The sequence below is a fragment of the Myotis myotis genome, unplaced genomic scaffold, assembly GCF_014108235.1.
Source record: "Myotis myotis isolate mMyoMyo1 unplaced genomic scaffold, mMyoMyo1.p scaffold_m19_p_9, whole genome shotgun sequence".
Classification (NCBI taxonomy): Eukaryota; Metazoa; Chordata; class Mammalia; order Chiroptera; family Vespertilionidae; genus Myotis; species Myotis myotis.
The window spans coordinates 9420489-9536338 of record NW_023416401.1 but is presented as its reverse complement, the minus strand read 5'-3'; the positions used below and the strand labels follow the sequence as shown (position 1 = coordinate 9536338).

Genomic DNA, 115850 nt, shown 5'->3' with positions numbered 1-115850 from the left:
TGCTCAACACAGGAGCTGCCCCCTGGTCGTCAGTGCACTCCCACAGCCAATCTCCTGCAGCCAGCCAACATCCCATGGCCCTTCCCCTTGGCCGGCCAACCTCCTACAGCCTGATAGGCCCCAATCGCCAGCCAGGCCAAGGGACCCCACTTGTGCATGAATTTGTGCACTGGGCCTCAAATAGGTAATAATCTTTCACTGAGCTCTTTTGAGGGTGACTAATATACTAACTGACTTCTGTGGAGATGAGCACACAGTATGAGGAAAAGCCAAATTTAACCAAATTCTAAGGATAAATTGTCTAAAATGTTTTTATTTATTTCTTCTTCATGCTCTGAAATTCCTCTCCAGTATATAGAGTTAGAGAAATATGAAAAATATACCCTATTATTTATTTCCTAAAACTAAATTAAGGCTTTACTATAACATTGTAAGAGAGAAATGGAAACTACTGCTGCCTTTAGACAAATAAAAAAAAAAGTCATTGAGCCTGTAATAATGTCAACATTAAAACATTTAAAGAGTCATTGTTTTTAACTGTATAAAAATCATAGTGTAACTTTTTTATTTAATAAAGATAATAACTTCAATTTAATTGCTTCAATTATGCTATTTTATTGCTCAGGTAGAAATTTAGCTTTGCTTATTATGAAAAACACATATTTTCATCATCTTAATTTCGAGATGATTCTAAGGAGGGAGGTATAAGATGCATAAATTATGATTAACATCATGACTTTTAACAAATTAGTCAGATGTTTCACATCTAAATTGAGTCATATTTAACTGAAGAAGTCATACCCCTCTTCCAATAGTGATGCTCTACTTGAGATAATTTTGGAATATTCATTCCTACGAGACATTCCTTTGAATATCATTAGTGACAATTCTTTCTCCATTAAAAATGAATTTAATTTTTTGAAGCCATCAAAATTAATTTAGAGCCAAGTGGGATAAATAAGGTAGGTGTTCAGACCGTTTTTAATAGTCCATTTTCATGCCATTTTCAACCCAGTAAAATGGATAATAATTGACTAGTGAGACCAGTTTTTTGTGTGGCTTACAAACTGGAGAGTTCTAAAGGAAAATCCAGAATCATTTTAAGAAGTAGTAGTATGGCTATCTATGTGCCTAACACGGATGCTTTGAAGAAACTAAATTTTTAAATGCTCATTCTACAATATTACTACAAAAAAGTATTCACAACTACTTAGCATGCACATTATTTGACATTTCTCTCCACAGTCCTTGATATGGTAAATATAACATTCTGTAGAGAAAAAAGGGCGTTGTATTTATTTTCATATTTTCCTCTACCTATAGCCAGAGATTAATTCACAATAATTTTGAGTAAATTCTTCATTTTAAGAATGCTCAAAATGTCATTGCCATTTAAAATATGGGGAAGTGCAAATCTGTTAATTTGTTTAACAGTCAGAAGTCTGTTAGATAAATCTGTTTCATAAAATAAGCAACTAGGTCACAATTTGTTTCTTTTAATTAAATATGAAAGGTTTATGTTTTTCATACTACCTTTGTCAAAACACAATCACTCCCAAAAATATTCTCTGAAATCTTGATTTTAGTTTAACATAAATATTACAAACCTGATTTGTGCTTACTGAAGGTAGGAACACATGCTGAATTTTACTTAGTAATTTGACTAAGATGTTCACTTATTAATATCTCTAGTACAGGTCTCATGGGAATTATCAGTATTTCAAGGGGAAAAAAACAAGGCCAAATAACATTGCTTTTTTAAATAAGAAATCTTATATGTATATATTTCTAAGCTTAATTCTCATTATGTATTATTTACCAATCAGTATTTTTAAATAAGTATTGGGTGTAAAGTAATGAAACCATTTTTAATATTAAAGCTAAGAAAATACAGGCAAGCATTCTCATCATGGTGGGAGGGGGGTGACATAATGGCACCAAATTAGAAAATAAGCTGAAACATTTGATTTCTATGGACACATTTACCTAGAAAGGAGGTAATTGTTTTGAAAAACAGGAATGGAGAGTCATTTTAATTCTTTTGAGTAAAGAAATTCTGTAGATTAGCCTGTCAGAAATGACTAAATAGGAAAAAGTGATGACACATTTTTCTAACCTGGCAGCACCACCTGTGGTGTGAAACAAATTGGATAAATAGTGAGGGTAAGGTTTATTGACGATAATGGGGAAAGTGTTAAAGATTTTGATTAAAACCTTTCTAAAGGATGGATTCTTACCCAGAAAGTTGCCTCAGAATCACTGTGAAGCTTCTTTAAGAAGCTTCTTTAAAATGCGGAGGCCTCTGTCCCTTCCTCTGGGCCCCTGGACCCCCTGGGCAGAGTCGTGGCAGGTGTGTTCTCAGCCCACACTTCCCCTGCCCTCCCTGTCACTGCCTTAAAGCAGGTTGTCTGAGTCTCCTGGAGAGCTGGCCCATTCCTCCTGTGGATGCCCTGGGTCTGGGGTGGGACCCAAGATTCTGCGCTTCTGACGAGCTCCCTGGTGATGCCCGGTGATGCCCGTGCTGCTGGTACAGAGAAGGCCCGAATGGCATTGCTCCAGAGTCCTAGGTGGTGTGCATTTTGAGTTCAGTGCTCATAGAGTATGTACTGCACATGAAAAAGATGACAAATTATGTTCTTACAAAGAATTGGGTCCACCTATTTCTGTTACGTATAGTTTTTAAAGGATGTTTATAAGAGCAAAAATTAATACAGAACTTTTAAACATTTTTCTGAAAAGTCATAACTTGAATACTGTTTAATTTCAAATTATTGATTTTAAATGTACTTATTAAAACCTAGCAACCAGTTTTCATTTGTAAAAGATTAGCCATCAAATGAATCTTTGTTTATTCTCTATTTTTGGTTGTCTCATGCTATGACTTAACCTATCCTTTGTCTTTCTTTTCTCTAAATTATCAGCATTGGAGAAATAAGATTTTGCATTCTCCTTTGCAAAGGAGTTACTAGCAAATTAATAGCAACGCATAATCATTATTAAGGGGTGTGAGGCATTATTTACTGCTGAGAGATAACTAAGAAAGCCCAAAGGGGATGATAGGGGAATAGGAAAAGCCTTTCTTTAGAAAAAAATACTTCATCCAAATGCTTCTCTAGCTTTTTTCCTAAACCCATTCAGTATCCCTCAAAGATAATTTCTTCATACAGTTGAACAGCTCTAGTGTTCTGTTGAATTCACCAAAGTGGAATCATCTCTGTTGAGCATACATAATACATGAGAACATTAATATAAATCCCAATGCTCTCTATTAGGGTTCCACTTAAAGCAGTGGTTCTCAACCTTCTGGCCCTTTAAATATAGTTCTTCATGTTGTGACCCAACCATAAAATTATTTTCGTTGCTACTTCATAACTGTAATGTTGCTACTGTTATGAATCGTAATGTAAATATCTGATATGCAGGATGGTCTTAGGCGACCCCTGTGAAAGGGTCATTCAACCGCCAAAGGGGTCGCAACACACAGGTTGAGAACCGCTGATAAAGGGACTGTCTTAATGAATGAAGTAGAACCAATGTCATATTTCCTTCCCAGGCAGGATCACACCTGTTCCGGTGCAGGCACATTGTGACTCCATAGAAAGTCACATTCTATCCGGCTCTCGACTGATTAGTGATTTGCAATTTGATGTGCATCTAAACATTAAAATGAAAGAAATCCTCTACAGACAAGCTAAAGTAACATCCTTAATATTTAAAACAGTCAAGATAATTCAACTGCAGAAAATTTACCACTCATCAGAAGTGAGCATAAGATGTTTCCATTAAACAAAGAAAAAAAATGCTTTTGTTTCAAAATTTTAATAAATTCAACCGGGACTAATTAGGACATGACTCTTAGTGCCTAATTCCTTTAATCCTTGCCAGGAGTTACTCAGATAAACTAGTGATTAGATTTTAAAACAATAATTATTTTCCTTTCTTGGACAAGGAAAATTATGCTTCTCAAAGAGAAAAGTAAGCCCGTGTATGATACAAAAGGTGTTCCTAGTTCAATTGCATAAAATATACAAATGAAGGTAAATGACTGGGATGCTTTGCATCTTTTGCCAATAAACTTACATATGGTTATTTAATTGCTTTTTTCGAATAAATACTTGCCACTTCGCTGTTTGGGAAGTTAGCCCCACATTCAACATACTTTCTAAAGTTTTAAGACTAAGGAGAAATCTATTCCCCAGTGTTCAGTATGTTGTAGAAAAATTGTTTTCCCTTTCCTAATTTTAAGTGTTTATTCTAGCAAATCATTGATTCCTACGTAATCATTGCAATATCACCAACATGTTAGGTAAGCAGTTAGTGAATAATGATAAATACATTTTATGAATAGCACCTACTCTGTGCCGGGCATTGTTCTAAGTATCCTACATGCATCATTATGTTTAGTCTTCACAATCACTTTTGTCACCCCACCTGTTCTAGAGAGAAGGCCTCCAGGCCAGGCTCTCAGAGCACAGGCTCCTAGCCTTAGCCCTTCTCAGGGAAGAAGGGCCTCTGTGCTAGATGATGTTATCTGAATCTTAAATACCTTATCTTCAAGAATTGTTATTTCAGATGACAATCGTCACCTATTCTTTTTATGTATTTTATTTCATTGTTAATCCTCACCAGAGGATATTTTATCCCATTGATTTTCAGAGAGAGTGGAAGGGAGGGGGAGAGACAGAGAGAGAAACATTGATGTGTCTGGTTGCCTCCCACACACATCCTGACCAGGATCCGGGATCAAACCTACAACCCTTCAGTCTGAGGGCCAACACTAACCACTGTGCAACCAGCCTAATCTTATAAGATTAGTCTTAGGTCCTTTTTAATGCACTTTACCAGTTCATTTGATTTTTACTTTGTTCCCATTTATAACTCAAATACAATGTAAACATTAGTCTTCAGCACTTTAGGTATTGCACAGTAACATAAAAGATGTGGTTTTGAATATGATAAATTACAACATTCTCAGTAGCCAGTTCACTAACATCTTTTGATTTGGTCATCTTCACAGAACCACCAACTGCTATCACTTTGGGGCAAATTGGTTTCAGGAATCTGCCAAAGTCAATGTGAATTTGAATTGTAAAGTTTATTTTAAATGATATCTATTGTATTATATGCACATATATAACTTCGTTATTAAAAGGTGAGAACAGTTAGAAAGTACTAATATGTATGTGTGGAATAACGAATTTCTGAAGAGACCAATATTAGCTAAATATTTGACCAGGTAAAATTTTTGCCTAAGGATTTATTATCTAATGACCTTTAAAACTAACTGAAATTAAAACCATATTTTTGCAATTGATATTGTGTTAACATACCCAGCTTTAATTATTGACTTCAAGGAAACCACAAGTTGCAAAAGTCACGGCTTAGCCTTTCTCACCTTTATATTTAAGATAAAGAGCCCAGCCGGTGTGGCTCAGTGGTTGAGCAGTGACCTCTGAACCAGAAGGTCACGGTTCGATTCCTGGTCAAGGGGACATGCCTGGGTTTCGGCTCAATCCCCAGTGGGGGGTGTGCAGGAGGCAGCTGATCAATGATTCTCATCATTGATGTTTCTATCCCTCTCCCCCTCTGAAATCAAAAAAATATTTTTTTATAAAAGATAAAGAGATGGGGTAGTCTTGCAGTAATTGCTTATGGGAGTGCTAGTTAAGGGGAATGCCTTATGTAGAGCAGTATATTATACCAGATCAACTTGTTACATGCGGTTCCAGGAATCAGTCTAAAAACTTCATAAAGATGTGAATTGTTTTTTCCCTTTCGTGATATATTGTAATGAGATGTGTGTATTTTCTTAATAAAATTTTCCTATACATAAAAAATGCATTATGACTTTGCTTTTATTGTTTTCAACTGTTGAAAATGTGACTGATTTTTTTTTTTTTTTTGCTTTTTATTGAATTTACTGGGGTGACATTGGTTAATAAAATTATATAGATTTCGGGTGTACAATTCTATAAAACATCATCTGTATGTTGTATTATGTGTTCACCACCCCATGACCCTGTTTTTAAAGGCCCCTGTATATAAGGCACTTTTAAAACTTGGTATTATTAAACCTTAAAACACACACATACACACACACCCCTCCCAGACTATTTGACCCCATGGGAATATATTGTTAGACTTAAATTCGTAAGTGGAGCACTAGTCGAGTTCCTCATCTTTTTATTTCCTTTTGTTCAGCTTCCTACTCTATTTCTCTCCTTATTTAATCATAGCAGTAAAGGAATTATTTCTCACCCCCAGCACATATATATTCCAAGACCCTAATTATTAGAAGACTAAATCAGAAAGTACTCAGCATCACCTATGAAGCCGACCTGCCAAAAAATAGACCCTGAATCAGAACAGGCCTCTAGATCTAAGTCCCATGTGGTAGAAACACAGAGGACAGAGGAACATGTTAAATGATACTGTGGAGGTACAATCAGCCAGTTTGGGAAATTCTACAGAACAAATGAATGACCCAGTTTCTTCCACAAATAAATGGCAAGAAAAAAGAGGAAGAAAAAAACTATTAAGCTTAAAAAGAGACTTAAGAGACTTCAGCCAAATGCAATGTGTAATCCTTTGAATCCTGACTCAAACAAACCAACTACATATGAGATATTTGGGGATAATTAGGGAAATTTGAATATGATATTTATAAACTAGAGGCCTGTTGCATGAGGAGAGTCATGCAATAGGTCTTCCTTCCCCTGGCTGCCGGCACCGGTTTTCCTCCGGCACCCGGGACCCGGGCCTTTGGTCTGGCCGCAGCGAGGCTTGGCTTCTTCCCTCCGGCCACAGCGAGCCTCTTCAGTCTTCAGTCTTCACTCCGGCCGGAGCCTTCAGTCTTCACTCCGTGCCTGCGTATGCAAATTAACTGCCATCTTTGTTGGGTAATTTACATAGTCACTCTGGCTGGTGGGCGTAGCAGAGTGACACAAATTTGCATGTTTCCATTTTATTAATGTAGATAAGAATATAATAAATTAGATATTAAAGAATTATTGTTGCCCTAGCTGGCTTGGCTCAGTGTATAGAACGTCCGCCTGTGGACTGAGGGGTCCCGGGTTCGATTCCGGCCAAGGGCACATGCCTGGGTTGCGGGCTTGTTCCCCAGTGGGGTGGGGGGGGGGGCGGTGTGGGAGGCGGCCAATGATTCTCTCTCATCATTGATTTTTCTATCTCTCTCTCCTTCTCCCTTCCTCTCTGAAGTCAATAAAGAAATATATTAAAAGAATTTTTTTAAAAAAGAATTATTGTTAACTTTCAGGTGAGATAACATTGTAATTAAGTTTTTTAAAGAGCTTTTTAGTTTTTTAAAATTTATATTTTAATTTTCTGACTTGAATAAATAGGCTTCAAAAGTTATGAGTTGAGCCCTAACCAGTTTGGCTCAGTGGATAGAGCGTCAGCCTGTGGACTGAAGGGTCCCAGGTTCGATTCTGGTCAAGGGCATGTACCTCGGTTGTAGGCATCCCCAGTGCGGGGTATGCAGGAGGCAGCTGATCGATGTTTCTCTGTCATTGATGTTTCTAACTCTCTATCCCTCTCCCTGTAAAAAAAAATCAATAAAATATATTCAAAAAAATTTATGAGTTGAGAGCCCTGGCCTGAGTGGGTCAGTGGAAAGCAACCGATCAATGTTTCTCTTTCTCTCCCTCTCCCTTTGTCTCTCTCTAAAACCAATAATGTTATGAGTTGATCAGGCAAATTTGAACAGTAACTGGATTTGATGCTATTAAATTATTGTATTTTTATGATAATGATATTATAGTTGTATTTTTTAAGTCCTATCTTTTCTACTTATGCACTGGACTGCCTGCCATCATTATGTAGTGATGAAATTTTAAAGAAGGATCCTTAAATACAGAATTATTTATGGATAAAATGATATTGTACCTGGAATTTGCTTTAAAATATTCCAGGGTTTTGTTGCTTTTGGAGGTGCAGGGGTTTTAGGTAAAAAAAGATGGACCAGATGTCACTAACTATTAAAGGCGGGTGATGGTTATACCTAAACGGTTCACACAACATTTTCTCAACTTTTGTGTACGTATAAAATTTCCCAAAATGGAAAATTTTAAAAGTGAACTAAATTTCTATCCACAATTTTCTAAAAATGTAATAACTTCTAAGCAGTTGTAGGAAGCTTTGATAGGTGGACAGGAACAAACCATGAACCTCTAGAATGGACAGGTTATGGAAGGCACTGCTGTGGGGGACCCCAACTGAGCTGCGATCAAGAGCTAGCTGGAGAATGAGCTAGTTCTTTTGAGCACTTCTTAGCTAAGCAAAGATCAGGATAACTACAGTTCAAGTTTTCTGCTACGTTCCATGTTTAATGCTATGCTAAATCAGTCTCAATGTCGCCAATCCACCTTATTTTTCCATTACTACAACATTCAGTCTCAACCATTCTACAAGACCCAGCTCAAGTCCTACCTTTCTTAACTGATCTCATGGCTAGTGATCCTTTTTCCATATTCTTATCACTTCTTTGGCTTGTCATTTGTTCCCTGATATTGTTAGTTGTTTCCTGATAACAGTTTTTCCCAATCTCAGTGTATGCTCCTAAAACCAGGGGCTAAGACATATTTTTAAAATGCTCTCAGTATCAAAATAATACTATCCACAAAGTCGGAGCTCAATTAATACTCGAAGAAACAAAGGCTTTGAAGAGGCCAAAAAGTGGATTACTTAATGGTTTATTGAGCAAAGCAGTGGGGTGGGGTGAGGTGGGGGAGAGGCCAGTGTTCTTAATTCCGCTCCCTGATAGTTTCAAAACACCCTGCATACATAGCTCCCCTATTGCTTATATTTGGCTACTGCATACTTTGACCAGCTCGAGTATGTCGAGCAAAAATCAGCGCATCTGGCACTGCCTGGGAGCTTGAAATACTTTTTCCAAATGCTAGAATTTAACCAGAATGAGATCTGACCGCAGGCTGGGTGACACCTAAGAGAACACGCCCGCAATGCTGGTGGCGAGTGCAGCCCGGCGGCTGCAGGTTCTTTTTTTTTTTTTTTTTAATATATTTTACTGATTTTTCACAGGGAGGAAGGGAGAGGGATAGAGAGTCAGAAACATTGATGAGAGAGAAACATCGATCAGCTGCCTCCTGCACACCCCCTAACTGGGGATGTGCCCACAACCAAGGTACATGCCCTTGACCGGAATCGAACCTGGGACCCTTGAGTCCGCAGGTCGACGCTCTATCCACTGAGCCAAACCGGTTAGGGGGGCTGCAGGTTCTAAGCAGGCCCTCCCGTGCGTTCCGGGACCGGCAGGTGGAGAAAGAGCCGAGGCTCACGATCCACAGTAGTGCGATGTGAACTTGGGTTCAGAGCGCACTGCTTTTTCCTCTTCGGGCGCCTCCAGCTGAACGTTTTAGGTTTGGTGGCTGAAAGATTCGTCCCAAGGAAAGAAGGGAAATCACACAAACCTGTGCATGAGCAAAGCATCGGGGACAAGGCTCCTGTTTGAAAATATGACACAGAAAACAAAAAAACAGAACAGTAAACGTCTGCACTCGTGGCGCCCTGGTCCGCACGGGTTCCCGCCACCATCCCGCCCAGCGCACCGCTGCGGGCCCCCCGGGCGGGCCAGGGAGTGGTCCCGCGCCTCCCCCGCGGAGGGGCCGGGCGGACGCCACCGAGCGCGGACCTCCGGAGCGTCCTAGAGCGGCCGCGCGGACCAGCCGGCGGCGCACTTCCGCCCGCGCCGTCGCCGCCCGCGGACCGCCGGCCTCGCTGCGGGTGCGCCTCCCGCGGCTGCCCCGGGCCGGGCTGGGTGAGTGGGCCGCGCGCGCCGGAGGGGGGCGGGCAGGGTCTGCGCCGCCGCGGCCCCCAGCGCGGCCAGGCGCGCGCGCTTCCTCCCGCCTCGCGGCCCGGGCCCCGCGCCAGGCCCCGGAGCGAGCGCGCCTCGTCCAGCGCCGGGGGCGGGAGCCGCCTCTGCCCGCGCTCCTGCCGCCGCCCACCGGTCCGTGGGGGACCCCGACACCGACTCGGAGGGGCGCCTGGCTCCCGGCCCCCCGGCCCGGCTCCTTCTCCCCTAAAATAGAAGATGGCGCGTCTGCCCCGCCTGCGCCGCGGGTCTCAGCCCGCAGCCCGTGGGGTCGCCCGGGGTCTCGGCCCGCAGCCCGTGGGGTCGCCCGGGGTCTCGGCCCGCAGCCCGTGGGGTCGCCCGGGGTCTCAGCCCGCAGCCGGTGGGGTCGCCCGGGAACCTCCCACCTGCTCCGGCCCCCGAAGCGCCGGTGGCCGTGGGGCGGCCGGGCGAGAGCCGCCGGCCCGTGTGGGTTCCCGGCGGCTGTGCGCTCGGTCCGGGAGGGTCTAGTCGGGAGAAAGCGGGCGGCCGGGGCTTTTTGTCCGAGAAGATGGGGTCCAAACCGGGTTTGGTGCCTTTTAATGCCGCGTGTCTAGAATGAATGGCACATGTCTCAGAACGCGCCATTCAGTAAATACAAACCTGATGGCTTCCCGACCCAGGAGAGGGGTTATGATGAGTTGGTTTGTTGTTCGCTGGTGTGTGACTTGTTATTATGGAAACTTTCAAACATACGGAAATAAGATCGTGTACTGAATTCCCGACTCATGGCCAACCTGGTTTTATCTATTACCCTCACCCCAGTGGGTTCTTTAAAGCAAATCTAAAGGCGCCGTCGCGTCCGTTAAATACTTGTTTATGTTTATAAAACAACTTTTTTATTTTTTTTTAAATATGTTTTTATTGATTTCAGAGAGGAAGGGAGAGGGAGAGAGAGAGAGAAGCATCAGTGATGAGAGAGAATCATTGATGGGCTGCCTCCTGCACGCCCCCTGCTGGGGATGGAGCCCGCAACCTGGGCATGTGCCCTGCTGGGAATGGATCTGTGACCTGGTTCTTCCCTGAAAGCTCGACCACTGAGCCACACTGGCTGGGTTCAACTCCTTTTTTAAAAAACACAAAGCCATTATTAATCTAATAAGCATTTCATATGATCACCTATCCAGTCAATATTCACATTTTCCCAATTCTCCTTTTCCCCACCCATTATCAGTTTCTCCAAATCAAGATCCACACATCTCTGTTTTAATTTCTTTATCTCCTCCATCCTTATTACGCCTTCCTCCACACACACACACACACACACACACACACACACACACACAGACTTGACTTGTTGAAGAAATCAAATCATTTGTCCTGTCAAGTTTCCTACATTCCGGATTTGGCTTTTTCCCTCCCTGTGGGGTCCTTTAGTAAACTGGTGTTTCGATGACAGACGTAGAGGATTCAGGTTCTACTTTTTGGCAAGAAAACCTGGTCGGGTTTCTATGTCCTTCATATGGCATCGCGTCGGGAGTTAGATAAGGTCTTGTCTGTCTTGGTGTTAAGATTGACTAGTGGACACTCTGTACAAACTGCACAACAGGGTGCCCTGGCTGGGTGGCTCGGTTGGTTGGAGCAGCGCCCCATACACCAAAAGGGTGTGGATCCGATCCTCTCTAAATCAATAAGCATATCCTCAGTGAGGATAAAATAAAATAACAAATTGCACCACAGGACAACTAAATAATTGGCCAGGGAATTACAGAAGGATGCCAGCTAATAACTGCCGAAGGCATGAGAGAACACCACTTTTTGGCAAACCCGAATAAAATAATGGATTCTGGCAGTGATCACCAGTGCCTGTTCACATCAGAAAAGGAGAGACAGCCAGCCAGTGTGTATTTCCTGATGGAAGTGCCCAATACACTTATCAGATCTTGGATGATGGGTAGGGGATACCGATGAAATAAGATTGACCATGAATTAGTTGATAATTACTGAAGCTCGGCAATGGGTATATGGCAATACAGTACACTAATTTCTGCTTCTGTGTGTGTTTGACATTTTTCATAAAAAGTTTTTAAAAAATTGACTAGTGCGTGAGTTCAAGTCAGCTGATCCATCCATTATAGTTCTGTTCTTCATTATCTTCTCATTAAGTGGTTCTCAAATCTGACTGCACATTAGAATCTCAGGGGAAGCATTTTTTTATACTAAAACACATATCTCACTTTCAGAATTTCCTGTTTAAGTGTTCTGGGATGGAGCCCAATCATTGATGTTTTAAAAGCTGATTCTAATATGCTCCAGGGTTATGTACCACTGGCCTAGATCCATTATTTTTAGGGATTGCAAAGTGATTATATTCTACGAGAGGCCCAGTGCATGAAAATCCATGCCCTGGAGGGGGCTCCCTCAGCCTGGCCTGCCCCCTCTCATAGTCCGGGAGCCCTCAGGGTGGAAGGCGACGCCCCCATCACACCTCTGCTGCTGCCACTGCCAGCAGCGCAAGCCTCAGCCCGCCCTGGTTACCTGAGCCTCGGGCCGGCCCTGGGCAGCTGGGGGGCTGAGGGGACTGGGGGTCTCTGGAGGCAGGCGCGCGGAGTGGCCAGGCCTCCTGGGGGCGGGCCTGGCCTTGCTGCCACCTTCCGCCCTAGCAGGGCTGAGGGGACTGGGTGCTGCCATCTTGTGGCTGTGGGCACCGCCATCTTTGAGGGCATGGCAGTCAATAAGCATATCCCCTCCTTATTGGCTGTGGGCGCCGCCATCTTTGCAACCTGCTGCTTAGTCATTTGGTTGTCCCTCGCTAACCCCCCTGCTGGCCTGGTCGCCCCACACAGTCTGTTCGATCGTCCGTTTGGTTGCGATGGTTGCTTAGGCTTTTATATATATATAGTTTATTCCTCCTGTATTTATTAGCTTTTAATTTTTTAAATTTTGTTTATTCTTATCTGTCTTGCAAGCTGCAATCTAATAGGAAACCTCTGCAGATTAAACTACTTAATTATCAGTGGAAGGTTTGATCTTGGAAGTGAAAGTGTGGAGTAGCATATGGAAGGGACACTAGCAGTAACCTAAAGGCTTGTGTGTGGGGTAGAGAGATGTTACCATCTGCGAGTGTAAGGTGTGTGTGTGAGGGGAGTGGGGGGAAGTCGGGGCAGCAGACTGTATCCCCAATGGAAAGGAAGATTAGGTGAATTGTAGTTTGAAAAGCATGTTCAGCCATATGACACATTTTTTAAAAAAATAATCACTTTTAAAGAAATCTTCATATATATATATATATCTTCATATATATATATATATAAATCTTCATATATATATATATAAATATATATATATATTTAAAAGCCTAATATGCAAAGTGTCCCCTTGGGAGTTTGACCAACCAGGATTTCAATTGCTTGCTATCATGTGCACTGACCACCAGAGGCCATCGCGGAGCAAAGGGAGGCCCCAGCCAGCAGCTGACAGCTGCTAGGGACCCTACCCATGCTCGAATTTTGTGCAGTAGGCCTCTAGTTATATATAAAATAAATTAAAATTAAATAAATTAAATGCTGTTGCCCTAACCGGTTTGGCTCAGTGGATAGAGCGTCAGCCTGCGGACTCAAGGGTCCCAGGTTCGACTCCGGTCAAGGGCATGTACCTTGGTTGCGGGCACATCCCCAGTAGGGAGTGTGCAGGAGGCAGCTGATCGATGTTTCTCTCTCATCGATGTTTCTAACTCTCTATCCCTCTCCCTTCTTCTCTGTAAAAAATCAATAAAGTATATATTTTTTAAAAATTAAATGCTGTTTATTGCAACTAAAAATTCAAAGATTTAAAAGAAAAAATAATCTCTTCCCCTCTCCACTTTAGTCACCCCTGGTATTAACAATGTGGTGTGTATCCTCTACACCAGACTTTCTCTGTCTCATATAAATGTGGGGGTTTTGGACATTGTTATGAAAATGAGATCATACCATAGCCATCTGTAAATTTTCTCACTGTCATCCCTTCAGGACAAGAGTTACAGGCCTGACTTAGCTGCAGAACAAATAGTTCATGGCATGACTGTATAATAAAATACTCAATTGTTTCCCTATTGATTTTTTTTCATCTTGCTTCCAAATTTTAGCCACCTTTAACGTACCACAATAAACACCATTACACATAAGTCCTTTATTTCTGTAGGGTAGATTCTCAAAAATGGGAGTTTTGGGTTACTGTGTTGTTATTAACAGCATCATTATTATTGGTAATATATATTGCCAGATTACTCTCCCAAAGCATAATAGCAGTCCACTCGTAACATACGAATGCCAATCTTGTTCTGGTTAGCACTGGCTAGCATTAATATTTGCCAGCGGATTTGGGAAAAATGGTGTTCATTTCTTTAATTTGCATTTCCTCTACCTGGAGATTGAACACTTTTCATGCTTATTGGTTGTTTAGATTTCTTCTGTGAATTTCCTGTATATATCCATTTATCTATTGTATCAGTTTTTTGGTTTGGTTTTGTATATTTTGTCTATCAGATGTTTGGTATTTTGAATTTGTTTCAAGGGACATTAACTCGTTATCATACAGTGTAAATAGTTTTCTTCAGGTGCCTTTTTTTTTTTTTTTTTTTTGTCCTTTGACTCTGAGTCTTGATATATGAAAGTTTATATATAGTGAAAATGTCTATTTGTTTTTTGAAATTTCTTAATTTCCTATCTTGCTAAAAAGGGCTTTTCCAATCCCCAAATTATATACATGTTCTCCTAATATTTTTAAACATATTTTATTGGACCTCTTACATTTAAATTTCTAAACCTCATGGAATATATTTTTATGTGCAGTGCAAAGTGAATATCTTGCATTACTTTTTTTCTGCAAAAATAGCCATTTATATCAGTGCTACTTATTAAATGTCACCCTTTTTACACTTTTGTTACATATTAATTCTCATAAATTCCCAGATTTATTTTAGACTATTCCTTCTCTTTCACCTCTATTTTTTGTGCCAATATTATTCTCTTAATTATAGTATACCCACTTACCTAGTATAGTAAGTATAATATCTAAAAAGGTAATTCTCTACTTACTGTTTTATGTAATTTTCTTGCCCATTCTCAGACATTATTTTCTCCCATCTTTTGATTGTTTTTGTTCCAAGATTACTGTCACTGGAAGTCTGACAGAATTTGCATTAAGTATATCTATACTAATTATGAAAAAAAAACATTTCTGTGATACTAAGTCTTATTAAGAGATTTAATGTGCATCTGGGTCTTTTAGAGCCTGTTTAATTCCTGTTATTTATAGTGATTTTATAAGTCTTTTCTCTCTTGTGAATGAGATCTTTCCCGTTTCTATTTTTATCTGGTTATTGCTAAGACTGAGAGAAGTTATTGACAATTTTGTATATTTATCCAGCTCTCTATCACATGTTCTTATCTTAGTATTTTTTCTTAAAATGTTTTTTGTGTTTTTGTTTTTGCTCCCAGCCCTCAGTATGGATGAACTATGATTGTTTATGTACAAGTTTGAGTTTATTCTCATTTATTCTATTAGATGCACATCTCCCATCACAGAAGTATAGCAGCGATGGCAGATGTGCCCAGAAACAGTGAAAAGAAAAAGAGATGCCAGGAGTTGGCAGAAATCTACACACTCAGCAGATTATTGCTGATCACTTAGAGCAGCAGCCCAGATCCTGACCAGTATGGACCCTGTTACTTAGAGGAGTGAGGCCTTCACTTGGCGTTACTATAGTGCTGCGGAGCAGCGATTGCAACCTTTTTCACCTCATGGTTTACAAACTAATTACTAAAACTCTGCGGCACACCAAAAAATATATCTTTTGCTGATTTAATAAAAAATAGGTATAATTTTGATTCATTCACACTGGATGGCTATTGTTGTGTTGGCTGTTGTCATTTTTTTTTTTTTATTTGACAATCTAAGGGGGAAGAGGCCAATACCCCTGACTAAATAGGTATTGCATTTTTAAAAAATTCTTGCGGCACGCCAGTGTGCCACGGCGCACTGGTTGAAAATGCTGTAGAGCATTGCTCTATTTATGATCATTCAGAGAAAGGGCTCATCATGGTGGGCACCAGGCATACCACTTAGTAAATGTAACTAAATCCCATGTCAGAACCTCAAATAGAGTGGTGATTGCTGTTTATTGTTTACTAGAAGGACTTAAAAAAAAGTAATGGTTGGGAAGTACAGAGTTCCGCTATATTCCCTACGCCTCTCCCCTGTTGTTAACATCTTGCAGTAGTGTGGTATGTTTGTTACAGTTGATGAGCCAACATTGCTACATTATTACTGACTGAAGTTTACATTAGGGTTCATTCACTCTGAGTTGTGCATTCTGTGGGTTTTGACCAATGTATAACGATGATGCCTGTCTCTACTGCATCACGCAGGAGAATAGTTTCACTGCCCTAAATAACAGTTAGTCTCTGGGGAACCCGTTTTTGGTGATTTTGAGCAGTGATGTGCAATAACGCCTAGGTGATCTTTCCATTGCAGGGTAGAAGATGTCCATGGATGTGACGTTTCTGGGGACAGGCGCGGCATACCCATCCCCGACCCGGGGTGCCTCTGCTCTGGTTCTGCGGTGTGAGGGCGAGTGCTGGCTCTTTGACTGTGGGGAGGGAACCCAGACGCAGCTTATGAAAAGCCAGCTTAAAGCAGGTCAGTGTGCATCCAGCTATCTCATTAAGAGCATCTCTTGTTCTGCTGCATCTTCCTGGCTTTCCTTGGGCCTTTGCTTGGAAAGCCCTCAGGCATCTGGTACACCCACTGAATGTTTTTCATTTATTTATTTACTTGTCATTCTTCCTGTAAGTTTTGAGAGCAAAGATTTATAGAGGCTCAGAGTAGAGGATGCAGTGAGAGACATGAGGCTTATTAGAGGGCCGCTGCCCAAGCAAAAGAACAGTGTGTGTACTCACTTCTTTCCACCAGGAGATGTAGGTCTCATGAGAACGCAAAGGGCAGTAGATGATCAGCGGGGGGGAGACGCTCTTCCCACTCGGTTATCAGGGTAGGCAGCTTGGAGGGTGACTTGTGAGTTGTTGAAGGAAGAGGAGGGATTCCCTGGGCTGGAGAGGAGAAGGGCATTTCAGCCAGAGGGAGTGGAGTGAGCAAAGGCCTAGCAGCCGGAAAATTCGGGCAAACGGATGAAAAGCCTTAGCCAGAGTCAGGCAGACCTGCGTTCCAGTCCCAGCTGTGACTCAGCTTGTGATCTTAGCAGATCAGCATCTTGAAAATGGGGATAAAAACTTCTACTTAAGAAGGCATGTTGTGAGAATTATCTATAATAATAAAAGCGTAATATGCTAATTAGATCGGATGTCTTTCTGGACAACTTTCCGGATGAAGGCAGGGCTGCAAGGGAAGCCCAGGTGCCAAAGGGAAGTCGATGCCGGCAGCCAGGGGAAAGAAGGCCTACTCTTGCACGAATTACGTGCATCGGGCCTCTAGTATATAATAATCCCTTTTCTGTGTGGGTGTCTTCTCATCAGTTAACTATTAGCTCAAATGCCATTTCCTCAGAGGCTTTTCCTGAATCTCTATAATTAATTAGTTCCTCTCACCCCAGGCATTCTACAGGCTTGTCCTATTTTTATTAACTTCTTAGCATCATCAGTATCTAAAATGATGTTATTTAAATCGTTGTTTTATGTGCACTGTCGCCCTGTGCTAAGCTGAGTGGTCACTTGTGTGCTTTGTAGATGCCCAGTAAATATTTGTTCAATAAAAGCATGAATAACACGTTCAGTACTTAGTGCAGTGCCTGTCTCTTATTAGGTCTTGACAAATGATGATTATAGAAGTTACTTTCCCTATGACTCAACGAGTGCATGGCATTGGATGACTGAAAGAAAGAGAGTTCTAGCATCCAAGGGTCATCCATAGTGGAGACTGACATGCAAGCAGTCATAATGTAATGTGATAAGGAGAATGGTGGAGGTGTTTTCTAAGTCCTTCTGGCGTATTCCTGTGTTCAGAGAGCATTCCAGAGATGGTAACAGTTGAGCTAGGATCTAAGAGAAGTTTCTCTGGGGAGATAAGTATGGCTGGACATTTAAGGAACAAACAGCGAAGTGAGCAAGTAGTAAAGAAGTTTCCAAACATGTTTGGGGAGTATTTAGCCATCCAGAGCACCGAGTCCTTGGCTAAGATAGAAGAGAGATAAGAATGCTAAAAATAGCTCTCACTGGTTGGGCTCGGTGGATAGAGCATTGGCCTGCGGACTGAAGGGTCCCAGGTTCGATTCCAGTCAAGGGCATGTACCTTGATTGTGGGCACATCCTCAGTGGGAGGTGTGCAGGAGGCAGCTGATCGATGTTTCTCATCATCAATGTTTCTAACTCTCTATCCCTCTCCCTTCCTCTCTGTAAAAAATCATTAAAATATATTTTAAAAAAAGAATGCTAAAAATAAATGTGGGCAGACTGTGAAGTCTTCTGTGGTATGTTAAGGTATTTGGACCTTGCCATTGGCAAAAAGGAACAATTAAAGCAAGCGGTTCTCAACCTGTGAGTCGAGACCCCTTTGGAGGTCGAATGACCCTTTCACAGGGGTCGCCTAAATACATCCTGCATATCAGATATTTACATGACGATTCATAACAGTAGCAACATTACAGTTATGAAGTAGCAACGAAAATAATTTTATGGTTGGGGGTCACCACAACATGAGGAACTGTATTAAAGGGTCGCGGCGTTAGGAAGGTTGAGAACCACTGAATTAAAGGTTTTTAGGCAGGGGTGACATGGTCTGATTTGTGTTTTAGGACAGAGTTTTCCTGTGGCAGGAAGAGAATAGCATCAGAGAGACCAGTTTCAATGCAATTGCATTCATCTGAGAGAAGAGAGAGAAGATGAGGATGTTGAAGCAGGAAGTAGGAATAGAGATGAAGAGACACGTAATCTAAGAGGTACTTGTAGAGCCAACAGGAGGTGGTGACTGATTAAATATCTAGAGTGTGAAGAAGTAAGGAATTATTACAAGTTACAAATGGCTGTGTTTCACACCTGGGTGTCATGAAAAGAGTAGTTGGAGGAAAGAACTAATGACTATCACTTGGGACATGTTCAACCCCAATTATACATTGCCTTGTCCTGAAGCCCTGATGTGACAACAGGTACTGTGCTTTATGTCCCTTGGGTCTCACAAGTGTTCTTTTGTGAAAACTGTCCAGGTAGGCACAGACCAGAGTGGAGGCTATAATATGTAACTGTTCAGAGAGCAGGGGTTGATGTGGCAAAGTGATTAAAATAGAAGAAAATGTTAAGTGTGGTTATTAGAGGTTTGGGTATGGGGATAAGTCTTTCCTTTTTATTTAATGCTGCATCATTTATCTAATGCTGCAAAACAGATTACACATTTAGTGTCCTATTTGCATTTTTTATGTTATAGTTTCTGTAGGTTAGGGAGTTAGGGCCTGGTTTATCTGGGTTTTCTGCTTCAGGGTCTCACTAAGCTGCAGTTTTGTAACTGGCTGAGGCTGAGGTCTCATCAGAGGCTCAAGTGGGGAAGAATCTGCTTCAGAACTCACTCAGGCTGTTGGCAGAGTCCTTACAGTTGTAGAACCAAGGCTTCCCACAGCTCCTAGAGGCATTCTGGTCACGTGGGTTTGTGCTTCATGTAGCTTAGAGTAGTACCAGCAAAGGAGAAAGAAACTCAAGAGGAAATCTACAAGCAATATGGAGTCTTAAAACATAATGAAATCACATTGTATCTCTGGGTCATATTTTACTGGTTAGAAGCCAATCGTAGGTCCCACCCACACTCAAGGGGGGGACTTATAGAACACCAAGATGTTATTGGTTTCTCTCAGTAACACAATATGGGCCTATTGTTATTTGATTTATTGAAACCCTTTTAGTTTGTACTACCTCCTGGGGTAATAATATTTTATGAGTTTCATAAGGAAGTACTTTGTATTTATCTAAATACACATCTTTCAAGCTTCCATGGTCCTAAAATACAAGCATCTGATTAACAAGTATAGGTTTGCCATGTCCATTTCTGTCATAATGTTAAAGACTTAGCCTTCCTTTTTTTCCCTTAAAAATAATTATAAAAAGTATACATGCTCATTGTAAAAATTCAGACAAAGCAGAAACGTGTAAATAAGAAGAGCCTAGCCCTGGCCAGGATGGCTCAGTTGGTTGTATGTCACCCAGTGCATCTGGAGGTTGCTGGTTCGATTCCCGGTCAAGGGCGCATGCCCAGGTTACCAGCTCGATCCCGAGAAGGAGGTATATTGGAGGCAGCTCATCGATATTGTGCTCTCTCTGCCCCTCCCCCTTCCTCTCTCTAAAAATCAATAAACCATTCCTTAAAAAATACCAAGAGCCGAAACCGGTTTGGCTCAGTGGATAGAGCGTCGGCCTGCGGACCGGGGGTCCCGGGTTCGATTCTGGTCGGGGGCGCGTACCTAGGTTGCGGGCACATCCCCAGTAAAGGGTGTGCAGGAGGCAGCTGATCGATGTTTCTCTCTCATCGATGTTTCTAACTCTCTGTCTCTCTCCCTTCCTCTCTGTAAAAAATCAATAAAATATATTTAAAAAAAAAAAAACACAAAAAACCAAGAAAAAAAATCCCAAACAAACAAAAAAGAAAAGCCTAAATCTGCATCTCATAAGTAAAAGTTCTGTTTATGCAGATAAGGTAACAGTGTAGGTATAGTGTGTGTGTTTGTGTGTATAATTTTGCATAAATGAAATCACTATACTTCCTGAAATCTGCTTTTTTTTCAACTGAACACCATATACGAGGACTATATTGCAGACATTCCCAAGGGCAGTAGATACAACTGCAGCATCACTTAGAGAGGATGCTCAGTATTCCACTCCTATACGGATGACATATTCCCTTGTACTTTCTTGTTCTTGGGTAAAAGGGAACTCGTGCATTTTTCTTTCTTCATTGGATAGCTTCCTCTTACCTTTGATAATGGTGTTTGCCATTCCTTCTCCCTCTAAAGTCAAGTTTCCTGACAAATGCAATGTTTGTCTTCCCTGAAACTGATAACATGGGAAGCAATTTTTCTTCTATTGTCTCACTCACTTTGGGTTTGCAGGTGGTTTTGGTGCTCAGTTTGCTCTGTTTTGCAGTAGATAGGGAGAGGCCGGGGCGTCTGAGGTGGCAAACCCGAGGTCAGCATGGATCAGGACTCAACACCGTAGTAGTTCTCTTGTCTGCAGAGGCCTCGGGTCCACTTGTGAGTGCCTGGCATCCCGGACAGCGGAAAGGGGAAATGCCATGTTTCCAAAAGTCAAAAAGACAGCAAAAACAGGACTGACAGAGAAAAGAAAAAGGAGCAAATGGAGGGATTCTCGAGGTTCAGAATCTGCCTCTGCCAACCTGTTGTTCGTAGCCACAGGCCTGGGCTCGGTGCAGAACGGAAGACTCGCTTGGAGAGCACTTCTGCCTTGGCGTCACAGGACAGTCACATGGCAGTAAACTCCCTGTTCTCGTATGGCATCAGTCAGCTTCTGTTCTTTTATGGCAGCACATGTTTGAAAGAGGTGGGCCATGAGCTTAGACCAGAGCCTCTGTTACCCTAAACATGTGTTATTGTGATTGTTACTTTTAAAATACCTTGTGCATCTCAAAGAAATGCTGATGTGGCATCCTGCCACATACCAGCGGTAAAGTCAGTCTACCTTTAGGTAAATCGAGTTATAACCTGAGCCAGTGTGCACTGATAAAGCTGTTGTGTTCGTTCAGAGTGACGGGAAGAGATGGGCCCATGTTCCTTGGCATAAGTAGCACCGGCACTGCCCTCTGAGCTGCAGTCTAGTGTCTGTTGCCCACCTCCCCTCTCATTCTTTACCCCCTTGCTCTCTGACCTCCCTCTCTCTCTCCTTGCCTCTGCCTCCCTCATCATCTTCCTTTTTCTCCTCCCCATAAACCTCACTCAGACAAGCAGGCTCTGACCTGGTTAGTTAATCTCTGGCCAGTGTAGAGAGTCCTTAAAAGGCAGTTTGGGGTTCAGGCACTGGTCCAGTTGATCGAAGCGGAGAACTTGTTTTGCTGGAAATACATATTTGCTATTCTCAGAGGGAGCAGTAGGGGGCAGTGTAACTGTCAGATGCTTTTGGCACCTGAGGCCTATCTAGTTACTTAAGTGAATTATTTTGGTACACTTCCTTATTGCAACTTTTTTTTTTTTTTTTGTAAAAGGATATATAAGAAAATACTCTGAAAACTGTAACACTATGTAATTTGAAGATGTTTTATGAAAAAGTTGTCTTACTAAAACCATCTAGTAAAAGAAAGCCTGTCTTTCTTGCTTCTGGAATCATGTAGAAAAAATATTTAAAAATAAATTTATAGTGATAAGTAAAGCTCTAAATTCATTTTACTGCTTTCTATGCAAGTTGTTATGTGTCTTTCAAGTACCTTTGTATGGGTCTTTACTTCTGAAAAATTCCCAATTTTATTTTTTCCCCTCAATCGAAAGGGAGAATTACCAAGATCTTCATCACACATCTTCATGGAGACCATTTCTTTGGCCTTCCTGGCCTCCTCTGCACCATCAGCCTGCAGAGTGGCTCCACGGCCACCAAACAGCCCATTGAGATCTATGGCCCCGCAGGCCTCCGGGACTTCATCTGGCGAACCATGGAACTCTCTCACACGGAGTTGGTCTTCCCGTACGTGGTCCACGAGCTGGTGCCTACAGCAGATCAGTGTCCTGCAGAAGAACTGAAAGAGTTTGCACACCTGGGTGGAGCAGACAGCTCTCCCAAAGAGGGACTGGGAAGGACTATCCTGCTGGACTCGGAAGAAAACTCATACCTTCTGGTCGATGACGAGCAGTTTGTTGTAAAAGCATTTCGCCTCTTTCACCGAATCCCCTCCTTTGGGTTTTCAGTGGTGGAGAAGAAGCGCCCAGGTAAACTCAATGCACAGAAGCTGAAAGACCTCGGTAAGTGTTTTCTTCTCTTCGTGTCAATCAAGCTGGTGGTCACTGAAGCTCTGGGAAGTGTTATAGCAACCTTCCTTTCCTGTCTCCCAGGCCTAAAATTGACATTTTCTCCACTTATTTCCTTTGCCCAGAGTTTGCTTAATAAGGGAGATTCCTGGCACCAAAAGATGCTATACAGAGCAAAACCCAAGTATATATAAGTTAATCCTTCTCTCTGCTGCTCCCCTGATGCACATTCTTAGTGTGGCTTATCTTCTACTTACACCCTTGCTTGGCAGGGGAGTGGTTGTTGTCTTAGGTCTAGGCTTTGTTTTTTCATGTCTCTCTTAAAAGATGTTTTCAGTGACATCTTCGCCTTGAGAATTTTTGCCGTATCTTAATCTTCAACTGCAACCACTTACTTTCAGGGTTTTCCTTTTCTGCCGTGATTAAGTCAGTGTAGTGTTCTGTATCCTTTGCCTCACCCTTTTATGTACCTGGGTTCATCACGGGAGAATACAAGCACACAAAGTGAGGCCTGGGGCCCGTCCGAGGCTTCTACCTCCTGCGTGCGAGGCCTTCATGCCTGGGGGTCTGCAGCGGCTCTGGAAGCGGTGCCCAGGCGTGTCGTACCGCCAGCATCTCCGCCTTCCTTGGCATGGCCAGGGCAGAGCCTCTGCAAAGCATGATGGAGTCTTTTGTGTCTTTGTTACTTTATTTACTCAGCCTCTTCCTTCATTTCCAACTAAAACAAAATGCGAAATAATGAGGAAAGATAACTTAGGCCAAAGGTATTTTTACTATCTAAAATCCTGTGGAAATATTCTTACATTGGGAAATTTTAAACATAATCTACGTTGGGATTAGTAAGCACTTCCTATTTGTTTGTAGGTATTATCCACAGTGATAATCAGATACTATTCTAGATTAATGAGATTTAAGCCCTGTTTGGTAAAGGTGGAACCGTCACTACACATGAAGAAGATTATTTTATTAAGCTATTCAGTGTATAAGTACCTTGTCATTACTTAAATGGGCTCTTAAGTTTTGCCCAGAGATGAGCTTATTAAATAAAGCACTCTCCAGAACTGAATCCCGCACACAGCGGAGCATCGAGGCTGTTATCTTGACTGTAATAATGTTGCAGTGGGACTGAGCTTAAAACTTATCTGACACATGTTCTTGGGAAATGTTTTAAGTGCTATGGCATTGCCAACATGGAACTTTTAACAAAGTGTAAATATTCCAGTTTCCCACAAATAATAAAATATTTAGACAAATTATGAAAAAAATAGATGCCTTTTCCATTTGCTATTTGCGTTGCTGCTAAAACAGACTCTCTTAACAAGTCATAAATTCCATTCCCCTGATGTGATGTTATCTGCCTCCATCATTATTAGGTGTTCCGCCAGGTCCTGCCTATGGGAAGCTGAAAAACGGAATTTCTGTTGTTCTGGAAAATGGAGTTACAATTTCTCCCCAGGATGTCTTAAAAAAGCCCATTGTTGGAAGAAAAATCTGCATTCTGGGTGACTGTTCCGGGGTGGTGGGCGATGGGGGCGTGAAGCTGTGCTTTGAGGCAGACCTGTTGATCCATGAAGCCACCCTGGATGACGCCCAGATGGACAAGGCGAAGGAGCACGGCCACAGCACGCCCCAGATGGCAGCAGCGTTCGCGAAGCGGTGCCGCGCAAAGAGGCTGGTTCTGACTCACTTCAGTCAGAGGTACAAACCAGTTGCCTTGGCCAGAGAAGGAGAGGCAGATGGGACTGTAGAGCTGAAAAAGCAGGCCGAATCAGTGTTAGATTTCCAAGAGGTGACTCTAGCAGAGGATTTTATGGTGATTGGCATTCCAATCAAGAAGTGAAGCCAGCATTCCTGGATACATACCGACATGTCCACGAATATGTTACTGAACCAACAAAGTTTGTTGTTTTGGTGTAAAATTATTTGGGTCCCATAATCCTAAAAATGATGGAGTGTCATTGCTGAACTGATCCAGCAGTGAGAGGGAGCAAGTGTTTTTATAATAAATCACTTCAGCCGAAACCGGTTTGGCTCAGTGGATAGAGCATCGGCCTGCAGACTGAAAGGTCCCAGGTTCGATTCCGGCCAAGGGCATGTACCTGGGTTGCGGGCATATCCCCAGTGGGAGATGTGCAGGAGGCAGCTGATCGATGTTTCTCTCTCATCGATGTTTCTAACTCTCTATCTCTCTCCCTTCCTCTCTGTAAAAAAATCAATAAAATATATATTAAAAAAAATCACTTCAAAAATAAAACAAAAGCTAGCATCCTTTTTAAAGCCCAGTTTGACAAAGTGATAGCCTCTTCAGGTGTCCTTTACGTTTTGGGCTGCTGCCTCAGATGTACCCCAGGCAGTCCTGGGCTTAGCTTCTGCCAGCTTTATTGCTGTTATTGGCAAAGTACGCAGGGCTTGGCCCTCGTGGCTAAAAATGGTATTTTGGCAGTTTGTGTTGAACCTGTTCATGTTATTAACAGGATAGAGAGAAGTAGAAGGAGACATTGGACACGCAGGATTGAAGCCGGCATGTTGGATCTTGAACTCTTGGCTGGAGTGCTGACTGCAGGGTCAGGCTAGGTGTTTATCCTTTAATTAATGTGTTATTGAACTTTCCTGTTTGCTCTAAACGTGTGGTCCTCAGCTCAGGTAATACCGCTCCCCTAGGTGGGGTTTTGAAATTGTGGGGATGTTTCTTGTCAAAATGACTGGCCGGTGTTTTTCAGTGGTTAAGAGTGTTGGCCTGCAAACCGAAGGTTCTTGGGTTCGATTCTGGGCCCCAATTGGGGTGCGTACAGGAGGTAACCAGTTGATGTGTCTCTCTCAATCAATGTTTCTCTCTCTTCCTCTCTCTCTCCCCCTCCCTTTCTTCCACTCTCTCAATGGAAAAAATATCCTCAGGTGTGGATTAACAACAACAACGAAAAAGAAATGACTGGGAGGTGGAGGGAGAGTACTACTGATATTTAGCAGTAGGAGCCAGGGATGCTAGATTCTGTAAAGTTTGGGTCAGCTCTGTACAATGAAGAATTATCTCACCCCAAAATACAAATTGCAGGCCTGTTGAGATACATAGCAAATTAAAATGTAGGCTCCCAATATGAATATACTTTTTCAAAATCCATGACATAATGAATTGAACTACTAGGTAAAGCATATTCTACAACAAATCCTAAAGAACTAGCTAAGTGAATTGGAATGTAATATCAAATATTATTTGACAGAAATGAGCCATAGCTGGAACTTACGAATGTGGAGGTAAAGAAATGATACCTATTCAACTGCACTTAATTTACATATTCCTATTAGTAATTCTTTGAGCACATTTTTAATAAATGTCCTTTCTAGAATAGCTTTTCCTTCTCACGTGCCTTCTACCTCCTTTCTGCCATGGGGTATCTGACTCATTAGACCCCAATATTTCTCAAAATGTGTTATATGGAAAGCTAGTCTCAAGTACTGGTTCATTCAAAAGGGTTCCCTAATCAAATCAGTTTGGGAAATCCTTTATGCTATGTGTTCCTGTGGGAGTGTCCTAATGCCCTTTGCTATATTAAAAACAGTACTGCTTGAGTGTTCATAAATCAGTTTTGGTGTCAGAAAGACCTGATTTCTGGGTTCCATTTTGTTCCGTACGGTGGAACCTGTGTGGTCTGGAGCAGATTAGTTACTCTCTCTGAGCTTCCGCTTGCTCATCTCTAAAATAGGAAAAAATAAGACTTGCCTCCCAGGATTATTGCAAAAATTAAGTGAGACAGTGCGTAAAAGGAGTACATCACCTTGCTTCACGGTGTTGAGACGTCTTTCAGTACAGGGCTGTCAACTCTATTGAACCCCCTTCTCAGTCCTATTTCATCACATACTATCTATTTCCATCTCAAGAACCCAGAGTTTTAGAGTACACTAGAGGCTCAGTGCACAAAAATTCGTGCACTTGGGCAGGGTGTCCCTCAGCCCGGCCTGTGCCCTCTGGCAGTCTGGGAGCCTCTGCGGGAGGCTACCAGGTGGGCCAATCGGGACGGCACTGGCTGGCTGAGCAGCCCCACCCCTTTCATCACACCTCTGCCACCGCTGGTCACTGCTGCCCCCCATTGCTGTCCCCGCCCTCTGCCTGCTGGCTTGCACCTTGGCTGTCCCCCCCCCCCACCACCACCACCACTACCAGTAGTTCCACCGTTCAGTCGATTTGCCTATTACTCTTGTATTATATAGGGTATTTAAAAGTATTGTGATGGTGTAAACTATTAAATTCCTTTGAGTTCTGGGGCTTCTCTAGTAAAATTTTTTGACTCCTGGATGGTTCTGGAGTCCCTAGTGTAGTGATAAGATGGTCTAGTAACTCAGGATCTCAGTCATTCTGAAGCCGTCTTCACAACAGCCCGATTCTGCCCTACTCTAGGCTGCCGGCCTGGCAAAGTACCAACGTTTGACCAGGCTTAAAGTGAAACTTGGTTCCTGAACTCTTTTCAAACAAGCATTTATTAGACACTTACTCTGTGACCAAACCTGTACAACAGGGAATGGCTAATACTAGTACCTCTGCTGCTGCATGGAGCTCTTGAGGGTAAAGCCTGTATCTTAGTCACCTCTCCATTCTCAGAAACACCCACCCAGAGCAGCACCCAGAAATGTGTATTGAAAGAAACGAGGTCTTGATATCATGAATGTGCAAACTTTAGAGCTTCAAGTGAAGGTCTGTGCCTAGTCCATTTCATTCCTGTATTTGTTCAAAAATGTTTAAACACCTGGTTTGGTGGTGTCCCATTCACTGAAAACCAACTAAATGCCAGGCCTTCCTGTGTTGGGACAGGGTAACTCCAGGTGACATGTGGACACAGAATGATGGACATATTTTCCGGATTAAAAAGCTGTTAAATCCAGGATAACAAGGAAGTTGAGGAGGGCGCCCAAGTTTACCCAAAGAGAAAAAATATTTCGACTCCTAAGTAAAGCTAGCAGAGAAACACTGTTGCTCAGATGTCAGCGTGCTAATTATGTACGCAGCAGACTTGGCAGGTACAAAGATTAAATTCGCCCACAAAAAAGTAAAAAGGGAAAGGCAAGGGATCAAGTTTCCAGCTAAATAAATACCCCTGCCACTTCCAGAAACTGCAGGCAGCCTCAGGTGGAGCTGAGCCCCATTTAGGCCTTCAGTGTCACCAAAATGAAACCAAGGGTATTTTGTCTAGGTGGTTCTCTGCATTGCCGTGCCTTCCAGAGGTCATAGGCTTGTCCACAGGAGGCCGTATCCCTGTCAGACATCCTGGACTGGGGTTGACCTTGTCGAGACACCCACGTCTGGGTGAGCAGCCCGAATGCTGATCCTCACTGGCTCACCCGCAGCCTTGCCGTGGAACACATCTTCATACAGCCAGTGCGTCCTGGAACACGATAGGTTTCCTCCCCCATATGCCTTTGCTGAAAGGCAGTGTGATCTGCTGCCGTGGTCTTCAAACTAGGGCAGTGGTTCTCAACCTTCCTAATGCCGCGACCCTTTAATACAGTTCCTCATGTTGTGGTGACCCCCAACCATAAAGTTATTTTCGTTGCTGCTTCGTAACTGTCATTTTGCTACTGTTATGAATCGTCATGTAAATATCTGATATGCAGGATGTATTTTCATTGTTACAAATTGAACATAATTAAAGCATAGTGATTAATCACAAAACAATATGTAATTATATATGTGTTTTCCGATGGTCTTAGGCGACCCCCGTGAAAGGGTCATTCGACCCCCAAAGGGGTCACGACCCACAGGTTGAAAACCGCTGAACTAGGGTATTTGTACCCCTGGGGTTAGGCAAAGACTTTTCTGAAGATACACAGGCATTCTTTCATATGAAATATTTCCTAAAGTCCATCTTCCTGGGAACTAGTGGTAGACAGGGTCTGCTGGTTCCACTGCACAGTGCTCCAGTCCAGATGACAAGCAGCTGGGATACCAAAGAAAGAGATAACTGGAATACTGGTATTGGGGTTGGAACCTGAATGATTAGATACATTCTTTTGCAAGTTGGGTAGTTTCCAATTTGTTGCTTTGAACAAAATTGAAGGAGGATCTAATCAAATCCAGATCAAGGAGTATATCTCATCTGTCTAAAGATAGATTTTTAAAAACATCTTTATTGAGCTATGATTCACATACCATACAACTCAATGGGTTTTCATCTTTTCCCAGAGCTGGGCAGCCATCACCACTGTCAATTTTAGGACATTTTCATTATCCCCCAAAGAAACCCCATACCCTTTGGCAGTCACTCCCACTTTCCTCCCAAGCTCCCAGCCCTAAGCTATTTTCTACCACTAATCTACTTTCTAACCACTAATTTACTCTCTGTCTCTATAGATTTGCCTATTCTGGATACTTCATATCAATTGAATCATACAATATGTGGTCCTGTGTGACTGGCTTCTTTCACTTAGCATAATGTTTTCAAGATGTATCCAAGTTGTAGCTTATATCAGTATGTACTTCATTCCTTTTTATGGCCAAATATTCCATTGTATGAATATACCACGTGTTTTTATCCATTCATCAGTCAGTCCAATGATAGATTATTTACAATATGCTTACATTAGGAATGAAAAAGGAGAAATTGCTACAGATCTTATTAATAAGTTAAAAGAGGATACTATAAGTAACTTTAATTTTAGCTAAAATTACTAAAACAACTTTCTTAAGAGAAAAACACAATTTTCCAGAAGTGACACAAGGAAAAAATGGTGACTACTCAGATTTTCTATTTATTAAAGAAAGTGAATTTGTGATTAAAACTCTTCTAAAAACAAAAACAAACCACCTCCAGGCCCAGATGGTTTTGCTAGTGACTCATTCTAAACAATTAGGGAAGAAATATACCTTTATTCCACAAACACTTCCAGAAAATAGAAAAGAGGGAACACTTCCCAACTCATTTTATGAGGTCAGTATAACCTTGATGCCAACATTTAAGGATGTTAAAAGAAAGGAAAATTACAGACTAATTTCTCTTATAAAAACCCTAAAGAAAGTAATTAGCTAATTGAATCCAGTAATGTATAAAGAATAAGATATCTTGGAAAAAGGAGTTTATTCCAGGAAGGGAAGGTTTGTTTAACATTTGAAAATCAGTATTATATGCCACATTAATATAATTAATGGGGGAAAACTGGTAAGATGATCTTGATAGGTACATTATTGATAAAAACCTATTACTCATTATAAGAACTTTTGCATATTAAGAATAGGGAATGCCCTTAATCTGATAAATATCTGCAAAAAATACAATAAATATTACATATATTTAACAATAAAATATTGAAAGCTTTCCTCCTGATATCAGAAATAGACAGGATGCCCACTGAGTACCACTTCTATACAACTTTGCTTTGAAGGTCTTAGTGTAGTAAGACAAGAAAAATGAATAAAAGGTATAAGGATTTAAAAAGAAATAAGACCCTGCCCTGGCCGGATAGCTCTGTTGGTTAGAGCATCGTCCCAATATATCAAGGTTGTGGGGTCCATTGCCTGGTCCGGGCACATACCAGAATCAACCAATGAATGCATAAGTAAGTGGAACAACAAACTGATGTTTCTCTCTTTCTCACCCTCTCAAGTCATTCTATCAATAAATAAATAAAAGGAAGAAATAAAACTCATTGTTAGCAGATGATATGATTATGTACATAGAAAATCCAAAAGAATAAAGGAGATAACCTGTTAGGATTAACTAGTGAATTTAGCAAGGTTGCTGGGTATTCAATTAGAATAAAGAAAAACAATTTTGTTTCTATATTCCAACAACAAACGAGTTGAAAAAATTTAAATGACACCATTTACAGGAGCATTGAAGCCATCAAAAATTTAGGAATAAATCTAAAGAAAAATATATAAGACTTCTCTATTGAAAATTAAAAAGTATTCAGATATATTAAAGAAGACTCAAATATACAGAACAGCACACCATCTTAATAAATTTGGAAAATTTAGTATTGGAAAAAATGTCATTTTTTTTCCTAAATTTATCTGTAGTTTCAATGTCAATCAAAAGCTCTGCAGGTTTTTATGTGGATATAGATGAGGAAATTGATAAGCTGTTTCTGAAGTTTATATGGACATGCAAAGGACCAAGGATAGCCAGGAAAATCTTGAAAGAATAGCATTAGGAGACTTCACTACCAGATATAATGTGTTATTATTGTAAGGAAGACATAATGGAGTGAAATAAAGTCCTGAAGAAAAAAAAACACCACACATACATAGTATTTTATTTATGACAAATATGAAATTCCTAAGCAATAGGGAAAGGATTGTCTTTTCAATAAGTGAGGGTCAATCAGATGTCCATAGTGAGAAGTAATGACCTTGATTCCTCCCTGAATACACAAAAATCATTTTCAGATGGACTTTATATGTAAATGTAAAGATAAGATGGAATAACTCCTGGACTTGGGGTAAGGGAAGATTTCTTAAACAGAATACAAGTGCTAACAGTAAAGAAAACAGATTGTTAAATTGGACATTAAAATTAGGAACTTATATTGATAGAAGACGCTATCAAAAGAGTGAGTAGGTAAGCCGCAGAGTGGTGGAACATATTTGCAATACCAAGAGCTGATAAAGGATTTGGATCTAGAATTCAACAGTAGTGCCACTGCTGTTGCTTCATAACAGATTACCACAAAATATTATGATTTATTGTCTCACAGCTTTGGTAGGTCAGGACTCTGGGCACCGCTTAGCTGGGTGCTGCTGGCTCTAGTTCTCCCATGAGGTTGTAGTCAGGCTGCCAGCTAGAGCTGTGATGACTTCTGAGGGCTCCACTGAGGGGAGCCCCTTTCAAGCCTTCTCCTGGGATTGTTGGCAGACCGTGGTCCCTGGCCACATGGACCTCTCCATGGGGCTGCCCCTTGGCATGGCAGTTGGTTTCCCACAGGACCAGCAAGAGCAAGCGAGCACTCGACAGGGGTGCACAGTCTTTTCATAACTTCACCTGGAAAGTGACATCCCATTGCTTCTTCCATATTGTAGTCATTAGAAGGGAATCAGTCCAGCTCACACTCAACGGAAAGGGATTATACAGGGGTGATTGTGGGGCCATCTTGGAGGCCTCCTACCATAGGAATACAGGCAGAGGCAAGAATAGGTGGAAAGAAAGGCAGCCCGGCAGCATAGAGCCCTGGGTTCAGTCTCTGGACCTCCTCTGCTTCTTTCTCTTCCCTTAACCCACGAGCTCCCCCGGCATGCTTCGAACACATCGCTTCCTGCTTTCACAAATGCCAGCTGGGTTCCTGTCACTCACAAAGAAATGCCCTCCCAGCCCCTGGCCTGGTCACTGAGGATGCAGTGATGACCTGGACACTATGCTGAACCTCAAGTTGCTTACAGCCTCCAGAGAGAGACAAGAGGGAACAGAGGTGGCTCCCAATGTAGTGTGGACAGACAGAAAGGGTGCAGGACTTGGTCGAACCAGGCTCTGACACATCTCTCATGGCGTTGGTCAACTTCCTTAAGTTCTTATGGCCATTATATTCAAAATAATATTGCCCATGATCAAACCAATAAATACCAATTGAGCACCTATTATACGCAAGGCTCAGCATAAGACCTGTGATACAGACCTGTGGGACATTCTAAGAGGGGTAGGCGTACTTCTCAAAAATAACAAAGAACACCTGGTAAACATAAAATGAAGTCATAGGGACAACCTATTCCTGTCTGTGTCTTTCTAGGAGAACACTTCAGCATGGTGACTGAGAGCATGGGCTTTAGAACCCCGGCTCTGTCACTGGCCATATGACCACTGGCCATGTGACCTTTTGGGCAAAGTCACTTAATCTCTGTGAGACTCAGTGTCCTCCTCTGTAAACTGGATAGTATAACAGCATGTATTTCACAGGATTGTTAGGAAGATTAAATGAGTTGATATGAATAAAGCACTTAGAATAGTGCTTGGCACAAAGTAAGTCCTCAATAAATGTTAGCAAACAATATTATGTCTAAACTAGAGGCCCAATGCACAAAATTGCAGGGTCTCTAGGCCTGGCCGACGATCAGGGCAGATCTGTGGGGTGACTGGCAGAGTGATTAGGGGGCCCCCACTGGCACCTGCCTTGGCCGGTCTTGTGCCGCCCATTCCTGTGGGGCAATCGGGGGCTGGCGCCAGCCCCACTCCCCAATCGCCCCGCCACCGGTCGCCTTCCTCTGAGGGGTGAACGGCGGGGCGATTGGGAGGCCCCTGCTGGCACCCGCCTTGGCTGGCCTGGGGCCTGTGTCCTGGGGGCAGCTCCTGCATTGAGCGTCTGCCCCCTGGTGGCCAGTGCACATCATAGTGACCGGTTGTTCCACCAGTCGTTCTGCTGTTTGGTTGATTGGTATATTAGGCTTTTATTATATAGGATTGTATAGATTATAAATTCTTCAAAAGCAGGAGGCCTCGCCTTCTTTGTAGCTCAGCTAACATGTAGAGGCCACTCTAGATTTCTCTACTTGCTTGGCTCAGCAAGTATTAATTTATTAGCAGATGCAGGCATTGTCTTGCTTGCTGGTTTCTCCATCTGCTCTAAATTTAGTACTAAATAAAGACAGCTGTGGGGGTGGAGGAGGTTTTAGAGATCTCCTGTCCAAATACATTGGGATTTTGTTTTGTTCAAAAGCTGTAATCCAAAGAGAGTTTAGCAGCATCTGCTGAAGACCATTTTTAGGCACAATTTGCAGAAATTTGTAACGTCTATTTACATTGTTATGTGCATCCATACTTTGAATCTTCAGCCATTTGCATCTAGTAATATCCTAACTGATGTTCCAAATTTGATGCTATTCTGTATATAAGCCTGCATAATTCCTGACTGATTATAATGTATGGATATTAAATAAATTTACTTATGAAAAGCAATTCACTTTTTCAATCTTGATAAGTGGAATAGTCACAACCCCACAATCCCAGGTTTGAATAAAGGTCCCTGCTCAAATGTTACTTCCTCAGACAACTTTCCTTGTTACCCTATCCTAAATAGTATTCCACCCCCTCTTCAAACCTAATCCCTCTCTATGGTCCTTTTTAAAATAGCCCTTATTACTGTTTGATGCTTTCTTATTTGTTTGGGTCCATGTTCATTGTCTGTATCACCTACTAAGAATGTAAACTCTTCAAGGACAAGGGATTTGACCCATACACCACTTTACCCCTATCTAGAACAGTGCCTGACAAAGAGTAGATACGCAAAATTTTGTCGGATAATAGAATTTTCACTTAACTCTCAGGGAAAAAAATTTTAAACAAGCGCGATGGTACCAACTTCTATAGACGAAGTAACCAAAGCTGGGAAAGCCCAGTCACTTCTTTCCCAGAAGCACACGGTGAGGGAGCCAGACTTGCCCCTCGGACTCCGGAGCCCACTGTCATCTCCAGCTCTACGCCCCTGTCTTCTAATGAAGTAGGATGTAAACATACAGGACAGTAGGAAGGCAAGGATGAGATCAGCTGGGATGGAGTCATTGGTAGGAGGAGGCTTGGGCCTCATGGGTGGGATGAGAGAGATTTGGAATGTGGAGGGGGGAGGGAGGGCCAACCTTGGACCTGGGCCTGCTTGCACGGGTGGCCTTCCCCTTGGCTGCAGAATCAGTTCCAGTTTGCCCCTGGGGGAGCAGCAATGATGGAGGGCAGGGCCTTTGGGTCAAGCCCTCCAATTAAGAACACTTTCCAAGGAACCTTAGTGGACTGTCAGGACTCCAGTCGGGACCAGAATTCTAGTGGCCTGGATAGCCTCAGGCGAGTTCGGAGGAACTCCCAGTTACCTGTGTGCTGGGGAGGGCAGATGGGCATCCAGGCTGGGGAGGGGCTTCTGAGCCAGGGCATCTTTCTTAGCAAGAATCGGTGTTATGGTAAACCAGGGAGGAGCTGACCCCAAAACCAGCTTCCCTAGAATGGAGAAGGGAGGGGAACAGCCACCACCACCAGTGGCCTCAGGGGCCTGTGGCCCAGAGAGTGCTGGGTTCTCATTTCCTTGCTGATGAAATGTGCTGGCATAGATGCCCAGGTACCCAAGTGATGGAGGAGGCTTGCTTGGCGCCAGCAAGGGCTGTGGCCCCAGCACGTTTTAGGAGCAGACCCCGCAGGTCTGCGAGGGGCTGGCTCTGCCGGGGTAAGCTGTTGACACAGGCAAGAGAGCACCCCGGGCAGGAAGCGCTGGAAGTGTTGGGAGAATTGAAAGGCAGAAGGTGGGTTCAGTTTGTCGGAAAGGCCGGGGAAGTGAGAGTCAGCCAGGGAAAGAAAGGGGAAGAAGCAGAAGCAGAGAGGCAGCCACGGCCCTGGGAGAAAGGGAAAGGAAAACCTTAGAGCTGCAATGTCCTGGGAGCCTCAGGGGAGCCAGGGCTCTGCTGGCCACCTTTTCCTGGAGGAGGGGCCGGAAGAAGCCGAGTTCTGGAACCAGCTAGGCTTTTCGTTGGCATAGCCGTCCGAGATGTGAGTGATGAGCTGCTCAAATGCTCACAGCATCCCTCTCCTTCAAATGCCTCATTCCTACCTCCAAAAGGTGGCACTTGATTATCCTTGAATCTTTTATTTTTTTAAATATATTTTTATTGATTTCAGAGAGGAAGAGAAAGATAGAAACATGCATGATGAGAGAGAACCATTAATCAGTTGCCTCCTGCACGTCCCCTACCGGGGGCTGAGCCTGCAACCTGGGCATGTGCCCTTGACCTTCAGTCCACAGACTGACACTCTATCCACTGAGCCAAACCAGCTAGGGCTCCTTGAATCTTAAAAACAAACAAACAAACCAACAAACAAGGCTAGTAACTCATTTTGGTTCAAAGTAAAGTGAGCTATTTTCCTCAAGGTCTCCCAAGAAAAATGCTTTAAAAATAAGAAAATGTTTTGGTAAAGTTAAGGGAAGATATTTTACCCCTAAGAATTGAAAACAAAGAACCTTTCACACAAATATTCATTATAAAAATTTTTTGTCACTAAAATTATGTCATGACCCAAATGCCAACTCCGTCTTTTTAAAAATGTTTTGTGTTGTTTGCTTTTGATGAAATCGTCGTTTCCAGCAAGCCCTGCCTGCAATGTTCTCTCTTGTGCCTGTGACGCCGAGTGAGACTGTTAGATGCCAAGTTCACTTGTTGGACTGAAAAGTGCCCAGATTTGGAGTCTCCTGGGGGAAGGGAAAGACTGAGCAAATTATAACCGTTTCCGTTCACGTGCCTCACCTTTCATTCCTCACTCGACACTACAGTAGGGCACACAGTAGGCTCCCTCTGCTTGTTTATTAAATGAAAGGATGTTTGGAAAAAGAAAGCGGAGCATCTCACTGAAAAGCGTTTGAGGTGCATAGAATCACAACTGTGGCTGCCTCCTAAGTCACTTAGTGTTCCTTCCCATTATTCCTCTTCCCCCAGGTTTTGGATTTCAGGCCCTGGAGGTCTGGGCCCTGGAGGCTAGGCCTTGTCTCTGGAACTCCTGTCCAGGGGCCAGCAACATCCGCCTCACCTGGGAGCTCGTGTGAAATGTGGACCCTCCGGCCCCATCTCAGATCCACAGAATCAGAACCTGCACTTTAACAGGATCCCCAAGTGGTCTGTGTGCTGTTAAATGGAGAAGCACTGCTCTAAAGCGCCTGGGCCACTGCCTTCCGGAGGCACCTGGGCAGGGGACCCTCCTCCACCCTGGCCTCAGGGTGTAGCTATTTGGGTGGCTGGGCAGCTCCACCCCAAACACGGTGTCGATGGTGTAGACGGCTGGAGATGGCAGAGGGTCCAGATTCCAGCTCTGCTGCTAAAGGAACCTCTTCACATTGACAAGTGACTTAAACATTTTTACATTCAATTTTACAGAAAACTTGCAAGGATAGTACGAGGAACGTCTATATTCCCTGAATGTCTATATTCCCTATATATACCCCGGATTCACCAATTGTTAACGTCTTGGCACATATGCTTTAACGTTCTCTCCCTCCCCATATATTACTATTTCAGTGCTATTGGAGGGCTAGTTGCATACACGGGCTTGCTTTTCCCTTAACACTTCAGTGCGGACTTCCGAAGAACAAGGAACACCATTCCAGGCCAGGTCCAGGGAGGCAAGCAAGGCCTGGGAGTAAATGGCCTCGTGAGGGCTTCCTTACATCTCACACCCTAGGAGCCTTGCTTGCCGAACCCTAGTCCTGGCCCTGTACACTACAGTGATCAATCAGGAAATCGAACATTGATTCAATACTATTATCGAATCTACTGTCCATATTTCAATTTTGCCGGTCATCCCGATAATGTCCTTTAGAGCAAGTGTTTCCATACCCAATTTGGGGTCGTGCATACCATTTATTGTCATAGCTTCTGAAGCTCCTTCAACCTGGAGCAGTTCTTCAGTCTTCTTTTGTCTTTTAGGACATTGACATTTTTGAAAAATACAGAACAGTTTGTTTTTTTTATAGAAAGTCCCTCAGTATGGGGACAACGTATTCTTAATCTCTTGGTGGTTCAGTTTCATCACCTATAGAATGAGAATAATGCCTGCTTCATGTTGAATCAAATAAGACGTGTAATAGACTTGCCATATGGCAGGTATAGGAGGATTAGAAAGTAGCTAACACTGATTAGATGCTTGTCGGTACCATGCCAAGGGCTTCCCATGCGTTATCTCATCGAGGCCTCTCTGCAGCTCTGTGACACAGCCTCCATTTCACACCCATTTCACAGATGAAGCAACGGAGACTCTGAGTACTTGGCCCAAGGTCTCACAGCTAGTAAGGAGGGAAATGGAGACCTGAAACAAGTCAGTCTGCCTCCAAGAACTCTTTGCTTAGTAACCATGCTTGTGACGTTTATCTGAAATGTAAATTTTTAACATAAAATTTACATAACATGAAACTTACCATTCTAAACATTTTATTTCACCCAGCTTTATTGAGATATAATTGACATATAACATTGTGTAAGTTTAAGGTGTACAACATGAAGATTCTATACATGTATGTAATACAAAATGATCACCATTATAAGGTTAGTTAACACATCCACCACCTCAGATCATTACAGTTTCTTTTATTATGGTGAGAACATTTAACACGTATTCTCTTAGCAACTTTTTAATAAAATGTCTTTTATTGTTGAAAGTATTACAGATGTCCCTTTTTCCCCTCCCGTCGACTCCCTCTACTCCACACCCACCCCTCTCAGGCCTTCACCATACTATTGTCAGTGTCCAAGGGCTATGCATATAAACATATAAGTTCCCTGGTTAATCCCTCCCCACCTACTCCCCGCCTTCCCTCTGAGCCTCATCGGTCAGCAACTTTCAAGTATATAAATACAGCATTGCTAACTATAGTCACCATGCTAATATTGATCCCCAGAACTTATTCATTTTATAACTGGAAATGTGTACCCTTTACCAACATCTCCCCATTTTCCCCACCCCCATTCTCTGGCAACTATCACTTTGTTTCTATGCGTTTTAACCATTTTAAAGTAGACAGTTCAATATATGTTAGTACACTGACAATGTTGTACAACTATCATCACCATCTAATTCCAGAATATTTGCATCACCCAGAAAAGAAACCCTATGTCTCCCAACTCCCCTTTCTCCTACCCCTGACAACCATTAATCTGTTTTCTGTTTCTATGGATTTGCATATACCCACAATGGAATACTACTGAGCAGTAATAAAAAGGAACCAACTACTGATACACACAATAACATTTTGAATTTCAAAAACATCAAGCTGAGTGAAAGAAACCAGATACAAAAAAAAACACACAACTCCATACTGTCAGATTCCATTGTGGTTTCCCATGAAATTCTAGAAAAAACAAAACCTTAGCAATAGGAAGCATGTCAGTGGTTCCTGGAGCCAGGAGTGTGGGGGTGGGGACGGACTGCAAAGGTGCACAGGGAACATTCTGGAGTGATAGAAATGGTTTAAAACTTGATTGTGGCACCCATTGTGTTGTAGGCAGTTAGATAGACATGAGCAGAGCAAGGACGATGGGCCAGATATAGAAGGTCACCAGGTGGAAAGCCCGGGATGCCTAGCAATGGACAATCAATTGTAGGGTGGGACCTCATCCCCTGGGTGACTCCCCCACCCCGCCTCCTAGTGTATCACTGGTCGTGCAGTTTGGACCCCCTGACCTTTCCTCCCTAGAGATAACACCTGGGCCTCAGTTGTATTTCAGCTCCAGGCCCAGAGTGACATCAGGACCAGCTGCAGTGAATAATGTCCCCAAAGGCCAATCAATCAGTGAAGGCCACAACCCTGAAAAGACACACTTGGAAAACTGCTGAATATTCTGTTAAGATCTTCCCCTGGGACCTCCCCTAAAATCTCCACCCTTGGAATCCTTAGGATGGAGGACCCAGTGGACTGTCCCTCCCAGGAGCACGCCCATGCCTTTCCCTGCCCTCTCCTCCTCCATGTACATTACCATCAGCTTCCTCACTTCCTCACTCCCAAGCTCCAAGGGCCCTTCCTTTCTCCCCAGAACTTGTTTGCTACGCCCGTTTCTTCTAGGAAGTACTTCTTCTACCTCTGTAACTTACCACATAAATGTTCTCTTACAGTCTGGGTCTTGGCTCTGAATTCTTTCCGAGCCAGAACCCGCGTACCGAGCTTGCTGAACCCACGATTGGTCTGACCCCATGGGTCACACACCTAGTGCGTTCCCCGCCATCTTCTCCAGGTGCATGGCATATACATTTACCCAAACTAATCTAACTCTCTACTTTAAAAAGTTTATAAATGTAAATTATGCCTCAATAACACATTTTAAAAACAAACAAACAAACAAACAAACATATCTGTCCCTCAGCGGAGTTCAAGTCATCAGTATGTCTTCCTTCACAGTTGGGCCCCAAATCTATCTTCCCCGCCTCATCTCCCTCCTCTCGCCTCCATGTGTTCATCCAGCAAACATTCTCACACCTGCTGTGTGCAAGGCCCAGTGTCAGGCACCCACAGAAAGTGAGGAAGGAGAATCTCTGTCCTCAGGGGACTCACTGCCTAGTCTGGGAGCAGCAAGGACACCGACCCCAACAAACAGCAGGGATCCCAGAGGATCACTGAGTCTCGAAGGAGAGGAATATGAATGTACATTCTAGTCGTTTTGAATTGCAAGTCTGAGTCAGGTTTCAATTTAATTTTTGAATAGGTAATACATTGACATAATTTGAAAAGAAGTTATGCATTGAAAAATTTCCTCTCACCCATCCCCTATCTGCCCAGTTCCCACTGATCCCCACATAAGAAAATATAACATACACATTCTGGACCTTGCATGTTAAATATAGCATAACATACACATTGTTCTGCAGTAAACCTTTGAGAACTAGTCATATGGTTACAGCAAAAAGTTTCACTCTATTGTATAGTTACCTAGAGTTCCATTGTATGGATGGGTGATAATTTATCCAATCTCCTTTTGGTAAACACTTGTTTCTGATAGTCTGTTATGGTAAACAATGCTGTGATATGTAATCTTCTATGGGTGGAATTTTATGTTTTATTTTGTATATGGCAAATATATCTCTGGCTACATATTGGATTTTATAATAATTTCTTTACTAGAGGTCCAGTGCATGAAATTAGTGCTGGGGGGGGGGGGGGGAATGGGTCCCTCAGCCCAGCCTGCACCCTCTCCATTCCGGGATCCCTCGGGAGATGTCCGACTGTCAGCAATGGGACATCCCTCTCGCAATCTGGGACCGCTGGCTCCTAACCGCTCACCTGCCTGCCTGCCTGATCGTCCCTAACCACTCTGCCTGCCTGCCTGGTTGCCCCTAACTGCCTTCCCCTGCTGTCCTGGTTGCCCCTAACTGCTCTCCCCTGCCGGCCTGGTCACCCCTAACTGCCCTGCTGGCAAGGTTGCCCCTAACCACCTCTGCCTCGGCCCCTGCCAGCACGGCTTTGTCCGGAAGGATGTCTGGAAGATGTCCGATCTAATTAGCATATTACCTTTTTATTAGTATAGATATTTTACATATCCCACAAATATGCCAACCGCTCTTGTATCTTTAGGCTGTTTTCTGTGCCTTGAAAGTCCCCACTGAGTCCTTTTCTACTGGCAAACTCCTATTCTCCCTCAGGATCCAGCTCAACTGCTTCTTTCCTGTGAAGCCTCCTCAATTCCCTCGGGCCAGATGGGGCTGCTCCCTTTCCTCTTCCAGTATCCCATTCCCACGTCCTCGGAATTGTTGGTTAACAGGTCCCCTTCCCTCCTCAGACTGGGAGCTGCTCAAGAGCACGTGCTACGGCAGATTTATCCCAGAGACCCTTAGTGCTTGGCACCTGGTAAGTGTTAAGTGAACGCTCATTGCACGGTTAGCGCTGACTCAGGGGTGCTGTGTGCCCCGCCCTCACGTTCAGCTGCCTCCCAGCCTCGGCGAACAGAGGACTGACCCCAAACAAAGGTGGGCTGTGATTTCCCTTCCACCCACCTAATTCCTTCCTGCCGGCTCCACCCCTTTCCCCCCTTGGGATTCTGTCCACAGCTGCCCTTGCGGCCCGGCCCGTGCTGGATCTGGCTCGAATAGCAGCTATTACAGCCTTTTAGAAAATAAATAACGAAACGAAATGGAGCACGGGCTCCACCCATCTTCTCTCTTCCTCATCAAGTCCTTGGCCTCCCCTGAAACCGAGAGAGCAAATCACTGGCTGGTCACATGCACATCAGTCACCCTCGGACATGACTTCCGACGCTGTCAGCCACAGGAGACGACGGTTTGCTGTGGTACTTTTAGGAGTGTGGGAAACGCGGATAATATGCAGGTGGATCGATGCTAAGTGATTTTTAAGGGCAACTTGAATTGTTTTTACACACATGGGGTTAACTCTAAAATGTCAGGATGCTTGCCCATGCCTGGAGCTGTCGACTGCTAGGTTGTTTCCATGTCACACATTATTCTGTTACAGTACTTCCTGGGGGCCATGCTGGAGGTGAGCACTCTCTCCACCTCGGGGATGAAAAGGTGAAAGCTCTGTATTCTCCTCACTCTGGGGGAGCGTCCTATGGCAGGCGGCGGAGCCATCAATAAAAGCAAAAGGGAAGGAAGCTTTCCGGGCGCTACCCGCCCAGAGAGAGGCGGATGCAGGAATTGAGGTGTTCCTCCTGAAGGCCCGGGAGAGGGGTGGCTCAGCTCCGTGGAGAGCTTTGGGACTGGTCTTCCCACATTCTTCTCGCTGACTCCTCACAGAAATGGGAGAAACCGTGTTTCTTCCTGTACCTTCAAAGGTCAGATCTAAAACGTTCCATCATAGTTTTAAATAATGGCAAAGCTTGTTATTTCTGGCACATTACAAGTGTTGGCATTTTAAAATAAGATTCTTACATCATTTTCTAAGTGTATCCAAGGGGATCTAAATATCATAATGCATCTATCATCTATTTTAAAAAATACATGAACAAGCTTTTCTTTAAAAGAAATTTTACCTCATTCTTTTTCCCCTTATCTTGCCCCTGAACATTTTAATATAAGACTTTAGGCTGGAAAGTTTTATTGATCAGCCTATCATAGTTCCCTACAAAAAAATAAAATTTTAAAACTCATCCTTATTTTATTATTGATACAATTTTGAATACTTAATTGCTTTAAACATAAAATACTATAAATTTTGATAAACTATTAAAATTAAAGCATATATATTTTTTAATCCTCATCAGAGGATATGTTTATTGATTTTTAGAGAGAGAGAGAGAGAGGAAGAAAGAGAACAAGAGAGAGAGAGAAAGAGAGGAACAGAGAAATATTGATGTGAGAGAGAAACATCGATATGTTGCCTCCCATATGCACCCCTATCGGGGATTGAATCCACAACTTAGGTATGTACCCTGACCAGGACTTGAACCCAAAAGCTATTGGTGAAAGGGATGACACTCCCAACAACTGAACCCCCTCCCCGGCCAGGGAAAATCTATGATGGAATGAGTTTAAGAGAGGCTGGGAGAACCTCTCACTCAAAAGCCTAAAATATGCCACATGTAACCTTGTGTGTTGTTATGATTTGATTATATGTGTATGTAGTCTTACTGTATTTGGCATGTTTATAAACTTGATATAAATGTATCATATGGCATGTATCTGCTGCTACAGAATGGGAGAAGTAGAGACAGAAAGTATAGAAAATTTTAGAAGCTTTGTTGCAAAGGAAGCAGAGAAATGGGGCAGTAGCTGACAGTGGAAGTGAAGATTTTGTAAGACTGGAGAAATAACAGCTACTGTAAGCTTATAGGGGTGACCCCAGTAGAGAGGGGGACATTGATAACATAGAAGAGAGGGTATAATTGCCGGAGTGAAGGTGATGATCTTGATCAGGCAAGGCAAGATTGGGATCTATTGCCTTGGCTGAGGGACCTGGCTTTGGCGAGGAGCTTGGAAAACTCACCCTGTACTGGAGGGAAAGGTGAAGAAGAGGTTCTAGATGCTGGTTTGTGACTATGGGTAGATGAGATGGTGGGAAAACTGTGGAAGTTTTCATCTCATGGCTTCAATTTTCTCCATGAACTAGAAAGCAAGGTCATTAACTGAGAATGATGATTGAGGGAAAGAGGTGTAGGTTAGAGGACAGAAAAAGTATGAAATCCAGAAGAATGGTGGAGGGAAGTGGGATTCATGGGCAGCGCTAAGGGCCCACTTGAAGTTCCCACTGATGAAATGAAAGTGAAACGAGTCAGTGTGACTGTTTTTCTGTAGCCACATTCAGGTGCATGGGTGCTGGCGCGGAGTAGGTGGAGAGCTGGCTTGAATCCAGGACTGTGGTTTTGCCCAGCAAGCAGGAAAAGGGGGGAGGCGAGTCTGGGGGTTGAGAGTGTGTGCCCGGAAATGATGGTAATAATTGGCCGTGGTAAGAATGGGAGAAAGTGGGTGTGTGGATTGAAGAATTGTTGGAGTTAGAGTGCTATAGGGAAATGAGGAAATACGAGGTGGTGTTCAGAGTGTGATATGTTTGAAATTGTGAGTATGAAGAAGTTGCAGAGTTTGATAAGGTTCCTGTGATTATACTCATGGGAGCAAGTGGCTGAGTTAGGGTAGGACAAGATTCTTGGAGGAGAAGTCAAGGAACTGAGAGGTCAAGGCCATGAGAAAACCATCTTAGTATAGTATAGTATAACCACCGAGAGTTGAGACAGAAGTGGCATTGGAGTGACTGACAGGAGCACATGGTGAAAAATTGAAGGGGAATGAGAATAAGATGAGGAGTACTGAGTAACAAGATTTAAAGCTGCAGGTTAATAGAGAGGAGAGGGGGTGGTCTGGAAGCATGCTGAGGAATAAGGACACCTGCCTCACCTCCAGGCACAGGCTAAGGTGCTTATGGTTGAAAATACAGTTGCTACTACTTGAGAGGGAGAAGGGGAAGCAGTGTCCCAGGGGTAAGTCAGGTTTCCTTTAGCAAGAAGGTGAAGGGAACCTGAAGAAAAGTCCTGAGGTTAAGCTTATAGGAATTGTCATTTGCATAAATAAACAGGTGTGGTGGACAGACTCTAAGGTGGCCCCTATGATCCTCACCTCCTGGTGTTCATGCCCTTGTGTAGTTTTCCTTGAATGGGGATGGGACTTGGGATTTGCTTCTGGCCAGTCAAGTAATGGCAAAGGTGTCGGGATATATGTGATCACGTGTATGTGATGATGTTACATAAGGTTGTAACCAATGTCTTACACCAAAACTGTCCCCCTTGCTGGCTTTGAAGATGCCAGCTGCCATATTGTAAGCTTCCCCATGGAGAGGGTCACATGTCCCAGAACTGGGGGAGCCCACAGCCAGCTAGGGACTTAAGGCCCTCAGGTCCTGCAGCCTGCAGGGAACTGAATGCCGCCGACAACCAGGTGAACTGGGAAACGGATCCTTTCCCAGCCGAGCATCACGATGTGGTCTTGCAGAGGACCCAGGAAAGCCATGTGTGGACTCCGGACCCACAGAAACTGAGCCGATGCATTGGTGTTGTTTTAAGCTGCTGTGCTATACAGCAAGGTTAACTAATTCAACAAGGTTAACTAATACAAGGTTAACCAATATAACAAGGTTAACTAGTACAGATGGGAATGGAAGTTTAGTTATAGCAATGTTATTCAATTATTTTAACCCCAACTGAGGTGTATTGTCTAAGAATCCCATGTTGACCTATTATTAATTTTGTTGATAAAGAAGTGGGACTTACAAGCGAATTTATGGCCCTTTTATTCGGATAGCTTACTTTCTCAGCACAGACACCAGCTCTTGAACTGTCCCTGTGAACTACCCTGGAGGTCTTTACCTGTTGGGTCAAGGTACCTTCGTAATGGGTGAGGCTTTTGACTTTTTTCTAAGGTGGGAGAAAGACAGTTTTAAAAGGGGCTGCCATGTCTTCAGGTGCTTTCTAAAGCTGAGAAATTTCAGAAAATAGTACAGATATCAGAGGAAGATCTGTAAATGAATTCCCTTAAAACTAGTCTTAGAAAGTCTTCACACCCCCAGGGGTAAGGGGACACTGGTGAAGAGGACAGTTTTAGAGGCTTTCTGGTAGAAACGGGAGGCGCTCAGGCTATGATGGCAAGAACAGCATGGGGCTAAGGGGTGGGCACTGTGTGAAAGGCAGGAGGGGGACTAGAGAGTTTCAGGGCCATATGACTTAATAGATGACTTTATTATTTTTCAGCAATGGATGCTTCTACTTTTCCCAATTACAAGTATTGGATTCTGCAAGAACATAGTTAAAACTATTTGGTGAGGGATATAAATTTTACACATGGGACTAGATAAGAAAATTCAATTTTTGGCTCTCTGATATTAAAGTTTATATGAACACATGAAGCTTGAAACTTAAAAAAAATCTAAATGTAAAAAATTGGTTAAGTATTCATGGATATGTCTATATCCTTTATCATAAGCACGATATAATTAAGAATTCAACTATTTTTGAGTCTGCAAGTCAGATCCTGTCAAGTAACCTGCCATGTATGATCCAATCCTTTTAAAATTTTAAAGACAAATAGATTCAATAAATTTAATCTTCCACATGTTCTCAGAAGGAATTCTCAGAAGCATCCTTCAGTAATAAAACACAGTTGGATAATTCATTTACCCCAAATGAACTAGTAGCTGTGCATGCTGTGAGGTAGCAATGAAAGACTAAGATCTTCAGTAAAAATGGTACCCTCAATGCATAAGCATTCTCTCTTCACACGAAGAGAGGGAGTAACAAAGGAGTCATCTTTCATTATTTCATCAACTATTGGCATTTTCAAAGTTGTGTTTTTTTTTTTGCTCTGTGCTGGGCTCTTTTTTATTTTTTAAAATTAAATCTTTACTGTTAAAAGTATTACATATGTCCCCCTTCCCCCATTAGCTCCTTCTAACCCCCCTCCCCCCAGGCCAGTGATGGCGAACCTTTTGAGCTCGGCGTGTCAGCATTTTGAAAAACCCTAACTTAACTCTGGTGCCTGTCACATATAGAAATTTTTTGATATTTGCAACCATATTAAAACAAAGACTTATATTTTTGATATTTATTTTATATATTTAAATGCCATTTAACAAAGAAAAATCAACCAAAAAAATGAGTTCATGAATCACCTCTGACACGCGTGTCATAGGTTCGCCATCACTGCCCCAGGCTTTCACCACCCTATTGTCTGTGTCCATGGGTTATGCATATATGCATACAAGTTCTTTGGTTGAATAAGTGCCTGATTTCAGTTCTACAACAGCAATATCAATATTTACTTATTGAAATGTTTTTATTGAGTTTAGAGATAGAGGGAGAGAGAAGGAGAGAGAGAGAAACATCCATGAGGGGGGAACATCCATTGGGGATCACCTCCGACACCGGGGCATGTGCCCTGACTGGGATTCAAACTGGCGACCTCTTGGTGCATGGTCCGGTCCTCAACCAACTGAGCCACGCCGGATGGGCAATACCAATATTGACTTTGAAAGGTGTATTTATCTTTAAGCAGAGGACATTAACAGCTTCCAACACGGTCTCTAGGAATGATTCGCAGTTCCGAGCCGTGCTTTAGGAAGACATTTCCGGCAGTCTGTGCGGGATTTATTCCTATTCCATCATTGGTGATAATGGCACTCGTGGCGGCAGGAACTTTAAACTCTTCCGCGGCGAACTTCAAGACTGCGGTGAACGGTGTACTTTCAGGAACACTGAGTACTTTGTAGGGCAGCCGCGGGTCGGACGTCAGGGTGATCTTAAAGGAAACCTTGGACATGGTGGAGCGGGCCTGGGCGGAGACGCCGACGCTCGGGGCAGTCCTACTTCCACGGGGCAGTCCCACTTCCGCCGAGGTAAGGCCTCCTCCACGCCCAGCAGCAGATGGCTTTAGGCTCTAAACCAGGCCTTTAGAGCTTTCTAATTGGTCTCGGTGGAACCCCCACAGAAGTATTTCCTGGTTGGTGAAAAAGAAAAAAAATAGTATGTATTTTCTGAAGCTTCTTAAATGTAAAAGAAACGCGCGCTTCTTGTAAAAATGTCAAGAACAAGAAGTATGAGGTAAAACAGAGTTTGGCCTTCCCCTACCCGACGGGTACCTGGTTAACAGGTGTGCGTAGGTCCTCAGAGGTTCCTTCCAACCCGGACGATCCGCCTAAATCTCTCCGACAAGAACCACTAACTTTTAGAGACACCGGCCAGGCTCTCACGTGTGCGATTCCCTGACTATCTAGTGCGTTTCTCTCACCCCGTTTATGTCATGTGGCCCCATATGGGAGAGTTCCGCCAACGTCAGCGCCTCTGAACCGAGTGATCGGGGCAGGGGGGAAGGGCAGGAAGGGGCCGGCACCATCGGCTTCCTCCCGAAGAGAACTGCTAGCAGCTGCAGTCTCATTTTGGCGCCCCCGGAGGTCCCCCCAAACCAGGCCCGACCGGCCGCTCTTTAGAAACACTTACTGGACGCCCCTACGCGCCGCGCTCTCCCGCGCTTCTTGGGTACCTTTCTGCGAAGAGATGCCAATTTCTCCGGCGATCGCTCCCTCCAGGCGGCCTTTCTCGCCCACCTCTGAGGGGCTGCGCCTCCCTGCAGGGCCGGGTCCCGAGCGGAGAGTCCGGCGGGCCGCGGGCGGGCTGGCTCTCCTCCTCCGCGGGCGCCTGCGCAGAGCGCCCTCCCGGCACTGCGGGCGGGAGGCGGGGGCAGCCGGGAGAAAGGAAAGCTGAGGGGGGAAAGGGCCAAACCCTGAAATTACCCGGATGTGGTCTCCGCGCGCATGCTCAGTGTCCTCCCGACAAGTTGGCAGCGGCACCTCGGCCCTGGTCGTCGTCGCCGCTGCGGTAACGGAGCGGCTCGGGTGGCGGAGCCCGCGTTCGCGCCCGCCCGCTCTCCTCCGGAGGCCCTTCCCGCCCTGCCCTCGGCTCCGCGGGCCGCTCAGGGGACGCGAGCGGGTGAGGGGAGCCGGGCGCCCCGCGAGAGAGGCCCCCGCGGCGGGGCGGCCCGGGAGCTCGAGGCGGCCCGGCTCGCGCGGGCAGCGGCGCGGCGCCGAGGAGGGGCGGCCTGGCCCGGACGCCTCGGGGCGGGGGCCGAGGAGGGCTCCGGGCCGCCGGGGGGAGCGACGGGCCCGGCGCCCTCGCGGACTAGCCCCGGCGGGAGAGCGGACCGCCCTCGCCATCGCCGGAGTCCAGGTAGCGCGCCATGTCCCCTCCCCTCTTCCCCCCGGCCGGGCCCGCGCACCCCTCCCGCGGCTTCCCCGCCCGGGGCGGGCTCCCGAAGGCGGCGGCGGGGAGCGCGCGGGAGGCCGGAGGTCCGCGCGGGGGGCGAGCGCGGCCGCTTGTCCGGCCGGGCCAGGGCGCCCTTCGGGGGGTCGGGCCGGCCGGGCCGCGGCGCCTCGCGTCCCTCGGGCCCGGCGTCGGCCCTCCGGTCCCAGCTCCCTTCGCAGTGGGTCGCGGAACCGAGTGAAACTCGGAGACGGCGTCCCGGCCGCGGCCGCTCCTCTTTGTTGTGTCGAGGAGTTTCCCTGCGCGCCCGGCCGAGCGCGGGGGGCCGGCTGGAGTGTAGCGTTGCCTGAGCTGCCTGAACGCGAGTTAGACGTGGTGTGTCCTCCTTTCTTTGCTCCGGCCGCTGGTCTTCTCTCCGTCCCTTCCTTTCTCTCCGCGGTGCGCCATGCCAGCGTCTGTCCCGGCCGGGGTGTGCTCGTTCACTGTGTGTGAGTGTGGCGGGCGATGGCCGCAGGAGACGATCTCAGCGCCGCACCGAGCCGCCCGCTCCCGCCCAGCCCCTCATCCAGGAGAACAAGAAAGAAAAGGCATCGTCCACCTTATCGCTGGGGCTCCGCGCACTGGCTGTGAAATGGGTGGAGGGTGGAGGGCAGTGGCTCCATCACTTACCCCGACCTCGAAGTTCAGAGAAATGGGCGTATTTCGGTAACTTGAAAGGTTTCTTTGCGTGTATGGTGAGGTTTGGAAAGGCCCCTTGAGGATTGATGGCTGTGTTCACCCCTGAGAATCCTAGTGATTTTTAAAAGTGAATGTATTTGTTTCTTATTCATTTATACTTGAATTTAGTTTCTTTTAAAAAAATATTTATTGATTTCAGAGACGAAGGGAGAGGGAGAGAGAGATAGAAACATCAATGATAGGAGAGAATCATCCATCGGCTGGCTGCCTCCGGCACGGCTTTCAGCGGGGACGGAGCCCACCACCCGGCGTGAGCGCTGACCGGGGATCGAACTGAGCGACCTCCTGGTTCTAGGTTGCCGCTCAACCACTGAGCCATGCCGGCCGGGCTGAATTTAGTTCTTAATGCCTTTAGTTTTTGCATTATACTTCAAGGTGAAACTGCCGGTTATTTAGGAGTAATAAGAATAAGATAATGTGGAATCATTTACATTTGAATTGACAATCTAAAGGCATGTAATCTTGACTAATTTTTATTTAACAACCTTTGACTTTTGGCAGAATTAGCATCCTTTTAGTCTCTGTAAGCAGTTTGATTATTCGAAAATAAATACTTTCAAAAGTACATATTTTTGTAAAGTAATGTGATTTGGAACATTGTATTTGAATAATTTTTATTGGAGATTTTATAAATTGCCTTTGCCATGTTGAACAGAGTCTAAATATATTTCAGTTGAAATACAGCATACGAAATTCTAGCGTGTAACTTTTCTGCTAAGGATTTAATTTTCTCTTTTGGAAAGCTAGTACATGACATTTCAAGTTCTAAATGATTGATATAATTAACATTTAAAAATCTGATTTCTTATTAATGTTTTTTGATAATGTCACGATTTTTTTTAAATTGGGTTTATTACAGAACAAATGTAATGCAGGCTGGCCAAGCATTTAAGATTTGGAATATCTTTAGGTCTAACAGTGGTGATAGATTATGTAGGTTTAAGTTGTTGGAGTTAAAACTAAAAGCTTTCTAGGCAAAATTGATATACCATTTTGTGAGTCTATTAATAGAAGTGGCCTTTTCTTAGCTTTCCAGGTTTTTGGGAAAGGTTGCACCTTCTTTGATGTTTGAAGTGGGAGTGCCTAAGTAGAAACTTCCCTGTTCAGCGAAATGCCTTCATCTTAAATTTTGAGCTTAGAAAAAAAATACTTTAAATTGGTTTCAGGTTTAATGAAAATTTCTGCTGAGAAAGTCACTTTGAAATTTTTCAGAATAATTTTTATATGGATCATTGATCAAATGTCTCTGCTGTTTGAAGGAACTCTGCTTATACTAGGAGGCAGCAGATCTTTGTAAAAACCTATACTTCACTTTCCTAAACCACATTTTAGTTTAGCCATATCTCCATTTGTGTGTGAATTCTTTATTCTGCATTTCCCTTCAGATTCTCCCCCCCCCCCCCCCACCGGCCCCCAGTTAAAGAGCAAGTATAAAACTAATTTATGCTGTGCAGTCACACTCCAGCTCTCCGGTTTGGAAGCTGTTTTTTTCTGAGTGAGCTGGTGTTATAGTAACATCATTAGACACCATTCTAATTGAGCTGTGAATTGCTGAGGCTTCTACTAGGGCAGTTAACCCTATAGGATCTGCTCTGTTCATTATATTTAAAACGTATATTTATTAAATTTTTTATTTCTTTTAGAGACAGAAAAAGGGACAGGGAGGGAGAGAGAGTGAGAGATAGAAACATCAATGATGAGACTCATCCACTCCACTGACGGGCTGCCTCCTGCACACCCCTTGCTGGGGATCAAGCTGGCAACCCAGACATAAGCCCTGACCCAGAATCAAAACGTGACCTCCTGGTTCATAGAGCGGTGCTCAACCATTGGGCCACACTGGCTGAGCTTATTCAGTGATTTTAAAATGAATGGTTTTTTAAACATCTTATGTTAGCCATTTCAGTGCTCATTGTACATGTTGGATTTCCTTTTTTTTTTTTTTTTTCTATAAGATTGTGTAGTTAGGCAGTTTTGTTTTCTGTGTGTGTGTTTTTTTGTTGTTTTTTTTGCTTAAGTGCTGATTAATGGTGACTCTCAGATAATGGTTAATCATGTATAAAGCTAATTAGTTTCAGTGATTTTATTATTTTCTACACTAAATAAAAGGAGCTAGGTTAGCATAACACATTCAATTTTGTTAAATTATTAAATTTGGGACTTTTTGCTCAACAGTTGGTAAGGATTCAGTTGTTTTAAAAAGAGAAATTCAGACAGTTGAAAAATTTGTCTAGGTATTCATTTGAGTGACTTTCAGTATGATACTGTTTACATCATAATATGCCAAAACATATGCTTGATAATGGGTCAGATTTAGAATTTTTGGATTTTTTTTCTTGTTCTAAAATGTGTAATTTTGGTGATGAGAAATGTGGCTGAATTTCTGGTTCTCGGGAACAAGGTATTTTGGGTTGTGTCACTTTGACATTATTACATGATGTAATTGGCATCCAGGAAAATTTATTTTAACCATGAGAGTGGATAAAAATGAGAGTAGTGCTTACTAGTAAAACTAGAATAATAAGTGATCAGAATCTTATAATTTTAAGTCTTTTTAAAAAATGTTTTTATTGATTTTTAGAGAAGGATAGAGATAGAGAGGAACATCATGGGTCAGCTGCTTCCTGCATGCTCCCTACTGGGGATCCAAGCCCGCAACTGGGCCTGCTCACTGACCCAGAATTGAACTGCTGACCTCAACCACTGAGCCACACTGGCTGGGCCAATTTAAGTCTTGATTATTTGCTACTGCAAATCGCATCATAGGTAGGATATGGTAGAAAGCTACCAGAGGCCGATTGTAATGAGTATCTGTTATTGCATCTTAATTTCAATTTTGGTGATAATTGTAAATGCTGTTAAACTCAAGAACTATATTTTATTGTGTACATTTTTTTAAAAATATATTTTATTGATTTTTTTACAGAGAGGAAGGGAGAGAGATAGAGAGTTAGAAACATCGATGGGAGAGAAACATCGAACAGCTGCCTCCTGCACACTCCCTACTGGGGATGTGCCCGCAACCCAGGTACATGCCCTTGACTGGAATCGAACCTGGGACCTTTCAGTCCGCAGGCCGACGCTCTATCCACTGAGCCAAACCGGTTTCGGCTTATTGTGTACATTTTAAATGAGAATTCTTTGCAGTCTGGAAAATTTATAACTGTGTGGGGTTCATCTTTTTTTTTTTTAATCCTTATCAGAGGGTATTTTTTTCCCATTGATTTCTAGAGATAGTGGGAGGAGGAAGGGGGGAGAGAGAAACATTGACATGATAGAGAGAAATCGATTGGTTGCCTTCTGCACATGCTCCTGCAGGGACTGGGGACCCTGCAACCAAGAATTGAACCTGGGACCTTTCAGTCTGTGGGCCAACGTTCTAACCACTGAGCCAACTGGACAGGGCTGGGGTTCATTTTTTTAATGTTTTTCTTCAGCTCCCAATGTTTAGGACAGTGGTTCTCAATCTTGGATGCACTTTGAAATCCCTTGGGGAGCTTTACAAACCTTGATGGCTGGATCCCATCCCCAGAAATTGTGATTCAGTTGGCTTGGGGTATAGCCTGGTGAGAGTTCTGAAGTGGTTGAGCTATTAGGGTCCTCTAACTTTTAAAAAAACATTTTTGTTTATTGATTGCTGAGAGAGAGAGAGAGAGAGAGAGAGAGAGCGAGCGAGAGAGCGAGCAGTTTGTTACTCTACTGATGCATTCATTGGTTGCTTCTTGTGTGTGACACCTGATGGGAGATCGAACCCAAAACTTTGGCAAATGGGGCGACATTGTCTAACCAGCTGAACTACCCGGCCAGGGCAGGGTCCTCGAAAACTTTATTTTTTTAACTTTCACTTGTGTCAGCTTTACACTCTAATACATTGATATACATATGCATAATGTAATCATCTCACATCTAACTTAATGGGCCCCTTGAAGATACTACCTCATATGTTTTGCTTCCAAGTCTGTTCCTTCATCTCTCCTCTCCCCTATTTTCTACTGTTCATTGTTCAATTCGTTTGAACTGTCTGGTAGCAAGTTTTAGAATGCTGTATTTCCCGTGATGAGAGATTGGTATATCATCACTATCCTAACATGGAAGTTTATCTTTTAAAGCACTCTAAAATGCTTACTTGGCTCCTTTTAGAGACTGTTTAGGTGCCAAAATTAACATTTAAACTCCCAAAGGAACTTGGTCTTTATAGGGGTAATCTGTTTGGAAACCATAAAATTTTCTAGACACCAAATAGTCACTTGAATGGTTCCTGAGATGCAGGTTGCATTGATTTAGCTTTTGCTGTCAGGCTTTAACTTGAATACTGTGAGAAAGTTGCCCAACAAGCCCAACTAGTTGGTAGTTCTAGAGATAGTGGAAGGGAGAAGGAAGGGGGGAGAGATCATTTGTGCAGGTAGCTTCAGTTCTCCATCTATATCACTCGAAGCACCCGTCTAAGACCAGTTGCATCTCTGTCTCTGGAACAGCTATTTAAAAAAATAAAACAAAATATTATTCTTTCCCTCAGCACACCTCTTTTCAACACACACGGATTCAGAATTGGGAATAAAGTAGAGGGGGCATGGGAATCTGTATAACAAAGTACCTCTTGGTTTTAAAGGCTTTGGATATTTTAGTATGCTTATCTTATTGCTTCATTTGTTTTAATACAGTACAGACTTTATTTTACAATCATTAGTGCACTGGAACAATTTACTTAAAGTTCATCACCCTCAATTTGCATATTTAGAATGCAAATCTTATTCATGATTTGAATAAAAGGACTGCTACTGAATATTTGTCTTTGTAATAAGGTATGACTTCTGTATCTTAGTGTGGATGAATGTATATGCACTTCAGGTCCTTTTCAAGTCAAAATATATTTCTAAATGGAAAACTGAGTTAACGCTATTTATTCACTGGTGGTATTCAAGCATTTGATATCAATAGATGACCAGTCATTGTAATTGAATCATCTGGTGGAAGGATGACTGGAAATAATACACAATGGGGTAAGATAAACCAATTGAAGGAAGAGTCTTATGTATATGGATATGCAGCAGGCTAATAGTAAAGTGACATAACATCTATGTAATTAGTCTTTTAATCAGTTGCATATATTCATGATATTGTATTTTGTTTCACTGTCTTTCTTGGTAATTTGTAAAGGGAAAAGGGTAGATTAGTGTACACTAGATTAGTGCCTTATAAAACTGACACCTCAGACTCCTAGAGTGCTTTTTGAAGGCAGGGCTCCACTCTTTATACTAGTACTAGAGGCCCAGTGTACGAAATTCATGCATGAGGGGGGCGTGTCCCTCAGCCTGGCCTGCACCCTCTCCAATCTGGGACCCCCTTGGGGGATGTCTGACTACCGGCAGTCAGACATCCCTCTCGCAATCCAGGACCACTGGCTCCTAACCACTCACCTGCCTGCCTGCCTAATGCCCCCAACAGCCCTCCCCTGCAGGCCTGGTCGCCCCCAACGACCCTCTCCTGCAGGCCTGCTTTCCCCCAGCTACCCTCCCCTGCAGGCCTGGTTGCCCCCAACTGCCCTTCCCTGCAGGCCTGATCTCGTCCCCAACTGCCCTCCCCTGCCGGCCTGATCACCCCTAACCCCCTGCGAGCCTGATCTCGCCCCTAACTGCCTCTGCCTCGGCCCCACCACCATGGTTTTGACCAGAAGGAAGTCAGATGTCTGGAAGATGGCCGGTTGACCTGGTCTAATGAACATATTACCCTTTTATTAGTATAGATATATTTAATAGGGCTAGGCTAACCTGCAGGGTATTCTGATACAGCCCTTTTTGAAAGAATAATCTAGATGACTTGATGGTCTTCTTCATTTAAAAGGTTTTATGAAATGTATTTTTCAGTTATCAGCTGTTAAAATATACTTTAGTTTCCAATTTTTTAAAACAATGTTTCCCAGAGTGTGGTCCATAGACTCCAGATGGAGGTGGTCCCCATGATCCTTTCCTGTTAGGACATTCATGAAGTCAAAATTATTTTCATAATAAAACAGATGTTAACTTGTCTTTTTACCATGTGGGCATTTGCACTGCTGGTGAAGAAGCAGTGGTGGGTAAACTGCGGGCACCTTAGTGGCAGCAAACTGTATGAATCCTTATTGTGTTCTTCACAGCCAAACACACACGTTAAGCATTAGAAAAAATGCTAGTTTTACTTAGGAGTATCCTTGGTGAAGCAGTAAAAGTTTTAATATTTAAAATCTGTCCCCTGGAGTGCATATCTTTTTAATACTCAGCATGATTAAATAAAAGCGAGCATAAAGTACTTCTGCACTTTGAAGTACAAGGTTCATCTCTGGGAAAAGCGCTTGTGTGATTGAGGTGCAAGCTAAACTAGCTGGGTTTTTTAAAAAATATATATATATAAAGACTTTGTAGTTGACTTTTTAGAAACAGAGAGAGAAACATCAATGTGAATGTGAAACATTGATAGGCTTCCTCTTCCTCTTGCACATGCCTCACCGGGGATCAAGTCCAAAACCTGGGCATGTGCCCTGACCAGGAATCGAACCAGCAGCCTTTCAGTGCATGGGAGGATGCCCATCCAACTGAGCTGCACCGGCCAGGGCTAAAGTTGGTGCTTTTTAATGGGATACTACTTTTATTTTTACGTAAAAGAATGACTGATATATAAACCATAGTTACACAGATTTGATATTTCGCAGGTATTTTTTGAAAATGAATGAAGAGCCTGACCAATATGCCTCAGTGGTTGAGAGTTGACCCATGCACCAAAGTTACAGGTTCGATTACTGGTCAGGGGACATTACCTGGGTTTTGGGCTGGATCGCCAGCAGAGGGTAGCCAGTCAATGTTGATGTTTCTCATTGAAGTTTCTATCTCTCCCTTCCTCTCTCTAAAATCAATAAAAACATATATTAAAAAAACTTCCTCCTCTGCCCACCTTAAAAAAAGGAAAGAAAATGAGTGAACAAATTGGTGGTGCTATTAAGGTATGTTATTAAAATACATAAAATCTTTCAACATTTGGAAGATCTGTATAACTCGTTAAACTAATATTTTCCCAGATGACCAATGCATGATGTTACAAAATCATGCATGGGTAAGGAGGTCCATTCAAAATACATTATAGACCAATGGATTTTTATATAGCAGAGCCAAGAAATTCATTGATGTGGATTCAGGTTTCACGTTGCAATTAACATTAAGAATTGCCATTTGTTGCACTTGGTGTTGAATAAAAATTGAATATCCATTACCTTAAAAGGCCATTAAAATATTCCTCATTTCCAATTATTTATCTATGTGAGGCACATTTTCTTCATATACTTTAACCAAAACAACATGTCATAACAGATTGAATGTAGAAGCAGATGAGAGTACAGAAAAGTGTTAATTTTTAAATAAGATCATTTAAGTGAAGCTGGTATACCAATATGATGATTGTTTATTTTAATTTTCATTGAATTTGTTGGGGTGACATTGGTTAATAAAATTATATAGGTTTCAGGTGTACTATTTTATAGTGCGTCATCTGTATATTGTATTGTGTATACACCACCCAAAGTCAGGTCTCCTTCCAACACCATTTATTGCCCCTTTACCCTCTTCTACCTCTCTCCAGCCCCCTCTGGAAATCACCAGTGTTGCAGTATGATATTTAAATCTAAGACCTATGGGTAAACAAGCACACTTCTAAATTTGTTTCTTATACTTCATCTTAAAAGTTATCACAAAAACATTCTGATTGTATTATTCCCATCCCAGGTTTTTAAATCACTAATACCTAGGTCTATAATCCTTTGTGCTTTTGGAAGGTTTTCTTTTGATGACCCTGAACTCTTGAATGTTCCTCTGTTTAGAAGAGGGGTCCTCAAACTACGGCCTGTGAGCCACATGCGGCCCGAAAACATTTATCCGGCCCGCCGGGTGTTTTTGCCGCCGCTGCCTGTCCTGCTCAGCTGCCGCCTGTCCTGCTTAGCAGCCGACTCGTCCTGGGCCCACAGTGCGCATGTGTGGAATGTCTGAGGGACAGTGAACTGGCCCCGTTTAAAAAGTTTGAGGACCTCTGGTTTAGAATCTAGGCTTTAGCTTGTGCTACAGGCTGTTGAACTAAACATGCAGATTATTTTTTCTTGGTTTTAAGCCTATGATTAGAATTTCTTCCTAGTGATATTTCACCAGGTTAGACTTTTTTTTCTTGTTAACTTAAGCACTTTTCTCAAATATTTCTGTATTGTTTATTGATCATTAATAAAATACCTATAACTTATAGAAAATATACTTGTATGTTTGTTCCATATATAATGCAGCTGATAATTCAAAAGTAGACATCTGAGAAATAAAAACATACCAACATTAATTAATTAAAGTTTATGAACTCCATGAGAGCCCTTCAGGCCAGCAATTAGCCTTTTTATTTTTAGAGTAACTTAATTAGCTTGGGGTTGCTGTTAGATCCATATGGTCAACATCAGGTGGCACATTATGATTAAAACAAGGCTAGAGACAAAATCCTATCTAATAAAAGAGAAACATGGTAATTAGTGTACGACCGCTACCCTTCCCATTGGGTAATCAGTGAGATATGCAAACTAACTGCCAACCAAGATGGTGGCCAGCAGCCAGGCAGCTTGAAACTAACATGAGGCTTGCTTGCTTCAGTGACGGAGGAAGCCAAGCTTCCCTGCCTGCCTTGCCAGCCTCTCAGCTGCACTCTAAGCAACATTGTAACAAATATAGAAGCTAAACAAAACCCCAGAATCTGCTTTAGTCCGGGGCTTCAGCCAGCAGGATCGCAACATTGTTTCAAATACAGAAGGTAAACAAAGGCCAGAAACCTGCTTTCAGCAGCGGAGGCCTAAGAGCTGGAGCCAAGCCTGAGAGCTAAAGCTGGCCCAGAATAAAAAAGAAAAAGAAAAAAAGGAGCGGTTGGGAGCTTCAGTCATTCGCCAGCCTGAAAACAGCCCTCAGCCCCTCACCCAGACTGGCCAGGCACCCCAGTGGGGACCCCCACCCTGAAGGGGGTGTGACCAGCTGCAGACAGCCATCATCCCCTCATCCAGGCTGGCCAGGCACCCCAGTGGGGACCCCCACCTTGAAGGGTGTGTGACCAGCTGTAAACAGCCATCGTCCCTTCATCCAGGCTGGCCAGGCACCCCAGTAGGGACCCCCATCCTGATCCAGGACACCCTTCAGGGCAAACCAGCCGGCCCCCACCCGTGCACCAGGCCTCTGTCCTATATAGTAAAAGGGTAATATGCCTCCCAGCACCGGGATCAGCGGAGCCGCGAGGCCTCCCGGCACTGGGATCAGTGTGACGGGGCAGCACCCAAACCCCCTGATCGCCCTGCAGCTCTATGTGTGACAGGGGGCGGGGCCACAACCTCCCTATCGGCCCTGCTCTGTTCGTGACAGGGTGCGGCGCCCCAACCCCCTGATCCGCCCTTCTCTGTGTGTGACGGGGTGGTGCCCCAACTCTCCTATCGGCCCTACTCTGTCAGTGACAGGGGGGAACTCCCCAACCCTCTGATCGGCCCTGCTCTGTGCGTGACAGGGGGGAGCTCCCCAACCCCCAGATGGGCCCTGCTCTGTGCATGAAAGGGGTAGCTCCCCAACCCCCTGATCGACCCTGCTCTGTGCGTGACAGGGTACGGAGCCCCAACCCCCCTGATCGGCCCTGCTCTGTGCGTGACAGGGGGTAGCTCCCCAACCCCCAGATGGGCCCTGCTCTGTGCGTGAAAGGGAGAAGCTCCCCAACCCCCTGATCGACCCTGCTCTGTGCCTGACAGGGTACGGAGCCCCAACCCCCCTGATCGGCCCTGCTCTGTGAGTGACAGGGGGCAGCGCCCCAACCCCCTGATTGGCCCTGCTCTGTGCATGACCGGGGTGGCGCCGCAACCTGCCCATCAACCCTGCCTTGAGTGTGACAGGGGGCTGTGCCCCAACCCCCCAATCGGCCCTACCCTGAGCGTGACAGGGTGGCATCGCAACCTCCCAATCCGCCCTGCTCTGTGCATGACAGGGGCGGCGCCCCAACTCCCCAATCAGCCCTGCTCTGAGCCCGACCAGGGGCTGCACCTAGGGATTGGGCCTGCCCTCTGCCACCAGGAGCAGGCCTAAGCCAGCAGGTCGTTATCTCCCGAGGGGTCCCAGACTGCGAGAGGGCACAGGCCGGGCTGAGAGACCCCCCCTCCCCCCCCCCCCCCCCCGAGTGCACAAATTTTTGTGCACCGGGCCTCTAGTACACAATAAGTAGATAGATAAAAGAACAAAGCTTTGTCCCTTCTAGTGACTTTCTACCTCCCATTACCACTGTCACCATGGGATTATTTGTTCTATTACAGTTCTATTTTATCTAATACCTGTGTGTTAGAGACTTTCAGATAGGCTTCTCTATTGAGCTCTTTAAAATTTAGCATACTTAACCTCTTAAATCTTATTCTGTCATCTTTCAATTAATCTGTCTAGGAGATGGGTCATCTGTTAAAAAAATGTTTTTATTGATTTCAGAGAAGAAAGGAGAGAGAAAGAGAAACATCAGTGATAAGAGAGAATCATCCATCAGCTGCCTCCTGCACACCCCCACTGGGGATCGAGCCCACAACCGGGTTTGTGCCCTGACGGGGAATTGAACTGGTGACTTGGTGCATAGGTTGATGCTCAACCACTGAGCCACACCAGCCGGGCAGTGGTCATCTTTTGACTGTCCCTTCTTTTCATCCCTTATACTTAGGTGATTAAAATATCTAGTCTGTTCTACTTAGAAACACTTCTTTTGTTTTCCTTGCCCATATCTCTGGTCTAGGCCCTATTACTCTTCTGATTACTGTCTCCTAACTAGTTTTCTGTTTCACTTTCTAAAGCTATTCTCCATCTTCTTACTATAGTTTTCTTTCTAATGGATATCTAATGTTTTTATTTCTCCCCCTCTTTCCTATCATGGACATACTCTAGACAAAACATCTGTATTCTTATCCCTTTGCTTTTCCCTATGATATCCTTTGAGCCTGGCAAATTCTAATTCACATGTGGTAGTCATTGGTACTATTCTACCAATAATCAGTCTGATGGCTCTCTTCTGTCTTGCACTTCTCTGTCTCCCACCCCAACCTTGAAACTAGGCATGGTTCAGGGCTTCTCTACCTTGGCAAAATTGACATTTGGGGCTAGATAAATTTTTGTTGTAGGTGGCTGTCCTGTGCATTGTAGGATGTTTGGCAGCAGCCCTGGCTTTTACCTGCTAGATGCCAGTAGCGTTCTGCTTCTCACTTCCCCATTCCAGTTGTGAAAATCAAAAATGTCTCTAGATATTGCCAAATGACCCTGGGGGACAAAGTTGCTCTGGTTGAGAACCACTGACATGGCCGTATGACTTTGGCTGGTCAAATGTGAGCAGAAGGGATGGTCGACCTTTGAAAGACAGTGCATGAATTATCCTATCTCTTCCCCGCCATTTAAGGACATATGTAGAGATAAAGTCTTTGTTAGCCTAATCCCTGAGAGAGAACAATGAGCAGTGCTCCCAGTTTATGCAGAAAATACACCTGTGATTTAAGCTATTGACATTTTGGGGGTTGGTTGTCACTGCAACATAGTGTAGCCTAGCCTGACTGATATATCATGGTAAGATATAGTTTACACGTGGACTTTCCATGCTTTCTCACTTACAATCCCAATTCACTTTAACACCTATCTCTTTTGGCATCTGTTACTTAGGGTAATATATTTGGATCTTCTGTATCCATGATTATCAGTGGAGTAAGTATTGCTCCTTAAGGGATGTGGATATTAGTGGGAGGAGCTTTGGTGGGTGGGGGGTGGGGATGCCATCTTGCAGTGTGAAGGATTTTGAAGAATTATGTTGGATCCACAACACTTTCAAATGCCCCAAAAATTTGTGTAGGAGGAAACATATAATTAACCTAGAATCAAACTCCATCTTAATATGTAATCAATTTTTCAGAAGTCAAGTTTCTATTAATTTGGTTTCTTTCTTTAAAAAAAGAAAAAAAATATGTATGTATATTTCAGAGAGGAAGGAGAAGGAGAGAGATAGAAGCATCAATGATAAGAGAATCATTTACTGGCTGCCTCCTGCATGCCCCCTACTGGGGATCAAGCCTGCAACCTGGGCATGTGCCTTGACCAGGAATCAAACCACGACCTCCCGCCTCCTGGGTTGATGCTCAACCACCAAGTCACGCTGGCCAGGCTCTTAATTTGGTTTCTTAATGAAGTTGTTTTCTTTGGCACTTTATCAGGAGTTCACCATTTTGGAAAATCCATGTCCAACTTTATCACTGTGCTATTTGAGGTGCCAAAACAAAACACCTGTAGTTGTCATATTTATGATGATTCTACATATAAGTGCAAGCGTCTATCATTTTTATTATATTATCTAAATTTATTGATATGCTGGAGCATTTTTGTTAAAATACATACTTTATTATATATTAATCTTCTCCTTTAACAATTATGGCATTGTTAAAATTTTTAAAATATGTCAAATAGGTTAGAATTGTTTCAAGAATGCTAATGGTGATATAAATTATTTGTTACAAAATGAGATGTTGGTCTGATAGAGTTGAGAACTTTTTCATTATGTGTTGCTTGTTTTGTATCTGTGGTAATTTGCACATAGTAGGTAGATACAATGTTGGATTGGTCAATTTGTGGTTTCAGATTGCTTTTATGTACATTGTTGCATTTGATTAGCATAGCAAGTCTGAAAAGTTAGCAAGGCATGTATTTTTCCCATTTTATAGATGAGAGACTTGGAGGAGATGTTAACTTGCTTCAGTCATGCTGCTAGAGCTTTAATTAGAACATATAATTTTATTTATACCGACTAGTGCCCTTGTCTACTCTCATTACATAGCACTCTTTAAAAAATTACAATATAGAGCTATTTAATATAGGAAAACATCTGTACACCCCTGCTGATACTATTTTTTATACAAAGAACTTTTTGATAATGTTTTTAGACACTTGTGGTCAGAGGAATACAACAAAGACAAACACATGAAAAAGCTCTTTTTTAAAAAAATACATATTTTTATTGATTTCAGGGAGGAAGTGAGAGGGAGAAAGAGATAGAAATATCAATGATGAGAGAGAATCATTAATAAGCTGCCTCCTACATGCCCCCCACTGGGGATCAAGCCTGCAACCCAGGCATGTGCCCTTGACCGGAATCGAACCTGGGACCCTTCAGTCCACAGGCTGATGCTCTATCCACTGAGCCAAACCAGCTAGGGCTGAAAAAGCTCTGTTTAAGAAAGCAAAGATATTTTCATTCATTTTCAAAGATATGTGCAATTAAAACAGTTTTTGAGATACCATTAGGCCCAAAGATAACTTAGATTTTAGAAATGATAACATCTGATGGTGAGATTATGGTGAAATAGCGATACTCAAACACTTCCATTACATTATAAATTGGTACAAATCTTTTGGAATGTAATACCAGAAAATGAGTTCAACAACAAAGTACTTGCACTATTCAAAATTATTGCAAGGAAATGCCACAGATCAAAAAGCTATAGTCAACCCACAAACTTTTACCTGGTATATGTCAGGAACTGCATGGTACTGGGAATTTTTAAGATGAGAAAGTGTTGCTGCTTTCTTGAACTTCTAGATTTGTGGTAACAAAGTGTGAGACAAAATACATAATCAACTAACTATAATACTATGTGTTTTAATTGGGGTATATTTTAAATTTGCTGTAGAGATCAAGTAATACACAGGGGACATATAGTAAACAGACCAGGGAAGTAATTCTCCTCTAGGATTGGGAGGAGAAGAGATAGGGTGTTAGGGTGTGGTCCTGGAAAAACTGAGATATTTAAAGGGCACTTGAAGGATGGCTAGGACTTACCAAGTGGATAAAATGGGACAGAATGTTTTACACTGAAGAAAAGCATGAGAAAGAATCTGAAAGCACATACAGAAATGCATTGATGATAATAAGGGGCACTTAAGTGTCCTAGGAATTATTCATAATAATGAATAAGATGTATACAGTTGCTGCCCCTAGAGCTTTCAGTCTAGAAACTAAAATTGTTACGAGGCGGCATTCAGAGATTTTAAACTGGTGACACTCATGGGCCAGATTTGAGTTTGAAGGTGTATTTTATTTGACATACACAGTGGTTTCTTGCTTTTCCTCTTTTCCCTCCATTTTCCCCACAAATAAATATTGGGAAATAACTTAAAAATGAGATTTCACATACAAATGGACATTGAAGATCTACCAGCATGGACTAGCATTCTGAAATGTCTCTTCCACTGGAAATGCATAGTGGCTACCCATTTTGATGAGCATGCACTTGTACTCCTCTCCATATATCTTTACACCTGGCACATTTTATTCATTATAAAATTTGCCTGGCTCCTATATTTGAGTTGTGAGTCCTTGGATGGTCTACTTTAGCCCCTGCCCTCCTAAATTTTGACAAGTTTTAATAGGAGAAAGTGCATAAAAATGCATAGTGTGTTTTAGGGGGAAAATTTTTTAAACAATTAAAATAAACATTTTGGTATTTAGATAATAGCTGTTTTTTATTGAACTGTATCACTTTATGGTATAGACTTTCTCATTTGAGCTCTATACACTCTCCTTTTAATCCAGATTCAGAGTTTAAGACAAATTAACTTAATTTCTTCAACTACTTATTGTGTGGGCTAGGATTCTTTTTTATTATTTCCTTTTTAAAAATATATTTCTATTAATTTCAGAGAGGAAGGGGGAGGGAGGGAGGGAGGGAGGGAGGGAGGGAGAGAGAGAGAGAGAGAGGAAGAAAGAAAGAGAGAGAGAGAAACATCAATGATGAAAGAGAATAATTGATCAGTTGCCTCTTGCACGCCCCCTATTGGGGATTGAGCCTGCAACCCAGGCATGTATCCTGACTGGGAATTGAACTGTGACTTCCAGGTTCATAGATCGAAGCTTAACCACTGAGCCATGCCAGCTTGGCTAGGATTCTAATGCAGATCTCTGACTCCAATGCCTCCATCCCCCCATGTAGGTAAATTTTGGTTATCTGGAAAGTGTACCTTCAAATATGTATCTATTGAATGTGCTAAGTATCCAAAGATATAAGAAAAACTGCCTTTTCTCTGCATGGGGCTTATCATTAGCTGAGGAGACAGGCATTTACGTAAAACAGATAACAATAAGGGGGAACACATGTTAAATACCAAGTGATTGATATAAATTCTAAGGATGCCCCAAACTGCAACAATGCCAGGGAGAATAGAAAGGAGGAGATTGGGAATGACAACTGAAATACGGAAAGGATTCCTGAATAATCAATGGAAAACTAGCAAGAGAGAACCCTGATACCCAAGGACTGAAGGTGGAGAAGGCATATAGACTGGTAGGAGGGGCAGAGGCGAGAAAGGGCTGGCTGGGCACCCACAGACAGCAGCTGAAGTCCCAGAGAGATATCTCAGCTGTGGAGGGTTGCCCCTGAGAACTCTGAGAACTATTCCTGAAGCTGGGCTCCCCAGCAGAGAACACCAAACTCAGGAGGGTACCCACATAACATTTGGCTGTGAAAAGCAGTGGGGTGCTGTCTGTCAGGGAGTGGCAGCTGAAAGTTTGGGCACCCTCTTAAAGGGCCAATGCACAAAAATTCCTTATGGAGCCACCCACCTTGTGCTTTGGCAGAGGGAGGTTGAAGTGGACTGGAGCTGTGAGAGCAGAACCCAGGACGGGACTCGGGATAAAGCTCAGAAGGCAGACCCCCAAGTTTCCTGGGCTGAGTCATTCCCTCACACAGCAGAGGACATCTTTCCCACATAGACATCTGTTTCGGCTGGGGGGAAGACAGTTGACACACCCTATTGGAAAACACTTTGCCCTGAGGCCACTTAAGAGATTATTAGCCTCCAGACAGAAGCAACTACCCCACCCTGTTGAAAAAAACTCTCACCACACCTGAGGACAATTCCCCAGGGGCAATTCAAGTCAGAATCCTATTAATCTGTAGACAGAGGTGGTCTCCGGAGGATTTGAGTCTTTGCCTGATCCAATTAGTCAGAAACAGCTTTTAACACTGTCCTGCACTAGAGATTGAGATTCATAGAGGATCTGCCTAATACATAGTCACAAACACAGACAACCAAAATGAGGAAACAAAGAAACAACCCCCAAATGAAAGAACTAGAGAATTCTTAAGAAGTAGAGATAAATGAAGCAGAGATAAGAAATTTATCTGAAACAGAGTTTAGAGTAATGATGTTAAAAATGCTCAACAGTATGAAAAAAGATATAGAACTATGAAAAAAGAACAGTCAGATAAAGAATGACATAACAATAAATAAGGAACACATTGGAAGGAATACACAGCAGATTAGGGGAAGCTGAGGATCGAATCAGTCAATTAGAAGACAGAGTTGAAAATATCACTCAATTAGAGAACCAAAAAGAAAAAAAACAATTAAAAAACAGGAGGACAGCTTAAGGGAGCTGTGGGACAATGTGGAGCGTAACAATATTAGAATAGCAGGTGTGCCAGAAGAGGCAGAAAGGGAGAAAGGAATAGAGAAGGTGTTTGAAGAAATAATGGTAGGAAACTTCCCTAACCTGGTAAAGGAAGAAGTCACACAAGTTCAGGAGGCACAGAGAACCTTGAACAAGAAGAACTCAAACAGGTCCACGCCCAGACACATCATAATTAAAATGCCAAAAATTAAAGACAGAGATAATCTTAAAGGCAGCAAAAGAAAAGAAAATTTATTTGCAAAGGAGTTCCCATAAGGCTGACACCTCATTCAAAATAGACGGTCAAATAAAGAGCTTCCCAGGCCAAAAAAAAAAAGGCTAAAGGAGTTCATTACCACTAAGCCAGCATTATAAGAAATGCTAAAGGGATTGCTGTAAGGGATTGTTGAGAAGAAGAAACAGAGAGAGAAACCTGGCCATACAGAATTAAAATGGCTATAAATAAGTACCTCTCAATAATAACCCTAAATGTAAATGGACTAAATGCTCCAATCAAAAGGTGTAGGATAGCTGAATGGATACAAAAACATGACCCAACTATACGCTGTCTACAAGAGACCCACCTCAAAAAAAAAAAAGACACGCACAGAAAGTGAAGAGTTGGGAAAAAATTTTCCAAACAAATGGAAAAGAAAAAAAAAGCTGGCATAGCAATACTCATATCCAGCAAAATAGACTTTAAAAGCATCATGCTAAGTGAAATAACCCAGTCGGAGAAAGATAAATATCATAGGATCTCACTCATTTGTGGAATATAATAAACAACGAACTGATGAACAAAAATAGAGCCAGAGGGGGAAAAATATACTAGAATATAATAGAAGTAATCCTGTTATTTGCAGATTTTTAATATTTCCTACAACTTTTGTGATATTTGGTAATATTATACTTAAAATCCTTTTACTCTTGAAATATTAATGTATATTGCATGTAATATATGTAAGATCATTTTTCCTGAATAATTGGTGTTTATTTCATGTAACATCATATTTAAAATACTTTTTCTTGAGATATTAATGTTTATTGGATGTAACATATTTATAAGATCGTTTTACTTGAAATATTAAGGTTTATTGCATGTCACATATTTGAAATCGTTGTTTTTTTTTTAAATAATAAAAAAGAAAGGAGATTGATAGAAATGACTAAGGTAAAGAATTATGTAACTTTGTGAGAGAATGTGGGGGTAGTGAAAGAGGGAGGTCAAAGATGATTTACCAAGCTTTTCCAGCATTGGTAATTGAATGGAATTAATGCTTTAGAAATAAAGGTCATCAGAAGAGAAACAGGTTTTGGTATGGACTGAGTTTTATTTATTTGGTGTTGGCGGTGGATTTTTAAAGATTCAAGTAAAGAGAAAAGGAAAATAAAAGCGAAATAAGCATGGAATGCAACAACATCAACCAATAAAGAAAAACTCCTCAGCATTCAAAGTGTAGCTACACTCCAGCTTTATGTCATTTAATCTTAGACTGATGGCTTTTTCGTATTCCATGTTCAAACTTGAAGTCAGATAAGTCACTTTAGTTTTGTACATATAAGTATAGATTGTTCATTAATATTTATTTTCTACTAAAGGCCTGGTGCACGAAAATTGTGCACAGGTAGGGTCCTTAGGCCTGGCCTGCGATCAGGGCTGATTGGGGCCTTCTGGCTGCTGGCCAGGGCCTTCCTTTGTTCCACGCCACCCCCTGGTGGTCAGCGCACATCATAGCGAGTGATCGAACTCCTAGTCTCTTGGTTGAACTCCTGAGGGTACACTTTACATATTAGCCATATATATTTTTTAGTTTGTTTTGAAAATAATTGCCCTGGCCTGTGTGGGTAAGTTGGTTGAGCATTGTCCCATGCATATCCCATGCCTGTGTTATGGGTTTGATCTCCAGTAGGGGTGTGCAGGAGGCAGCTGATCATGTTTCTCTCTCATTGATGCTTCTCTCTTCCTCTTTCTCTCTAATAAATCAATGAAAAAACAGTTGAAAAAGAAGAAAATAATTTACTCTGTTGCTTTCACAGGTAAAAATTTTTGAGGAATTCAGTGTTGTTTTTAAAAAGAGAGAGAAACTCTGATCAGCTGCCACCTGCACACCCTCTACTGGGGATTGAGCCCACAACTTGCACATGTACCTTGACTGGGAATTGAACCAGTGACCTCCTGGTGCATGGGATGATGCTCAACCAATTGAGCCACACTAGCTGGGCCAAGAATATGTTTTTATTGATTTTTAGAGAGAGAGGAAGGAACAGTGGGAAGGAGGGAGAGAGAGGCAGGAAAGGAAGAGAGGGAGAGGGAGAAAGAAAAAGACAAAAAGAGAGAAACAGCCGAAACCGGTTTGGCTCAGTGGATAGAGCGTCAGCCTGCGGACTGAAGGTCCCAGGTTCGATTCCGGTCAAGGGCATGTACCTTGGTTGCAGGCACAACTCCAGTAGGGGGTGTGCAGGAGGCAGCTGATCGATGTTTCTCTCTCATTGATGTTTCTAACTCTCTATCTCTCTCCCTTCCTCTCTGTAAAAAATCAATAAAATATATTTTTTTAAAAAAAGAGAAACATCAGTGTGAGAAAGAAAACATTGATGGGTTGCCTCCCTTATGCTCCCCAGCCAGGATTGAACTTGCAACCTAGGAATTGAACCCACAACCTTTTGGTGTATGGGACGATGCTCCAACCAACTGAGCCACCTGGACAGGGCTCAGTGGTCTCTCTCTCTCTTTTTAAATAACTTTATTGAGATATAATTCACAAACTATAAAATTCACCCTTTTAAAGTATACACGTCAGTGGTTTTCACTAGAATGATAAGAGTTGTGCATCACCGCTATCAATTTTAGAACATTATCATTACCCCCAAAAGATACTTCATACCCATTAGCAGTCACTCCTCATTCCTCTTCCCCCTAGCCTCTGGCAGCCACTATTCTACTTTTTGTTTTATGGATTTGCCTATTCTGGATAGTTCATATAAATTGGGTTATATAATATGTGACCATTTGTGACTGGCTTCTTTCACTTAGCATGTTTTCTAGATTCATCCATGTTGTAGCATGTGCCAGTACTTAATTCCTTTTTATGACTGAACTAGATACATGGCGCACAAAACTCGTGCGTGGGTACAGTCCCTAGGCCTGGCCTGTCATCAGGGCCATCTTCCCCGGCTACCTGCAGCCAGCCCCACACCCCTCCGCCACCCACTCCTGGTTCCCTGTTCGCTATCGGGTGATTGGAGCCTGCCGGCCGGGGGAGAAAAACCAAGAGGTCAGCCATTCCATCCACTCACTGGCCCCGCCCCCTGCCACCACCCACCCCGGTTCCCTGTTCACCATCAGGCGATCAGAGCCTGATGGCTAGGGGAAGGGACCAAGAGGTCGGCAGTTCCTGCCTGATTGCTGGCCCCGCCCCCGCCGCGGGTTGCCCTCTGTGTGTGGGGCAACTGGTGGGGTGGGGGCTTTGGCCTGGCACCACCCGCATCCCTCACCACCCACCCTTGGTTCCCTGTTTGCCATTGGGCACTCGGAGCCTGCCGGCCAGGGAAAGGGACTGAGAGGTGGTCAGTGTGCCTCATAGTCACTGGTTGAGCAGTCATTCTGGTTGTTCTGCCGTTAGGGTCTATTTGCATATTACCCTTTTTATTATATAGGATAGAGTCCTGGTGCACAGGTGGGGACTGGCCGGCCTACCCTGATGGGGGCCCCGGATTGGGTTGAGGGTCCCTGCTGGGGGGTGAGGGGCCTGGGGGTGGTTTGCAGGCTGGCCATGCCCCCGATCTGGGTGGGGGTCCCTGCTGGGGGACAGGGCCAGCCGGGGCAAGGGGCCGTGGTTGTTCTGGTCTCTGGTTGTTCTGGTCATTCTGCTGTTTCAGTCGCTGGGCTTTTATTATATAGGATAATATTACATTGTATGGATATACTCATTTATACATTTATTAGTTGATGGACTTTTGGGTTGTATTTACTTTTTGGATATTATGAATGCTGCTGCTATGAACATTTACGTACAGATTTTTGTGTGGACATAGGTTTTCAGTAGTCTTGGATGGAATTGCTGGGTCATAGGGTAATTCTTTGTTTAACATATTGAGGAATTGTCAGACAACTTTCCAAAAGTGGCTGCACCATTTTGCAGTCCTAATAGCAATTTATGAGAGTTTGATTTTCTCCACTCCGTTGCCAGTACTTATTGTATATCCTTTTTAGAAAATATCTTTTCTAGCCCAAGTTATTTTTTAAATTATTCTTTTTAAATCTTTATTGTTGAAAGGTTTATGTCCCCCTTTTCTCCCCTTTGATCCCTTCTGGCCCACCCTTGCCCCTTGCCCAAGGCCTTCACTACCCTATTGTCTGATCTATATATCATTAAAAAAAATTTTTAGTGAATTTTTTGGGGTAACATTGGTTAATAAAATTATAGGATTCAAGTATTCAAGTGTACAGTTCTATAACACAGTATTTGTATATTGTATTATGTGTTCACCACCCGAAGTCAAGTGTCCTTTCATCACCATTTACCGCCCCCTTTACCCTCTTTTACTTCCCCTCATCCCACTTTCCCTCTGGTAATCACTGTTGTCTGTGTCCATGAAATTTTTTTTTTTTAATCCCGTCACCTTTTTCACCTAGCCTCTCTTCCCTCTGACAGCTTGTCAACCTGTTTTCCATATCTGTTAGTCTGTTTCTATTTTGTTTGTTTATTTTGTTCATTAGATTCTGTAGTGAAAGACAAATTATATGGTATTTGCCTTTCTCTGTATATCCTTTTGATTTTTCCAACTTAGTGGGTGTGAAATGGTATCTCCTTGTGGTTTTGATTTGCATTTCCCTAGTGATTAATGATTGAGCATTTTTCATGTACTTTATGGCCATGCTTTGTAGAAATGAGTTTTAGAATCCTTTGCCCATTTAAAAGTTTATTTATTTTTTTATTGTTGTCAGTAGTCTTTTTGAACAAAGATGGGTGTTGTACACTGATAAATGTCATTTGTATTAGGTGACAGTGAATTTTTCATGTGTGTTAGTGATAGACTATTAGGTTTAACTGGTTGTATCTATCAAGAATATTTTAAGTACTGACCTTCCTAAGTATTCCTTTTTTAAAAGTTCCTAAGATTTTACTTTGCAGCGGTTCTCAACCTGTGGGTTGCGACCCCTTTGGCGGTCGAATGACTCTTTCACAGGGGTCGCTTAAGATCATCCTGCATAGCCGAACCGGTTTGGCTCAGTGGATAGAGCGTTGGCCTGCGGACTCAAGGGTCCCAGGTTTGATTCTGGTCAAGGGCATGTATGTTGGTTGCGGGCACATCCCCAGTAGGGGGTGTGCAGGAGGCAGCTGATCGATCTCTCTCATCGATGCTTCTGACTTTCTATCCCTCTCCCTTCTTCTCTGTAAAAAATCAATACAATATATATTTTTTTAAAAAAAGATCATCCTGCATATTAGATATTTACATTACGATTCATAACAGTAGCAACATTACAGTTATGAAGTAGCAATGAAAATAATTTTATGGTTGGGTCACAACATGAGGAACTGAATTTAAAGGGCCAGAAGGTTGAGAACCACTGCTTTATGGTGACTAATACAGTCAATAAGGCTTGATTGAGTATGTCTCTATAATAATGAGAAGGCTTAACTTTAATATTTTTGGAATGTCAAAAACAGCAACATTTTAATTAAGTCATTTAAAAATCTAAGCATCAGTTTTTTTTTTTAAATCTTACTGATTTCAGAGAGGAAGGGAGAGGGAGAGAGAGATAGAAACATCAATGACGAGAGAGAATCATTGATTGGCTGCCTCCTGCCATGCCCCCTCTTGGGGATTGAGCCTGCAACCTAGGCATGTACCCTTGACTGGAATCGAACCCGGGACCCTTCAGCCCACAGGCGCGACCCTCTAACCACTGAGCCAAACCAGCTGGGGCTAAGCACCAAATTTTAATTATGTGCATTGAATCTTTGACTTAACTGGAGCAATTCCATCTTTCCCAAGTAATTGAATCTACTTTGTAAACTGTGTTCTAATGTCTTTTTCTTTTCTTTTCTTTTTTTAAGGTTATCCTGAATACCACATGTTTAACAATTTGCCTTGTGACATTAGCCAGTGTTTTTCACTGCCTCCAAAATATCAAAATTGCTCTGGAAATTGGAGATATACTTGATTTAAAAGAAATAACTTTAACAAATGGACAATATGTCTATTACAAATACACCAACAAGTAATGATGCTTGTCTGAGCATTGTACATAGTTTGATGTGCCATAGACAAGGTGGAGAGAGTGAAACATTTGCAAAAAGAGCAATTGAAAGTTTGGTAAAGAAGCTGAAGGAGAAAAAAGATGAATTGGATTCGTTAATAACAGCCATTACTACAAATGGAGCTCATCCTAGTAAATGTGTTACCATACAGAGAACATTGGATGGAAGGCTTCAGGTTAGTCTTGTACTTGAGCTTTCATATATCTTCTGTAGTGGCAGATTAAAAAAGAAATTCTTGTTTCCTTTCAGTTACTTTGGGGTACTTTAATTCTTGCCCCATCTCTTTAGATATTACACATCCTGTACCAATACCCACCATGGGAATGTATGGAAGAATATGTATTCCATATAATAAAGACGTATTTTAAAAATTGTTTAATGTTCTGACTAAAATGTTAAATGTAGAAAATTTGGAACATAAAAATAAAAGGCAGAAGAAAACTCATACCTTTAGCATTTTGGTATTTATTCTTGTTGCTTTTTTATGTTTTTTTCCTTTTTGGTATTATATGCACATTTTTTAAAACCTGTGTTATACTTGTTCTTTTTTAAAAAATAATTTAGAAATCTGATAATGTATGTTTGGTACTTTTATATTAAAGAAATCTAGAAGAATTCAAGGATATCTTTAAAACTTAAGTTGAAAAGCTTATATTTTACAAATTTTCTTTACCTTTTGTTTTAACTGGTCATATTTTTTCATGTAGAACTACATAATATATCTCCAGTCCTTAATATTTTTAAAGAAACATGTCATTAGATTTAACATTTTTATTTCTAGATTTTTAGGCATAATTTCCACAACAAAGCCATAGTTTTTTTGCATTTTCAAAACCTAGCACAGGCTTTGAAATCATACCTAAGCTCACTGCTTTGTGACCATAGCCAAGTAAGTTATTTTGAGCTTTAGTTTTCTCTCTCTCTCTCTTTTTTTAACATCGATGAGAGAGAAACATCGATTCAGCTGCTTCCTGCACACTCCCTACTGGGGATGTGCCCGCAACCAAGGTACAGTATGCCCTTGATCGGAATCGAACCTGGGACCCTTCAGTCCGCAGGCCGGCGCTCTATCCACTGAGCCAAACCGGTGAGGGCTAGTTTTCTCTTTTATGAAATGGAGATTAAAGTACTGACTTTATAGGATTGTACGGATTAAATGAGAACACGTATAAAGTGCCTTGTATGATGTATGATGCATAACTGATGCTCAATAAACGGTTGTTTCTTTTTCCTAGGTGGCTGGCCGTAAAGGATTTCCTCATGTGATCTATGCCCGTCTCTGGAGGTGGCCTGATCTTCACAAAAATGAACTAAAACATGTTAAATATTGTCAGTATGCATTTGACTTAAAGTGTGATAGTGTCTGTGTGAATCCATATCACTATGAACGAGTTGTATCACCTGGAATTGGTAAGTAAACTTTGCTTTTTTCCTTAGAAGCACAAAGGGAAAACATCTCAATAGTGTTTTAATTTTTCTAAGTTAAATTATAAATTTGGAGATGGCCCAGGACTTCCAACTAAAGTTAAAGAATCAGACATTTTTAATGAAATATAAATATTTAAATTTCAACTTTGGAACACACTTGTATTTTGATTGCTAAAACAAAATAGTTGGTATTTTGCCCATTTAGAATATTGTTTTGGAAAATAAGATGGAAATCATGATAGAGTTGAATATTTCATGTATTATGATAGCATTTATTCTTGAATTGAAATGGTTCATGAAGTTTTGACTTTGGCTTATATTTACATTTAATAATTTAAAATACAATGGAAAATATTTTCATTTTAATGATTAATGTTTCATTTTCTTTCCCCCTTTTAAAAATGAAGATCTCTCGGGATTAACATTGCAGAGTAATGGTAAGTAACCTGTTTCTTGTAACTTTCTCTTTTTTTTTAATTCAGTCTCCCGTATTTTTCATTTACTTAGAAATTGTGTATAGTGGTTCACTTACAAGAAAAAGTCTTGCCCCTTTGGAAATGTAGGTTTTGGGGGTTGCATGCATCAGCATTTAAAACTGGATTTAAATAAGCTGTTGGTGCTTTTATTTGAAATGCTGTTTATGAATTAAAGTAGTCTAAAAATATAATAGGGGGATCAAAACATACAAAGGAAGAATATTTTTGAATCGGTTAAAACTGGTTATTTTGGAAGAAAATCTAACAGAGGTGGGTTTAAATGGGTATAAATACCTGTAATGTTTGATAATTTGGAATCTTGTATAATATTAAAAAATACCAGTATTCTAATCTTTCTTCATTTCAGCCTAACTTATTTTTATGAATGATAGGGAATTTTAAGAATGATTTAAAACTATATATATTAGTATTTTTTTCAGTCTTGTTACATTTTGAGTAAATTAAGCAAGGACACTTTAAAGCAGTGGTTCTCAACCTTCTGGTCCTTTAAATACAGTTCCTCATGTTGTGACCCAACCATAAAATTATTTTCGTTGCTACTTCATAACTGTAATGTTGCTACTGTTATGAATCGTAATGTAAATATCTAATATGCAGGATGGTCTTAGGCGACCCCTGTGAAAAGGGTGTTCGACCACCAAAGGGGTCGAGACGCACAGGTTGAGAACCACTGCTTTAAAGTATATGCTGATCACAGATGATCTAGTCCTATTTTAAAAAGGAGAAGGTGTTTTGAGATGGGGAAATACAACAAATGGGTGTGTGTGTTCTTTGTGTGTTTTTTTAGTGTAATATGTGAGAACAGAGATCTGTTAAAACATTAGCTCTGTTATTTAGAACATGTTAATCAACTCAAAATTCTAAGAACTAATTAATTTGCAGAGAAACTCTGATGAAGAGCCACTGTCACCTTAAAAAGGTGTGCCATTGTTCTGGGGGGAAGTTAGTGGCTCAGTAGTACCTCTTCTGTTGCAGAATCTTAGAGGTGGGTCAGAAATATCTTCTGACCTTAAACAAAATTTAGGAAGACCCTGAAAGCCCACTTGTTTTTATTCTCCACTTTTCTTTTGTGCCATTCGTAACAGAAGAATACTCTAGTGCCCTTGGTACTTGTTAATGGTTATTAGGTTTCTTCAAACAATTGGTTGATAATAGAAGCTGTTGTGATGGTCTGGGAAGGGACCCAGATTGGCTAAAGCCCTGTCGCCATAGATATTGATACCATGTCACTTCCCATCGTCACCATTCTCCATCCATGTTTTTTGGAGAATTAAAGCATTTAGCTCAAGGGGTGTTGGGGTTTGGGAAACTGTAGTGATAGCTACATTAGAATCTCCTTGCGGGGGGGTGTTTCTGAGGGGTTCCAGCTCTGAAGACTCTCCACACTCCTTCCCTATCCTAAAAATACTGCTGTTATGAGTACCATTATTTGGGTTGGATTTCTAGAAGGGAATTTAAGTTTGACTTAGCATTTAGGATTTTTCTGTCTGGTCCTAAACCTTTAGGGGTATTCAGTATACTTTACTTTCAAAGACTATGTTACATAATAATTCTAGATCCTGGAATTGGATAGCTATCAGATCTGACTCAACTTCTACCATGTGTTAAATTAGCAAAAAGATATAGCTCAGTGCTCAATCTCAATTTGGTCTCATCTGGATAAATAGTTTCCCCAGCCATTTGATTTTTGTCTGCCTCATGTTATATATTTAAGGTGATTATTATTTCTAAGTTAACTAAGGAGTACTTCTTCAAAACCATTGTTGGAATATAGTTTAGCTTCAAATTTCAAGGGGTCAGTCAAATTGATTGATAAAATATATCTGATGCCACTACCTCTAAATAAATAGCTTTTGCTGATAAAGTAGTATGCTTTTCAAATATTATAAAAAACTCCGAATTATTTACACTATTATTAATTTTAGGTATTATTATAAGATTTTTTTCTAAGAATAGAAGCTTATAAGATTTTAAAATATGCTTAATTTTCTATATAGCTCCACCAAGTATGTTGGTGAAGGATGAATATGTACATGACTTTGAGGGACAGCCATCATTATCCACTGAAGGGCATTCAATTCAAACCATCCAGCATCCACCAAGTAATCGTGCATCGACGGAGACATACAGCACCCCAGCTCTGCTAGCTCCATCTGAGTCTAATGCTACCAGCACCACCAACTTTCCCAACATTCCTGTGGCTTCCACAAGTGAGTTGTAGAATCAGATGTAGTCAGCAAGTTGAATTTCCTTAACCATTGAATATTTACACTTGGAGGGAAACTCCAAGTAAGTAATAATTAAAAGTACTATGGTATCTATTTTAAAATATGTCTTTATTAATTTCAGAGAGAGGAAGGGAGAGGGAGAGAGAGAGAAACATCAGTGATGAGAGAGAATCATTGATGTGCACACCCCCTACTGAGGATCAGGCCTGCAATGGGCATGTGCCTTGACCAGGAATCAAACCATGACCTCCTGGTTCATAGGTCATTGCTCAACCACTGAACCATACCGGCTGGGCTGTACTATGGTATCTTTCATTGGTAAATAAGTATTAAATAGGTTGTTGGGAAAATATGGTTTATAGTTTATTTAAATATTTTTATGTTGATGTATAGTCACTTGGAAGTTAAGTAATGACTGATTATAATATTGGTTTAAATTAGTGGTCTAATTTGTACTTTATCTACTGTTATATGCAGAAGTAAGAAGCTTCTTGAGCTTTCAGATACTTTTGAGAGAAATAGTTAAGTAATTAACAAGTTGTTTTAAACCAACATGTTTGTAAAAATCTACGGTAATGGAATTGCGAACTTTCCTTTAATCAGTGTTCTTCTTTTGATTTATCTGGCAGACTATTGCTTTATAATAGTCATCTCAGTCTCCTATTGTGCAAACTTAGAAGAAGGGATCTTGACAGACTAATATTCCTCAAGATAAATGTTAAGTATTTTAGTCAATTTTGAAATAAAGCTAAATTGTACTTAAGCTAACACTGTGTTTTTTCAAGTAAAAAGTCTATTTCAAAAAGGTTTTTCCCATAATAGAGGTGCCACCTTCTCTGGCACAGGGCTATTAGGTTCAACTTTTCTTGGGCCTGATCAAGGTAATAATGACTTGGTTCTGTTACTGCTGTTATTTATTTTTACAGTCACAAATAGCTGGACAATTTGCTGCTTGGAATAGCTTTGTAAAACTAATCACAGAGCAGGTTGTTGGCATGTATATGTTATTTGCACCTGGTTGCTAAGGAGATTGTATCAAAGCCCACATCAGCACTAGATGTTAATAGATTTGGACTGATACTTTGTTGGTCCCTACCAAAGGGAGCATTATTCTGTTTACTTTAATATCAGATCAGATTCAATATATAAATTTGATCTTTGGAATAAATGGAGAACTGATTTATATAATTGAGTTTTTGAGTAAAGCATACCAACTTTCCCCCTCTTTAATTCATTTCATATCTTAAAAGCATTATCTTTTGGATTTGCTACATGAGATGACTACTTAGATATAGTGTTTATGTGAAAACGTGAGGATATAACCACTTGGTGTTTCTGTTCTTATATATATACTAGAGGCCCGGTGCACAAAAATTTCTGTATTCGGGGGGGGGGGGGGAATCCCTCAGCCCGGCCTGTGCCCATTGCAGTCCAGGACCCCTTGAGGGATGTCCACCTGTCGACTTAGGCCCACTCCCCAGGGAATCAGGCCTAAGCTTGCAGTCAGACATCCTTCAGGCAGCCAGGGAGCCCTCGGGGGATGTCCGACTAAAGGCTTTGGCCCCCAAGGGAGCTGTGATGAGGAAGCTGGGGTGACAGAGGAGCCACGCTGTCCCGCCCCACTGCCCTGGGTCAGGTCGCACACGGGACACCCAGACGGTGGCCGGGTGGGCCGGCCGATCGCTGTGGCCCCACCACCCCGGCCACCCCACGTTGGGTCGCACATGGGATGTCCCCCACCCCGGGTTGCAGATAGCAGGCCAGGATGGTAGCAGGGCAGGCGGGATGGCGCTGTCCCGCCCCACCACCCTGGGTGGCAAATAGCGGGCCTGGATGGCGGCAGGGCAGGCGGGATGGCGCTGACCCGCCCTGCCTGCATTATGCAAATTAGCCGCCATCTTGGTTGGCGGCTAATTTGCATATCGTGCCGATTAGCCAATGTGAGGCATAGCGGAGGTACGGTCAATTACCATGTTTGTCCATTAGACAGGAGATATATATCCTGTCTAATAATAGACAAACATGGTAATTAACCATACCTCCGCTATGTTTCCCATTGGCTAATCAGGGCAATATGCAAATTAACCGCCAACCAAGATGGCGGCCGGCAGCCAGGCGGCTGAAGCGAACATGAGGCTTGCTTGCTCCAGTGATGGAGGAAGCCAGGGTTCCCCGCCTGCTGCTGCTGGCCTCTGAGCTTGCCCTCTAAGCAACTATGTTGCAATTATAGAAACTAAACAAACCACAGGTACCTGCTTTCAGCCAGCCGGCCTTGGAGCTGGAGCCGCAACAAGGTTTCAATTACAGAAGGTAAATAAATCCCAGAATAAAAAAAAGAAGAAAAAAAGGAGAGACTGGGAGCTTCAGTTGCAGGCTTGGCCCGCCTGAAAATAGCCCTCAGCCCTTCATCCAGGCTGGCCAGGCACCCCATTGGGGACCCCCACCCTGAAGGGGATGCGGGCAGCCTGAAAACAGCCATCAGCCCCTCATCCAGGCTGGCCAGGCACCCAAGTGGGACAGACCCCTACCCTGATCCGGGACACCATTGAGGGCAAACCAGCCGGCCCCCACCCGTGCACCAGGCCTCTATCCTATATAGTAAAAGGGTAATATGCAAACTGACCCTAACAGCAGAAAGACTGGGAATGACTGGTCACTATGACACACACTGACCACCAGGGGGCAGACTCTTGATGCAGGAGCTGCCCTCTGGTGGTCAGTGAGCTCCCACATGGAGGAGCTCTGCTCAGCCACAAGTCAGGCTGATGGCTGCCAGTACAGTGGTGGTGGTGGGAGCCTCTCCTGCCTCCTCAGCAGTGCTAAGGATGTCCGACTGCAGCTTAGGTCTGCTCCCCGCTGGCAAGTAGACATCCCCTGATGGCTGCCGGGCTGCCAGAGGGATGTCTGATTGCAAGCTTAGGCCCAATCCCCTGGGGAGCAGGCCTCAGCCAGCAGATGGTCATCCCCCGAGGGGTCCCAGACTGTGAGAGGGCACAGGCCAGGTTGAGGGACCTTCGCGCACCCCCCTCCCCCCCAGTGCACAATTTTGTGCACCGGACCTCTAATATATATATATATTAGAGGACCTATAATATATACACACACACACACACACACACACACACACACACACACATATATGTACACACACACACACTAGAGGCCCGGTGCATGGATTCATGCACATTCGAAAGAAATTAATTAGAAGGTGGCCGGTGGGGCAGGACTGGGCAAGATGGGCTGGACACACCCTGGATCCAACCTCCCGTGGTCCCTCCCTGGCTAGCAGCACCTCGGGCGGTGCCAGGGCTTGAAGGGCATTAGCGGAGTGAGCAGGGTCCCTCAGCCTGGCCTGCAGGGCTGAAATCAGCAATCTGACATCCCCTGAGGGGTCCCGCAGTGTGAGAGGGCACGCTGTAAAGTTACTGTCGCTCGGCAGCTCCTGTGTTGAGTGTCTGCCCCCTGGTGGTCAGTGCGTGTCATACCTACTGGCTGGTCAGCTGGTCGGCCGGCCGGCCAGTTGGCTGGTTACTTAGCCTTTTATATATATATATATAGAGAGAGAGAGAGATAGATATTTTTTTGTTTTTAATGATTTCAGAGAGGAAGGGAGAGGGAGAGGTAGAAACATCAGTGATGAGAGAGAACCATTGATTGGTTGCCTCCTGTATGCCCCACACTGGAATTGAGCCCGCAACCTAGGCATATGTCCTGACTGGGAATTGAATCATGACCTCCTGGTTCATAGGTTGACATTCAACCAGTGAGCCACACCGGCCAGTCTATCTACTCTTTATTTACCAGTTTGGGAACATAGTTGACAAAGAGAATGGGCAGTGATGGAGAAATAAAGAATGTACATTACAGCATAGATTAGTGCTAGAGCACAGATACTAACCTGTTGATAGTATCTGGAGGTTGAAATTGTGGGCCTTTGTTGATGCCTGCTAAAATGACTTCATTTTAAATGGGCTGAGTCCTGTGAAGATTAGACAAGTAATAATTACAAAATTTCAGTGCTTTACAAATGAGACAGTTGACTTAATGCTTGCTTGAAGAAATCAAGTTTTTTCCCACTAAAAAAAAAAAAAAAAAAAGGCTTTAAAAATGTAGGCCAGTAAGCCATCATAAAATGGCTTTTAATTGAATAGAAGCCAGAGGAAGCTTAGTCTTCTTTGTTACATACAGAGAAGGCAACTAGTTTCCTGTAATTTCAGGAGTGTGCTAATGTTCTTGGAAAGAGATGATTCTTGATTTTTAAAAGTACATGAAAAAATTTCAAAGAAGATTGATAGTCTGATAGTTTTTTTTAAGACTAGCAATCATACTATAACAAACAGTGGAGCTTGAAAATTTTTTTAAAAATTTTCTCACCTTATCCATCACATTTCATTTAAAATATTTGCCTGATCTGCTTTTCTTTTATCAAACCCTAGCATTCTATTATTACCAGTACCAGAGCTGATAATAATGAACTTTCCAGTCTTCAACATTTACTTAAGCCTGGACTTTTGGAGTTCTAATCAAAAAGGTTCAGAGCTGAATGGAGTGGCTGGGGTGAGCTGATATGCTTCTGAAGAAGTTAGTGTGGTAGCCTAGATATATAGTGGGATTTTTCTGGCATTTGAGGAATATTGTGAAGAAATAGGCCACTAAAATTAGCTAGCCATTACTTAAGATAGAATGATTTTGAACTTCTTCAAGTTAAGATTTGCTTTTATAGAGGACGTTAGGATTTTTTATTTGATAGGCCATGAATGAGTTCATTTTTTGCTCATTTTTATAGTTGTGACTATCATGTAATTTGGTCCTTCAGTTACTGTATAAAACCATAGGATTGCATCTATAAATGTGCCATCTTAATGTCTTCTTGTTCCTCTAGGTCAGCCTGCCAGTATACTGGCAGGCAGCCATAGTGAAGGATTGTTGCAGATAGCTTCAGGGCCTCAGCCAGGACAGCAGCAGAATGGATTTACTGGTCAGCCAGCTACTTACCATCATAGTATGTACATGCTTTTTAAAATATTTTAAGTAGTTGAGAAGAAGTAGGCAGACTTTATAAAAACAAATTAATCCATGTGGGCCTTAATTTTTAGACAGCACTACCACCTGGACTGGAAGTAGGACTGCACCATACACACCTAATTTGCCTCACCACCAAAACGGCCATCTTCAGCACCACCCGCCTATGCCGCCCCATCCCGGACATTACTGTAAGCTCTTGTTTTTGTTGTAAGGGCCTTTTCTTTTTGAGGACTTCGTTTTTTTTCCATTTAAAAAATGTTTTTACATCTTTTGTTCATTTTATAATTTAGTTTTATTAAATGATTAGAGTTTTTCAGTATTTTTGGTAAACATTTTTTATTACTGTGTTATCATACCTTTGTTTTAGAAGAGTAATGTTTACTAAATACATTTATTTTTCCGTTGCTAATGTTTCATTAACACCACATTGATTTCCATTCATTTGTTTGTTTGCTTTGTGCATGTTCTTAGATCTCATGTGTATCTGTATATCCACCCCATGTTGATTGAAACCTTTTGAGTGTCAAGATCTCAAGGTTTCCCTCACTGTAGTATTTAGCATACTATAGACACTCTGACGTGGAACCCATCATTGCATCTGCAGGCATGATTGGGAGGGATACCCTACTGATTAACCATAGCTTGTAGTTTCAGGCAGAATAGGAACTTTGTTCTTTTGGCTTAGTAAAATCAATAGTATAAATCTTTCATATAGATTAAATCTTTTTCCCTCTAATATAAGGTTAATAGTCCCAAAGAAAACTTAAAAAAAACATAGAAGTGTATAAATAAGAATCCTGCTACCCAGAGATACCACTTTTAATACTTTGTCATGTTTTCCTTCCAGTCATATAAATGGGTATATATAAATTTGGGGGGAGGAGGAGATCATATTGTGTATATTGTTATATCCTGTTTTTTTTTCAGTTATGTTATTATTTTTTGATATCTTAAGAGAATATAATTTTTAATGGCTGCTGAGACAGCATAGTAGTTAAGGGTGCTGAATTTGGACCCTTAACTGGCTGTGTGACCATTGGCAAGTTATTTAATCTCTCTAAGCCTTAAGGCAGGGGTCCTCAAACTACGGCCCGCGGGCCACATGCAAATACAAATATTGAATGTGTTCCCGTTTTGTTTTTTTACTTCAAAATAAGATATGTGCAGTGTGCATAGGAATATGTTCATAGTTTTTTTTTAAACTATAGTCCGGCCCTCCAATGGTCTGAGGGACAGTGAACTGGCCCCCTGTTTAAAAAGTTTGAGGACCCCTGCCTTAAGGGTAACAGTAGTAATTAGTAGTATCTAACCCCATGTTATAAGAAATAAATGTAATAATTCATGTGAGATGTTTAGCACAATGTCTTAACACATAATAATCTCTCAATTATGTTAGCTACTGTTCCATTATGGAAATAGCCTTAATTTAATAAGCCATAAACACTTTTTTTTAGAATGCACCTAACACTTTGAGTTATTATTACATATTACATTATAAATTATATTGTATTACATGTTACATGAATAATTTATAATTTACATTAAGTTTTGCATGTACAACTATTGTAAATTGCTTAACAGCACTAGTGCATATAGCACTAAATGTTAGCTATTAAGTATCTATAAAAGTAATTCAAGAGTATTTGCTTATTATAATTATGAAGTAATCTAAATTAAGCTCTTAAGTTCTTAGACATTGCAGAAACTTGATCCAAACAGCTCCTAAGGTATGATAGTTATATTTAAATAAGGTGTATCAAAAATTTTAATATTAGTGAACTTTTAATAAATAAAATTGGGATTTCTATTATCTTTTCTTTAGGGCCAGTTCACAATGAGCTTGCATTCCAGCCTCCCATTTCCAATCATCCTGGTAAGTGTATTTTAAAATTGATTCCCTATAATTAGATTTTCTTTATGGTAATAGAAAAACACACAAATACACATATGCAGGTTTTAATGTAATAACAGAGTTATTTAAGGTTTAGATAAGTACAGTTCTCATAGCATTAGTTAATAGTTTACGAGTAACCATTATAGTCACACACAAATTGTCTATATATATATATATATTTTTAACTGTCTCTGAAAGAAAGGATAAGAGCTGTCTTCAGCTAAAATGTAAAATACCAAAATGCTGGTTTTAGCATTGAATACATAAATATGTAGCAGAAGAAACTGGGTTTCAAATAAAACACAATGTAAAATTGTCACTTAAAAAGCTACAGAAGCCCAGGCTGGTTTTGCTCAGTGGATAGAGCATCAGCCTGTGGACTGAAAGGTCCCAGGTTTGATTTCGGTCAAGGGCACATGCCCAGGTTGTGGACTTAATCCCCAGGGGGGGCATGGAGGAGGAAACCAATCAATAATTTTCTCATCATTGATGTTTCTATCTCCCTCTCCCTTCCTCTCTGATTAAAAATAATAATAAAAATTTTTTAAAAAGCTAGGGAAGGATCTGAAGTAGATGCTGAAAAGAAAAATAAGTCACTGTATCTGTCTTAGAAGATTCAGGAATCTCTGGCTAATTGAAATATAGAAACGGATTAAATTATGCTCAAAAGAGAGCATAGCTAAGTAGATTTTCTCAGTTCATAGTTTGAATATAACTTCTTAAATTATAGAAGTAATAAAACAAAAGTTTAGAAATAAAATGCTGAAGGCTTCTTAACATAAACATAGGATTTTGATTTTTCTTTCCTCTATCCCTTCATAACTGTTTTTCTTATCATAAAAAGATGCAAAGTATATCATTTTAACTCATCCCCTTAATTTTCACCCTAATTTTAAAAATGTTTTATTATAAAGAATTTCAAACATACAACAAATACCAGAATAATATGGGAGATCCCTCCCTCATTGTACTCATCCCTCAGTTTTAGCTATTAACAATTAATGGCCAATCTTGCTTCATTCATACCCCCCCGCCCTACTTCTCATTCATACCCTTATCTATTATTCTGAAGAAAATCCTATATAGCCATCTTACTTACTTACTTATTTATTTATTTATTTATAATAGATTTTTATTGATTTCAGAGAGGAAGGAAGAGGGAGAGAGATATAGGAATGTCAGTGATGAGAGAGAATCATCCATCAGCTGCCTCCTACACACCCCCTACTGGGGATTGAGCCCGCAACCCGGGCATGTGCCCCGACCTGGAATTGAACCATGACTTCCTAGTTCATAGGTCAATGTTCAACCACTGAGCCACGCTAGCGGGGCTATGGTCATTTTATATGTAAACTAGAGGCGTGGTGCACGAAATTCGTGCACCGGGGTGGGGGTGGGGTCCCCTCAGCCCAGCCTGCACCCTCTCCAATCTGGGACCCCTTGGGGGATGTTGAACATCCCTGTCACAATCCTGGACTGCTGGCTCCTAACTGCTCACCTGCCTGCCTGGTCACCCCTAACTGCCCCCCCCTGCTGGCCTGGCTGCCCCCAACTGCGCCCCTCTGCCAGCCAGGTCGCTCCTAACTGCCCCCCGCCCTCCCCGCCAGCCTGGTCGCCCTGCGCAGCCTGCTGTTTAGTCGATTGGTCGTCCCTCTAACCCCCCTGTTTGCCTGGTTGCTCCACGCAGCCTACTCTGTTCAGTCGTTTGGTTGTCCCTCACTAACCCCCCTACTGGCCTGGTCATAGGCAGCCATATTGTGAGGGTGTGAGGGTTAATCTTTATTATATAGGATACTTTAGTATATATTTCTAAAAAAGATTTTTAAAAAATATTTCTATAATTACCATAATGATTAATTTAAAGGATAACATATACTTTCTCAAATAGATCTATATAATTTTCTTAAACAATGTTTTATTATTTATTATTTATGTTGGTTCCATTTATTCATCTGGCTGTTAAAACATTGAGGATAAGATCTTGATGCTTATAACTCTTCATTTTAAGAGATTTGAAGAATTTCTGGATCAGAAGGCCAAATTGATTTACACATTAGAGTATAAAAAGCACTTTTACCATGCTCACCAGCAGTGTGATAGTTTAATAAACTTTGTGCTTATTTAGGATGCAAATAATATTGATTTGGAGAAAAATTCTGATTCAAAAAATGTTCAGAAACTTATTTTTAAACATATGTATTAGTTAAGTTATTAACTGTAGTAGATTTTGTATATGTTTGTTATTTTAAACATTTTTATGGGTCAAGGGGTCTTACTTTTATATAAAAGCTAGAGGCCCGATGCACAAAATTTGTGCAAGGGGCTCTGCCCCTACCGCAGCAGTGGCTACCGCTGCCTTGGCTGCCTTTGCCTCGGCCCCCGCCACCACAGTTTCATCTGAAAGGTTGTCTGGAAGGGTGTCCGGTCTAATTAGCATATTATGCTTTTATTATTATAGATTTTTATTGGGAAATATAATAAATAGAAAAGTATATATATAAAACATGGATACATATAATCTAATGAATAACATTAAAGCCAGTACCTATATAACCACCACCCAGATTGAAAACTAAAATATTGCAGCATCCACAAAAACCTTCCTACCTCGGGCATTTTGTTTGTCAAAAACTTTTCCCCCTCTACCCCAGCAGTAACCATGATCCTGCTTTTTATAAATATTACTATAGGCCTGGTGCACAAAATTCGTACACTCGGCGCGGGGTGGGGGGAGCCCCCTCAGCCTGGATTGCGAGAGAGCGTAGGCCAGGCTGAGGGATGCAGGAGGTTGGTCAGCTGGGGAGGTTACCGTGGGAGGGCTCCAGGGCTTGTCCAGCCTGTCTTGCTCAGTCCTGATTGGCCCGACCCCAGCAGCAAGCTAACCTATCAGTTGGAACATCTGCCCCCTGGTGGTTAGTGCACATCATAGCGAGCAGTTGAACAACCTTAGCATATCATTAGCATATTATGCTTTGATTGGTTGAATGACCGACTGGCACTTAGTGTATTAGGCCTCTATTGTATAGGATTACAGTGGGGCCTTGACTTACGAGTTTAATTCTTTCCGAGACAGAGCTTGTTAAGGAGCTCGTTAAGGAGCTCGTTAACTCAAATTACTCTATCAACTCAATGCAAAAAATTGGCTGAGAGACAGCTGGCATCTCAAAAAACTCGTTAGTCAGGAAACTCATAAATCAAGGCCCCACTGTATTTTTTTTTTTGTCTTTAGTACTGTTTATTTTTAGTCATTGAGCATCCTAAATTATGTTTTATGTTAGTATAATCACATATATAATATACTGTAAAATACAAATGTAGATAATATTTCATAAATGTAAAATATATAATTACATATAGTTCTATGTATGGACCATATATAAAACACATGATTATACAATACCAAAGACATGATCCATAAAAGAAGTAATGGATAACCCGGTTTTCATTAAAACTCAAAACTTCTGCTCCACAAAAGACATAAAGAGAGGAAAATGACAAGTTACAGATTAGGAGAAAATATTTGCAAAAGAATTATTATCCAAAATATACAAATAACTTGTAGAACATGACATAAGAAAAATTTAAAAAATATATTAAAAATGGGCCAAAGACCTGAGCAGACACCAAAGAATATATACAAGTGGAAAATAACATGTTCTACATCCTATGTCTTCAGAGAAATGAGAATTAAAACAGTGAGATATCACTACACAGCCACTGGAATGGACGAAATCCACTAAATGCTGACAAGGATATGGAGCCCCAGGGATGTCTATGCATTGCTACTATGGATGTAAAATGGCACAGCCACTTTGCAAGATAGTATGAAGGTTTCTTACAAAGTTAAACATATTCTTACCACTTTCCCCATAATTGTTCTCCTTGATATTTACCCAAAGGAGTTGAAAATTTGTCCACACAAAAGCCTGCACTTAGATGCTTAGAGCTGATATATTCATATTTGTTGAAACTTGGAAGCAACCAAAATGATGTCCTTCAGTAGGTGAATGGATAAACAAAGTGTGGTACATTTAGACAACTAGACAACTGAATACTATTCAGTGTTAAAACAAAAACTAAACAAAAAAATAAAGAAGACCAAAAACAAACAAAAAACAACCAACAAATCAAACAACAAAAAATGAGCTATCAAGCAATGAAAAGACTTGGAGGAAACTTACTATCAAGTGAAAAAGTCACTCTGTAAAGAGTACATACTGTAGGATGCCAACTATATGACATTCTGAAAAAGGCAAAATTATGGAGATACTAAAAGGATCAGTGTTTTCTAGAGGTTAGTGAAGAGGAAGGTATAAATAAGCAGAGCAGAGATGATTTTTAGGGCAGTGAAACTACTCTATCTGATAGTATAATAGTAGATACATGCCATTATATACTTGTTAATACCCATTAAATGTAACTCCAAGAGTGAACCATAAGGTAAGCTATCGACTTTGGGTGATAGTAAGATATCAATATGGGTTTATACATTATAACAAAAATACCACACTGAATTTTGACCCTGAGGGAGGCTTTGCCTATGTGGGGGCAGGTGAAATATGCAAAATGTTTGTATCTTCTCCTCAGTTTTGCTATGAATCTAAAAATTCTCTAAAAATAAATTCTATTAAAATATAGAGTTTTAAATTATATCAGATTTCTTCTTTTGTATTAAAACATATATATTTAATATGTTACCAAAAATTAACCTTGCTTAATTATGTATTGAGATTTCTGCACATTCATTTTCAAGAATGCATGTGACTTACGTTACATCTATTCCATTGACATATACTCTATTGGCAGAATAAAAATACTGACTCTAAGTTATTATGGAACTAATTAGATACTACCAAATCAGAGGCTTTGCCATTGAAACTAGGGGTTTGTTTCTGTTAAAATCAACTGGTTATTAAATGTGAATATTGTCTGATTTTTTTGTAATTTTTAAAAATCTATTGTCTACTTGGTATTATTTATTTTTTTAATATATTTTTTATTGATTAAGATATTACATATGTGTCCTTATCCCCACGTTACCCCCGACCCCCCCCCCCCCAAGGCCCTCACCCCCCCGTTGTCCGTGTCCATTGGTTAGGCCTATATGCTTGCATATAAGTCCTTTCGTTGATCTTTCCCCCTTACCCCCACCCTCCCCTACCTTCCCTCCAAGGCCCGACAGTCCAATCAATGCCTCTCCGTCTCTGGATCAGTCCTTGTTCATCAGTTTATGTTGTTCATTATATTCCACAAATGAATGAGATCATGTGGTATTTATCTGCTCTCCAGTTCCATCCATGCTGTGGCAAATGGTAAGAGTTCCTTTTTCTTCTTCCTCTTCTTAAAGAATACCTTTCAGCATTTCATATAATGCTGGTTTGGTGCTGATGAACTCCTTTAGCTTTTTCTTATCTGTGAAGCTCTTTATCTGACCTTCTATTCTGAATGATAGCTTTGCTGGATAAAGTAATCTTGGTTGTAGGTTCTTGCTATTCATCACTTTGAATATTTCTTGCCACTCTCTTCTGGCCTGCATGGTTTCTGTTGAGAAATCAGCTGACAGTCGTATGGGTACTCTCTTGTAGGTAACTGACTGTCTTTCTCTTGCTGTTTTTAAGATTCTCTCTTTGTCTTTTGCTCTTGGCATTTTAATGATGATGTGTCTTGGTGTGGTCCTCTTTGGATTCCTTTTGTTTGTGGTTCTCTGGGCTTCCTGGACTTGTAAGTCTATTTCTTTCACCAGGTAGGGGAAGTTTTCTGTCATTATTTCTTCAAATAGGTTTTCAATATCTTGCCCTCTCTCTTCTTCTGGTATCCCTATAATTCTGATGTTGGTACGCTTGAAGTTGTCCCAGAAGCTCCTTACACTATCTTCATATTTTTGGAATCTTTTTTCTTTTTTCTTTTTCGGTTGGGTATTTTTTGTTTCTTTGTATTTCAAATCTTTGACTTGATTTTTGGGACCTCTTGTCTGCTGTTGGATCTCTGTATATTATTCTTTATTTCAGTCAGTGTATGCTTAATTTCTAGTTGGTCTTTTTTCATATCCTCCAGGGTCTCACTAAACTTATCGGCGTTTTCCATAAAATTCTTGATAAACCTTATAAACGTAGTTTTGAACTCTATATCCAGTCGTTTGCTTTCCTCCATTTCTGTAATTTGTGACCTGTTTCTTTGTCTCTGCATTTTTTATGCTTCCCTGTGTTGGTAGAGTGGTTTTGCGTGCTAGGTGTCCTGTAGGGCCCAGTGGCTCAGCCTCCCCAGTTACCTGAGGTGGACACTCTTGGTGCACCCCCTTGTGGGCTTTGTGCACAGTCTTGTTGTAGTTATGCCTTGATTGTTGTAGGATCACTGGGAGGAATTGACCTCCAGGCCAATTGGCAGTGAGAATCAGCTGTGTCTGCAGTGGGAGAACTTCTGTGCTGAAGACACCCTTCTGGGGCAAGACTTGCTTCAGTGGGGCTTTGGTGCTCACTGAGACTGCACCCTGAGTGTGTCCCTTATGGATCTGAGGAGTTGTAATCCGGATGGTCCCCCTCTGACAACTGGGTACATTGGCTCTTGGATCTAAGGAGGTGCTAATTTAGCCTCTGCCTGAGGTTACCCGGCAGGAGCTACGAAGAGAACTGCAGATTCCCCTTCCTTTTTTGGAGTTTGGAGATGCCCTGATGAGGCCCAGCTGTGAAGCAATGCAAGCTGCTGTGGGGCCTTGGGCCTTCTCTTGGAAGTTCTGGGTCTGTCTGGCCCAGCTGCAATTTGTTAGGTAATTTTCAGGTTGCAAAGGGCCAGAGCATTCATATGCAAAAGCCTCTGCCGCAGCCTGGGTGGGGCGGGGTCTCAGGGAATCAAAGGGCGGAGCCAGCAGCTATGGCTGGTCCTCAGCCCTGCCCTAAGGGGCCGCGCGCACGTCTCAGTGTTCTGGTAATTTAATTGCTGCAAGCACCTCTGAGGGAAAGCTGCCCTCAAGTTCAGAGTTCTGCCTGCTGCCAGAGAGTCCAGTTTCTCCCCGTATAAGTCCTGGGTCCCTAGAGACTTCCCGGAACTGGAGTTCAGAGCAGTCGGGAGCTTGTGACTCCCTCCCGATTCAAAAAGACAGCCACGTCCTCAGGTGCCAGCCCCTTTCTGCGTGCGCACACGCGTGTGCTCGAGCCTCCGTACCTCTGCACTTTACTTCCTCAGCTCCTCTGGCTCTCAGTGTGCTTTTCTTTCCTTCTAGTTGTAGAATTTCCACTCAGCCAGCCTTCCTGTAGTTCTGGATGATGTCCGTTTTGTCTTTTCATTGTATTTTTGAAGTTGTTGTGGGAAGCAGCAATTTCCTGGTGTTTACCTATGCCGCCATCTTAGTTTTCCCGGTATTATTTATTAATTTGATTAAAAATGAACTGTAGTCTGGCCAGTGTGGCTAAGTGGTTGAGCGTCAACCCAGGAACCGTATTTTTTTTTTTTTACTCTTTGAAAGTGATGACTGCATCCCTAAAGAGGCTGGTTTAGTAGTTTGGTTTCTTTTGTATTTGAAATTATAGAATTGAAGTCATTGATCAGAATCTTAATTTTGTTTGTGAATAAATTTATTGTGCTCAGAAGGGAATACCTAGAATCTTAAGAATGAGAGTTGCCGAAACCGGTTTGGCTCAGTGGATAGAGCGTCGGCCTGTGGACTGAAGGGTCCCAGGTTCGATTCCGGTCGGGGGCATGTGCCTGGGTTGCGGGCATATCCCCAGTGGGGGATGTGCGGGAGGCGGCTGATCGATGTTTCTCTCTCATTGATGTTTCTGGCTCTCTGTCTCTCTCCCTTCCTCTCTGTAAAAAATCAATAAAATATATCTTTAAAAAAAAAAAAAAAAAAAGAATGAGAGTTATTGCTGGTTTCGAGACAGCATCCTTGAGAGTTAATAGTGACCTCTGGCAATTTGGGGGTCATGGGATGGGGTGTGGTGTCAGTCTTCAAAAGGCTTAGTGGAAGGTGATCTACAGGAATGAGGGTAATCAGGGCTCTGAAGAAAGACCTACCCTAGATGGAACAGTGTGTGGGGTTGGGAGTGGTGGCATTTAGCTAGTTCTGTGAACTCAGTTTGATATCCTGCAATCACTTTTGTCCTCATGATAGCTTTACTTCATTCTTCTCAGGCTAGAACCGATGTTGAGGCCTAAGAGCTTCTGGTGGTGAGGGAACAGCATTAACTAGTTCTGAGCCATCCATCTGTAGTTCTGCACTGGCAGGAAGGCCTCTGTCTTTGAGAGTAATAGGAAGGGACTCAATGGTGAGGATGATCCTGAAAGGTCTCTTGTCCAAGTGGTTGCAGGAGGGGACCAGCTCTGCCCACACATCTTTAATGGAGTCAGCTGGTCGGAACCCAGAGAAGGCTGTGAACACTAATGGGCCCTAGAGCAGTTTTACCTCACAACCTTTATTTTCCTCTTGAACTGTTAAAAGAATATTCTAACTGATCTCCCTATTTTTTTATTTTTGGTAAGAGGACATTTATTGGGCAAATTACAGAGGTAGAAGTAATATCTAGAAGAAATGGTCTTAGGCAACAAGTTCCAGAGGTAAAGGAAGGGCCCTTGGAGGTTGGGAGTGAGGAAGCTGATGGTAATGTACCTGGGTGGGGAGGGAGAGAGGGAAGGGAGAGGCACAGGTGTGCTCCAGGGAGGGAGAGCGCACTGGGTCCTCCATCTTAAGCGTTTGAAGGCAGAGATTTTTGGGGAGGTCCCAGGGAAAGATCTTAGTAGGATACACGCAGTTCTTCAGGTGTATCCTTTCAGGGTTGTGGTCTCCAATGATTGATAGGCAGGCACCAGGGCAGGGGGTCAGTATTTAGTGCAGCTGGTCCTGCTGTCAGCGTTGGCTGTTTTTGTCCTCATCTGGGCCTGGAGCTGAAATACAAGGAGTGATGGCGTCTTCCCGGGCCAGGTCAACCCGGGCCAGGTCAACCGTGCATGTGCCTTGGAATCTGCCAGCAGGCAAGTCACGTGGCACCAAATATGCTGTAGGCGGTGGGAACAGCACCAGGTGTCTGACCGGTGGGGTCAGACCAAACCTGGGTTCAGCAACCTGGGTACTTGGGTTCTGGCTGGGGGGGGGGTGAGGCAGGGAGAGAGGGTCGGGAAAGGCCTGGGCTGCACCAAGCGGGGAGAGCACCTGATCTCCCTATTGAGAAGGCTTCCCTCATATTGCCTTCTCCTCACCATGTAATATCTACTCCACTCAGCATTTCTTTTCTTTTTTCTTTTTAAGCCTCATGCAAGGATATGTTTATTGATGGTAGGAGAGAGAGAGAGAGAGAGAGAGAGAGAGAGAGAGAGAGAGAGAGAAACATCAATGTGAGAGAAAAATTTAGATCAGTTGCCTTCTGTACACACCTAGAGAGACTAAGGATTGAACCCAAAACCTGGGCATGTGTCCTGACCCCCGGACCTCTCAGTGTACAGGACGACACGCCAACTGAGCCACACCGGTGAGAGGACTTTTATGTGTCATAAAAGATTCTCACAGGGCATCCCATTCAGATCTAAGTACTATAAAGAATAATTCATAATGAATCTCTTAGGTGCTTTATCCAAATTTCTAACTTCTAAAAAGGTTAACCAAATTTAAAAATATTTTCTTTCCCTAACCGGTTTGGCTCAGTGGATAGAGCGTCGGCCTGCGGACTCAAGGGTCCCAGGTTTGATTCCAATCAAGGGCATGTACCTTGGTTGCGGGCACATCCCCAGTGGGGGGTGTGCAGGAGGCAGCTGATCGATGTTTCTCTTTCATCGATGTTTCTAACTCTCTATCCCTCTCCTTTCCTCTCTGTAAAAAGTCAATAAAATATATTTTTTTTAAAAAATTTTCTTGAAAGACTTGATTTCAGAAATTAGAGATAATGCCTTGGAGATGTAGATTTTCCATTATAATTGAACAGCATTTGTTTGACAAAACTGTGCTTTATGTTTCCCCATTACAAAGCATATTTAGCTAAGTTCTTATATTGTAAAAAAAAGTTTCATATTGTTAACTCAGCCTTTTACAACCTTTTCTTTGGCCAGTGATGAGCACCCAACTTCACTACTTTGGGAACAAGGGTCCGCACAGTACGCAGAGAACAGCCCCACTGCCTTTGAAAGGAGTTGGGGCATTAAGAAAGTGCTCTCTGACTGAGTGACTTCAGCCCGTGGTGATGGTAACTTGGTGAAGTTGCAGGCTTGTCACTTACATGGCATTTGGTTCTTGGAGCAAAAGAGCAAAGAGAGATCTAGAAAGGCCTAATGAACTTAATGAATTATTCTTAGGACCTGCTCCTGTTTTAAAAGTAAGAATGTTCCCTCTCATCTGGTAAGCAAATTTGGAGGGGGATAGAAAAGCTCTCACATGGTGTGCGGTATCCCAGCACTGCTAAGTTCCCTGGAACCCATTTAGATGACCTCTGGCCCTCTCTGTCCTCACAGGCACGAACCACCTTCCTCCTGCTTTCTTAGGCCTCATGCCCTCTTCACGATGGATGGTCATTTTTCATTCCTGGTTTGTGGTACATCTCTTCTTCCTAGCCGAGCGGGCCAGCTTTTCCGGGTGTAGCTTCCCGTAACCATCCTTGTTGTGTGGTGTGTGAAATATTAGGGAAACAAACAAAAAACCCTTGGTGACTGGAAAATAATAAAATACGTTTAAGTGCAAGTACAGATATTGCAGTTCATGATAACAGTATGTTTTTTTATTTAAACAAGAAGATTTTACAACTCCTTTTCCCCACCCTGAACTGACTCTCATGAAAAGCGTTGCTCACGATGGAGCTTTCCTTCTGGATAGTGTTCTTCAGTGTGAACTAGGAATGGCATGTGTTTGCACCTCATTTATTTAATCATCGTTGTAAACATTCCTGACTTCAGGGCATTGTTTGTGACGAAATTTACTTTTTGGACTCGTCGTGTAAAGACCTCTTTTCAGGGCTGTTACTGGCTTTAGCTGCCAGAGCATGGGTGCTTGGTCTGTTGGCTTTGAGAACCTCTAGTTTAGCTTCACGCAGCATCCCTGCCAGGTGTCTGCTGAAGCTTCTGGTTCAGAGCAGAATGTGATGTCTTTACTGAAGACTTTTACTCTAAGGAATAACTTCATAAATATTTCAAAATGGGATTTTTAATAAGGCACTTTATGTCACTAGTTTTCATGTTGTAATGATAATACAAAATTTAAAGGAATGTTTGTATTCATGATTAGTTGATTTGATCTGTTTGAAAAAACATTTGAAATTTTGATTTTTGTATCTTCATGGTCTGTTTTATTAATTCTTCATTGGAAAGTATTTTCTTTCTTGACAACATTTTAAAAATCACTTAGATACATAGAATACAAGGTTTTTAATGATGATTTTTATTTTTTTTAAATATATTTTATTGATTTTTTACAGAGAGGAAGGGAGAGGGATAGAGAGTTAGAAACATTGATGAGAGAGAAACCATGATCAGTTGCCTCCTGCACACTCCCTACTGGGGATGTGCCCGCAACCAAGGTACATGCCCTTGACTGCAATCGAACCTGGGATCCTTGAGTCCGCAAGCTGATGCTCTATCCACTGAACCAAACCGGTTAGGGCAGAATACAAGGTTTTAAAAAAATGTATTTTAAGCATCAGTTATACTTCATTTTAAGATTTTTTTGAGAGGGAGTTAAAAAGATCCATTTTTCTATCCTTTCAGATTGTTAAAAGTTTTATTGCTTCAAGTTCTAGTCCAATCAGAGTTCATAAGTAGCACATTGATGTGCATATAAGTAATTGGTTAATCAGCAGAAAACTTTACAAACCCAACCAAGTAGTGCCTCCTTTTTCCTCTAATCATTCACAATTATTTTAAATCATTTGTTGTTGTTCAAATGAATACACTAAATCAGTGGTTCTCAACCTTCTGGCCCTTTAAATACAGTTCCTCATGTTGTGACCCAACCATAAAATTATTTTCGTTCCTATTTCATAACTGTAATGTCGCTCCTGTTATGAATCGTCATGTAAATATCTGATATGCAGGATGGTCTTAGGTGACCCCTGTGAAAGGGTCGTTCGACCGCCAAAGGGGTCGAGACCCACAGGTTGAGAACCGCTGCACTAAATCCATCTTCAGCGTTAAAATTGTAGTAGTTAACATGACTTCACTAAGAGATACAACAAATGACCTTTCAGCCAAGAGACAATAGAATTCCTGCTCATAGCAGCTGTCTAGTTAGAGTGTAATTAACCTTGACTCTGGTCTGCATGGCTGACTAGCTTGGGTCCTTACAGTCAATTAGGGAACTAGAAAAATATGCTATGGATTGATGCTTTCGATAATATTCCCCGAAATATGTCTTTAAGTCAGTGTGTTTAAAAAAAAGAAAAGTTTAGCCCTAACCGGTTTGGCTCAGTGGATAGAGCATTGGCCTGCGATGCTCTATCCACTGAGGCTTTACATACTTTCTGATTCAGATGTTGTTCTTTCCTCCTTCATTTTAGTATATTTATCTTCTCTTTTTTTATGCCAGTGTACAGGATGTGATGAGCATGCATTAGATGCTCTGTAGACTTGTATTTACTTGGTGAGTGTACAAAATCTCAGGTTGTTCATTTCCTGTCAAGGGCATGTACCTTGGCTGCAGGCACATCCCCAGTGGGGGGTGTGCAGGAGGCGGCTGATCGATGTTTATCGCTCATCGATGTTTCTAACTCTCTATCCCTCTCCCTTCCTCTGTAAAAAAATCAATAAAATATATTAGAAAAAAAAAAAAAGAAAGAAATGTTTAGTCTGTCTTAGTGGTTAGATCATTGTCCATATACACCATGGCTGCAGGTTTGATCCCCTGTCAGGGCACATGCAAGAATCAACCAATGGCTGAAACCGGTTTGGCTCAATGGATAGAGCGTCGGCCTGCGGACTGAAAGATCCCAGGTTCGATTCCGATCAAGGGCATGTACCTTGGTTGCAGGCACATCCCCAGTGGGAGATGTGCAGGAGGCAGCTGATCGATGTTTCTCTCTCATCGATGTTTCTATTTCTAACTATCTCTCTCCCTTCCTCACTGTAAAAAAATCAATAAAATATATATTTAATAAAAAGAATCAACCAATGAATGCATAAATATAAGAGGAACAACAAATTAGTCTCTCTCTCTCTCTCTCTCTCTCTCTCTCTTCCTCTTTCTATATCAATTTTTTAAAAATTAAAAAATGAAAGAAAATATGTGCAGTGAAATGAAATACCATGGTAAAATAATTTATTTTCTGCCCTGATTACTTTTGTTCTTTGCATTCTCAGTTGACTGGGTCTTTTGAGGTAACAACCAAAATCAAGATTTTAAAAATGACTAGAGTTTCAAGAATGCTAGGCACTGAGCTGAAAAATAGAAGACAGGAAAAGCCTAGATATTTAAAGCATCGTCATTTTACCAAATTCTTTTGGGTGCTTTTCAGATTCCTCTTCTGTCCCTTCAGCCTTTATTTTAGGAAAAGCTTTGCCTTATGGAGTGACGTTTGCTCCCATTTGTCTCCTCTAGCTCCTGAGTATTGGTGTTCCATCGCTTACTTTGAAATGGATGTTCAAGTAGGAGAGACATTTAAGGTTCCGTCAAGCTGCCCTATTGTTACTGTTGATGGATATGTGGACCCTTCTGGAGGAGATCGCTTTTGCTTGGGTCAACTCTCCAATGTCCACAGGACAGAAGCCATTGAGAGGGCAAGGTATTGATTATATAGGTATTTTAAAAGTTGAGTACACTATATTGCCTTTTAGTCAGTTATATTTCTCAGTGTAGATAATGCGTGTTTCACTAGGAAAAAAGAATAAATGTCATCTTGAAAATTCAGAATCAGTAAGCATTCCACTTGTATTGTAGATGTTTGTTATTTAAAATATGAAAAAAATGATTTTTTAAAAAATTTATTTTTTAAATTTATGTAAAGTTGGTATACAATCTTGGTTATATTAGTTTCAGGTGTACAATATAGTGACTCGACATTTTTATACCTTGCAGTGTGACCGCCCCACTAATTCTAGTAATCAATCATGTTAAACATCACAATATTATTAACTAAATTCCCCTTCCTCTTTTCACCCAGCCCCCTACCCCCTCCTTTCTGGTAACCATCCTGTTGGTCTTTGTTTCTAAGAATCTGGTTTTATTTTGTTTTGTTTTTCAATTCCACATATAAGTGAAATCATATGATATTTGTCTTTTTTGTCTGACTTATTTTACTTAGCATAATACCCATGTTGTCAGAAATGGAAAGGTTTCATTCTTTTTTGTTACTGCGTAATATTCCATCGTGCCACATCTTCTTTAAGATAGTTTTGTTTGTAAGTGACATTCCTGTTTTGAATAGTAACAAGACCATGTGTTTTACACATATATTGAAAGGAAATAATATAAAATGAAGACATGGGTCTGCAAGTGTTATTTATAATGTTGGGAAACAATAAAAGGGAAGTGGTTGAGTACATTTGATAAACTTTTATTTTTATGTAGTCATTAAGCTGTAAATGTTTATAATCACATGTAAATGCTTAAGATGAAATATTATAGGAAAACATACACAGTGTTAGGTACTTTGTAATCTCAACTCTAAGAAAATGTGTGTGTGTAAATACATAATCTTGGCTCTATCACTTAGCTGTGTGTCTGGCAAATCACCTGGTCCCTAAGCCAGTGCTGTGTAATAGAAACGTCTGTGATGAAGGGAATGGTTTGTATCTGTGCTGTCCAGTACTGTAGCCACTAGCCATGTGTAACTTTGAGCACTTAAAATGTAGTCATGTGATTAGCTTAATTTTCAAATTATTTTTAATTAAATTATATTAGTCACTTATAGTAAGTAGCTAGTGGCTATCAGTTTGGACAGTGTAGCTATAAGCCTTAGTTTAGTCATTTATAAAATACTAATATTTAGGTCATGGAATTGTGAGAGTTCAGTGAGAATTTATGTTAAATATTTCTGATACATACTAAGCATTATATATATGCCCATCATTTTTATATATGAATAAGATATTTAAAAAGGAAGGAAATATACAAAAAATTAACAATGGTAATCTTTTGGTTGTGGTGTTACATAAAGTCCTTTTTAATTCTCTTTAATTTTTCAATATTGGGTATTCTAATATGTATTTTTTAATACTTATAAAAATAAAATATAATTTCCTTTTTCTCCCTAAGGTTGCACATAGGCAAAGGTGTACAATTGGAATGTAAAGGTGAAGGTGATGTTTGGGTCAGGTGCCTCAGTGACCATGCAGTCTTTGTACAGAGTTACTACTTAGACAGAGAAGCTGGGCGTGCACCTGGAGATGCTGTTCATAAGATCTACCCAAGTGCGTATATAAAGGTTAGTGGAAGTTCTCCGTAAATATAAGAATTGAGATGCAGAAGGGAGGAGAAGAAAAATGTCTTTTTATGTATTAAATCTCAGAAATTATGTTTGTTTTTAAAACACATTTCCTTGGGGGCATTTATTGACATGGCTGGTTATCTCGTTTTGTGATTACATTCATGCCCTATTATTTTAGTAGCAAATTTGTTAAATGTTTTAGACTAACACACAGGCTTTTGAAACCATGTGAGTGAAACTACCAAGCATATTCTTTAGTTGAAAATATGTAAGATTTTGGAATTCCATCTTAGCCAATCTTTAGGATTTTATGAAAGGAAATTCTAATATTAATTGGTTTTTGAATTAAGAACCTGAGAAATGAAAAATTCAACAGTAGGTTTTTTTAAAGTTAGTTACTTTGGAATTAAACCAGTTATTTGCTCTATCATTTTTCAATTTAAGCCTAAGGTATTTTTTAGTAATTATTACATATTCAACTCAATTTACTTTGATAAAAAACAGTTTGAAAGAGAAATATTGTTGTCATTAGATAGCCAAATATATATATATATATATTTAATGTTTTAATTGATTTTAGAGAGAGAGGAAGGGAGAGAGAAAGAAGCATTGATGTGAGAGAGAAACAGAGATCAGCTGCCTTCCGCAGTTACCCTAACAGGAATCGAACCCATGCCCCTCCAGGACACAGGATGACGCTCATCCAGCTGAGCCACGCTGGCCAGGGCTTATTTTTTGTGTTTACTTCCTGTCATGGTTTCTCCCTTTGGAGCAATTCTGCCTTAGCCTGGCACCCGGGGGTCCACGTGTCAGAGCCTACTTGTATATTTAGAAGGGAGAGGAATTGCGTCCCTTGAGGAAGTTGAGTTCCAGTCCCCTGGGTCTGCTCAGGGCCTAAGCCCTGTGCCAGAGGTCTTTCTGATGCTTACCTCTGCCCTGGGCAAGACTTCATGCCTAAGTGCATTTCTGAATTAGCTGTAAGGTGTTTCACCAGCACTTGATTCATGGGCAGATGCCCATTTATAGACCTCAGAGAGCCTGGCTATTGTCTCTCTGCATTTTATTCGAAGAAGCTAAATTTCCGTCCACTGCACCTACTGTTTGAGGTCCTGGGACCCTGAGTACCTGCTGTCCACTGTGGATTTATCCATCATCATTTGGTGGACTATGGGTTGTTTCCACTTTTTGGCTACTAGGTATAATGCTTCTATGAACATTCATATTGGCGTTTTTAGGTAGATGTGTGTTTTTATTTTCTTGGATATATAAGTAGGAGTGGAATTGCAGGATCATAGGTAACTCTATGCTTAACTTTTTGAGGGACTGCAGACTGTTTTTAAAAGTGGCAATGCCGTTTACATTTCCGCCAGCAATATATATATGAGGGTTTCCGTTCTCTATATGCTCAGCAACACTTGTTGGTATCCTTTTTATTTAGCCTTCCTAGTGGATGTGAAGTGGTATCTCATGGTGCTTTTGATTTGCATTTCCCTAATAGCTAATGATGTTGAATATCTCTTCATGTGCTTATTGGTCATTTGTCTGTCTTGTTTGGAGAAATGTCTATTTAGATCGTTTGTCCATTTTTTAGATTAGGTTGTCTTTTTATTATTGAGTTGTAAGAGTTGTTTGTATATTCTGGGTATCAGTCCCTTGTCAGATATATAATTTGAAAATATTTCCTTTTGTTCTTTAGCTTATCTTTCGTTTTTTTGATATGATTTGCAACCCACACCAAAGTTGTTCATTTTGATATCTTTGAGTTTATCTACTCTTTGAATGAGTGTGTTTTTGGTGTCATATCTAAGAAACCATTGACTACTCCAAGTCCTGAAAATGTATTGCTCCTTTGGGTTGTCCTAAGGGTTTATAGTTCTGGCTCTAAATTTAGGCCTATTACACGTTTTTAGTGAATTTTTGTGCATAGTTTAAGAATGTTGATCCAGCTTCATTCTTCTGCATTTGAATATTCAGTTGTTTCAACAACCATTTGTCCAAAACACTGATTCCCTTATCAAATTATCTTGATACCCCTGTTGAAATTAAGTTGACTTTAAATGTAAAGGCTTATTTCTAGGCTATCAATTGTATTTCATTGACCTGTGTATGTATCCTCATGACAGTACTATTCTGCCTTGATTACTGTAGCTTTGCAGCAAGGTTTGAAATTGGGAAGTGTGAATTCTCTAGCTTTGTTCTTTTTCAGGATTGTTTTGGCTATTGCCACCTGCTGGTATATCCACAGGAATTATATGACTGGCTTGGAGGATATCAATTTTTATAAATATATTTTTATTTCAGAGAGGAAGGGAGAGGGAGAGATAGAAACTTCCATGATGAGAGAGTCATTGATCAGCTGCCTCCTTCACTCCCCTGCCCCACACTGGGGATTGAGCGCGGAACCCGGACATGTGCCCTGTCAAACCGTGACCTCCAGGTTCATAGTTGACAACAACTGGGCCACACCAGTCAGGCGAGCTTATCAACTTTTAATAGTTTTTCTGTCTTTTGCATGTAAATGGAGCAGAGAGAGAAGGTGGTCATGCATACCTTACTCCTCCATCCTGACTGGAAGTCTTTGGATTATTTGTCATTTGACATGAATGAACAGAACATGACAGTGTTGAATATATACTGTCTACCAGACAGAAGTTATTTTGCTCTTATGTAGTAAAGTATGCATTTTTTTAAAATGCAGATTTTACAAAATATGGTGACCATGCCGTTTATCACACTCCTCCAAATAACTAGAATGATAAAGAAAAGAAGTTGGCTGTATAACTGACCACGATCATCAATTCAGCCTAAAGAAAACTCATAGCAATTTGTTTTGAAAGGGTGGGGGTGATTTCTTAACTTTATTTTACACAAAGAAGTTGTTTTTCACAGGGAAAATAATGGTGATCAACACTGAATTAGATCAAAGATTCAGAGACATGTAGCAACCACCGCTGTCCTGATGGTGAAGTGTGTCACTTGGCCAGCTTTCCTATATTACAGTGTACATAAAAACTTACATTTTTAAGTTTATGAGAGGTAAATGAAGCTATAAGTTTTCAATTAGTTGTGCAGTGATTTTTGATGTATGGAATCTTTTCTGGTGGACTCATAACATTAAACCTACACTTTTTTTTAAAGGTCTTTGATTTACGGCAGTGTCATCGTCAGATGCAGCAGCAGGCGGCCACTGCACAAGCTGCAGCAGCTGCCCAGGCAGCAGCCGTGGCCGGAAACATCCCTGGCCCGGGATCCGTAGGTGGCATAGCTCCGGCTATCAGTACGTATGCTTTTGGTTTGTGTGGTTTTTTTAAGTGTAATAGCTGGCATTTTATATTGATTCACTTATTTGATTAGTTCCTTTAAACAGTAATAGAAATTAAAGTTTTCATTACTGGGATAATGTTTTTGAATTTACAGAAAACTGTTCTTTTAATATTTGTCCTTTGTCTAGGAACCTATTTTTATTCCTTTTGTGTCAAAAGGGAGTATGGGATAAGGAAGAAAAGGGTTTTTTATTATATTATTGGTCACCTCCCCCTTTTCTGTTGATGCCTTTAATTCCTGTCTCACCAACCAGGGTGGGTTGTTATCACTGACATGCTTGGCTTCATTGTAGAAGGAAAGCATTTTCAATTTCAGAATTAGGCACCTCCTGTTTTTTTTTGTGTGTGTGTGTGTGTATTTTTAACTATGCTAAGCATGGAGAGAAAACTAAGTGAGGGTGGTGTTTTGATAACTTGTAGACTTTTTTTTAATTTTAGGGTAAAATTGAACTGTGTGCCAGGTTTCACACTGATGGGGAATTTTTTACTGCAGAGTTAAACTCCTGACTATAGACTTTTATGATGGAAACACGTGGCACCCATCTTCCACGTCTGAAGGCATAACTAGTGATTCATTCAACCCCTGTTCTTAACCTCTTCAGTGTGGTAAGCAAATCACACTGGCGAAGAAAACTGCAGTGTCCCTGCAGGTTTCTCTACAGTACATGCAGATTCCTCCCACTAGGTTCATGTAATATTGATGAATGCAGATTGACTATATGACCTGTATTTTCTGACTGGAAAATTAGCTGCAGAGTCTCTATTATGACTGATGTTCAGGAGTTTACAATTTAGAGATAGATAAGGCATATTCATTTACAGAATTTGATTTTTTTAAAAATTTAGGCATCTAACCATTAATTTGCCAGTTTTGATGTTATAAACATGCTTTTACTGAAGAATCCAGAGATAGTAAAGTTCTCATTCTCATCTACTGCCCTAATAGAGTGGCTGCATATTCTCTGTTACATTGTGCAATGGAGAGACATCGTCGGGGTCTTCCAAGAAGCTTTAATGGAACCAAGACTCTTAACTGTTTCATTATTAGTCATGTCTTACTCTAAATTGAGCTGTTTAGATAGACAGGAAGTTTGCATGACCCATCCTGTGGACATGGCACTACCCCTTAAAGTCAAGTTGCTTCTTATCCCTTCACCTCCATTCCTAAAGAGAAAAATTGGTGGGGTGTGGGTAGATTGCAGTAATTTACTTTATAATTGGTAGTAGGCACCCAGGTGGAATGCAAATTGTCTTAACCAAAAGTTTTCGGCCCCTGTTGATAAAGTTTAGATTTGTACTTCTTGGCACTTGGACAGAGAATTATATGCTGGGGAGAGTGAATTAAAGAGAGCTGTCACGTCATTAATGTAAGATGTAGGGAGAATGGAAGAGATCAGCCTGTCCCCCTGATGTCTTTCCAATCTTTTCTGTTAGGTTTGTCAGCTGCTGCTGGGATCGGGGTTGATGACCTTCGTCGCTTATGCATCCTCAGGATGAGCTTTGTGAAAGGCTGGGGACCGGATTACCCAAGACAGAGCATCAAGGAGACGCCTTGCTGGATTGAGATTCACTTACACCGGGCCCTTCAGCTCCTTGATGAAGTACTTCACACCATGCCTATTGCCGACCCACAACCTTTAGACTGAAACCTTTACTGTTGGAGCCCTTAACATTCATTGTCAGGATGATGGACTGTAACATACAATCCTGTTTATAATCTGAAGATATATATCACTTTCGTTCTGCTTTATCTTTTCATAAAGGGTTGAACACATGTTTTGCTGCCTTGCTCCTAGCAGACAGAAACTGGATTAACCCCCCCTCCCCCCCGCCCCCATTTAGAACTTTTCAGGCATGGCTCAGAACTTGAAGGTCAGGAAAAACACATTCTTATTAAATTTACTGCACCAGTTATGTATGAAGGAATCATTCCAATCCTGGAAAATTTAGCCCTTTAAAATGTCTTAGACATTTTTCTATGCAGAACATTGGTATATGTGCTATTCTAAAGAGTAAACTCAATATTGCTGATTTTAAAGGCAGAGACGTTCTCAAAGTTAATTCACCTGTTACTTTGTGTGCACGTTGTTATTGTTGAGCAGACTTTACTCCAAAATATTGTGCCATGTGGGTGAGTTAATGTTACCAAGAGCAACTTTACTCTGTGTTTAAAAAATAAGACAGTAATGTATTATAATCTTTAATCCAAAATATATTTTCTGCAAGTTAAACTAGTGAAGATGATTTCAATTCAGATTGTCTTGCGACTTCATTTTCTTTTCACCAAGGCAAAACACTAATCTCTGTGAATACTGAGAATTCCTTAAAATTATCAGACAAAGAAATACCATTTACAAGTTCAGTGGTTATCCCAGTTGGATAACGATTTCTCGAGTAGTATAACTTTTCCCTGTTAAGCAGTAGATGTAGTCTATATTTCCAGGCACAGGGTTGGTTACCAAGAAGCCTAGAAGAGCCATTTCTTTCCTTCATTAATTCATAGGGAAGGGTTTTGTATTTTTAAAAACACTAAAAGCAGTGTCACTCCTCCAGTTCTCCATTCTGCAAAGGTGGCAGTGCTTAAGAGTAAATGATGCGCATTTGGGAAACTGCTAAGTTCTCTGTCAGATCCTGTGCGGACTAATGGAAACATTACAGCTCATAATAGGCAGTTTGGATATTTTTGTACTTGATTTGATGTGACTTCTTTTTCATATACTCTTTAAATCATGTATGCTATGACATTGTTTAAAATTCAGTTTTTGTATCTTGGGGCAAGACTGCAGACTTTTTATACCTTTTGGTTTTTCTAAGCCCTTTGCCATCAATGATCATATCAATTGGCGGTGACTTTGTATAGAGATTTTAAGTAGAAAAGTTGCAAATGTATTGACTGTACCACAGACACAACATGTATGCTTTTTACTTAGCTAGTAGCATAAATAAAACCGAATCTCAACATACAAAGTTGAATTCTAGGTTTGATTTTTAAGTTTTTCCTTTTGCACTTTTGAGTCCAACCTCAGTGGCGAGACACCTTCTAGGAAATGGCAGGCAGCAGCCAGTACTGCAGCTTTGGTTTCCCCTTGCTCTACCGGGACTTCCCCGGGGACATGAGGTAGCAAGCGTAGAGTTGGTATTTTGAAGTTTTATTTTACTGTAGCAAAAGTAGGCCTGGTTGTCTCCAAGATAAATAGGTTGTCTACAGAATACATAGTGTGGCATAAAATCAAGGATTGTCTTTCAGACACTTTTACCATTTGCTTGGAGGGCCTTTCTAAGCATAATAAGATTCTAAAGTGTGTTCCAAGCTTGAGAAACACTTATTATGCATGCTGTTATCCTTATATCGGCCTAGATGAACAAGTCTTCAGCTTCCTTGCTCAGAAGGTGTTCTTAAGACCACCCTAGAAACCAATGGGTTAGCTTATTGCTGTGATTCAAATATAGATTTTGATCTGAGCTACATGGCTTTTGTTTTCAAAGTATTTCTCTACCAACATACTTGTACTCTTGAGTACTAACAACTCCTTTTGTTAAAGACCCCATTACAACCTGTGAAAGTTTGATGATTTAAGTATTATTGCCAGATTTTTAAAAAGGTATCATTGTTTCATAGAAATTATTCACCCCATTTTACTGTGAATGAGTAGGAGTAGTGAGAAGAGTTTTAGAATGGCATATTTAAAAAAATCCAGATTATTTGACTAGAGCCATAAGCATGCTATGATAAAATCTATTGCCTCCTTTTCTATTTTAAGGAAGGTTTTCATGTTTAATGAAACATGAAATCTTGGTAATCATTTGTGGAAAATATTTGCAAGGAAGTTTGTCTTCAGGCCTAGCCACCTGTCTTGGTTGCTTTCTGCTAAGAGCCATACAAGTACATAAAAGTATTTGCAGTTATTAATTGCTTTATATTTGTACCCAGATGCAATCACATGCTTTTGAGAAAACATCTAGTATGTTATGATCAGTTATTCCTGAGAGCTTAGTTGTTAAATGGTATTTCCATTTCTTAAATGTAGTCATCTTTAATGAGTAAGATAAAGGAATCACTAGGTTTACAATTTAGGGGTACAATAGTTTCTGCAGTTCTAAGAATCTGATTATTATAAGGATATGGTTCTGAATGAGTGTTCTCAGCTATTTCATATGTCAAAGACTTTCAAAATGTTAAATTTCAGTGAAGGCTGAGTGAGAGGTGAACCAAGTACGTACTTTTTCATCCAGTGTGAGGCCCGTTCCACATTGGTCAGTGCCTTTCATACTCAAAGGGAATCCTTTATGGTGTTGCCTTTATTTTCCAGGGAGTAGATTCTTTTGTGAGATATAGTCTGTCTCCTTTGTAAAAGTATGCTACGCCTGGTATACAAAGATAATGACAAGAAATCACTGCCATATAACCTTGTTTTTCCAGAAGCATGGCTCCTTTTTATTGACCGACTAAATAGGTCGCCCGTTCCATTCCTCCTGGAAACATTGTAGGTTTACAGGTTGGGTGGTCTGGCTGAAGGACAACCATACTTGAAACATCAGAGCAAACTGAATGCCTAGTAGCTTTTAAAATCCATTTTTTGTGGGGAAGGGTGTGGCGTAAGGGAGGTATTTGTAATAGTAATTTTGAAGGCAAAATATAATGTCCTGTCTTGCAGATGATAAATGTCTTATTTTAAAAGTGTATTGCAGTCATCTTTATTGTGCCCATCTGGAGAAGGGAAGTTGTACATTCTCCCAAGCTGCTCTTTCACTATCTGTGGAGGTTAAAGAATAGAACGTGAAATATTTCTGTTCCTGGTTTGATGGTGACTGGTTGATAGTTGTTACTCATTAGCTATTATGCAAAATCAGGTTAGTTTACATCTGTTTTGAGAGTCTTTTGGAAGAAGCAATTTTATTCTGAGTAGGGCAGAATCCTTTTTGTTCATAGTTTTTATAGTTTGCTCCCTTTATCATTGAGTCACTTACTGGCATTTTATTTAAGGACAGCAAGTTGGGAAAAGGGTAAATTTAGGTCACGGAGGTGAATGAGCATCTGAAAGAAATTGCCTGTAAAGTCAGTTAACAACTCTTTTGTAGATAGGGCTTGACAAAGACTAGCAGATAATAGAATGAAGAAATGCATTCTTTTTCCTTCTAGAGGCAGAACGCATCATCTTGCAGGTAGCTCACTGTAAATAATCGCCCAAATCCTCCTTTGCAAGATTATAGAAATAGGCTAGGAGTATCTTTTGTGCAAGCCTTTCCCTTTTTTTTTTACTTCTGACAGCTAGGTAATTTCTCTTCAGATATGTTAGGAAGAATATAAAAAGTTAGTGGCCTTATTCAGAGCAGCATCCTCGAGCCCAGCCTTGTCCCCAGCACTTGTCCCAGTGTTACTAGGTGGTTTATCTTGTATGGTTGTGAAATGGAATTGTTTGCATAATCCAGACTTGCCTTATTTAAGCAGTAAAACGTTTTTATTTCAGCCATTTCTTTGATGGAGTTATTTAATATGGTCAGAGAACATACTGGATATGTTTCTTTTTGTGCCTAGCTCTCTTCCTCAACTTCACGGGGGCGTAGACAGGGCTGTTTGCCTTTACTAAGTGGTTGCAGACTTGCTGTGGTTTTGAATGTTTCGTTTTACCCCTCCCCCTCTCCCCCATCTTCTCCCTCTCTGACAGTGACACTTGCTGTGCGTTGTTAGTGTACCTCCCCTTAGTACCTCTTCTTCCCTTTCTGATTCATTTTTTTTTTTCCCCCAGCTGCTTGGGCAAGGAAGCCAGATAACCACGCTTATTAACACTTTCTTTGACTACAAGGGCAAACTGGGACAGGACCTGAGAAACTTCCTGTACGCGATTGAAAGGCCTTCAGTGCTTTGGCGTTTGACTGCTTCGAGTGCTTCTTGATTCTTGCTCAGTTTCAGGTTGTTGAGGCAGAGAGAAGTGAGTCATATTCCTATTTTCCCTCTTTGCAAGATTTTTAAAAGGTTCCATTGCTTCCACTTGAATGCTGCTCACATAAAAATTGGGGTTACAGGGTTACGAAATTAGGTATCAATAGCCAGAGGCAATACCCTTGCCTAGAGGACACCAACAAAACAAAACACAACAAAACACAACAAAAACAAAGCTTGGAAAATGAGAGGATCATTTTTGTTTTGTTTTGGTGTCTCCTTTTGAGCCCTATGCTCTGGCCTTCCTCCTCCACAGATATTTTTGACCTATAGGTGCCTTTATGAGATTTGAGGGTTTGATATCCTGCCCCAAGGAGTAGCTAAAGTAATTGCTGATGTTTTCAGGGATTTTACCATCAGACTTGAGTGAATGAATGAACCTTTTTTTTTTTTTTTTTTTTTTAAACTAGGAAGGACTGAGGAGATAAGTCTAGTGAAGACAATCATTTCTCTTACGGATGTGGATAGTTTTCAGTTTAAGATGCTTCCTCGGTAGGTCTCTGAGCCAGTGCTCTTGTTCAGCCTGAGACGAATGACTCCTGGCTCTCCAGTTGTGCTCTGCCACCAATTTGATGTATGACCTTGGGCAAGTCATTTACCTTATTTGGGCCTCAGTTGCCTCATCTGTAAAATGAGGGAGTTGGACTAGATGCTTTCTTCCAGCTCTGAAGTGTCAGTGGCCTTGCCTCCCTTGCAGCAGTGTTAGATTTCTTCCTCCCCTTTGCTCTGCTGTCTGAGGGGCTTTTTTACTTGTTTCTACATTATTTGAATAAGACCAGGCTTGAGATTTTATTACTATTCTCCTATGGACAGAAAGTTACATAATGCGTCCCTAAGACTTAAATTCAACCAAAGGCCTAGCACTACCTTGGGGCTGCCATAAATACTTAAAAAAAATTAGAGAGGGGGAAAAGCCTTCATTTTATTTTCCCATCGTCTCTGTTGAAGGCTTAGTAAGGCTTTTTTTGAGTCATGACATTCTAACTTTTGAGTTGGTATGTGTGTGACAGCATCCCCTTAAGGGCTGTGCTGGTAATTTTTTTGTTTAACTGAAATGGATTGTAAATGCCTAATGATAGTAGAGGTCATTACTTTGGGTCTTTGGTTTTTTTAACTCTTCTATGCTTAGAACAGGGACATGCCTTTGAACTGCATCAATTAAAATGGTTTGTACAACTCAATGAAACATAGTGGATGATTATTCACTTTATTCTTGGCTCTTTTTAGTCCATTTTGATTAGAAGACTTTTGGCTGGAGCATTTCTTTCAGAGTTCTCTTCCAGCCCATCGTGGATGAGTGTAACTAATGAACTGGGCTTTTACAAGGACCTGAGAGCCTTCATTAGGGCTGGGTCAAGGGTGGGGGTTGGGGAGTCCTGGTAGAGGCCAGCTCTGGTAGCTGGGCAGGAAGGGATGGAACCAGCTGCTGTTGCTATGGCTGCTAGTCACTGATAGAAGGACTCATGGGTTTGAATTGGTTAAAAGGCTAAACATGGAGTCGGCAGACTTCCTCCAGGTGTTGGGTTCTGGCCAGTGCCTCAGACATGTGATTTAAGGGAAAAGTGTGAATGCTTGTTGATGAAAACTTGGTGGGCTGCAGAACCATTTGGAGGAAGCAGCTGGGGGTTGGAACAGATTTGGTCGTGGCCTTCCCAGCTCTGCCTCCTCCCCTGAACTCAGAGGAGAGCAGCTACGCTAAAGCTCAGAGAGGAGCCACAATGAGCTTCTGCTTTGAGGAAACCGGCCAGCTAAAGTGCCAGGCGTTCTCTGTGGCTTTCTGTATACTTTTTCCCTGGGTGAAGTCTGTGGCTAACAAATAGTTGAACCTTTCCTGAGAACTCTGTAACAAAGTATGTTTTTGATTAAAAGAGAAAGCCAATTAAATCATTATGTGCTCATTCTTTTTCTTAAGCTTGTGGATGTCTTGGATTTGGAAAGAGTGCCTCATCACTGAGAATTCTCGAATTTGAGGGCAATATTTCCTTCATTGCTCTCTGACCACTGAAATGGGAAATACGGCATTTCAAACTATGACCATGGGGAACAATCCCCATTCTTTTCTCATTTCTAAAAGGAGAGTGGAGTCCTGGTGGTTGGAGGAGATGTGGGTGCCAAGGCTTGAATGAAAGGTTTCTTACCTCATGCCTCCCTAATCCCATTCCTGTTTCTTAGCTCCTTTTTTCTGGGTTTACCTTCATTTTTCTAAATAGCATAATCATGGTGGCATTTCTTGATTTTGGGGGGAAAAGAAGTATAGAGCCATTGACTTGCTACTCTAAAAAAATGAGGATTTAGCTATCTCACATCATCACTACCCCATCAATTATTCACCACTGGGATTAAATTATAACTGTTGATTCACTATTTAAGCTGAGCCACTTGGTGTACTTTCTTTTGTTTAACATCTTTTTATGTTTTTTGCTTTTCTCCTGAAATTCATTGCCTTATATTTTAACTAGAGGCCCGGTGCACAAAAATTTGTGCACTCGGCGGGGAGGGGAGGTCCCTCAGCCCGGCCTGTGCCCTCTCGCAGTCTGGGATCCCTCAGGGGACGACCACCTGCTGGCTTAGGCCCGCTACCTGGGGGATTGGGCCTAAGATGGCAATCAGACATCCCTCTGGCAGCCCGGTAGCCCTTGGGGGATGCCCACTTGCCAGCAGGGAGCAGACCTAAGCTGCAGTCGGACATCCTTAGCGCTGCTGAGGAGGCAGGAGAGGCTCCCACCACCACCACTGTACTGGCAGCCATCAGCCTGGCTTGTGGCTGAGCAGAGCTCCCCGCTGTGAGAGCGACTGACCACCAGAGGGCAACTCCTGCATTGAGAGTCTGCCCCCTGGTGGTCAGTGTGTGTCATAGTGACCAGTCATTCCCAGTCTTTCTGCTGTTAGGGTCACTTTTCATATTACCCTTTTACTATATAGGATAGAGGCCTGGTGCACGGGTGGGGGCTGGCTGGTTTGCCCTGAAGGGTGTCCCAGATCAGGGTGGGGGTCCTGCTTGGATGCCTGGCCAGCCTGGATGAGGGGTTGATGGCTGTTTGCAGCTGATCACACCCCCTTCAGGGTGGGCATCCCCACTGGGGTGCCTGGCCAGCCTGGATGAGGGGATGATGGCTGTTTGCAGCTGGTCATACCCCCTTCAGGGTGGGGGTCCCCACTGGGGTGCCTGGCCAGTCTGGGTGAGGGGCTGAGGACCATTTTCAGTCTGGCGGGTGACTGAAGCTCCCAACCTCTCCTTTTTTTCTTTTTATTCTGGGATTTATTTACCTTCTATGGCCATCACTGGAGCTGAGAGCCGGCTTTAGCTCTGAGGCGCGGCTCCAGCTCTGAGACCTCAGCTGCTGAAAGCAGGTATCTGGGTTTGTTTGGGTTCTATAATTGTAACACTGTTGCGGTCCTGCTTGCTCCAGCTCTGACGGCTGAAAGCAGGTTTCTGGGGATTGTTTAGCTTCTATAATTGCAACATAGTTGCTTAGAGGGCAAGCTCAGAGGCCGGCAGCGGCAGGCGGGGAACCTTGGCTTCCTCCATCACTGGAGCAAGCAAGCCTCCTGTTCACTTCAGCTGCCTGGCTGCTGGCCGCCATCTTGGTTGGCAGTTAGTTTGCATATTGCCCTGATTAGCCAATGGGAAGGGTAGCGAAGTTACGGTTAATTACCATGTTTCTCTATTAGATAGGATTTGCTCATTTTTCTTTTTTAAATTTTTTAAAAATATTTTTTTTATTGATTTCAAAGAGGAAGGGGGAGGGAGAGAGCAACAGAAACATCAGTGATGAGAAAGAATTATTGATTGGTTACCTCCTGCACACCCCCCACTGGGGATCCAGCCCACAACCCGGGCATGTGCCCGTGACCAGAATCGAACCTGGGACCCTGCAGTCCACAGGCGAACGCTCTATCCACTGAGCCAAACCGGGTAGGGCTAATTTGCTCATTTTTCTATGTAGCTCTCATTTTAGCCCAGCTTTGCCACAGAACGCTGACATTCCTGTCATCGTGGGCATATCAACTAGCCTTTCAGCTCCACTCTGTCACGACCCTCCTGGAGGTGGCCTCTGCCTCGCTGCTTCTGTGACAGGCTCACCTCAGAGTTGTCAAACACGGACGTCTCTTCACCGTGAATGACAGGATTCTTGGGACCAGAAGGTGAAGGGGGTGGAGAGGGATACGACACCTTAGTGAGTTGCCAGTAACAACCTAGAGAAGTGAGCCAGGCAAAGGCATTCTTCAAAGAGAAACGTAGCACGTGGAACAGGATTTGAAGTAGGTCAGGTGGCCACGCCTCTCCGCGGGCAGCCAGCTGATGGGCCTCGGACTCAGGGCTTTGAGTAGGGACAGTGACAGCTGGCATCATCGGCTGAAATCCGAGTAGCCTGGTGGGCCTCTAATGTAGCCAGCACTCGGCCCGGCAGTAGGAGCCATGGGAGCACCACTGCACCAGGGTGTCCAGCTCTCCTGTGCTACCCAAGATTCCTTATCATTTTGTAAATATCCCCATTTGCTAGAGTTCTTGGCAGTCAAACTTAAAGTAAAGAGAACCATGTAATATTTGATAAACAAAAATGAACGAACCTAATCTATACGCCGTGGAGAGTAATAAGGACAAACACACACTCACTCCCCAGTCTTCAGAACTAGAACACGGGGAAGGGTGCTGTGAAGACAATCTCAGGTGACCTCCTAGCTAGGCTGGCAGCTGACAGCACCTGGAGGCGGCCTCGGACCTGGGGTTTCTCCTCGTGGCTCCTTCCGCAGCTTCTACCGCTGCTTTAAGCGTCCGTTTCTGTGTCTGTGAAACACTGGCGGCACACGGAGCGTCTCAGGGCTGATGTGCGGATACACTGAGGCAGGTGTATGTGAAGGGGACGACACTGTGCCTGGTGTATAGGAAGGGGCTAATGAAGGTTAGCTGTCCTCACCCGCATCACCCTCAGGTCCTTAACGGGAACCCGGGGTTTGGGGCTGCCTGACCTTTGACATGCACGGGCCTGGCTGTCCATCCAGCCCAGGGAAGGGGCTGTTGTTGCGTCCTCATGGGGGCGCTGGTGACCTCCGCCCCTCACCCCTGCACTCTCCCCCGCACCCCAGCCCCAGCGCGGCTGTGCGGGGAGCCTGTGGCCAGTCTCGGCCTGGCTGCCAGGAGCTTGGGCAGCAGCGGCGGGAGCTTAGGTGCAGGGCGAGGAAGCCCTTTGCCTGGCGGCTCGCCTTCCCCAGGGCCTCTGACTCCGCAGACCTGCCCGCGGGAGCCGGGAAGGGGCTGGCGGCGGGGTGTTTGCGGGGCCACAGCAGGCACAGGGCACAGGCCGCTGCGGGGAGGGAGGCAAAGGCGGGCAGTCGGGGCATTCAGCTGGCCGGGGCGGGGCGGGGCGGGGCGGGTGTGTCCCCAGGAGGAGCCGGGGCGCGGCGCTGGGCGAGCTGGGAGGGGACAGGTGTCAGCAGGCCCAGCCGAGGGCGGGGCGCGGCCGGTGGCGGGGAGGAGTCCGGGGAGGGAGGGAGGGGGCGGCCAGGGAACCGGGAGAGAAGCGGGAGGCGCGGGTGCGGGCGCTCCGCTTCCTGCGATGACCACCAGGGGTCGCCATCGTCGCGCGAAGGCGGCGGGCGTGTCTGCCCCTCGAGGCTCCTCCTTCCGCCGCCCCTGCCGCAGCTCCTGCGTGAGGTCGTCCTGGGAAGGGGGTACAGGGGGGCCCACGGGGTCCCCGCCTCCTGGAGCCGCTCGCCCTGTACCAAAGCCCGATGGCGGAGGTCTGCGCAGAGAGTGCTGGCCGCCGCCACAGACCCGTGGGCTGGCCGCCCGCTGCCACCTGAGGCCGGAGCCAGACTAACACCCCTGCTCCTGAAAACCCAGAGTTTGACACGTTAAGGATCTTTAATTCCTTGTTGCAAGGACTCCTGGGAGGTAGCTATGACAACGGTCATTTTAGCCCACAAGAGCCTGGGTCTTGCGGTGGCGCTAAGCCGGGCCCGCGCTTGCCCAGAATGAGGAAGGTGCCCCCTCCTGAGCGCTGGCTCCCGGGAGGTCTGCAGGCTCCGGAGCCCCTTCCCCGCTTGGGGCCCAAGTGGGCTCGGAGGCGCCAGGAGCCTCCCGGATGCCAGCGGCGTGGCTCTCAGAGCATCCGAGCGAAGGCGTTACCCCCACCGCCACCCCAGCCTCGGCTCCCCTGGGAGCCCAGCTTTACTGACCGGTGGGGACTCCCTCGCAGCAGGGCGAGCTCCAGGCAAAGAGGGCGCTCCAGAGCCAGGCCCGGGAGGCAGGAGGAGCACAACCAACATTTAGGGAGCGCCTGCTGTGGGACAGGCACTGTCCTAGGCATGTTACCTCCAGTTACTCATTAATCCTCTCAAAAGCTTTAAAGGGGAGGTCATCACTGACTTAAGACAGGAAAGCGAGGCGCAGAGATCGAAGTCTCCCTGGGACTCAGGTGCCTGAACATTCAAGTTAGCAAGGGAAGTGTCTCATGGGAAGGCGCATAAAGGCTCGGGGGAAATTGGCGGCGCCACCACCCCAATCCCTCACCAGGCTACCCATAAATTGCTTCACCAAAATAGCAGGAAATTTCGTGGTGAATAAGTGGCCACGTGTAGGGGTGACACCAGGAGCATTTATTTTTTTGGATACGCTGCAATTGGACCAGAGCGTTAGAAAAATTGCTGTAGAAACTAAAGGACGTGGCTTCTGGGAGGTGAAGTTTTCTCTTACTGGTGATCAAGGCTGGGAAAGAGCACGCTTACAGCGCCCCCTGGTGGGGAGGGAGGGCGCTGCCATCGCCCTGGAGGGAAGGAGTCCCTGGAAGTGGGAAGATCTGAAGTAGATGCCGGGAAGAAAAATAACTCGCTGTGTCTGTCTTAGAAGATAGATTCAGGAATCTCTGGCTGATTGGAATTTAGAAACAGATTAAATTATGCCGAAATGAGTAAATAGCTAAGTAGACTTCTCAGTTCATAGTTTGAATATAACTTTTTAACTATAGAAGTAATAAAACAGAGAAGTTTAGACGTAACATACCGAAGGCTTCTTAACATAACCATAGGATTTTCATTTGTTTTTTCTTTCCTCCATAACTGTCTTTCTTATCGTAAAAAGATGCAAAGTATATCATTTCAACTCACCCCCTTAATTTTCACCCTAATTTAAAAAAATGTTTTATTAAAAGGATTTCAAACATACAACAAATACTGGAATAATATGGGAGATCCCTCCCTCATTGTACTCATCCCTCAGTTTTAGCTATTAACAACTTCATTCATACCCCCCCCCTACTTCTCATTCATACCTCACCTTTAATTTGGAAGGAAATCCTATATAGTCATTGTATATGTAGGTACTTTAGCATATATTTCCAATGAAGATTTTGTAAAAGTATAACTATAGTAACCATAATAAATAATTTAAAGGATAACATAGTTTCTCAAATAGATCCGTATAATTTCTTAAAAAGTCTTCTGTTATTTGTTATTTATGTTGGTTCCATTTTTTCTTCTGGCCGTTAAAACATTGAGGGTAAGATCTTGATGCTTATAACTCTTCAGTTTAATAGATTTGAAGAATTTCTGGATCAGAAGGCCAAATTGATTTACACGTTAGAGTATGAAAAACACTTTTACTATGCTCACCAGGAGTAAATGTGAGAGTTTAATAAACTTTGTGCTGACTTAGGATACAAAGAATGTTTATTTTGATTTGGAGGAAAAGTCTGATTTAAAGAAATTTTAGAGACATTTTTAAGCATATATATTAATGAGAGGCCCAGTGCATGAAATTTGTGCATAGGGCGAGGGGTGTGTGGGGGGGACCACTCAGCCCAGCCTGCACCCTCTCCAATTGGGGACCCCTCGGACATCCCTCTTGAATCCGGGACCACTGGTTCTTAACCACTTACCTGCCTGCCTGATTGCCCCTAACTGCCCTCCCCTGCTGGCCTGATCGCCCCTAACTGCCCTCTCTGCTGGCCTGATTGTCCCTAACTGCCCTCCTCACTGGCCTGATTGCCCCTAACTGGACTCTCCCGCCGGCCTGATCACCCCTAACTGTCCTCCCCTGCTGGCCTATTGCCCCTAACTGCTTTCCCCTGCTGGCCTATTCACCCCTAACTGCCTCTGCCTCGGTCCCTGCCACCGTGGCTTTGTCTGAAAGGAAGGCAGGATGACCGAAAGATGTCTGGTCGACCCGTTCTAATAAGCATATTACCCTTTTATTAGTATAGATTAGTTAAATTATTCTCTGTAGTGAATTTTCTATATGTATTTGCATATTTGTTGTTTTAAACATTTTTGTGGCTCAAAAGTCTTGCCTTTATATAAACACTAGAGGCCTGGTGCACAAAATTTGTGCACTCAGGGGTTCCCTC

The 115850-nt window shown here is 42.3% G+C and overlaps 3 protein-coding genes across 9 annotated transcripts; 2 read left to right on the top strand and 1 right to left on the bottom strand.

Moving 5' to 3' along the window:
• The first annotated feature begins 9723 nt into the window (after nt 1–9723).
• On the top strand, nt 9724–37843 carry ELAC1 (elaC ribonuclease Z 1). Of its 3 annotated transcripts, none has more exons than XM_036321928.1 (5): nt 9724–9796; nt 16325–16489; nt 22278–22745; nt 24125–24449; nt 36130–37843. In XM_036321928.1, exons 2-5 carry the CDS (start codon nt 16333–16335, stop codon nt 36170–36172), a joined length of 993 nt encoding a protein of 330 aa, XP_036177821.1. In that variant the 5' UTR covers nt 9724–9796; nt 16325–16332; the 3' UTR covers nt 36173–37843. The 3 variants fall into 3 exon arrangements, with proteins under 3 accessions (XP_036177821.1, XP_036177820.1, XP_036177819.1); XM_036321927.1 differs by lacking the exon at nt 36130–37843 and adding an exon at nt 25226–28324; XM_036321926.1 differs by lacking the exon at nt 36130–37843 and having other exon boundaries at nt 24125–24773.
• An 8579-nt stretch (nt 37844–46422) lies between these two features.
• Nucleotides 46423–49043, bottom strand: LOC118662912 (ubiquitin-fold modifier 1). Of its 4 annotated transcripts, none has more exons than XM_036321932.1 (2): nt 47602–47821; nt 46423–47101 (listed from the first exon to the last, which is right to left on the bottom strand). In XM_036321932.1, the coding sequence occupies exon 2, from the start codon at nt 46922–46924 to the stop codon at nt 46667–46669; it is 258 nt and encodes an 85-aa protein (XP_036177825.1). In that variant the 5' UTR covers nt 46925–47101; nt 47602–47821; the 3' UTR covers nt 46423–46666. The 4 variants fall into 4 exon arrangements, with proteins under 4 accessions (XP_036177825.1, XP_036177826.1, XP_036177822.1 ...); XM_036321933.1 differs by lacking the exon at nt 47602–47821 and adding an exon at nt 47244–47454; XM_036321929.1 differs by having other exon boundaries at nt 46926–47101; nt 47602–49043.
• Nucleotides 48198–109389, top strand: SMAD4 (SMAD family member 4). Of its 2 annotated transcripts, XR_004969927.1 has the most exons (13): nt 48198–48327; nt 71637–72015; nt 73076–73250; nt 73676–73705; nt 75763–75975; nt 80876–80995; nt 81090–81206; nt 82841–82891; nt 96414–96597; nt 98070–98238; nt 101380–101518; nt 102058–102170; nt 102999–103136. XR_004969927.1 is itself a non-coding variant. In XM_036321925.1 (12 exons), the coding sequence occupies exons 2-12, from the start codon at nt 71767–71769 to the stop codon at nt 103208–103210; spliced, it is 1659 nt and encodes a 552-aa protein (XP_036177818.1). In that variant the 5' UTR covers nt 48198–48327; nt 71637–71766; the 3' UTR covers nt 103211–109389. The 2 variants fall into 2 exon arrangements, 1 of the variants encoding a protein (XP_036177818.1); XM_036321925.1 differs by lacking the exon at nt 102058–102170 and having other exon boundaries at nt 102999–109389.
• Nucleotides 109390–115850: the final 6461 nt, after the last annotated feature.

Bases quoted from the DNA above. Each gene is read 5' to 3' on its own strand.
- ELAC1 (XM_036321926.1), top strand. From the start codon at position 16,333: ATGTCCATGGATGTGACGTTTCTGGGGACAGGCGCGGCATACCCATCC. The intron at 16,490-22,277 runs GTCAGTGTGCAT...CTCAATCGAAAG, and splicing joins GAAAAGCCAGCTTAAAGCAG to GGAGAATTACCAAGATCTTC. The intron at 22,746-24,124 runs GTAAGTGTTTTC...CATCATTATTAG, and splicing joins ACAGAAGCTGAAAGACCTCG to GTGTTCCGCCAGGTCCTGCC.
- LOC118662912 (XM_036321929.1), bottom strand. From the start codon at position 48,314: ATGGCGAGGGCGGTCCGCTCTCCCGCCGGGGCTAGTCCGCGAGGGCGC. The intron at 47,102-47,601 runs GTAAGTGTTTCT...TTCACCAACCAG, and splicing joins GCGGCGCGTAGGGGCGTCCA to GAAATACTTCTGTGGGGGTT.
- SMAD4 (XM_036321925.1), top strand. From the start codon at position 71,767: ATGGACAATATGTCTATTACAAATACACCAACAAGTAATGATGCTTGT. The intron at 73,251-73,675 runs GTAAGTAAACTT...TTAAAAATGAAG, and splicing joins AGTTGTATCACCTGGAATTG to ATCTCTCGGGATTAACATTG. The intron at 82,892-96,413 runs GTAAGTGTATTT...TGTCTCCTCTAG, and splicing joins TCCCATTTCCAATCATCCTG to CTCCTGAGTATTGGTGTTCC.